The sequence below is a fragment of the Brassica napus genome, chromosome C2 (genome assembly GCF_020379485.1).
Source record: "Brassica napus cultivar Da-Ae chromosome C2, Da-Ae, whole genome shotgun sequence".
In the NCBI taxonomy this organism is placed as follows: Eukaryota; Viridiplantae; Streptophyta; class Magnoliopsida; order Brassicales; family Brassicaceae; genus Brassica; species Brassica napus.
This window is the reverse complement of record NC_063445.1, coordinates 30696345-30814822: the sequence shown is the minus strand read 5'-3', so window position 1 is coordinate 30814822 and position 118478 is coordinate 30696345. Positions and strand designations below refer to the sequence as shown.

General features: G+C 34.5%; 9 protein-coding genes, 1 long non-coding RNA gene, 1 other non-coding gene and 1 pseudogene across 13 annotated transcripts; 7 read left to right on the top strand and 5 right to left on the bottom strand.

Annotated features, from left to right (window-relative positions):
- Positions 1-40350: 40350 nt before the first annotated feature.
- On the bottom strand, positions 40351-41712 carry LOC125581923. Its single transcript, XR_007319704.1, has 2 exons — positions 40942-41712; positions 40351-40799 (listed from the first exon to the last, which is right to left on the bottom strand). It is a non-coding gene; the product is annotated as an uncharacterized LOC125581923 (long non-coding RNA).
- A 1446-nt stretch (positions 41713-43158) lies between these two features.
- Positions 43159-47331, bottom strand: LOC106422183. Its single transcript, XM_048748976.1, has 10 exons — positions 46538-47331; positions 46150-46429; positions 45664-46098; positions 45197-45572; positions 45055-45117; positions 44582-44933; positions 44385-44490; positions 43894-44301; positions 43252-43512; positions 43159-43164 (listed from the first exon to the last, which is right to left on the bottom strand). Exons 1-10 carry the CDS (start codon positions 47329-47331, stop codon positions 43159-43161), a joined length of 3081 nt encoding a protein of 1026 aa, XP_048604933.1.
- Positions 47332-51051: 3720 nt separating this feature from the next.
- On the top strand, positions 51052-54753 carry LOC106422261 (cysteine-rich receptor-like protein kinase 41). The gene is made up of 7 exons (XM_013863075.3): positions 51052-52454; positions 53028-53141; positions 53239-53372; positions 53459-53669; positions 53746-53989; positions 54067-54217; positions 54301-54753. The coding sequence occupies exons 1-7, from the start codon at positions 51605-51607 to the stop codon at positions 54607-54609; spliced, it is 2013 nt and encodes a 670-aa protein (XP_013718529.1). The 5' UTR covers positions 51052-51604; the 3' UTR covers positions 54610-54753.
- Positions 54754-54990: 237 nt separating this feature from the next.
- Positions 54991-58611, top strand: LOC106422182 (annotated as a pseudogene).
- Positions 58612-71604: 12993 nt separating this feature from the next.
- LOC106412752 (postreplication repair E3 ubiquitin-protein ligase RAD18-like) lies at positions 71605-82902 on the top strand. Of its 2 annotated transcripts, XM_048748146.1 has the most exons (6): positions 71605-71913; positions 72000-72111; positions 72182-72288; positions 72352-73052; positions 73387-73581; positions 73659-73771. In XM_048748146.1, the coding sequence occupies exons 1-4, from the start codon at positions 71605-71607 to the stop codon at positions 72514-72516; spliced, it is 693 nt and encodes a 230-aa protein (XP_048604103.1). In that variant the 3' UTR covers positions 72517-73052; positions 73387-73581; positions 73659-73771. The 2 variants fall into 2 exon arrangements, with proteins under 2 accessions (XP_048604103.1, XP_048604104.1); XM_048748147.1 differs by lacking the exons at positions 71605-71913; positions 72000-72111; positions 72182-72288; positions 72352-73052 and adding an exon at positions 73901-82902 and having other exon boundaries at positions 73094-73581; positions 73659-73796.
- Positions 74415-75188, top strand: LOC111203110 (glutathione S-transferase T3-like). The gene has a single exon (XM_022696556.2). It carries the CDS (start codon positions 74415-74417, stop codon positions 75186-75188), a length of 774 nt encoding a protein of 257 aa, XP_022552277.2.
- Positions 76287-76685, top strand: LOC125582333. Its single transcript, XM_048748974.1, has one exon. The coding sequence runs from the start codon at positions 76287-76289 to the stop codon at positions 76683-76685; it is 399 nt and encodes a 132-aa protein (XP_048604931.1).
- Positions 82903-87161: 4259 nt separating the features above from the next.
- Positions 87162-88119, top strand: LOC106422224 (MYB-like transcription factor ETC3). 2 transcript variants are annotated; one of them, XM_013863038.3, is made up of 3 exons: positions 87162-87385; positions 87716-87803; positions 87942-88119. In XM_013863038.3, the coding sequence occupies exons 1-3, from the start codon at positions 87319-87321 to the stop codon at positions 88018-88020; spliced, it is 234 nt and encodes a 77-aa protein (XP_013718492.1). In that variant the 5' UTR covers positions 87162-87318; the 3' UTR covers positions 88021-88119. The 2 variants fall into 2 exon arrangements, with proteins under 2 accessions (XP_013718492.1, XP_013718493.1); XM_013863039.3 differs by having other exon boundaries at positions 87210-87385; positions 87719-87803.
- Positions 88120-88956: 837 nt separating this feature from the next.
- LOC106422257 (UDP-glycosyltransferase 72B1) lies at positions 88957-90685 on the bottom strand. Its single transcript, XM_013863070.3, has one exon. The coding sequence runs from the start codon at positions 90510-90512 to the stop codon at positions 89061-89063; it is 1452 nt and encodes a 483-aa protein (XP_013718524.2). The 5' UTR covers positions 90513-90685; the 3' UTR covers positions 88957-89060.
- A 7159-nt stretch (positions 90686-97844) lies between these two features.
- LOC125582734 lies at positions 97845-97951 on the bottom strand. The gene has a single exon (XR_007320189.1). It is a non-coding gene; the product is annotated as a small nucleolar RNA R71 (small nucleolar RNA).
- Positions 97952-104431: 6480 nt separating this feature from the next.
- LOC106422179 (60S ribosomal protein L7-2-like) lies at positions 104432-104973 on the top strand. The gene is made up of 2 exons (XM_013863005.3): positions 104432-104663; positions 104755-104973. Exons 1-2 carry the CDS (start codon positions 104490-104492, stop codon positions 104956-104958), a joined length of 378 nt encoding a protein of 125 aa, XP_013718459.1. The 5' UTR covers positions 104432-104489; the 3' UTR covers positions 104959-104973.
- Positions 104974-109076: 4103 nt separating this feature from the next.
- Positions 109077-112570, bottom strand: LOC106422238 (UDP-glycosyltransferase 72B1-like). Its single transcript, XM_013863049.3, has one exon. It carries the CDS (start codon positions 111651-111653, stop codon positions 110229-110231), a length of 1425 nt encoding a protein of 474 aa, XP_013718503.2. The 5' UTR covers positions 111654-112570; the 3' UTR covers positions 109077-110228.
- Positions 112571-118478: the final 5908 nt, after the last annotated feature.

Genomic DNA, 118478 nt, shown 5'->3' with positions numbered 1-118478 from the left:
GGACGAGGCAGCCTCGTCTCGGCGTCCCAATATATAGAAAATGTTTCGTCGTAAACGCGACGTAACATTACGACGAAGTTACCAGGCCCGCGTTTTTTCATTTACGACGAAGTTACCAGGCCCGCGTTTTTCGATTTACGACGAAATTACGTCGAAACATCGGTTTACGACGAATTTACAAGGCTCACGTTTACGACGAAGTTACCAGGCCCGCGTTTTACGACGATTTACAAGGCCCACGATTTACGACGAAACTACGTGGAATAGATAAACATTTACGACGATTTTACAACGCTTAACCCTAAACACCGAGAATGAAATCCCTAAACCCCAAAGTCACATATCATCTAACATCATATCTCTTCTTCTCTACTACTTTGTGCTCTTTCTCCAACTTAAACTCTAAAACCCTAAAACTCCAAATAATTTTTTAAAATTAACACAAATACATATTATATAAAACAACATTTGTTACACATACATTAGGATGGTAAAAAAACAATATTTCTTTAAACATACGTTACAATAGAGAAATACAACATCAGAGACATATATTACATCACTCTAAATCGTTTTCGTTCTCATCAATATTACATCACTCTAAATCGTTTTCGTTCTCATCACTATCATTACAATCATCATCGTCGCTTCTCTCGAACTCGTCTTCACGTGCTTCATCTGTCGCATCTTCGGGAATATCTTCATATTGAAAGTTTTGCGGGTCGATCAAAAGGATTTCATCAGTTGGTTGTTCTGGTACCTCAACTTCATTGATAGCGTCTTCTTCTTGCAAGGGCGGTTCTTCTCCAGCGACAATGCGTCCACGAGGTGTAATTTTGATAGCAGCTAACCAGTTTATCCCGGAAGTTCGAAGCCGAGGATAAGGAAGGAAGCTTACTTGCTCGGCTTGTGAAGCTAAAATGAAAGGCTCAAATTTGTTGTATCTTCTCCCAAAATTGACATCCACAACACCAAATTTGTTATACCGAATCCCTCGGTTCACAACAGGATCGAACCATTCACATTTGAAGAGGACGCATTTTAGCTTCAATAACCCCGGAAATTCCACTTCAATAATCTCCTGCAAGATCCCGTAAAAGTCCGTTTCACCTTTCACACATATTCCGTAGTTACTCGTTGCCCGATGTCTCCCATACTCGTATGTGTGAAAGGTAAATCCTCGTGTGAAATACATAGGTGATGTGGTGACCTTTGCAACTGGACCTTGAACCAATTCGTGAAACCATACGGGATAATAAGGATCGTCATAATCAACCTGCAAAAAGCAGTTATTCTTAATTAATATTGAAGTATCAAAACACTTACTTAATTAATCAATGTATGAGATATATTACGTACCTGTGATTTTAACCACTTGACAAAGTGCTTATCTTTACGTGTGTCCACATCAGTTGCAGATATTCCTGGTATTGCTTCTTCAACTTGAGATACAAACATGCTGCAAATTAAACAAATAATCAAGTCATACATAATTAACTGCAATTCATATAATTAACATTCACAAAAATATTTACCTTTCAAAGTAACGGGTCACTGCATCCTCGCAGTTGAGCAGAATATAAGTGTGGGCACTATGTTTATCCTCTTCACATGACCACCATACTTCTTTCGTTTTACCACCAAACCGTGCAATTTCGCAGAAAATGTCAGGAACACCATCAATTGGATATGATGTCGGTACTCCACCATCATCATATCTTCTAGGAACTCTTTTCCTCGTACGAACAGTTGGAGCAAAGTAGTATGATGTGAAGTTAGATGTTTCGGCTGTCAAACTTCCCGCAACTATTGAACCTTCCACCTTTGCAAGATTTCTTGCTTTCCCCTTCAAATGTTTCATCTGTCGCTCATACGGATACATCCATCCGTTGTGAACAGGTCCACGAAGCAATGCTTCATACGGTAGGTGGACAACTAGATGCTCCATGACGTCAAAAAATGAAGGAGGAAATATCTTCTCCAGGTTGCACAATATGATCGGAATGTTATGATGAAGTTGTTCGATGACTTCTTCCTTGAACGTACGTGTGCTGAGATCTCTGAAAAAAGCGCCGATGGCTGTATATTGCAAAAGTAATCAAATTAATAACATTTCATAACATATGTATATATATTAACGTTTTATAATTACCTGCAAGTGCTTCATGGACATTTGCTGGAAGGAGCTCGGCAAAAGCAAATGGAAGTAGTCGTTGCATAAACACATGACAATCATGACTCTTCATTCCGGAGAACTTTTGACCTCGTTCAACACATCTTGACAGATTTGAAACATAACCATCAGGAAACTTAACTTCTGATGCAACCCAGTCAAACAAGGTTGTTTTGGCTTCTGATGACAACCGGAAGATGGGAACAAGAACGTTTCCATTGCTCTTGATATGTAACTCACTTCTTGAGAAAATATCAGGTAAGTCCATCCTTGACTTTTTGTTATCTTTTGTCTTCCCAGGGACGTTAAGTAATGTATTCATGATGTTCTCAAAAAAGTTCTTCTCAATATGCATGACATCCAGATTGTGGCGTAAGAGAAGATCCTTCCAATAGGGTAGCTCCCAAAATATACTCTTCTTATGCCAATTGTGAGACACACCATATCCATCAGGCATATTTCCAGGAACATGTCAATATCAGGCATATTTCCAGGAACATGTCAATTTCCTCCTACTTTAATTGTTTCCTGAGCTCCGTAATAATCAATGTCTGCTTCGATCTGCTGGCCGGTGAGATATGGAGGAGGACCGTCTCTGACAATTTTTTTGTGCCGAAACAATGTCTTATTTCTTCTGTACGGATGGGCAAGTAGAAGAAAGCGACGATGACAGTCAAACCAACAACTCTTCCTACCATTCTTCAGTTGAAAAGCATCCGTCGATCCAAGACAATATGGACAAGATAATCTTCCATGTGTTGTCCAGCCAGACAACATCCCATAAGCAGGGAAATCACTTATCGTCCACAGCAGAACTGCTCGCATCGTAAAATTGTTTTTCAAGGAACAATCGTACGTCCTCACCCCTTCTGACCACAATTGCTTTAGCTCTTCTATCAACGGTTGAAGAAAAACATCAAGAGACCGTTTTGGATGCTTCGGCCCAGGGATTAATATGGTCAAAAATAGAAATTCTTGTTCCATGCACATATCCGGCGGTAAATTGTACGGCGTAAGAATGACTGGCCACAAAGAATATTGTCTACCAGACATTCCAAATGGACTAAATCCATCGGTGCATAACCCAAGATAGACATTCCGAATATTTGTAGCAAAATCTGCGTGTACCTTGTTGAAATGTTTCCACGCTCTTGCGTCTGATGGATGTGCAACCTCACCATCTCTCTGGACATGTTCCGCATGCCACCTCATCGATGCAGCAGTCCTCTCAGATTGATATAATCTTTTCAATCTGTCTGTAATTGGTAGGTACCACATCCTTTGGTACGGTACCCTATTCCTCCCACGGCCTTGCGGTTTGAATCGTGGTTTTTTGCAGAATCGACACTCTTCTAACTTGTCATCTTCTTTCCAGTAGATCATGCAGTTGTCGATGCAAACATCAATCATCTCCGAAGGCAACCCAAGACTATAAACCAATTTCTGAATCTCATAATAAGATTCAGCAGACACGTTGTCTTCTGGCAAATACTCTTTAAACAACTCCGCCCATGCATCCATGCAATTCTCAGGTAAATTATGATCCGTTTTAATATTCATCATCCTAGCTGCTAGAGACAATTTAGAGAGACCTTCTCTACAACCAGTGTAGATTGGTTGATTTGCAGCATCTAGCATTTCATAAAACCTTTTTGCATCCAAATTAGGTTCTTCTACATTTCCAGTTCCATCAGCTATTGTTGTAGTTGTTTCTAAAAATGCATCACTAATCATATCTTGAACCCTATCATGATCTACCATCTGCTCATGATCTTGATGATAATTATATTCATTATGCAAATGATTCGGTTCTTCACTATGATGACCATCCTCAAAATTATTATTACTACTACTAGCTTCATTTCCCCATAACCCTCTCCATGTTGATACCAAATGTAGTACTGTGGTGTAAATCCTCTGTTTACTAAATGCTTCCATACAGTTTCACTACGTGCAAATTTTGAATTCTTGCATTTCCGACAGGGGCAGAACATCTTACCGCTTTCCTGTGTGATCGGTGTACAGCCCGCCTGGTGCATGAATGTCTCTAGCCCGCTCAGAAATGCGTTCGTCACCCTCCCGTCGGAATCTTTGTGCAAATACATCCAACTCCGTAACTCGTAAATACTACCGCCACCGGCCATTTTTTTCTTAGATTTTTTTTTGAAATCTTTTTTTTTCTGATTTTTTTTTCGGATTTTTTTTTCTCCCGTTTGTGTGTTGTGAGGAAGAGAGTTGTGGGAAATGACATATATATAGAGAAATTTTCGAGTTGGGTAGTTGAAAAATAACAACGATTTTACAAGGAATATTTTACATGGATTTTACATGGTTTTAACATATTATTTACAACGACTTTACGACGAAATTAGGTAAGTTAAAGCACATTGAATACACGTTTTCACCTAAATATAACGGTAACATGCTTCGTTGTAATGTCGATGTAATGATTACGACGTATTTCTCATTCCACGTACATTCTTCGTAAACTTACATGGAGTTTACGACGAAATCAGTTCGTCGTAAATTTACATGGTGTTTACGACGAAAGTTAGATTCCTCGTAATTTCGTTGTAAAGACCATGTAAATTTACGACGAAATATTTTCGTCGTAAATGTTCGTTGTTATGGGCACGTTTTCTTGTAGTGATTTAATTTTATGTGTAAAGCTTGAATTTAAAAAACAAATATGAAATATTTATGAGATGTTAAAAATAAAATAAAAAATACTTAAAAATTATAAATGTAATGTGCAATTAATTATAAGGACCAAAATATAAATAAATAGATAAAATTTCAAATTTGAAGTTTTGAAATTTTTTTGGAGAGCAAAAATCTCTATATTTGAAGTCATCAAGTCTCTTTTGAAAATGATCCTAGCCGGGTGTTTATTAAAACGACACAGTACGGCTTCACTTGGATGAATCCGCTTTATATTCTATTCTATTTGTTTTTTTTTTGAAAAAAAAACTTTATATTCTTGAGTCGATTCGGCCAAAAACCATAAAGAAATTGTATATTAGCAAAATGCATACAACATTATAAGTTAATAGAGTATTGTAACTGCATGAAATGAGAAATGATCTTTGTACCCTCAAATAACTTTTTTTTGGAATAAGAAAAGATAAGTTGTTCGAGGAATATATGTGACGATAGATCTTGTAGGATTTGTTTAAGATTTTACAGCAAAACACCAATTTTGTTCAAAATAAGTCCCCCTCTCTCTCTCCACTGAAGTCTTATTTCTTAGTATGTTTTTTTAAGAGAAATTAGGCTTACTAACCATACAAAAAACATAAATTCAGTAACTAACCAAAATTTCTCCCTCTCTCCTACTTTATCTTCCTTCTCTCTACAAGTCTAGTTTCTATTTTTTTTTGGTTACTTGGCAAATAAGCCAGTTTTTAACCTCTTAATGAATACACACAAACTTGAAGAAGATATGTTTCATTATCATTATCTTGACTCAACAAAACACAGTGTCTGTCCGGTCTATAAGGCATAAAAAAAAATGATGCCCCTTCATCCTAAATAATTCTTTATTTTTCTATTTAAAATTTAGTAAATAATACAAAATTATTAAAACTTATATTTTGAAAAAATAAAGTATAAAATATCATTACATTATTAAATGAAATTTTTATCAATTTTAAAAATGAAAACCTTATGACAATTTTATGTTTGTTCAAATGTCATTTTGAAAAAAGATTATAAAACCTTACAAAATAACGAAGGCTTACATGGCAAAGCAAGATATTCCAACAAAATAATCAACAATGATTTTACCAAAAAAAAAAAAAATCAACAACGACACAAGAAATAATAATTAGCTGATAATTTAAAATAATTGATATATAGTACCATCTCCAATGTATTCCCCTATTTTTACCTCTAAAATAGAGCATCTCTAAAATAGAGATGAGTTTCTCTCCAATATATTTCTCTATTTTTGCCTCTTTAAAAGAATATTCTCAAAAGATTCTATTTTAATTTTACAAAAGATACATTTTGTTTATGAAAGTTGATAACTAACCCTATTTATTTTTTACTTTTTAAATATTTTCATAAACTTATGAATTTTTTTTAAACTAAAGTTTTGTTAAAAGACTATTATGTAAATAAAAAAATGTTATTATACTCTTACAAAAACTGTATTTCTCTATAAATATAATTATTTTGGTTATAAACTATAAAAAATTGAAAGTTAAAAGACTATTTTGAAAGAAAAAAAGTATGACTCTATAATAGAAGAATGCTATTTTTTCCTCTATAAATAGAGGAAAAAATAGCAATATCTATTTTAGAGGTGTAAATAGAGATGTGATGAAGCACTTTTACCTCTATTATAGCATATAGAGGTGAAAATAGCTAGGGGTTGGAGATGCTCTAACTATTAGAGCAAATGTCCATCCAAAGATATAGAATAGACTTTGAGAAAATAAATTTTAACTAATAATAAAACAAAAAAAAAATTTTGTTTAATTAAATTATCTATCTAATAATATATGAATTAAAATACTATGTATAATAAAATAATATCTTTAATAGGTAACCAGATCGTCTTGATATTTAAGGAATCAAATCTTAATTTTTATCCCCTATATATTAATTGAGCATTTTTTAAAAAATTAGAACTTTAATTTTGTATTAATTAAAAAAAACTTCATCCTATTTGGCACTTCTATATGCTTTCTAAATCATATTTCTAAGAATTCTAGAGCACCTAATATAAACCATAGTTTAATATAATGCTGTCACATATTTCTATAATATAATGTTATATATTCTTTCTTTAAATGAAACCTACGGAATTACCTAATGTGATTAAAATATATATGACAATTAATAATTTTAAATAATAAAGATTTGATAACAATATTTATATTTTTTTTTTATTTTTTTTTTATTTCTTTATTATTAAAATAAATAACACAATTACATTAATCAAATTAAAAAAAAATCTAGATATTTTTGTATATGTTGTATTTTGAATTTTTCAAAACGAGTATAAATTACTAAAACTGTTAAAATTCTCACATAAACTTTTGTTATCAAGGTTTGAATTTTTTTTCTATATTAAGATATAATGATTACAAGACCATATGAATAAATAATTTTATTTTAATAGGTTTTTATGTTAATATATATATTTCATATAATTTAAATTAAACTATACATCATATAAAAATACATACTTATATTTTGATATTTGTATTAAACATATATTGAAAAGTTAATATTTTAATTTTGAAATCTTCATTGTTTTTTTTAAATGATTATAAATTATTGAAACTACTAAACATCCCACATTAAAAAAAATCATTGGTGTAAAATTTTGTTACACAAATATGCAAATAATCATAAAATCATATAAGTAGAAACCTCATTTAATAAATACTCATATTAAAAGTATACTATATATTTATGTTAATATCAATTAAATTTAATTATATATCATATACGATAGATAAGATTGATTGTTTTGTTTATTTACCCTAAAATAATTGCGAATAAACAAAAATGATCGTTTGATTTATATGCACACACTAATTTATTACATAATATTGACTAATTTCGTATTTATTTAGTATATATACTTATTATTTTATTATTTCATAATATGCATAAAACATAAAATAAATAATAAATACAAAATATTTATTCTGCAAAAGGTGCGGATCTTAACCTAAGTCTGTATCTCTTTAATAATTTTAAATCTTAAATATTTTCTAAATCTCAGACCAAAACAAACAAACGAAATAAGAATAAACTCCAAAATCAATATTTATATCGAGAAATAACCAAAATGAAAAAGAGACACAAAAAAAATTGAAGATACATAAGATTGACACGTGAACGTAAATTTCTCACGACCATAATTAACTTTTAAATTTCTAAATCATGATATAAAACTGATCTGACATAGTTTCATTGTAACCAAATAGTAGACCTGAAATTCTTTGGCCTAAACGTTAAAAACGTTCTTATGCGATAAATGATTTTTTGACCTAAAACATTTTTTCAAACGGGATCAGCTCATCTGTATATAAATTATTTAATTAACAAAAAGTTAAAAAAAAATTAAGGGTCAAAATATGAATTCGATCAAGAATATAAATTTATTTTTCCATACAATATTTCTAAAATAGTTTTTATATAAATTTTCCCTGCGCAAGGCGCAAGTCTTATCCTAGTTAATATGATAAAAGAAAGGAAGGAGAAGTGGTAAGAATCGAACTTGCATTACGCCGGTGAGAAGGACATGTTACGCAACCACTAGCCTAAAGTGCATTCCCGGAAAAATTGACGCCCCTAAGGCCGGCCCTAAACAAACATATTTGCTCAATCACACCTGACCATTCATAAACACGACCCTCAAAGTGATGGCCATCCATGTGTGAAGATTCAAGGTGAAACAGTTCATTCGAAGTAGATTATGGCGGCTTCAAACTTTGGATGCGTTTAGCCTTTTGACGGGGGTTTAACGAATACTCAAAGTCCGACTTACTGAAGTTTAATTTAATCGGTGTTTGAGTCAAATATCTTCAATCTTCTGGGATGTTAATAGAAAGACCTTCAAGTGATGTGATTTGGAGCAACCTAGAGGTTGATATTAAGGATAAGTATCCCACATCGGGAATTCAAAAAGACCTTAAGTAATATATAAAGGATTTGGGTCAATCCACTAATCACCAATTGGTTTTGAGTTGGAAACCCATATTAAACCCAAATTCTAACATTGTATGGCCAGATCCTAAATATCCTAAACTCCTAATAAATATAACTTTCCAACCGGGTATAAAGGTCGTGATTAACTCTTCCGACCGGGTCTAAAGGTTGTATTAAACTCGCTCGACCGAGTGAATGTCTTAAAGTTCCGAGATTTTTGGCCGATAAGAATCATCATTTCGAGGAGGGGTATCCCACATCAGAAATTCAAAAGGACTTTAAATAATATATAAAAAGTTAGGACCAATCCACTAATCACAAATTGATTTTAAGTTGGAAGTCCATATTAAACCCAAATATAACAGTTGACAACTCCTATTTTGGTAATAGAGCCTTTGCAAGCACTTTCGGTGTCGAAGTGGGGAGAAGATGAGCGATGGTGATGTTACGTCATGAGAGGTGGTGATAACATTATGCCTCCACGAATTCTCTGAAATTTGTTTTTAGAATACACATGTATTCCAGTTGATTTTGTTAACTTTGATGTGTAATTTTAGAATTGGACTTTCTCTTTATGACATTGTAAACTCTAGTGCACATTTGGGCTTAATCTCAAGTTAATGACAAGTTGAAAAATATTAGCCGGCCAATATTGATAGAAGGTGATGAACAACACGGATCTAGAGAGTCAAACAAACTTAACGAAGGTGACTATCTTGTCACAAGCCCTGAAAGTCGCAGATTATTTTGAATTTTGACGGAGCGAAATCGACCAATAATTGATATTTTGAGTCAACACTGAAGAGTAGTGTCGATGGACACCAATCGAGTGTCGGTTGAAAAGATCCGGAGACTTTACCAAAGAATAGAGTCGACCGTCACTCATCTAATGTCGATCTAAACTCATGAAGAATTTGTTGCCTATTTGTACGATTTTCCCAAGGAGAAGATTTATGATGTGCTCAAATTACTCCAAGAGCAACTCTCTCAAATAAGAGATCGATTGTAGTACTTGAGTATCGTATCCATATAGACTCGATATCTCACATAATAGACTTGAGTTTCAGATTAAGCTAGGTCAAAATATATATAAAGCAATAAATAAGAAAGCAGTAAAAAAAGGTGTTGTTTATGATGGAAGAGGGGTTTCTAGATTTAGGGTTTCAATCAGGTTATCAGAACAATGATATATAAATGCTATGGGTATGATCCTAGAACTCGAATACTAAGGTAAGATATCCAGCTCTCGCTGCGAGTCTAATCTGATGACAAAGTCATATGTTCAAGCTCTCGGCATGTGAACAAATATCAAGTGTCGATCGATACTATTGACTAGGTATCGATCGATGCTTCTTTAGACAAGCATTAACGACCTAATCGGTATATTCACTAGATGTCTAGACCAGCTCTCACATGTATCTAACAATCTAGCTCAGCATAATTATTATAAGGGTATGAGCCTACTCTCGTAGTTTTCTATAATCCTAAGTTTAGGGTTTCAGTTAGCTACTATAGAACACAAGTAGTAAGCACAATTTTGTGAAGGATCCTATTAAATCACCCTAGCAGTTCTATAATTCAAAAGTTCATTCAAAATCCTAGAGAACTGAAACCTAACAGGGGATCTACTCAGACATGATACTTGTCATAGAAATCATAGAATGAATAGATATAAAATAAATAAAACCAAAACCAATGGAGTTCCAAGAGGACTCTGAAGGAGTTCCTCTCTTCTCTCCTAACCTAAAACTATGAATAAAAGAACGCTTAGAAAGCGTAACCGTCAACAATGGCTTAGAAAACTATATAAACTAGGTATAAAGTCGGCCAAAGGAATTCTGGTAATTTGTATTGACTTTTGGCCCAAGTCGGTCTTCAAATAGACCCGGCCCGTCTTCTGGCATCAGTGTCGAGCAACACCAGAGGTGTAGTGTCGATTGACACTCTGTCTGAATATCGACTATGGCTGGTTTCTTGAACAGCTATGTGTTTCTTTAATCTTTATCTCCAGAATGCTCCATAATCTCCATATTGGTCCAAAATATACCTAGATCTGAAAAGATTCTAAAATAGACTTCAAACACATATACTAGACTCTAAAATGATCATGTACCATAGTTTAAATGTGGTAAAATCTATGGTATATTAACTCTCACAGACTACCATTTTTCTTATCCTCAAGCAAAACATAGAATAGTCTGTTAAAGAGGTTTTAAAAATAATTATCGGATCCATAAAGAAAGAAAAACATAAAATAGTCTGTGAAAGAGGTTTTAAAAATAATTACCGGATCCATGAGATCTCTGGAGACGAGGAGAAGAAGAAGAAAATCGGAGCTGATGTCATTTTTTTTTTATTAAATAGCAACTAAGCCCCCAAACGAACACGTAAATCAGTTTAAATAAATTAGCCATCAAGTATAAATGTAAGACAGTCGCAACGTGAATACTATTTAGTAATTAAAACAAAAAAAAATCGGGTCTGGAGCTAGGCCATAGAAGGGTGTAAATAAGTAGGAAAATATTAAGTCATATGTATCGTCAAATAAATCAGCCGTCAAATGAAGCCTATTGTAGTAATTAATATTTTCCTAATAAATCAGACGTAATTAGGCGGACTTTACAGTTCATACAGATCATTACGGCTGATTTACGCTGATTATACATTAATCAGCAATAACTGCCTACCATAAGTAAGCCGTCCATTTAATAACTCAGTCGGCTGTTGATCATAACTCAGCCGGAAAAACATAACTCAGCCGTGTCGATTCTACAACTTAGCCAAAATTTTGACAAATCAGCCAACCAATGTATAAGTCAGTTGTAACTTGTATTCTTAACTCAATCGGTTGCTCATAAATCAGCTAGGTTTCTGTAAATCAGTCGTATAGTATATTAACTCAGCCGTCAATACAGCCGTAACGCTTTATGAGTTCATTAATACACGGCAGCGATTCCCTATGTGGCGTCGGAATTTTTTTCTTATGTGAATTAAAAAGTAATGGCATTCTTGTAATTACGTATTTTATCACAAAAAAGTAATTAGAAGGACATGCTTGGTATTAAAAACGTGTTAGTAATATAAAAAAAGTTTTATATGCTTCTAGCCATATTACTTAATTCGTTTGTTGTTTAAGTAATGTTCCCAAAATCTAAACTCATCAATATTTGCAAGGTAGTGTTGTTACATCGGTTATCGACAGAGGTCGATGACGCGATAGGTAATTTAGGAAGCAGAGAAAACGTATGAACATATACGAATGTGCATATTTGGAGAAGATAAACAGTAACTAGTATGATGTACTATTTTTCCCTATATTCTACTAGGAAAACATAGAATAGAAATAATACTTCATAATATAAATTATGGGTTATGTTTTTTTGTTACGACATTTCTATGAATTGATTTACTCCCACAACGTTATATATTAGTCTCTTTTTTTTCATCAAATACATATTCATATTGACTATGTTAACCAAACTGGTAACTCTGCATCCATGTGAACGACAAAAGATGTTTGTTTCCTGGCACTGCGTGCTAGACTATCGGCCCTTGAATTCTCCGTTCGAGGTACATGAATGATTTCTGAGTTGCTAAAACTTGCATTCAAAAATTTTATATCTTCCATATACACTTCAAATGCTGGTCATTCTTCTGGTTCCGAAACCATTTTCACCAGTTGGGAACAATACGTAGTAAACGTGACCTGAAATTGATGCAGATTCCTCATACACTCCATCGCCCATATTAATGCATCTATCTCCGCATGGAGAGGTGATAAAGATGCCCTAACATTTCTTGCTCCCATCAGACCATCGAAACCCTCAAGGGTACTATACCAACCCTGTCCTGAATAAATATCATTATCTTTCCATGAGCCATCTGTGAAATACCATCGCCCCTGAATGGATTGTAAATTCCTCACATCGACTGATTGTGCTGCCCGTTGTGTGTTTAGTAGTTGTGCTTCAGTCCATAGTGTGAACTCTGTTTCTGCTATTCTTAGTGTTTCACTGGGATCAATGTCAATATTACTAAACACTTTGTTTTTCCTCCCTTTCCAAATATACCATAAAATACATGTAAAATGATGATCATCCATTTGTGGCAGTACTCTCCAAAAAAGATGATCCATATTTGTAAAGAGAGAACCAGTGGGGGAGCTAGCCGGGTTTGATGGTATCTTTGAGAGTTCCCAAACCTTTCTCATTGGTGGACATTCAAAAAACACATGATTTGTTGATTCTTCTGGAGTTCCACATCTATCGCAAGATATGTCCCCTTGCATCCCTCTCGCCTTCAGATTTTTCTTTACCGCTATACATCCTGAGAGCAATTGCCATAAGAAATCTTTCATTTTTGGTGGACATCGCACCTTCCAAAAAAACGCTTTCAATATATCCACATTGGATCCAAAAAGTACAAATGGTTTTTTATCTGGGTAAACTCGTTCTACTTGATATCCCGACTTTAACGTGTATTTTCCATTATTAGTAAAATGCCACCCATTCCTATCCACCACTTGAGTACTACTCAATGGTATTCTTTCGATAATGTTCGCATCTTGTGGGTCCACCAAACTTCTAATTACCTGAGAATTCCACGTTCGTGAATCTGAGCTGATGAGGGCGTCCACTGTAATGTCCGGGTAACTGTTTTGTTGAATTTTGTTTTTGCTTGTCTCGGGCGAGTGGTTTGAAGCCATGGGTCATTCCATACGGATATGGATGACCCTGTTCCCACCCTTTTAATTAGTCTTTTGCTAACCAGAGATCTAGCTGACATAATACTCCTCCACCCATATGACAGAGAGTATGAGCAGATCTGTCAGCTTTATTTATTAATCATCATGTTTATATTTGATAATCACATCTAGCTGCATTAATGTCTTTGAGTTACTATTTTTTCTATTCTATTTTATTCGGGAAACATTGAATATAAGTCTACTATTACAATCTCTCTCTCTCTCTCTCTCTCTCTCTCTCTCTCTCTCTCTCTCTCTCTCTTTCTCTCTCTCTCTCTCTCTCTCTCTCTCTCTCTCTCTCACTCTATCTCATAACTAAGCCGTCCATTTAATAACTCAGTCGGCTGTTGATCATAACTCAGCCGGAAAAACATAACTCAGCCGTGTCGATTCTACAACTTAGCCAAAATTTTGACAAATCATCCAACCGATGTATAAACAGTTGTAACTTGTATTATTAACTCAGCCGGTTGCTCATAAATCAGCTAGGTTTCTGTAAATCAGTCGTATTGTATATTAACTCAGCCGTCAATACAGCCATAACCCTTTACGGCTGAGTTCATTGCAACGATTCCCTACGTGGCGCCAGAATTTTTTCTGATGTGCATTAAAAAGTAATGACATTTTTGTAATTACGTTTTTTTCACAACCAAGGAATTAGAAGGACATGCTGGGTATTAAAAACATGTTAGTAATATAAAAATGTTTTATATGCTTCTAGCCATATTACTTAATTTGTTTGCTGTTTAAGTAATGTTCCCAAAATCTAAACTCATCAATATTTGCAAGGCAGTGTTGTTACATCGGTTATAGACAGAGGTCGATGACGCGAAAAGTAATTTAGGAAGCGGAGAAAACGTATGAACATATACGAATGTGCATATTTGGAGAAGATAAACAGTAACTAGTATGATGTACTATTTTTTGCTATATTCTACTAGGAAAACATAGAATAGAAATAATACTTCATAGTAAAAATTATGGGTTATGTTTTATTGTTACAACATTTCTATGAATTTATTTATTCCCGCAACTTTATTTATTAATCATCATGTTTATATTTGATAATCACATCTAGCTGCATTAATGTCTTTGAGTTACTATTTTTTCTATTCTATTTTATTCGGGAAACATTGAATATAAGTGTATTATTACAACTATCTCTCTCTCTCTGTCTCTCTCTCTCTCATGGCAGTTGATAATGTGTATTGTTGTAATATGTTTTGGTCTTTATTTTGTTTCATGGGTTGGGTATTTTTCTCTTACTTGGGTTCACTAATGTCGTTGATAATGGGAATTGTACTATCTTTAGTATATGTTTTTTATATATCCTGCATTTCCACTACATTTGGTGTTCTTTCTATACGTCACTTTGGTTATACTATCCTATGCAATAATCTGTAGTATAAAATATTTTTTTGGAGTATGTTCAATGTTTTCTCCAACAACCACCATGAAATTGTTTATGATAAATATTATACTATATTTTTTTATTTTAAAACATAGTATAATATGTTACAATAAGTAGTCATTTTTGTTTTTTTTTGAAAAAACCCTTGCTATTAAAGACTACAAAGATATATAAAAAGACTGGTTCCATCTTTCTTTGGGGTTAAAAGATAAATTTCGCGTGTTATGACATCTAAATATATAGTATCCTATAAAATATATCATCACGTCAATTAAGGTATATATTAGAATTATAAGTCATTTCTTCGGGTTTACTCCGGTCGGTCCGGTATATTTTATATACAATTGATGTAATAACCCGTCCTTCGGGATAAAATGGTCGAGAGAGCAAAAGTCAGAATCTGGAGCCGAGCATTTGGGAATCGAAGCATCAGAAGGAATGTTGAGTTTTGATCACATAAAAATTGACATGATTCGAAGAAAATAGAAGATTGGTCGAGCATCAACTTGGTGGTCGAATCGCAGGCGATAAAGATCGATCGGGAAATTTCGAAGAACGAGGTGGTCGAAGAATTGATCGTGTGTGAACTATGAGTCGAATAAGTTGCTTGAACATAATTAGAAGATTTCTTAGATTGATCAGACGGTCGTTTTGGAGGCATAACAATTTTTGAAGCACGGCGTTTTAGAAGCACGACGTTTCTTAGCACATCGTTTCTTCAGCACGAAGTTTTCCGTAAAACTTCGTATCAGTAATATATTATGTTGGAAACATGATACTTCGGAATCAGGACGGGAATTAAACAGGACGGGAAGTAAGCACGACGGGATCGAAGCACGACAGAAAAAAACCCGAAATTGGGCAAAAACTCTAATTTCGGTATTATGAAATTTTTTGAGGAAGCCGGAGACTCGGAAAATATTTTTCATCAAGGTCAGAAATATTTTGGATTTTATGAAGAATATTCAGACCATCATAACGGGAGAGGAAATATAGTCGGGATTGATCACGGGTCAAAAATTTACCGGAAGGACCGAAATCAGATAAATAAACCGAGAAGCTCGAGGTGGCTTGATCTATGGGATAAGAACGTGTTGGCAACCATCCAAACAGCTGAGTGTCTTCAGAATCTCGAGGTGTCGCCATGCATGGAAGCAGTACATGCAGCCTGACATGTAGAAGCACGAGGTGGATCGACCAAGCACAAGCTGTTGCTGCGCATGCAATCGAAGCATGCGGCCAGCCATGTGTGAGCTGCTGTGGCACCTTGCATGAGTTCCAGTCATGCAGTCTGACATATTGGAGGAGTGGTGGTGCCCTGCATGAGTCCTGGCCATGCTGAAAGACATGTGGAGCACGAGGTGCCGCCGTACATGCGTCCGGAACAATGCAGAGCGACACACGGGCGGCCACCAACCTGAATCTGATTGGCTGCTGTCTTCTATAAATACCCAGCCACTCTCTTCAGTTTCAGACATCCATTCCACACCAAAGCCACTTCAAAAAAGTGGCTAGAGAGAGAGAGAGAAAAAGAAAGTGGTCAATTTAAGAGTATGGTCGATTCTGAAGACCGATACTCCACCGAGAAGGACAGTTTCGTCCAATCGACGATTCTCTACGATTGTGACGCGAAAGCTCTGTCCAATTTAATCCGTCCAAGCCAGTCATATTCTCCTACAATAAAGTGGAGGTGCTGTCCAAGATTAGTTCAGTTCCACGGGTTCAGATCAGTCGAAGTTCTGCTTGATGCTCCGCCGGGAAGTCCGAAGAACTGTCCAGAAGCTAAAGGAGGTTATGTTCGAGTCCACATCAGTCTGTCGAGGCCTGTCAGTTTCTTCATGGTGAAGCCGAGGTTGTGTCCAAGACAAGATCAGTCAAGTCCACTCCAGTCAAGTCGTCAATTGGGTTTTGGCCAAGTCTTCTCCGATCAACCAAATGCTTCTCGCCTAGAACACTGTGAGTTGGCTTGTTTGAATTCCACTTAGAATTTAGGGTAGATTGAATCGCATATAGATTAGAATGATCACGTTATTGAATGGTAGAGTCCTTAGGGTTATTTTATTTATGGAACCGGACTCAGTTTGGCAAGGGCTAAGCTGAGATGAATGGAATTAAGACTGAGTTAGTAACCTGACTAGGACTAGGGCTATGATGCATCATGTTTTCAATTCTTGCGTGTTGATATGATTGAGTGCAGGTTTCCGTTATCTTTAAAGATAATTTTATAGCAGGAGGGTGAACTATCTGGGTAACGGTTTGATTGAGTTGTTTAGTATTTATATTGTTGTTTGGTTGTTTAGTAGTTAGTACTAAGGTCTTAGGCCATATACGCCGGACTACTGGTACTGTTAGTCTTGTAGAGTCAAGAGTCTAGTTAGGATCTGGAACTTTATCTTTAGGTTAGGTTCTAGATTAAGTTTGTGTTGTGTGAGTTGCCGACAGCAGGTGGGAAACCCGCCCGTGCTAGGCATGTTTAGGGGTGATTAGTGTTTCCTCGGCCTCGTACCCAGGGGGTTCAAGAAAACCCTTTATTCATTGGACCAGGAAGACTCAGACGAACGGGGTCATGTCCTATGGCTGAGTATTACACGACGGTGTAATGTGGCAGTGACCCGAAGGACTGTGGACTGTCGTGCGGTGACCCGAAGGACTGTGGACTGTCGCGCGGTGACCCGAAGGACTGTGGGCCGCGGTCAATTGAAAGTTTCTTCTTCTGGCCTTTGTGGTAGGGAGATAGGATATTGCCGATAGAGAGGAGGAACACGAAGTCACCATTTCCCGGGGTAGTATGTTGTGTTGTGTTAGAGTGTCGTAGAGGGTTACTGAACCCTAGAGTTAGTGTAACACCGAAATACGGTGTTACGAGTTTGATCAAGTCGTAATTAGTCATAATCTTATTATTGTGATTGTGTTTGGTTGTTGATTGATTTGTTTGCAGGTTCTGACATTAAGTCCTAAGTCTGGCTTAGGTACCGGATTAGGCTTGGTGTGTATTTCGTTAGTGTAGGCCTGACGTTGGCATGTGTGTGTTTGAGGAATTGCTTGTGAAGGGTGGTGGATATTATAAGCTATGCAGTATCATTGGTTGGCCGATTATGTTCTTGTTTGATTGTTGGTCAACCGGCTAATGATACTTGTATAGTCTAAGTGTCTAACACTACATGAGTACTGAACTCATGCGTATATATGGTTAACTAGGGATCTATTGTTGACTTGTTTTAATGTAGGTTCCCTTTACTTGAAGCTAGATCATGGCAGGAGGCCAAGTCTAACTTAGTAACGGTTTGCATAGCCTTAGCTTTTATGGCATGCTAGGGCTAGATTGATTGTTATTTTGGGTTGTCTAGGTTAGAGTCTAGGTTGCGGATAGAGGCCGCCAGCTCACTGAGTAACATTAGGTTACTCACCCAACTCCGTTGTCCTTTTTGCATGTCGCTTTAAGTAAGGATGATCGGATAGCTTGGTGTTGGATGTTAGGACCGCCGGAGTAGATTTCATGCGTTTTGTAAACGGTACATATTGAGGTTGTGTTTTGTTGGCTCGATTTGGCATTAGGTCGGGCCCAGTCTTGAATTATTTCAGTGTATGGATATTTTCTAAATCAATAAAAGTAATTGTTTTATATGCGCGTCATGAGTATTCTGATATTTGACTAGTCCGGTGTAACACAAAATCTCTAAATTATGAAAAAAATATATTTCAGGTCTTCCAAATCTCAGGTCCGACCACACTCACAATTGATGGAAAAAAAAAAACTCAACTGGAATATATTCTCTGAACTATTCTCAAATCAAACAGGCACATATAGTGGAACAAATTGAAAAGAGCCATTATTTTTTTACACAAATTGGAAATTCACAAATTATAATTTAACAACTTTGCTGACGAATGCGAAAATGACTTTTTTTCCATCTCTTTCGAAATCCCATATACAGTGGCTGCCTTGACCACTAGTGAAACATTGCTAAGACCATCCTTAATAGCCGAGAAGATCGTATAGCATGCCTGAAACCTTTGTCGGTGGTAACAACTAAGATGGGTATCATGAGCATTGCCTAACATAATTTCCACCAATTTTATGTCAGCAACTTCTTTTAATCTGGTGAAGTAATTAGCGAATTGTTCATGACTTGGTCGGAATTTTTGAGACAGTCATCGTATTTCAGGTTCTTCTTTGACGTTTAGATTCTGGTGTGAATATCTACTTTAGGACTGTTCGTTTCATTGACGCAGGTTCCTGCGGCTGAGGCTGAGTATGCGGCTGCGGTTGGGTATGCGGCTGCTTCTGCTTCTGCGTCTGTTTCTTTGGTTGTTGTTCGTTTTGCAGCCGCAGACTCAGCCGCAGCCGCAGACGCAGAAAGTAGATTTAGTTATATTTGTTTGGTTGCCGCAGACGCAATTTTCATTTATTTCATATTTTAATTTTATGAATTTGTAAAATTGTATTTTAAATAAATAAAATGTAGATTTATATTTGTAAAATTGTATTTTAAATAAATAAAATGTAGATTTAAATTTGTAAAATTTTATTTTAAATAAATAAAATGTAGATTTAAATTTGTAAAATTGTAATATTTACATTCATCAAAATATTATATTTAATTAGTAATAAATTTAACAACATTTTTTATCATAAACAAAAGCTAAATAATACATCAAGTCTTAAATAAATAAAACAAATATTTCAAATATTTCATAGAACTGATAATCAAAGTTATAAGCAAAAAAAGAAAGTCATTAACTAAAACTTTTAATACGGTAAACGACCTCTACCATATTCATTTGTGATGCTCTTACGCAAAGCTTCCATCGCTCTATCACCGGTCGGCTCATATACAATATGTCCACCACCACCACCACCACCACCATCATCATCATCATCATCATCATCATCACCTTCTTCTCCTTCTTCTTCATCACCATCAGCTCCTTCTGCTTCTCCTTCTCCTTCTCCATCATCATCACTTTGCCATTGTACAAAATCATGACATTCCCGATGTGAATCACGTATGAAGTTGTGTAGCGCCATCGTCGCTGTCACAAGCTTAATCCACTTGACCAGACCATACTTTGGATGCTTACGATCCAAAATCCTCCATTTTGCTTTTCATACTCCAAATGTACTCTCAATCACCGATCGAAATCCTGAATGCTTTCGGTTGAACAACTCTTGTGCACTAACTGGTGGTCCTCCTCTAGCAAACTGACCAAGATGATGTCGCATCCTCCGATGCGGACCAAGATACCCCGTCCTATTCGGATATCCCAAGTCAACTAGATAATACTTTCCAGGAGGAGGATGTGGGAAAGAAGCCTCATTCCTCGCACAATGAGTCAAGACCTTCTTATCATGTGCTCTACCAGGTACACCGAAATATGCGTATATGAACTTCATGTCGAAGTTACATATAGAAAGAACATTCATTGTAGGATCTTGCTTTCTACCTTTATATGCTTCTGCACATCACACATACATACCATACATAAAAAATCAAGACTCAACAACAGAGTACTTGCGCATACAAGCAACAAGCTACAAGCAACAACATATGCATACCTGGAGTTGTTATTCCTGAGAGGTGATGGAACCTTACGGGAGAGTGAGAGAGAGAAGAAGCTTGGGAAAGCTTGAGAAACACAGACACAGCTGGAAAAAAAAATACTCAGCAACCTTAACATAACCTCTAAAAGCAATACTCAGCAACCTTAATAATCATTTTGAGTCAGACAAAATGAATCATTTTTAAACAGTTCAAACTTAATACATAGTTTAATACAGAGAGATAGATGAAGCCAATACCTTAACGAGAAAAGGAAGAGATGGGTTTGGAGGAGAGAGCTTCGAGATGCTATGGAGAAGAGAGAGCTTCGAGATGCTATGGAGAAGAGAGAGCTTCAAGATGCTATGAAGAAGAGAGAGCTGCACTAAAAAGCTATTGTATCTGAACATATTGAACAAAAGAGACAAAAACAAATGAGATCAGGTTTGTTTACTTATCAATGATCAAGGCTGTATTAAAATACTGCATAAGGATTGAATATCTGAGCCACAAGTGCCAAGAAGGTGCAAAGCCTAGAGCTTCCTTAAGCCCAAAGAAGGAGTAACGAATGATCTGCAATATCAAGCAATCATCCAACCACTTAGACCAAACATGTTAACTAAAAAGCACATGTTAAGACACAGCGACAAGACACAGATGAGAATGGTATTTGTCACTAACAAAAGGTTTGATCACTAGTTCTTATACTAATGTTAAGAGGCAACACTCAATATTACAGTGGTAATGCAACAAGCTCTTTTCATGCAATGAGACAAACTCTCGGAAGTACAGACAGAAACCAAAGCAAACCAAGATTGATAAAACACCAGTAATACACTTACCACTCAGAACAATCCTCGCATTGCACCTCAACTCATCTCACACTTGAAGAATCTGCAACATACCACCAATGCTTTAGAACAGAGACGGCCATCACAATCAGTATCCAACAGAGAATGTGACTATTACGTCAAAGAGAGAGAACTCGAGATGGGTTTGTCGGAGAACAGAGAGATGTGTTAGGGATGGAGAGAGAGAGAGCTTGAGATGAGTTTGTGTTGGAGAGCTCGTGATGGAGAGAGCGCCTGAGATCGAGAGAGATGGAGAGAGCGCCTGAGCTCGAGAGAGAGAGCTCGTGAGAGAGAGCTCGTGAGAGAGAGCTCGTGATAGAGCAAAGAAAGAATCAAGCTTTCAGGTAAATGCACCTCAGCTTGTGCAGGAGCAGCAGAGTCACCGATTGACACTCAAACAGCTTTTCCAGGGAAACTGCAACAATTTGAAACTCTCAAGTCAAATACTAACCCAAATCTTAACGAACTGATCCAAAGTTTTCAAAAGGATGAGATAATTACCTCAAAGAGAGAGAGCTCGAGGTCGGAGATTGAGAGAGAGAGAACTCGAAGATGGGTTAGTGTCAGAGATCAAGAGAGAGCTTGAGATGGGTTTGTGTGATGGATACAGAGCTCGAATCCTTGCATTGTGCACCATCAAGTCATCTCACAGAGAGAGAGCTCGTGACAGAGATAGATGGAGAGAGAGAGCTTGAGGTGGATAGAGGGCTGGTGATGGAGAGAGGGCTCGAGATCGAGAGAGATGGACTGGAGAAAGAGATCGAGATCGAGAGAGATGGGAGAGAGTTCTGCGTCAATGGGAGAAGAAGAGCTGCGGCTGCGTCAATTAGATGTAGGTTTTTTTTAAATAAGTAATTAGGTTAAGGATATAATTGTAAATAGCTTAAACAGACGCATAACTTACGTCGCGACCGCAGAATTTTACGACGTCAAACGCAGGTCTCGGCGTCAGACGCGGCGGTTAGACGCAGGTCTCGGCGTCAATCAAACGAACAAGAATTTTGAAAAAAATTGCCGCAGTCGCATGAACCTGCATCAATGAAACGAACAGCCCTTTTTTAGTTTCAAAGTGGTGTCAGCCACGTAAATGATATCTCACTAAAGCAAAGGGGCTGTTACTGGTTTGTGCATTTTTAAAGAGTTATTTAGATTTTGATATTATTTAAGTAAGGCTTATCAAAACTATTTAAAAATCTGGTGTTACGGATTTGTGAATTTATAACAAGTCGTTTAAAATGTTTACAAGCCTTGAGTATTAAATTTATTGTTTTATACACTCGACAAAGTCTTGTGTTATATTCAAAAATAAATTAAAATAACTCATTTTATCATTTTTAAAATCTGATATTATTGATTTACTGATTATGTATATTTCTAGTTTTCCCGGCGTTACGGGTAGATTGTGTATTTTTATTTTATTTTACTTTATTTTTTATTGTAATTCTAATTTTTTTGTTTGAGTTTGTATATAACTTTTCAATATTGTGTAATTATATTTATAATAGATTTGACTAAATATTTCCAAAAAAATGCTTTATATATTTTGAGATGAATGTTTGTGACAAAAATGTGTTTTATCCATTTATTGGTGCTTAATAATTAATGGATACATGCAGTGATAGACAAATTACTCTCTGACATACACATACAGTGGAACAAATTGAGAAGACCCTATATTTTTTACACATACACAAATTAGAAATTCATAAATCATTATTTTGAACAACTTTTTGATGAATACAAAAATGAACTCATATGACTTTGTAACTCTAATTGCTTAAAATATAAAAAAAAATATTTAATTTTAACTCTAATTTGTGTCTCTCAAAACTAAGACTGATTGACTGTTGTTGACTGTCCCTGTCAATGTCGACACGTACTGGGATCTCAACAAAGTACGTTTGAATGCTGACACTAATGAGAGTAAATAACGCAAAAGTGGTTATGGAATAATTATATTAGATTCTCAAAGAAATAATATTACAATATGCATATGTTTATATAAAGAAGAAATCAACCTAATTTCCTAAACTTTGATTCGGAAATACAATTCGCATTTTATCAAAAAAAAAAAAATCAAACTAATTTCCTAAACTAATATTCGCTCTGTTTTATTTTAGTTTTCGTTTTATGTTTATGCACATAAATCAAGAAAATATTTAATTTTGCATGTTTACAAAATATAAACATCATCACATATACAACTAACCATATTCCAACCAATAGAAAAATAAACTAGAAAATACTATTCATAAATTTGCATTGAAATTCTAAAACGAAACTTATTTTAAAACGAAAATTTTACTATACAACGACAACTAAATTGAAACGGAAAGAGTCTGTAATAATATATCAAATAAATGTTAACGTTTTATTCTTTTTTTTTTTAAATATGTAAAATTTATTCTAAAGAAAATATCATTTTTTCACAACAAGTGCATCAAGATTCTGAAGCAAATGAAAACAGCTTTTCTACTCATGTTCTATCGAAACATCATCATCTTCTCGTGGCGACCAGTGTGCTTTTAAGAGGTGTCAAAAATAAACAAAAGTGTCATCAGTGTGTTTCAAACTGGGGTTTGGGGGTGTCAACAAGAGACTTTTTCAAGCAGAGCTGCTAACGTTTCAATGTTTTAATGAACAAATTATTAGTTTTAGTTATTTAAGGGGTGTCAGCTGACACCCTATTGGATCAAGTGGATCCGCCTCTGGTGGCGATCCACAGAGACAGACAGGTGGAAATTGCCTTGTTGCCTGAATGACAAGCATCGGTTTCTAACCGAAACCTGACGATCGATCTGTTTTGCAAGATTAGTTGCTGTTACTGGTACTCCTCCATGTCTCCTTTCACTTCTTTCTCTCTATATAAAATAGATGGAAGCTAGGAATGCATAGCGTTATCTTCTTGATATTTCCAGATTTCTCTCGATACGTCTTAATTTTCTAAATCTTTCTTTATCTTCTTGTTTTCTATAATCTTGATATGTTTGATCTTCTTGATCTCCCAATAAATGAGGATAGAGACACAGTACTAGCACACATCAAGAACACTCTCAGACGTTTTAATCCCACTTTCGCCTCCATTATATGCTTTTATGTGGTAAACATATTCCATTTCTCCTGGAACGTAAAGCTCACTACTATTATGCTCCAGAGAGATATTGTCTGTGTGAAGACTGTACTGATAGGGTTGGTGAAGAATTTGGTTGGATAAAAAATAATGATAAAGTCTTTTGGACGAAAAAGGACGAGAGTGCTGATCTTTTATGACGAGGATTATAAATTAAAATAGCCGGCACAATGCTCTTAAGCTTGAAGGCACTGTATCCCAATGTCATATTGCTGGTTACAGGTGATTACGATTTCAGGAACATGATGATGGATCTAAAAAGCAAGGGGGAAACTGTGTTGTTAGCTCAACCTCGAGATGCAAGTCCAAACTTCTCGAAATGATCATGGGAAGCAGTAAAGGTATACATTCATTGTTTGACTCATATCTTCCAAACCACGAGTCTTATACGCATGAAATAATTTGGAGAATGCGCTCAACTCAATTACGGAGCTCCAAGACGAAGAATCAGATCAAACCGAGTTCAGATGAAGGAGTTATGCAATTGACCAAACAGGTGATCTTCAGTTTACGCGAATTTAGACCTATGTGCATTCAATGAACAATTCCGACCAGCCCAGATTGAATTAAGCCACAAGCCCAATTGTTCTACAATCTTGGTCCATCATAGAAGCCCAGCAAAATGGATTCAGCCGAAAAATATCAAAGGAAGATGGATTTTCGTCCAGATTCAAAATAGCATTTATTTAAGTGTGTTTATCTCTCTTGCATGCAGAATAGAGTTTGAATTTCAACTCCCAAGTTGTGCTGCATGTTAAGATACTTTTATTGACGAAAATTACTTGTAATTCTCTATAAAAAGAGCCCAAAAATCATGAATAATGATAAGTTTGTTTTTCAGTGAAAATTAGAGAAGTTTCTCTCTTTCAAGATGTGATGTCTTGTAATTTTTTGAACTACATGTTAATGGTAATGTGTCATATCTATGTTCATGGCATGTCATATCTATGTTCATGGCTGGTCTAAAATTATCATAGATCTTTTCACATATCTTTGTGGCGTCTCTCAATCCATCTCTCAATCCATTCCTTGTTGGTGTGTCATATCTAGCAAGCTGTCGATTTTTTTGGTGTGTAATATCTAGAGAATCGATCCAAAGGAATTTCCGCAACCTTTGTGTGCCATTCAATCCACATCCTTTGATCTTTGAGATTTCACAGTCTCTGGGATGCAAAGCTTATCCCCTCACCACCTTAGAGTGCATCATCCTTGGGAGGTTCTCATCACTTCCGGGAAGGTTTCAATGCTGCATGTCTTGTGGCAGAGTTGATAGGGGGAGGTGGAACTATGTAACAAGTTTAAATTCATGAGATGCTTAGAAACTTTGTTGAATTCCTGAGAGGTTAAGAAACTCTGTTTATTTTTGCATATTTATCATCCTTGATAGTTGGAGAGCAGTGCATGGCTTGTTTATTTTTCCTTTTTATCGTGAAGGCTGTTGTAATTGAACTGTTCATTAGTAAATAAGTTTATATGAAATATATACAAAATAATAAACAATGAAGAAAGCCAATAGAATATCTTTCAAACAAGCGTTTTCCTAAATATATGGAAATAATATATTTTTTATTCAAGAAAATCCATCATATTTAAACAATTAAATCCAATTTTCCAAATCTAATATGTGCTAAAAATAAAACATGATATTACGTAATAAATACAAAAATATATGCAAAAAATATAATATTTATTTATTTTTAAAATCATGATTACAGTTTGATACATCAACGTTTTTTAAAAGATTTTGCGTTTAAACCCCCATAAAATTTAACCAATCTAAACATTATATATATTAACGAACTTTTAGCTCTAGCTAACATCCGGTTTGTATAACAACAGTGACCTTAACAGTATAGATGATGTATATCTTGTATGTTTAGTTATTTGAAATATATAATTACAAATTAATCATTATCTAATAGTTATCTTTAATCCAAGATTTTATTATGACTATCAACCCAGATTTTTATATTTTGAACGGTATGTTTCATGTTTTTTTATTTCACTTTCTAATTTCTTTTGTCTCAAATATTTCTAACTAAAGACCAATAGCAAAAATAGTATTGGAAGGAATTTTCAAGACTGATCAATGTCTAAGACGGATTAGTTATGGAAAATTTGAAATTTATCATAGATATTTTATATGTTCAAGCTTACTGTTACTTTTAAATTTCTAAGCTTACTGTTACTTTTAACCCTGTTTACATTTCATATTCTCAAACAATCTGCCTAATTTGAAATTTCTAAGCTTACTGTTACTTTTAACCCTGTTTACATTTCATTTTCTCAAACAATCTATATGTTCAATAATTAATTTCTTAATAAATTTCGAGAATATGATCTGAGCTATGATAGAAGTTTTGAAAAATTCAATCAATCAAAACATACAGAATTAAATTAACAAGATGCTCATTTTATAAAATTACTTATAAGTTCTTTCTAAATGTTTTCAAATTATTTGCTAAATATTTGCAAGTTATTTTCTAGATATTGGTAACTTATTTGCTAATTATTTACATGTTTTCTGCTAAATATTATCATCCTTCCCTTATCTAAATTAATAAAAGTTGAAATAATTAAATTTTGATTTTATTTTTATATAATTAAATATAAAATACATGTTGTTCAACTTCTTGCTTTAGTAATAGTCAGGGTGAGTTGCTTCTACCACAAGGTCTTGGAATGGTTATAAGTTATTTTTGGTCGATGCAACACTGTGACCAAGGACAACACTTTAGCCACCAACTTTCAGATACAAATATCCTACATTTTATATTTTTGGAAAATATGTTATATACAAGAAAAATAATAACAGAGATATTTAACTTTCCATATATTCTAATAGTTAGATGAACTTGGGTGCTTTCATAGACAGATGTTTTTGCCTTCCCATGCAGTAACTTCTACCATTTTTTTTTTAGGAAACAACATATTGACACTTATTAACATAAATTAAACTCAATAACACAACTAAAGTTTAGAACCTAAGTTTCCTATGTTCAAAATTATAGAAACAATATATTGATACCTATTAACATCAATTAGATCCAAAACACACAACTAAAGTTCACTTATTGTTTTGGCCGAAAAATGTTCACTTATTTTTTTCGAGCATGCTCATCCAATAAAACTAAGACTATGACCTAAACATGCATTTGTTATAAGAAATCTCAAAATAAAATTTAACTTTATATACAAATTTAAAATCAAAGAAATCCCAAAATAAAATTTAAACTTTATATACAAATTTAAAATCAGCATTATCACATTTTGCATTTTAATGTTTAATTTATCAAAATAACAGAATAAAAGTTCACGCATGGCGCAAATCAAACCCTAGTATATTCTATTAAAATAGAATTACTAATATATTCAACGTACAAAAGTTATTGTTAAACCAATTCATTAACATCTTAATAAATTAAACTAAATATATATTTCAATGTATATTATAAGACCAACTCATTCATATATAAATAACTAAGATGTACAAAATTAAATGGAAGAGATTTACCAGCCCACTAAATCGAACGATTAAACAAATGTTTCATACGACGCATATCTTACATCATATCTAATGGTTATTGGAAGAATGAGATTTGAACAAATTGTATAGATTAAGATTAGCCCCTTGCGCGGAATGAATGTTGTATATAAAACATTAATGAGAGGTCAGTGATTTATTTATTTACTAGATACTATTTATGTATTATTATTTATTTGCGATTTTATACGTATATTAAATTAGTGAGAGGTCAGTGACTATTATATATAAAACTAAATTGGTGCGAACATATAAATAAAAATAATCATTGTCGTTTAAAATTATTTTATGCTAAATAAATCAAAATAATAATTTTTATCTTTCATATTTTTTATAATTAAATTTAAATTGATATCAACATCGATGTATAGTATATTTGATTAGTATGACTATTTATTAAATAAAAAAAATTCTATTCACATGGTCATATGATCATTTGTATTTTTATAACAAAAAATTGAAACAATGATAACAAAATTTTCAGTATGAAACTTTTAATATTTTTTACTAATTTATAATCATTTTTACAAATTCAATGAAAATTTTGAAACTAAAATATTAAATTATTAGTATTTGTTCAATAAAAATTTTGAAATTTAAATATTTATACATTTTATATAATACGTAATTTAATTTAAACAATATTAAAATAAATAAACATATATATATTGTTATAATTTTATGAATATTTCTACCTTGTTATAACTAAAAATTAAACTATTGATCACAAATTTTCAAAGTGAGATTTTTGTAAAGTTTATTAATTTATATTCGTTTTTAAAAATTCAAAATATAATATATATCGAAAAATCGATTTTTTTATTATTTGGCTAATTTATTGTCTAATTTATTTAAATAATAATAATAATATAACAAAACGATAGAGGATGTATAAATTATTATCAAATCTTTATTATTTAAAATCATTAATTATCATATATATTTTGATTAGATTAGCTAATTCTGTATGTTCGATTTAAGGAAATAATGAAGAATATTTTTATATTAATAATTAATTATATGTTTAGGTTAATGAAAAGTATACTGTATGTTTAGATAGACCAACTTATTTTTCTAAAGATTTTGAAACTGATTCTCGTGATGACGTGTGTCATGGTTCATTGATCACAATTTTCAAAATAAGATTTTTTAAAAGTTTATTAATTTATATTCGTTTTAAGAAATTCAAAATATAACATATATAGAAAAATTAATTTTTTTATTATTTGGTTAATTTGATTGTCTAATTTATTTTAATAATATTAATATAAAACAAAAATGATAGAGGATTTATAAATTATTATAAAATCTTTATTATTTGAAATCATTAATTATCATATATATTTTGATCAGATTAGGTAATTCTGTTTATTATATTTAAGGAAATAATAAAGAATTTTTTTATATTAATAATTAATTATATGATTAGTTTAATGAAAAACATACTATATATTTAGATAGACCAACTTTTTTTCTGAGGGATTTTGAAATTGATTCTCATGATGATACATGTCATGGTTCAAAGGTTGTAATTTTTTTCTTTTAATATATAGGGAATTTCCATCATATTCCTTATATATTTAAATAGAAACATTTTTAAGTTGTAACTTTAATTACTACTATATGATAGCCCGCGCGCATGCGCAGGGTGAATTTTTATAATAATGTTTGATTATTAAATGATTTTAACATTTTGTAACACTACAATCTTTATCGATTATAAAATGACCAATACAAATGTTGGTCTCTTAAATACATCATTGTTGTTGAAGAGTAAACGTATTGCATCTCATTTTAATTATTTTTAAGACTTCATACGCACAAAAGAAAATTATGTTTTGTGGCTGACACAAATCACCGAAACCAAATAGGCAACATCGATTATATAATTACGAAATAGGATTAGGTTTTCTTCTCCCAATTTGTTTACTATTGACTCTTGATAAGTGATCTCATTTTCTACCTCTATAAAATTGTGTTTTCGTTCTGGTCTTTGTTTCATTAATATGAGTTAAGTTTCTTTTTTTAACTTATTCTATGAATTCGATGAATTACATAAGTGTCAATTTAAAAAGTGAACATATGTAAAAATTAGTTTCATTCCAGATACATATCTAAGAATTAAAATTTTGAAGAAAAAAAACCGGCAAACAGTATTCAGATCTAATATATTAAGCTGTTATAGAATATACGTGCAGACTCGAAATATAAACGTATGTCTAGTTTATATTCACCAGCTTGGTCTAAAAATCATCTAATTCTAGAACAACAAAACAAATTACTTATTTCACCAGTTCGGGTAATATATGAATCCGAACGGGTAATATCCAAACCCGAATGGATATCCGAAGATAACCAAACATAAGTATACTTAACCCTATATTTCTAGTTTATTTCTCTTATTTTACTCAAGATATTTATATTAATTATGCTTATTGCTCAAAATTAGATAATATACATATAATTATGGACAAAATCATTTGCTACTCACTTAAAATACATATCAAGCTCTGTTTCTTGCATTAACAAAAGTTGCATCTAAAATTTCAAAACAACAGCTAAATTAGTGTCTTTCTATTTTTAAAGTTTTATCTTCAAACCTTTTAATAGTTTAATTTTTTAAAAATTAGAAAACCGGTTAAGTTAAATATATTTTAAATACAAAAACTTAAAAAATGAATAATTTATATATTTTTTCTTCAAAATTTAAATATCCAAACCCGAACCAAAATATTCGAACCCGACTCGAAGTGTAGAAATACCCGAACATGTTCTATACTTTTATACCGAAATATCCGATACAAACCCGAACGTGTATCCAAACTCCCACCCCTACGATATATGATCATTTGTATCTTGCTTGAACAAAAAAAAAAGTTAAACTATTGATCATAAAATTTCCAATGTGAGACTTTTACCATTTTTAGTAATTAAATAAAAAAAGAGAGGTTAGAAAAATTGTTATCAAATACTCTCTCCTGTTTCATAATAGATGAAGTTTTGGTTCTTTGCACATATATTAAGAAATTATCTTTTCTAAACAAAAAATCATTAAAATATAATTTAAAAGTAATTTATTTAATAATAAATAAAAATAATAAAAACACAATTGGCTACACAATTTTTAATAAAGTTAAAGTTACCTAAATATGTGAAAACATCATCTATTGTGAAACAAAAACAATTAGCTAAAACATCATCTATATTGAAACGGAGGGAGCATGTATTATTCATAATCATTAATTGTCATATATATGTTAACCATATTTGGTAATTCCGTAACTTTTATTTAAGGAAAGAAAAAAATATTCCTTTGCACACTACTAATTAATTTGATAGTTAGTTTAATAAAAAGCATAGTATATGTTTCTATGGACCAATTTATTTTTCTACCAATTCTAAGAATCTGTTGATTTGCTTCTTTAGATTGTTTGCTTAACGTTGTTGAATAGATTCTTATGATTGATTGGTTTGTTTGATTGCAGAAACGAGAAAGCGTAAATCAAGATCACACACACAAGATTTGGTAACCCGGACTTCGTTTCCTACTGTCCGGGGAGGGAGCTTCGCCCTCAACGATTCACTAGATTCGATATAGAGTTCCGGTAACAGATTACACCGTTGATATCTAAACACACCGGAACAGATACAACGCAGTTACCTCCGAAATACACCTCAAGTAATCGGATCCTTCTATGCGACGTCACCGGAGCAGCTTCTACTCCAGTCTCCGATCGATCGCACAAGATAGATCTCTCTTTCTCTCGAATCTCTATCTGCTGTGATATCGCTATCTATCTCTCTCTCTCTTCTCTGTTTCTTTTCAGATGATCGAGTGATAGAGATGAAGTGGCCGTTAGGCCGTTATATCGACCTCTGCTGACTCAGCAGCACGCTCGAGTCTTTAGTCATCACGTGACTCGCCACGGGCTTCTACATGTTGCACATTCAAGCCCAACTCATCGGCCCAGAGGAAGAAGTCAGAAGCCTTGATGGCAAAGCCCACAAATCTCCACCTCTTTTGAGTTTGGACATACCGACGAAACCCTAAGGCCATCGATCTCTCTCTCTTGTCGCCATTCAGCTTCAACCTCATCTCCTTTGACCTCGATCTTCAATCAGCTTCTCGATGACCTTCAGTAGTCATCACCTCCTATCACCGCTTACATCTGATCTCAAACCTGATCATCTCTGCATGTGAACTGATCTCAGCTGGAACATCCCAGCTCCGAAAAACACACTGTTTGCTCCAACACGCTTTCCCCGCAGAACCTCCTCAGGTAAAAAACCTCTCTGATCTGCAACTCTATGCACATGAAAGACTCTTCTTTATTTCTTTTTTTGATACTCTTCGTTTCGTGATTCGTGTTTCTGAGATTGGTGATCTGATCAACCAACACCAAACTTTTGCCAACGCTTCTCTCTCAGTCACTCCACCGGAAACAAGTATCCCCAGAGACTAAATCGTTCCTCCAACGACTCAACCAGATATATCAACCTTCAGAGATCACTTACGATCTCCTTTACTCTACAGGTAACTCCTCTCTCTATTTACTTCTCCCTTTGTTTTCAGACTTTACAGAAAACTAACTCAGTTCTTCTTTGTTTCTGTATGTATGAGACGCTGTATGGAGCTACCCGGAATCGCTTATCTCAATCAGCAGACGTTAAGAATCTCACAGCAGAACTCAAACTTTGTGCCAGGTAAACACTTAGTTAGAAAATCTACTGGATTCTTAGAAGTATGTATCTTTGCTAGGTTGACAACTCGCTTAGACACAATGTCTCTGATGAAATTGAACTGAGTATCCATGTGTTTAGTTCTCTCGTGATGTACTGCGTTCTTAGATAAGGCAATCGCACTCTGTGAGTCACAGTGTATCCTTACAGTGTCTTGTTTGTAGCCTAGTTCACTGACAAAATTTCTTAGCCAGATAGCTTCTTTGACTGCTAGAGTTAGGGCCATGTATTCTGCTTCGGTAGTGGATAACGCCACTACTGACTGTAGTCCTGACTTCCAGGGCACAGTGTTTCCTCCAACTTGAACTACAATTCCAGAAATTGATCTCCTCTTGTCTAATCTGCAGAATAGTCTGAGTCTGAAAACCCTTCAACTCTGAACTCTATAGACTTCTTAAACAACAAACACTTCTCATAAGCGTCTGCCACGTATCTTAAAACCCACTTCACAGCTTCCAAGTGTGCTCTACTAGGATGAGACATGAATCAACTGATCAATCCAACTGCGAAACCCAAATCATGACGTGATCCGACCATGGCGTACATCAAACTTCCCACAGCACTTGCGTAGGGCAAGTCTTTCATATATTGATATTCCTCATCTCGTTCTTTTGGATGCAAACTCGTTAGCTTGGAATGAGAGGCTGTAGGCGTAACAACTGATCTAGCCTCGAACATTCCAAACGTTTTTAACACCTTTTCCAAGTACTTCGCTTGTGACAACTTAAGAATTCTTTCCTTCTTGTCTCGTGTAATAACCATGCCGATAATTCTAGATGATCTTCCTAGATCCTTCATCTCGAACTCTGAGCTCAAACTATTCTTCAATTCTTTAATCGCTGTTTTGCTCCCTGAAGCAATAAGCATTTCGTCAACATACAACAACAAGTAGATAGCTTTATCTGAACTCACATCCTTCATGTATACACACGAATCATATTCACTTCTTATAAAGTTCTGCTTCATCATGAACCCATCGAACTTTAAATTCCACTATCTGGACGATTGCTTGAGACCATACAACGATTTTCTTAGCAAACAAACTTTATTCTCATCACCTTTCTTAACAAAACCCTCTGGTTGCTCCATAAGAATTCTCTCATCTAAATCCCCATGTAAGAATGTTGTTTTAACATCCATCTGCTCTAACTCATAGTCGAAATTCACCACCAAAGACAGAATAAGGCGTATAGACACATGCTTTACCACTGGAGAAAAAAATTCATTGTTAGTCTATGCCTTCTTCCTGGAAATAGCCCTTAGCTACAAATCGTCCTTTAAATCTTGGAGCTTCAACTCCTGGAATACCAAGTTTCAACTTGAAAATCCAACGACATCCCACAAGTTTCTGATCTTTAGGTCTCTCAATAAGGTCCCAAGTCCTGTTCTTCTCAAGAGACACCATTTCTTCTTTTGCAGCAACATCCCAAAATTTTCTTTCCTTTGTCCTCATAGCTTCAGCATAAGTCTTTGGTTCTTCAACTTCTATCTCTTCAGCTGCATTTAAAGCATACGCTACCAGATTCGCATTATCAATTCTCGAAGGTGGCCTGATATTTTGACGTATGTTTCTGTCACGAGCTAAGACACAAGTATCCAGTGATGGATCTCCTGAACTAACCACAATGCCTCCACCCTGATCAGAATCTTATTCTTCATCTGAAGCAGCTGACTCCTGTGAACTTTCCTCATCAGATACTTCTGTGAAAGCTCCACCTGAAGCTGATGTTTCTCATGTCTCAGTAGCTGATGTTGAAGGTCCCTGAATCAAATCATCACTGAAACTCATGCGTTTTTCTTTTCCTTTAATGTCTGATTTCACCACATCTTTGTCTTTGGTGCCAGACGATGAATCAGTCAAGGTATCCTTGAAAATTTCTTGCTCATGAAACACAACATTTCGACTCATGGTACATTTTCCATCATCCTCAATCCACACCCTGTAGCCTTTTACTCTGAATGGATAACCCACAAATACATCTTTCACTGCTCTAGGACTGGTCTTTTCTTGAACTCGATGCACGTAGGCAGAACAACCAAATTTCCTGAGATGTGAAAGGTTAACTTTACCACCTGACCATCTCTCTTCTGGCAGCTCAAACTCAATGCTTGATCCAGGTGTCCTGTTGATCAAGTATACAGCTGTTGAAGTAGCCTCTGCCCAGAACTCTGGTCCTAGTCCGGTTTCTGCCAGCATGCTCCTCACCTTATCCATAATAGTCCTATTCATTCTTTCAGAAACACCATTCTGTTGCGGAGTATAAGTGCAAGTACAATTCCTCTTAACACCTGATTCCTTACACAACTTATCAAACTTGTAGTTGCAGAACTCTAGGCCATTATCAGTTCGTAAGCATTTAAGCTTCTTCCCAGTTTGATTCTCAACTTCAAGTTTCCACTCTCTGAACTTATCAAACGCTTCATCCTTAGTCTTGAGAAAATAAACCCACACCTTAGAGAAGTCGTCTATAAAGCTCACAAAATATTTGCATCCTCCAAGACTTTCAGGAGTTGAAGGAGATCCCCAAAGATCTGAGTTCACGTAGTCCAAATTGCCTTTTGTGACATGTTTAGCTTTCGGAAAACTCTGCTTGTAAGCCTTTCCAAGCGCACAACTTTCACAAAACTCCAAACCTCAACTTCTTTAATCTGCAAATATCCCTTCTTGACCAACACATTCATGTTAGCTAGGCTCATGTGTCCAAGTCTTGAGTGCCACAAGTCTGTCATGTTTGTCTCAACTTTTCCAATGTTAGCTTCAGCTCTCGAAACGGTCCCTTGTAGATAATACAAACCATCTTCGTAATTTCCTGAGAAAACCTTTACACCATTCTTAAAGAAATCAATTCTGAAACCCTCGCCCTTGTAGGTGCAGCCAGCCTTTTCTAACATACCGTATGAGATAAGATTTCTACTCATCTTGGGCATGTACCGAACATCAGTGAGAATGATTTCTTTTCCATCTGAGTTAACAATCCTGATCTTTCCAATTCCCTCGACATCACACTGAGTGTTATTAGCCATTAAGACCTTTCCTCCATTCACCTTCTTGAAATCAAATAACACACTCCTCTGTGGTGTTATGTGAAAAGAACATCCTGAGTCAAGCACCCAATCATCCTTTGTATCCTGAGTGCTGACTGTAAGAACCAACGGTTGTTTTGATGTTGAGACTGTGTTTGCTGAATCACTCGGACTCTGTTGTCTGTTGTTTCTCTGTGGACACTCTCGCTTCCAATGACCATCCTTACCACAGATGAAACACGCAGTCTTTTCATCCTTGTTAGCTCTAGGTTTCAACTTTGATTTGTGATCTATTGACTTTGATCTTCCTCTGTAGGACTGACTATTTCCTTTGTCAAACTTCTTGTTAGACCGTCCTCTAGACTCAACATACAGTCCTTCAGAACTTGACTTTCCTTTGCTTACTACGCCTTTCTGCTTCAGCTCAATCTCTTTAGCATAGGCAGACGTAGTTACTTCCCTCACGGTCAGAGTATCTTTGCCAGTTCCATACTTCAATGTATGAACCAAACCCTCATATTGAGATGGAAGACTTGTCAGTAGCTGTATCGCTTGGTCTTCATCACTAACATTGATGTTGAGACTAGCGAGATCTCCAATCATCTTGAGAAACACATCCATATTTTCTTCAATGCTTTTACTCTCCTCTATCTTAAAACTTGCAAACTGTTGCTTTAGATAGATCCGGTTAGGCAACGTCTTAGTCTGATAGTCACGCTCAAGCGCTTTCCACATACCAAGAGTTGTAGAATCATGCATAACCTTCTTCAAGATCATATGACTTAGACACGTTCCCATCAGATTCTTCACCCGTGTGTCCTCAGCAACCTTAACTGGATCCAGAACTAGATCAGCTCCTTCTTCAAGCTTCTCAGACTCCTTGTAGAGAGTAGTATTCTCATCAAGTGCAAATGCTAGTCCCTGGATCTCTCGTTGACCAAGTAGTTTATACTTCCACATCCCAAAGTCCCCTTTTCCATCAAACTTGTCCATCTCGAAACGACCTCGAGTTGGATCCATCCTTAATCTTCTTTAGAACCTCCTTAATCACAACACTTAAGTATAACCCACAGCTCTGATACCAGTTGTTGATTTGCTTCTTTAGATCGTTTGCTTAACGTTTTTGAATAGATTCTTATGAACGATTGGTTTGTTTGATTTCAGAAACGAGAAAGCGTAAATCAAGATCACACACACAAGATTTGGTAACCCGGACTTCGTTTCCTACTGTCCGGGGAGGGAGCTTCGCCCTCAACGATTCACTAGATTCGATATAGAGTTCTGGTAACAGATTACACCGTTGATATCTAAACACACCGGAACAGATATAACGCAGTTACCTCTGAAATACACCTCAGGTAATTGGATCCTTCTATGCGACGTCACCGGAGCAGCTTCTACTCTAGTCTCCAATCGATCGCACAAGGTAGATCTGTCTTTCTCTCGAATCTCTATCTTCTGTGATATCGCTCTCTCTCTCTCTCTCTCTCTCTTTTAAGATGATCGAGTGATAGAGATGAAGTGGCCGTTAGGCCGTTATATCGACCTCTGCTGACTCAGCAGTACGCTCGAGTCTTTAGTCATCACGTGACTCGCCACGGGCTTCTACATGTTGCATATTCAAGCCCAACTCGTCGGCCCAGAGGAAGAAGTCAGAAGCCTTGATGGCAAAGCCCACATAATCATTCTCATAATGATACGTGGCTACGAAAATATGTTATAATGCTCCAGGATTAATATATAGTGGATGTTGAGGTGTCAACACCACAACTCTTCTCACATCCTTTATTACAAGAGTGCCATTATATGTACCATCTATTAATATTACAAGAGTGTCATTATATGTACCACCTATTAATATAATGTTTCTCAGTTAATAAATGCCATTGTAGACTAAATATTAAACCGATTTTTTTTGTCTAAATGTATAGTATTAAACCGATTTTGTTATATATGGGTTAACTAAATGAGTGATTTTTTTTAGCAAAAAAAAAAAAAAAACTAATGAGTGATTTTGTAACTTCCTTATTAGTTCTCTTTATTAAAGTTTCACGATTCTCATTCTTCACGTCTAATCCAGGTATGAGTCTTGACTGAGGTCATATGACGTCCCTCAAGAATCTTATTATTCTCGCCGCAAAAATAAAAAAATAAACGATCAATGAGCTTTGGCAAAAACATCAACAACAATCAACGTTGACTTAGTTTATGTCACGCTGGTCAACACCTAGTTAAAAAAAAAAAAAAAAAATAGTATATTGTCTTTTTAAACATAATACTTGACGTGCGGATGATTATTTTCATTTTTACACACATAATTATTTGTTTTACAGGATTAATTGTAATATTATTATATTATTAATTGTTTAATATAACATTTTAAAACACAACAATTTTATAGTTCACATGCAATAATTTAATTTATTTGTTTTAAATGTTCAGTGATAGCATATTTTAAATTATGTGAAAAAAAATTCTAAACTGAAAAATCTTATTAGTTAAAGATTAAAAACTTAATTCAAAGTTATTATATTAAATTAATATCGCAAATTCAATATAAAATTTTACTTGAGTTTAGTATAATTAAAAATTTAATTAGATATTAAAAAAAATTAGTTAAAATGAAATATATATTTAATTTTTTCAAGAAACATGAAATTAATTAAATATTAAAAGTTTTGTTTAAGTAAAAAATGAAATATAAATTTATTTTAAATAACTACGAATTTAATTAAATATTTAAAATGTTTATTTTAATAAATATATATATATATATATATTTATATTGTAAAAAAAAGATATGAAAAGATTTTATTAAAATATAATATCAGAGAAAATATAGGAATATCTTTTTGATTTGTTTATTTTAGAATAATTGAAATATTTATACAAAAAAATAATTTAAACAACTTTCTAAGAGATTGTTCAAATTAAAAAATTACACATGAACTAAGTCATGATTTCTGTTTTAATAGTATAATTTAGGTTCAAGAATTTTTTTTAAACACTTTATATATTGTACTCAATACAAAATCGTGGTGTATTGTATAGCAATCATATGTTTTTAATAATATTATATTGTCTTTGTTCTTACACAATCATGGATAATATGGTTCAATATAGACCTTGCCGGTAATATATATATGTTGTGGTCAATTATATATCTTCCGGTTGTCATAGGAAGCCTATGTAGTTTAAGACTTCAATGTACTAAGTGGAGGTTATTTGTTCCAGTACTTTAGTGGATTTAAACTTTATGGTCTAGGAAATAAAAGATGTGATTTATTAATATATACTTGAAGCATTAAATATTAATCCTTGGTAAATAGGACGTGCGAACTTTACATACCTTAAGTGTAACTTTCTTAAATTTCAAGAATATAAATATATTCCAAATTTTAATACGTGTTAAGAAGTCTGAAAGGTTTATGTTCGGACTTCTCTCTCCTCCCTTCGTTCTCACTCTAAAAACCTTTCACGAAGGTGACGATGATAGAGGTTCAAGGTTTAGCCGATTTCTTCTCCGGCTCTGACTCCCGGTGATCGGGCATCGACTTTGGCAAGCGGCGGCTTTTTCAGCGACGACTTGGCTGGCTTCTCTTCCGGCAAGCGATGGCTCCTTCAGCGTCGCTTGGCTGGCTCTGTCTCCGGCATGTTATGGCTTTCACAGCACCGTTCATGGCCGGCTCCTCTTTTAACTTTCATCGCTCATCTCCGATGTTGGTTTATGTTCAGATCCGGTTTTAATTTTCTCATTTTTAGTTTTGTTCTCTTGAGCGTTTAAAGATCTATTGCTGTTGACGTTTGTTCTAATCTCGAGCTTCCTGTTCCGGTGTGTTCTGGTGGAGTGCTCGATTAGACATCCGACGGTAATCTCCCAGCCGGTGAAGTCGATGGCGTCTCTACTTCTGAGCCACCTGGTTCTCTTTTGCTTACGGCAAAACGCGTGGCTATGTGCTGTCATGTGGAGATGCATCCTTCATCATTTGGACTTTTATGGTTGGGTTTTATGATGTGCCCCTCTTTTATGTTTTTTGTCTGGGCACTACAAGAAATATCGGTATTAATAGCACCCACAAAACGCTATCATATCGTTTTCATAGCGTTTCGAAGAACGCCGTGACAGCCGCAGCTATAATAGACCCCTCCCCTAGCGTAGCGTTTTACGCGTGCTGTAACAATATACAGATATTATAGCGTTGGTCATGTGTTATATTATACCTATTTATAGCGATTTCTTTTCGCTATTTAAATATTTTATGTGGCACTTTTCGTGTGCCATAAAATATTTTTTTATGACATTTGTTTTTTGTCATGGAATACCTTTTTGTAACTCAGCTTTTTTTGGATTTTTGAACATTTAATAGCAATTTTTTTGTGCCATTGAATATTATAATACAGCATTTTACTTGTGCTATGACGTTTATATTCTAGGTAATACTAAATAGCTAATATTTTCTATATTGACACATTTTTCGGTTTGATTTACTAATTTTGTTTTTTATGGGATATAGAATTGGAAAATATTGTAAAAAAAGAAAATTAAAAAATAGACTAGAAATATGCAAAAGCACTATAATGTGCTAACAATTGATTCATCATATAGCAAAAAACACATACATAAACAACAGACATAAACACCATACATAAACAACAATTAGTAATGACGGCCAGACTTGGTTCGCGAGGACTGTCCTTGTGCTTGTGGTGGGCGTCTGAAAAGAGATGAGTTTCTGAACATTGGGTCGATGTCTTCTTCAGGTTCCTCAATGCGTGTCAAGTAGCCAAGAGAGGTTCTGAACTCTGTTCTGGTTATCTCCTCCACATCATTTCCTCCCGAGGACTGTCCTCGTTCTTGTTCTCTGTTGAGTGCTTCTTGTTGTGGTTTTTGTTTTTGGAGTAGTTGTGGTCTCACTCCAGATGCCGGCAGTGCACATACGATGCTCTTCCTTCCTTCCATTAGAGTTTCTAGACTGTAAAGTTAACACAAGTTAGAACTTTAATGGATATTTGAATATGAATATCTAAACTGAAAATGAAAACTTATTTGAAGAAGAAATAATAAATCGAAGATGATATTTGAAGAAGAATAAATGGAAATCGAGTATCTCTGACCTTTGAAGAAGTTCCCAACCCAGATCTGTGAGGGTTCAAATCTATAAGGATCTGTAAGAGTTGTTACCTTTTTAATTAGAGAAATATATAATAATCATACAGATGAAATAAATCTAGGGTTTAGACTTTGGAGGGCGCAGACCTTTTGATATGGATGAGTTCGATGGAAACCCAGAGAGAGAAATCGAGGTCGCTTAAGAGAGAATCATGGTTGTTTGAGATGGAATCGTGATGGGTAGACAGTGAGATGGAATCGTGCTGGGTCGAGGTGGGCTCGTGGTGTCACAAAGAGATTTGTGGTGGTTTGAGATAACTCTCTAACCTAGTTTGCGGTGGGCGTAAGTTCTGAGAGAGAAGGAAGGAGATAAAAGAAAAAACAATTCTGAACCATTAGATTAACATTTACGAACGGACAAGATTATGATCCTTGCCTTAAAATAATCAACCAATAGGAAGAGAGAACGAGGATAGCTGATGGATGGTGGATTATGGGCCTTTGATCTGAGATATCAATCGATGGCTATTAAAAAAAGAAGAGAAATTATGTTTCTGGTTATTTATAAATATTTTTAAAATTATCTAAAATTTGTAAAAATTTATAATCATGATTCTAAAATATAAATCTAAGTTTAGACATCAATTTCTAAATATATAAACAACTAAACACTTTAACTACACCAATAAACCCTAACCCTCAAACTAAACACTAGATATGCTAACCCTTTCAAAAGAAAGATAATGTGGAAAGGGAACTACATCATGTGTTTTGTGATTAACATATAACTAGGTTAAGACCCGCGCCTTGCACGGGATTAACATTATATATATAAATTATTTTATGTATTAAATATTTTTACATATTATCAAATAATAAATACATATTAAATAATTAAAAGTCAGTAACTATTAAAAATATAATTAAATTGGTGTGAACATATAAATCAATTGTATTAATCCAAAAAAAAAAATTATTTGATAGGATATGTTATTAAATTTAAATGATACTAACATAGATAATATATTTTAGTATATTTTTAATATTAATGTCTATTAAATGATGATTTCTACTCATATAGTTTTTTGATCATTTGTATATTTTATAGAAAAAAATTTAAATTACTGATAACAAAATTTTCATTGTGGGATTAATAGTTTTAGTAATTTATAATTTAAAAAAAAATAAGTTGTCAATGATCGTTCAAAACTTTTATCAAAAAAATTGTTCAAAGTAAATTTTGAAACTAAAATATTATATTTTATATGGTTTATAGTTTAATTTAAAACGATATATATATTAATCTTATTAATTAATTAAATTAGACTTTTTACTTATATAATTTTTGTAATCATTTTTATTTTTTCATAACAAAAATTTTAAACCATAGATCATAAAATTTGAATGTGAGACTTTTAACAGTTTTAGTAATTTATAGCCGTTTGTAAAAATTCAAAATATAACATATACATAAAAATCTAAATTTTTATTATATGGTTATTGTGGTTGTTTAATTTATTTAATAGCTTAAAATTAAACAAATAAGATAGAAGATACACTATTTTTATCAAATCTTTATTATTCAAAATCATTAATTGTCATATATACTTTAGCCACATTAAGCAATTCCGTAAATTTTATTTAAGGAAATAATAAAGTACATTAATGATGAATTTATTGTTAGTTTAATAAAAAACTTATTATATAATTAGATGGACAAACATATTTCTCTAATGATTCTAAGAATCATTCTAGTGATGACATGTGGCTACAAAAAGAAGTTGTAATGCTTCTCAAATAATATATAGGGGATTTTGTCTTAATGTGTGTTATAGTTTCTTTAAAAAGACCTCAAAACTATAATTAGAATAAACCTTAAAAGAAATCTCTAAACCTAATCACTAACAAAAACATGAGAATCCTAATCCCTATGCTTGCCCTAAACCGAGAATAGTGATTTGTTCTTTGTAAACTAGATATGGACATATATCTTATTGGGCCTTTGTAAAACTAAAATGATAAAATGGATCAAACACAATAACATAAAGTCTTAACTTAAGTAAATCATTCAAACCATACAAACATTTCAATCCATCCGACACATGAAAAAAAGAGAAACACCGAGTAATTGAAAAACAAAAGTCATGTTCTGAAACAGCAAACACCAAGTCATTTATGTCAACAAGAACTTAAATAGTTGCTTGGTTCCTTCTACTCTTTTGTCAAACCTGAAAAGAAAGACATAACCTTCGGTTCACATTTATGCAAGAGTGCTTCCAAGTGAGAAAGAACAAAAAAATAAACAAAACTCTCACCGTTATAATTTTATCCTCTGGCCAAGCAAGAGCGCTTCCAAGTGCATCTTCCATATACTCAATCTCAGATGAAGTCCTCCACACAGATGCATCTTTCACCTTCACAACATCCACAAAGACTCTACAAGCACCAAGCCCCAAACGCTGAAAGTGGACAAGATGCTCAGGATTACTCGAAGACCAACGTCCTTCAGCGACGATCACCTTGTTTTCAGACAGATCCAGCAGCTGGATTTTTTTATTTGGCTTGAATTTGTTACGCTGCAATCACAGAAAGCAAAAACGAAGCCAAAATTCAAGCATCACAGAAAGAAAAAACGAATCAAACAATTCAACAATATAGTTGTACCTCAGATCTGCGAAGAGGAGATGCAGGAGTAAATGGTTTCTTAGGAGCTGGTGGAGTTAATGGAGACTTCTACTTCTTAGAAGATGAACTCACTGCTTTAGAATCGGATTGTTGACGACGTGGAGAATCGGTTATATCTGGCTCAAACACAACGCAATTTGCAGGCCATGCTACATACCAACTAGATGACTCATCTATTCTGGAGTAAAAGACTTGCTTTGCTTGTGAGGCGAGGATGTATGGATCAGCTGCAAAAGCCAACTAGATGACTCATCTATTCTGGAGTAAAAGACTTGCTTTGCTTGTGAGGCGAGGATGTATGGATCAGCTGCAAAAGCCATTTGACTTTGGTTGAGGTTGACTAGTGTGAAGCCATCTTCAACCTTCACTCCGTTACCTATATTTGCCCACTGACAGCGAAATACAGGAATGTAAAAGGTATTGTAATCGATCAGCAGAATCTCCAACACTCTGCCATAGTATGTTACCAAATCAACCATCTGCGAAGTGGCTTTTGCACTAGATCTACACATAGCTGTTGCCTCATATAGAACACCACTGTTCTGACTTTGCCTGTCAACTGAAATCGTGTGAAACCGCAGACCATTAATTATGTAACCAGTGAAAGACCTAGAGCTAAGACGAGGACCGTAGGCCAGCCATTTGAGTGTCTCCTCGTGATTCTCTAAGCTAATAGGTATCTATAACAAAATATGTTAAGTGTCAATACATATCTATAGCCAAAACCAGAAAACTAAATTGTTGCTCATACTATGAAAATTACCTGGTCTTTTACCCAAGAAGCAAATTTTTGTGAATGAAGTCTCCATAATGTTGTTGCATCACGTCTACATTTTTCATTAGTGTCCTGTAGATGCTGTAAGTGCATGCTTCAAAAGGATTCAAACAATGTATTAGCTACGCTATAAAGTCACAAGCGACAGTAACTAAAAAAACAACAAGTAGCTTTGAAAGACTTACTCCACATAAGGTTCGACGATTGCCATATTCTGAATCACAGCAAGATGTATAATCTTCATATCCTTCTCAGAAAGAACACGACAAGTGGCTGCAGATATTGGACGACCTTCAAGAATAGAGCTGCTCTCGAACTCAGTATTTCTATCAGGTTTCTCCTCATAACTTGTTGTTTTTTTCAAGAACTGACTGCAGAACCTAACACATTCCTCTGCAAGATACGCTTCAGCAATACAACCCTCTGGTCTTGCAAGGTTTCTTACAAAGTCTTTCAGCACTTTCATGTATCTCTCAAATGGGTACATCCATCGGAAATGAACTGGTCCACATAACCGAGCTTCCCTGGCTAGATGAACTACCAAATGCATCATTATATCAAAGAAACTTGGAGGAAAAAAACCTCTCAAACATGCAGAGTGTTTCCACAATTTCAGTTTCCAATACTGTAATTTTCTCTACATCGATTACCCGCTGACAGAGATGATGGAAGAAAGCACAGAGGCGGCCAATAGCTATCCTAACACCTTTAGGTAATAATCCTGTCAAAAATATAATTTGAGAATAGAGTCAGGACATTTTAATCTTGACTATTACAAAGTTTAAAGACTCAGTTAATACCTCTAATAGCAACTGAGAGAAGTTGTTGCATCAAGACATGGTAATCATGTGATTTCAATCCTGATATCTTAGATTCTTCTAACTTCACACACCTTGATATATTTGAGCAATAACCATCCGGACCTCTGAAGTCCGATAGCCGCTTGCAGAATACTTTCTTCTCTTTGCTGGACAGAGACCAAGGAGCGGGAGGAATGTATGTTCTTTTCCCACGGGGTTGAGGATGTAAATCCTTCCTAATACCAAGCAGTTCCAGATCTTTTCTCGCGTTAAGACTGTCTTTTGATTTTCCACAATGCAACAATGTAGCTATAAGACTTGCAGCAACATTTCTTTCCACATGCATAACGTCTAAGTTGTGTCTAACTGGTAGATCCTAGACAAAACAAACACAGATAATAGTGTCAAAGGAAGGTGGTGACTGCACAATTAAGAAAAACTGATATATCTTCAGATTAGAAACATACTTCCCAATAAGGCAACTTGAAAAAGATTGACCGCTTCTTCCATCTAGATAGCTCTTCCTCATCAACTGCTTCTTCCTCTTCCTTTGAATCACTGGATTCATCATCCGTATTGGAGTCTGATCCAACCGTCTCATTAATCTTCCTCTTCCTACCAGTTACTTTCACATTTTCAAAATCATTCTTGTAATTTCTAAGTATATGGCTTATGTTATGACCACTCAGAATTCTACCCTTTTTCCCATGCTCTGCTTTCCCATCAAACCATGCTTTCTTTCCTCTATAAGGATGTGTGGGAGGAAGACCTTTCCGATGAGACATATAAATGTGCTTCCTGCAGTTACTCAACCACATACTGTCTGTGTTTTTTCCACACACAGGACAACCCATTTTGCCCTTTACTTTGCAGCCTGCAAGATTCCCATATGCTGGAAAATCCTAAATAGTCCAGAGAAGCATAGCTCTTAATGTGAAAGTGGTGTGGCTGACTGCATCATACGTTGACTCTCCTTTCTCCCACAGGTGGTTTAGATCCTCTATAAGCGGTTCTAAGTACACATCAATATTGTTACCAGGTTGGCTTGGACCAGGAATCAGCAACGACAACATGATGTTCTCCTCCTTCATACACTTTTCAGGTGACATGTTGTAAATGACAAGCAAAACAGGCCAACAGCTGTAGTTCACATTCTTCATATTGAAAGGATTGAACCCATCTGTGGACAGCCCAAGCCGAAGATTTCTTTCTTCAGCGGCAAATGAAGGGTATCTGTCATTCATTTGATTCTAAGTAACAGAATCAACAGGATGTCTGCTTTTTCCATCAGTGCTCTTATTAGTAAAATGCCACCTCAAGTCCTTTGACATGTCCTCTGACCTGAACATCCTCTTCAGCCGTGGGATTATGGGAAAATACCTTAGAACTTTCTGTGGAATACCTTTCTTCACATCACCTGTGCGCAAGTTAATATTCCATCTTGAAGCATTGCATTTCGGACATTTGTCTAGCTTCTCAAACTCCTTTCTGAATAGACAGCAGTCATTCACACAGGCGTGTATCTTCTCATAACCCATATCAAAAGATCTCAAAAACCTCTTCACTTCGTACAAGGGCGTGTGCAAGACATTATCCTCGGGTAGCATCTGTGGCAAAGTCTCAAGCAGCAAATCGAAGCTTCTATCAGACCAACCACTCTGTGTCTTTATCCTAAAGAGTGAAACAATTGCAGAGAGCTTGCTGTGGTTAGCACAACTTGGATACAGAGGTGTTTCTGCATCGGCTAGCTTAGCAAGAAACTCATCTTCTGCCTTATCTTCACCTTCAGCAACCTCACTTAAGTCACCATGCCTAAGAAACTCTTCATCAACAAAGGCAGCTGCTTGGTATAACCCTAAAATCTCATTCCTCTTCTCACTTCCATTGCTTCTACTGTCAGTCCCTGACATTACTTCTCCATGGTGATACCAATCCTCCCTCATCTTGTAACTCAAATCCATTCCTCTTGTTACTAGATGATCCACAATAACACTGGCTGAGTGACGAGCTACGTTGCGACAATCAATACATGGGCAAATGATCAACTCAGACTCTCGCAAATCTGCACCAACACACCTCACAAATTCCCACGCACCACTCTCATAACCAGGATCAGCTCTTCGGTTTAGACACATGAAAGCATAATTTCAACACTCTTAATCACACACAAAAATTCAGTTCCTATAATATATATTGTTTTTCCTTACCTGTTTAGATGAACCCATGACTTTTCGACCATTTTATGTCCTAAGTTTCTAACCGATAGACCAACAAAATCAAACAAAGCCATAAGATTATGTCAAACATACACCAAACAGACACAATGACATTCACAGAGGAACACATAAACAATCAACGATTCAATCAGATACTATAACTCAGTCATTCAAAAAGATCAACAAGAAACGACTTCTATTTGGCTGAAAAAGAATCACCTGATCAATAAGATCCTTCGGATTTCAACTCCACTAGCTTCACTCGAGAAAGGAACAATCAAAACCTAAAACCTGCAAAGCAAAAGAGAAGAGAAAGGAACACTCAAAGCTTCAGTCGAGAAAGGAACAACAATCGTGTTCGCCCATGACGATATCAAATGCAAAACGGAATTGATTACCACCTCACTTCTCGTGATTCTGTAACCTGACTTCTCTCCTCCTAATCTTCGGTGAAATCGAAATTGTAAAAGCTGAAACAAATCAAATGAATTCATCTGAGAAATCAGATAAATCAAAGGAATTACAGACAAAATCGAATATGGGTTCACCGGGAATCTGACCGCCGGCGAAAACAACACCGTTCAGACACGAAGATCGATCAAAAATCGGAGAGATTGGGCTTCCCAATCATTTTTTTTTCTTCGATGGTTTCTATGTGAAGATGAAGGAGAGGCGGAAAAGGTTAAAACTTTACTCTGTTTTACTGTATTTTTTATTAATTTTTTTCCCTTCCCGGATTAAATTTATCGCTAGCGAGGAACTAACGCTATGAAAAAGATGGGTATCGGATTACACCATTTTTGGTAGCAGTTTGAGAATTCGTGCTACCGTGAACTGCTACCAATAGCCATATTTCTTGTAGTGGGGCCTTGTCTTGTTAGGCCTCTATGTACTTTGTTGACCATCGGATAATAAAACAAGATGACAAAAAAAAAGTCTGAAAAGTTTATTATCTAAATCTAAAAGTGTGTGATTCAAAAAAATTGTTACTATATAGTTTCAACATTAAATATATACTTCTCGCGAAATGATTATATGTGCAAATATTACAATTAAACATGAACAACAAAAATATTGTAAAAACTCACTCTGGCGTAGGGCACGGATCATCAACTAGTTATATGATATATGCCAAATCATACAATATTTCTTTTTAAAGTATAAATATTTTGTTTGACCTAACTTTAGTTATATGTTATATTATATAAAATGTCATTAAAAATTAACAGAAAACATTAGAAAGTAATTATGGAAACAATATTATACTACTACCTATGTTTCCAAAGAACACAATAATTAATCTTATGTCGAAACAATATAAAACATTAACACCCAATGTTTAATAACTTTTCTTTCAAAATACTTGATATATAAAATAATTGACTAAGACACTCAATTAGAAAATTCATAAATGGGTATAAATTTTTTGCAAGTTTAGATATTTCAAAATAATTTCATTTAATATGAAATCAATTATCAAAGATAATTTTTTTTGATATGCATCATTTACCATCTCAACTAGACAACTAAACGCCATAATCTACATATGTGCTAGGTTCATCTAATATATCGACAGTATGAGGTTCGCTAACATTACCATAACCCGGAATAATCCCATATACAATACTTCCAAATTTCACTATTGTTAATATTCCTATTATTCCAACAAGTTAAGCATGGATATTTTAACTTACGGGTTTTTATAATTTTCGGTTGTCATTGAGCCACCGCCATGAATTTTGTAATATCATCTGCGTATTTCTATGCAAGTAAGTTTGTCTCTGAATATATAGAAGAAAAAACATGTTTTATGCTTTTTGTAAATGAGGGGAGGTAATATTTACAGATAAATGTAGAATAATTTCTTACGGATTCCGAGGAAAAGAAAAATCTGTGAAGAAATTATATATTTTCAAATTTCAACGGTTACATAACGCTATCAATTCCATTGGAAATCCGTCAAAAACTGCAACAACTAATTAATATATCTATTATTATAAAAGAGAGTTATCTCTCTTGGTGAAGCCACCTCAGCATCGAGGTCACAAAGTCGAGCTCCTACAGATTGACACGTGTCTCAGTCGAATGCAGCACATCGTTTCATTTAATCTTGAGCCTGATGGGCCTTTTTTCTTTAACTGTATATTTGATGTTATTGGGCTACTGATTTCATACTGTGTGTGCAGCCTGATGGCACGTTAACACTAACCCTAATTCTAAGAACACGAAGAAATGTAGATTTTCTCTCCGTTTCGCGGTAAGCAGTGACGCCTGAGCTTCTTCACCGTTTCTGAACGGTGTGCATTATGATTTCTCATTATTCAATCACCCACGATGAGGTCTTCAATGTGTGGTTTTCATCGGCAAGGCGGTGTTGTTTTGGGTATATATATGTCAATGTTTCTCCTCTTGAAATAATTTCTCTTCATCTCTCTTTATGTGTACTAATTCACGGTGTTATGGCTAATTTGAGAGTGTTTTCTCTGATTTGTTTTCTATTTTTTTTCTGTGATTGAGTATATATAGACATGTCGTCACAGCAGTCAAGCGAACGCTTACGAAATCTCTCATTTGTCCTTTGAGAAATTATCTATGATGTTTAAGGATTTTTAGAGATATGTGGTATTTTGTTCTTTAGTAAAATCTGTGGACCACTGATTGTTTCCTCTTTTTTCGTTTTAGATACTTCCTTTATAGGAAATCTTTTGTTTGTTCTATAAATTTCCCCAAAACCGTTAAGTTGCATCCTTTTTGTTCTAGACAACTAAACGCCATAATCTACATATGTGCTAGGTTCATCTAATATATCCACAGTATGAGGTTCGCTAACATTACCATAACCCGGCATAATCCCATATATAATACTTCCAAATTTCACTATTGTTAATATTCCTATTATTCCAACAAGTTAAGCATGGATATTTTAACTTACGGGTTTTTATAATTTTCGGTTGTCATTGAGTCACCGCCATGAGTTTTGTAATATCATCTGCGCATTTCTATGCAAGTAAGTTTGTCTCCGAATATATAGAAGAAAAAACATGTTTTATGCTTTTTGTAAATGAGAAGAGGTAATATTTACAGATAAGTGTAGAATATTTTTTTCCGGATTCCGAGGAAAAGAAAAATCTATGAAGAAATTTGATATTTTCAAATTTCAACGGTTACATTCCGCTATCAATTCCATTAGAAATCCGAAAACTGCAACAGCTAATTAATATATATATATATATATATATATATATGTGTGTGTGTTTTCAGAAATCTATTGGCAAAACTCTAGACAAAAATCATTCCATCAGAAATTACAACGAATTCACCCAAAAATATTCTGGATTCCATTCCGTCATTTTTAGTCAGAAATTACTATGTTCTCTTGAAGTCTAAATTTCAATTTATCGAAGTTTTTATTCTTTTTTGCTAACACAATTTATCAAAGTTTGTTTTATATTTTGTATTTTTATATACATTCAAGACAAGAAAGAGTAATGAAAGGAGTAAATAGGGTATTGAGTATTGACAAAGAAAAAATACTAAGTGGGGCTAGTTTTTCTATGTATTAATTCCAACGTGTCGAAAACGTTCAACTTATCAAAATTGTTTTATATTTTACATACAAAAATAACCTCAGTTTTCTCTACTTGTAATAATGTAGTATTGAAAACGTTCAAAAGCCACATTTAAAAAGGAAGTGAAGACGGAGTGGTCGGTTTTGCCTTGCTGAAGTTGACGTCGATGGCCGAAGACTTACGGTGATAATGAATGACCGGTTACGGTCTTTTCTTTTGAGCTTAAATTTTTTCCCTCCCACCATTTTTTTCTTACTTTTCCATGAACTTGTAGTGATAAATCTAATCTATTATTAGTGATTACTGTTTCTCCGCCGGTTAACCGGAGGCCTGTTCGGCTGTTCCAGTGCCCGCTGTTGCTGGTTATTTCTATTTAAATTAATATATATATATTAAGAAAAAAAAACAATGCAGCAGCTACCACATACTTTGACGCAATCAACGCCACGTTACGTTTACTTTAAAAGGATAGACTATCGAAGACTTGGCTTTTCAACATTTTTTTGTAAGGGATTTGCCTTTTCATTTGGTTTCGTTTAGAATAATACTATAAATTAAGAAAACCCTGAAGAAACTATATAACATTCAAAATCACAACATTTCCAACAAAATCCACTTTGGTCATGACAGGTTCTTCTTTTTCTTCTTCTCGACCACACCACTTGCTCTTCTTTATAGTATTAATTTTTCCATTTCTCAGCTTAGCACAAGAATTACCCGTCAATATAGACGGTATTATCTGGGAAATCCCTTCAAATTCATCATGTCCATCATCCCAACAAAGCAACTTGTCCAATTCCCAATTCTCCAACAATCTTAAAAGTCTTGTCTCTTCAATCCCTTCTCTCCATTCCAACACCTACAACTTCTACAACCTCTCGGTCGGAATTAAAGAACGAGTCGAAGCCATTGGAATCTGCAATAGAGTACTCACTCGAGCAGATTGTTTAAACTGTATCTACCAAGCCGCAGTGAATCTGACCACAAATGACTGTCCACAACATAGAGAAGCTTACATACGTGCCACGAAATGTATGTTTCGTTACTCGGACAAACCCATTTTCGGAAAACTCGAAACAAGTCCTATATTAGAGTTAGAAAACCTGAACAACGCAGCAACGGGAGAGTCTGTTCGGTTGCAGAGCGAGTTACTGAACGGACTCAGACAACGTGCTGCGGCAGGTGGCTCAATGAGGAAGTATTCTCAAGGAAATATTACTGATTTTCTACCTAACAGAACATTCTTCGCTGTCGTGCAGTGCACGCCGGATTTGTCTGAGAAAGACTGCAACGATTGTCTCAACTATGGTTTCAGGAACGCAACCAAAGGGAGATCAGGGATCAGGTGGTTTTGTCCCAGCTGTAATTTTCAGTTAGAGAGTAACTTGAGATTCTTCGGTCTCGAGAGCCAGTATGAGCGTGATCTTCCATCAGCACCACCCGAACCAAGACCAGAGATTGAACCGGAACCAGGTATAACTCTATTTTACCACAAAAAAAAACAAAGTACTCTACTTGTATTATATATAGTGAGTATCAACCTTTGTATTAAAGAAAACCTTTTAAACCAAAAAATTAAGACCTAAAACAAGATTTACTTTTAATATCTAAATAATTTACAATGGAACCTGGTAAAAACAGATTACAATTATGTGTTACCAAAATTTAAAATAATAAAAATAACAGAACCCCTACTTGTTGTATCTACAGAAACTGAGATCACTTTTTAATCTACAATTTATTTCTTTTTTCAGTTTAGTTCATTTTTATAACAATTTTTTTTTGAGAATCCTCTATGATAACTCTTTTTAGTTTATTTTTCACAAAATAGTTTTCAAATAGAATAACTATCCAAAGAGATTTTATTAAAACATAAATTTACACGTATATCCTAGGTTTAACTAATCTATATTTATGGTTAATAGTTAATAAAAATAAATATTAAAACAATTCAAAAAAAAAAAATTTGGATCATTTTCTTTTTTTGAAAATTATTTTAGTGACAAAAACTTAAAAATAGATATTTAAAATAATTATTTTTTTCAGGAGAAAAGAAATTAAATATTATACTCATCGCTGTTGGCTCTGTTGCTGGTTTAGCCATAATTGTTGCCTACCTTTACTTCATGTTGACAAGGAAAAGAAGACAGGGAAAACAAGGTGCAGTTTTTCAGTCAAAAAGACTAATCTCTAGCTAGGGAGAAAACTTTACTGAAATTCTCTTTTAACATTTATTTGTTTATTGCTTTTGGATCAGGCAAAGATGTCCAAGACAATAAGATTAAAGATGCACAACTATTGCAACTCGACTTTGAAACCATAAGAGTAGCAACTAATGACTTCTCTTCTGGGAACCAGCTTGGAGAAGGTGGCTTTGGTGCAGTTTATAAGGTGACTAGATTAATTTGTTTCTTATGCTATGATCTTTAACGCACTTTCTTGATCATTCATCAGTCTCTTAAATGATCATTAATTAGGGTGTTCTTGATTCTGGAGAAGAGATAGCTGTGAAAAGATTGTCACTGGAATCCGGACAAGGAGACCATGAGTTCATAAACGAAGTATCGTTAGTTGCGAAACTTCAACATCGGAATCTTGTTAGGCTTTTAGGTTTCTGCTTGGATGGACAAGAGAGACTACTCATCTATGAGTTCTTCAAGAACACAAGCCTTGACAATTACATATTTGGTATCTTTAGATCTACTACATATATAGCATCTCCCTATCTCTAGGTGGTTGATCCAAATCGTTTTTCTTTTCTAAGATTCAAATAGGAGAACGATCTTGGAGTGGGAAAAACGTTATCAGATAATCGTAGGTGTTGCGCGAGGTCTTCTTTATCTCCATGAAGATTCTCGTTTCAAAATTATTCATAGAGACGTTAAAGCAAGCAATGTTCTATTGGATGATGCAATGTATCCAAAGATTGCAGATTTTGGAATGGCTAAATTGTTTGATACAGACCAACCAAGTCAGACTAGGTTTACAAACAGAGTTGCAGGAACCTAGTAAGCTGCCCCAAAAATAATCATTTAACCTCTGTCAGTTATGTGAAAGAAACCGAAATTTTATTTGGTCGTTGCAGCGGTTACATGGCTCCAGAGTATGCGATGAAGGGGCAGTTCTCAGTAAAAACTGATGTATATAGCTTCGGCGTACTAGTCCTTGAGATCATTTCAGGCAAGAAAAACAATTGGTCTCCAGGAGAAGGAAGCTCATTGTTCCTCCCTAGCTATGTAAGTAAATGAAAAAAAAAAAGAACTTTGGGATTCTAGTTCTGGAATCTTGATTTAATTTCAACTTTTATTTTGGTTGATAGGTATGGAAGAGCTGGAGAGAAGGGAAAGTGTTAAACATCGTGGATTCAAGTCTGGTTGAGAGAGGAGGTCTAAGTGATGAACTCATGAAATGCATTCACATTGGTTTGTTATGCGTTCAGGAGAAAGCAGAGAGTAGACCAACGATGGCTTCTGTTGTTGTAATGTTCAATGCAACTTCTTTCACTTTACCGAGACCCTTGCAACCTGCTTTTTACTTAGGAGATAGAGAATCAAGAGAAGACCACATACTTGTTGCATCAACAATGACTTGGAATGAAGTTACAATCACTGAGTTAGATCCTCGTTAATTCGTATGGAAAGACAAAAAAAATTTAAAAGTCAACTTGAATGATCACTCGGGTGTTCTTGATTCTGAAGAAGAGATAGCTGGGAAAACATTTGTAACATTCCAATTTCTGGTATATGGAAAAGCTTAAGAAAATTGATTTGACTACGTATATCACCAAAATGCGCTTAACTTTTTTCAGCACACCTCCGTTTATAACTCCAGAGTTAAGCGTGTTTGGGCTGGATTAGTGAAATGATGGGTTTATTGGGAAGTGATTCGCGATACCGTACGAGTGAGGCCAAAGTACAGAGAAAGATCAGGTGGTGATTGCAGGGTTGGAAAAATTAATGTACCGTTCGTCAGATGGGATGGAACACACGGGCCGAGAGAGCGGGTTTGGGTGGCCCATTAGCCGTGGGCAGTCGGAACGTTATAAGTGGTATCAGAATTGTAACATCCCGAGTTGTGATATATGGAAAAAGCTTAAGAGAATTGATTTGACTATCTATGTCACCAAAGTTGACTTATCTTTTCCGTCACACATCCGTTTAGAACTCCAAGGTTAAGTGTAGTTGGGCTGGAATAGTGAAAGAATATGTGACATATCGAGAAGTGATTGGGGTGGGTTGGGTGGTGATTGCAGGGTCAGTAAACAACGATTTCGAACCTTCTGAAAAAATTTACGCACCGTCGGAATGGACCAAAAACGACGGCTCTTTTATGAGTTCTTCAAGAACACAAGCCTTGACTATTACATATGATCCATACACATCATTTCTATGTCTACTTATTTGATTACTGAAGAAACATCCTTATTCGAGCCAGCTGGTTAAAGAAAGTGTATATTAAGGTTTGGACTTACATTGATCTGTTATTTGTATACGAGACTTTTCGTAGTCAATGGTGGTGAGGAGGTTGCCAGTGATGTAAGTAGGAGAAACGACAAAGCAAGTGAAAGACAAGGAGAAAAGGATTCGTAAGAAGTGGCTGCTACAAGGGTTGTAACCCAACGTATGTATTACGTTCATTGTTTACAATATCATATCTATTCAACGTAAGGAGAACGTTCAATTTTTACAATATCAATTCAATGTATGGATAACGTTCAGTTTCTAGTCCGTTTTATCAAATCTTTGCTTTAAACTTAAAGACATGTCACATCACATCAAATGTAATTTTCATATAGACCCCTAGATTGGTCTTGCATGAAACTGACAGTTGGAGATTTTTTTTTTTTTTTTACTTTTTCCTTTTTAGGAAGAACCGGGAAGAAACTAAACATTTGGAATCAGAACGTCTAGTTTTGCAATGACAGGTTATTGTTCTTCGTCTCGACCACAACACTTCTTCTTCTTCTTCTTCTTCTTCTTGTTCGTCCCTTTTCTAAGCTTAGCACAACAATCTGTGGATATAAACAGTTCTAACTGGGATATTCCTCCGAAGTCACTATGTCTATCCCAACAAGGCAACTTCTTACACTCCCAATTCTTCCACAACCTTAAACGTCTTGTCTCTTCAATCCAATCTCTCCGTTCCAACACCTACAACTTCTACAACCTCTCCATCGGAACAAACTCAGATAAAGATAAAGTCGAAGCCATGGGGCTATGCAACAGAGTACTCAGTCGATTAGATTGTCTCAACTGTATCTCCCATGCTGCACAGATTCTAACCGCAACCCACTGTCCACGTAGCAGAGAAGCTCACATACGTACCTCAAAATGTATGTTTCGTTACTCGGACAAGCCCATTTTTGGGAAACTCAAAACGTTCCCTGCCATGGAGGCTGTGAACCCAAACAACGCTACTGCAAACCGAACCGATTTTATTCGAATGCAGAGCAAGTTACTTAACCATCTCATACTCCAAGCTGCAAGAGGTGACTCTAAGAGGAAGTATGCTCAAGGAGATGGTCCTGCTCCTCCACCTTACACCAGATTCTACGCCACCACGCAGTGCACGCCTGATTTGTCTCATAAAGATTGCAACCGATGTCTCCTTTTTGGTCTTCAGAACGCGACGGAAGGGAGAATTGGGATCAGATGGTTTTGTCCTGAGATTTTCAGATTGAGAGTGACCTGAGATTCTTCCTTTTAGATTTTGAGTATGAGCCTGATGGCCCTGATCGATCAACAATAACAGGTAAAACATATTTAACAGATTATTATTTTAATTATATAAAAAAGCAAAGAACAGAGTACTCTGCATCAGTTACTCTGTTACACATCAAAAACAGAATAGTCTGTCTGCATTTGCTACCAAGAGTTTCTTGGTTCTAACAGTTTTTTTTTTCTCTGGGCAGGAATAAGCAAAACCAAAAGTATTATTGCCACAGTTGGCTCTGTTATTGGTTTAGTCATTATCATAATATGTATTTACTTCTTACTGACAAGGGATAGAAGAAAAGAAAAACAAAGTCTTGAAGGTGGGGTTCTGGTCAAAAATGAAATATTTAGGTGCAATTATTTTCTATGAGAGTTTTAACTTCAACACCCTTCTGGTTTTATTGTTTGTTGATCAGGAAAAGATGTCAAAGACAGGAAGATTAAAGATGCACAATTATTTCAAATGGACATTGATACCATAAGACTAGCAACTAATGACTTCTCCCCTAACAATCACCTTGGAGAATGTGGCTTTGGTGCAGTTTATAAGGTAATTCATTGATTGCTTTTATAACTTAATGTTATGATCATAATTGCACAGTTTTGATGATTAAATCTCTCTTACATGTTCTTCAAAAACCAACCAGGGTGTTCTTGTTTCTGGGGAAGAGGTGGCTGTGAAAAGATTGTCAATGAAATCAGGACAAGGAGACAATGAGTTCATAAACGAAGTCTCATTGGTCGCAAAACTTCAACATAGGAACCTTGTTACGCTTTTAGGTTTCTGCTTAGATGGAGAAGAACGACTTCTCATCTATGAGTTCTTCAAGAACACAAGCCTTGAGCATTACATATTTGGTAGGTACCTTAAAATAAACACAAGCATCTCTATCTTTAACTGAAGGAATCAAATTGTTTTATTTCTCAGATTCTAATAGGAGAATGATCCTGGAGTGGGAAACACGTAAGAGGATAATCTTAGGTGTTGCTCGAGGTCTTCTTTACCTCCACGAAGATTCTCGTATCAATATTATTCATAGAGATCTTAAAGCAAGCAATGTTCTATTGGACGATGAAATGTATCCAAAAATCGCGGATTTTGGAATGGCTAAGTTGTTTGATACAGATCAAACAAATCAGATCAAGTTTACAAGCAAAGTTTCAGGAACCTAGTAAGCTGCCGAAAACAAAAGTGCCCTTCTAGTTCTATCAATTCCGTGAAAGAACATAAACCTAAGGTTATTTGGTTGTTGCAGCGGTTACATGGCTCCAGAGTATGCGATGAACGGGCAGTTCTCAGTGAAAACTGATGTATTTAGCTTCGGTGTACTAGTTCTTGAGATCATTACAGGAAAGAAACACAACTGGTCTCCAGAAGAAGAAACCTCACTGTTCCTCCTTAGCTATGTAAGTAAAACCCTAAACTTATTTTTTATTTTTGGATTCAACTTCAACCCTTAATTTATGTTATATGTGTAGGTATGGAAATGCTGGAGAGAAGGGAAAGTGTTAAACATTGTGGATCCAACTCTGATTGAAACAAAAGGTCTAAGTGCTGAGATCATGAAATGCATTCACATTGGTCTGTTGTGTGTTCAGGAGAATGCAGAGAGTAGACCAACAATGGCTTATGTTGTTGTAATGCTGAGTGCGAGCTCTTTCGCGTTACCGAGACCCTCACAACCTGGTTTTTGCCCACTTGATGGAGAATCATCATCATCAAGAGGCAATCACACAAGTAGTACTCCGTCTTTCAATAGTGTTTCAATCACTCAGTTAGTTCCTCGTTAATCCGTGTGTAATTATATTGCTTTAAAATATACTTCAGCATGATTGCTGAATCCAGTTGATGAACAAAACTTGTTGATAGTGTTGTAAACAATTTGTTAAGGATATGAACAGTGAATAATGGTCAAGAGCTGCATCTGAAATGAAAATAAGTTTTGATAAAATGTTATTCTTTTATGTTTTATATAATGATATAGGGACACTTAGAGCATCTTTAACGGTGAGTGTCTAAGAATAAGTATCTAAACCAAAAAGTAATAATATTATAAGTAACTGAAATTGTACAATTAAAATTTAATGCTTTTAGAAAATGTAAACCAGTTATATATGTCCACATGTCATTTGACAGTTAAAACCGTATGTTAAAATGCTTCTGCAAGAACCTTTTGCCTTTCTCTTTCTTATTTTCTTTTCTTTTTTATTTTCTTTAATTGTTAAGATACTGTCAAAAAACTACCGATGCACATGCTCTTATCTGTAAGGGTCCTCTAAATAGGATTTTAGAAGTAACTTTGATAAAAGTAGCTATTCTCATTAATTGTTTCTTATGTTATGATCTTAAGACATTTATTTGTTGATTTAGTCTCTTAAGTGTGTCTTTATGATTGGGTATTTATGATTCTGGAGAAGATACAGCTGTCAAAAAATTGCCAATGAAATCATGACAAGAAGACAGTGAGTTCACAAACCAAGTGAATCTTCTTAGGCTTTTAGGCTTCTGCCTTGATGGACAAGAACGACTACTCATCAATGAGTTCTTCAACAATACAAGCCTCGACCATTACACATTTGGTATCTTTTGATCCACTATATATATATATAGCATCCCTATGTTTAGTTTACTCCCCAAGGGCGTCATCAATGGACACAGACTACACTAGTTCTCTCAAACATAAACTGCCATAATTTTAACGTTTTGATCTTTAAATGAGTGACAAGTGTCACATGAGTTTTTTTTTAAAGTATGTTGGAGTTACAATCAATTATCAACCAGAAACGGTTTTTACCACTCTCTTCATTTTCTTACCTGTTTATAATATTATTGTATTATGAGAAATTTAGCTGCATTTGAAATTAACTTACACATGTGAGTTGTGTCAAAAGGATGGTTGAAGCTTTTGAGATGCATTTAATTTTTATTTTTCGTGTGGTTTGATCATTTTTGGATTGGATTGCATTTCGGGTTCAGGTTTTGATCTACAAAAACTCAAACCGAAGCCAAACAAAAATATAAAAAATACCCGAATGGATGTTGAGTTAGAAGAGATTAGATATCCGAATCTTGGAAAATACCGATATTCGAAATATATCCGAACATAACTGAACATATACTTTAACCTTAAATTTCTAATCTACTTCTCTCATTCCCTCTGCTTAAGATTTTCTCACATTTTTTCCTCTTTCCATTTTTTCATGTCTCTTTTTTCATTGTTCTTCTCATCGTCTCATGCAGTGGGTTTAAGTTACTTATGCTTCACTGCAGTGGTAACCACGAACGTGATGTGCCAGACACATGATCTTTCTATGGCGGTAAACACTTTTGAGGAGAGTTTGGTGCTCCTACAAAGATCATACTTTCCGGCTAAGAAGCGAGTTAGGTTCTGGTAAAGTTGTTAACCATTGTTCATTGACACTTTCTTGCGAGTTACTGAAGATATTTTACAGATTAGGAAATGTTCAGCTTATTGATAGCTCAAAGTTTAGACCCTTTAATCATACTTCAAGTGCACAACAAATCATAATAGTAAAGAAGAGATCAAATCCACATAGACCAAGATTATACAACAAGTATGCGAGAATAGAGTCAAGCTAAACAATGAATAGAAATATTAGGCATCAGGAAAATCGTAGGAAATAAAATTATGAATGTATACAATTTATAAGAGAATCAATTAAGCACTATTCTGGAATTCAAAATAGGAATGTGTACGTAATCTTTCCACTCACGTGGCTCCAATCTCTATGTCTAACAAACTAGATAACTAACTCCCGTTGAACCTAAGTGATTAGACATGCATTAAGTTCGAGTTTCGATAGGTTCACAAAATGCAAAACATCAACTCTTGTTGGGTAAGAACACTTTGCTCATAGAGATTATTTACAAGCAAACAAATCAACTCCCACTTCATTCAATTAACCTAAGATCATGAACTAGGTGATCAATAAAGTCCAAGCATTAAGAACAATCCAAGTGAAGAACTCTAATGAAGATTTTTTTAATTAAACAATCCTAAACATTCATTCTCATCAATTCCTTTGAAACCATAAAAATTAAATATGAAGCTACTCAGATATAACCAAAGAACACAAGATCAATGATAAAGTCTGCATATTTAGATTAAAGAGATAAAAAAGGGGTTCAAAACGATTATCTCGTCTACCAAAGTTCCAAAGCCTCAAAGTCTGATAAAATTAAAATGTAACTTAAACAAGAGCTCAAAATAGTAGACATCTATACTATTAAAGTAGGATCCTATTGTCTTTTTTACCTTAGCCTGCCCTTTCTTTATTAACATTGCATGTTTCATTAAGGGCAATCAAGTAATATTAATAACACATCTATATTGGGCCATTATTTTCGGATCCAGCCCACTATCCACATCAGATCTCTCTTGGGCCATTTGGGCCGATTAAGAAATTAGATCCAATTCTCACATTTTTTTTTCCTTTGGGCCATTGAGTCCAAGTTCAAATAATTTTTTTTTTCAACCATTCTTAATTAATTTTTTTCTTTTCTTAATATAATTTAAGCATTCATAAAAAAAAATTGATTTTTTCATTGAAAAGTATAAATCTTTATTAAAAGTATATAATTATTTTTATTAAATATATTAACCACATAATAAAATTAATTCATCAGAGTTATACCAACTTAATTCATTAAAAAAATAAAGTTTAATTTTTTAAACATAAATAGTCATTTAAAATGAAACACGATAAAGAAATATAAAAAATTTAAGTCTTTTATAAAATAAAACACAAATATATGAAATATGACGCTAAATATTTGTCCATTGAAAAAAAAAGGAAAATAAACCCGCGCTTTGAAAGCGCGGGTCAAAATCTAGTAGATCATTAAAACACATCCTAGTTAAGTTTTAGACAAAACAAAACCGAAAATAGAAAAACCGAAGTTTTTCTTTTTTTTTTTCTCGTATTGAACCGGTAAACAAACCAGTCTTCGGTACGACAAGCAGAACTTTTGATATGTCTGATGGATCGACCTAAAACTGGCGCTGTTGGAAAACTAATTCAATTATTTATCTTGTGTCGAAATTTGAGATTCACCCATCAGTTGAAAGTCCTTCACCCATACTAAATTCTGACGTATATTTACAGTTATGCATCTTCCATTTTCTTTTTTTGCATTCCGTTCGACCTCTTTTATTCTAAGTAGACATAAACCATGTAAAACACTATATAACACCAAAAGGCTCCAAAACACATACGTAAACTCGATAAAAGACTCAAAACATATGTTATAAACTACTAAAAACATCAATATTAGGGGTGCCAAAATGAGCTAACTCGCTCAACTCAGCTCAGCTCACAGTAAGCTCGGACATTTCATGAGCTAGCTTAGCTCAGCTCATTTATTATATGAGCTTCAATATGTAAACTCGAACTCAGATCATCTAGATCATGAGTTAAATGAGCTAACCCGCGATCAAATATAAAAAATAAAAAATTTAAACATAATTATAAAATATATTAGAAAATCAAAATTTTCATAATATAATTTAAAATTAATCCAAAACATTAATATTAAATATTGAATAAATATAACACCTAATAATAAATTAAATCAAATCTAAATCAGTGATCCAAAAATCTATTCTACATAAGAGTCTTGAGATGATTCATGTTTAAAATCTTCATCAATTCAAATCATAAAGACATATATTATGCATGAGAGTCTTAGGAATATTTTGTTTTAGATTTCAATTCTAAATATATATGATATGAGGAGTGATATCAATATTCTTTTACATTTTTGTATATATTTATGACTTTTTGGTTTTACATTTTAATTTTTAAAAATAAATACGATTAATATAGAAACTATATTTTCTTACATAAGAAAAATAGAAGTATAAAAGCGACCAAGCTCATGAGTTAGCTCATGATCACCAAAGATCGCTCATATAACTCGTGATCTAATTTAATCTCGATAATTAAGCTCATTTATTAAATGAGCCTTAAAAACATAGAGCATGCTCATGAAAAATCGAACTGAGTTGAGCCAGTTCATGAGCTATAACTCATTTTAACACCCCAATATATCACTTATATGTAAACAGTTTGGAGAAAAGAAAGAGAAAAAGAAAGAAAATAATCTAGCTCGATTTGATACATTGGTATGTACATTTGTTTTCTCAAATTTACCATCCACGCATTTAATCCTCCATCGCCAATGACAAATCGAACAAGACTTTATGAAGATAGTCCTAACTCCAATTATATCGGCTAATTTGGGTATACCTGAAATACTCGTATTTTTAATTTAAATATTCAAACCCAACCAATTTGAAAAATTGTCCAAATGGGTATTAAAATTCTAAACCAAAATACCATAAAATCTAAAATATTTGATATGAACCCGGTTGGATAACATCTATGCCTAAGTTAGATATTTGTATAACCTTTATAATGATAAATGTATGTGTATAAAGTAAAAATGGTGAAGAGAGTTAAAGTCTGAATCACCTATCATTTTAGGCATAGTGATATCGAATATAAATGTTAACGTATAAATTGTTGGAACTATTTTTTACGACCCAATTGGGCTGAGCGAAAAATATAATATAAAAAAAATGATTGTTGATTACATGAAGTTGGCCATCACATGGCTAACCATGCAAACTAAACAAATGTATACTTAGCTACATGAAGTATATATTATGCATGATAACATATCTCAACTTTATGATGTTATGTAGTTAACATCACGAGTTTAATTTCATTCATCCAAAAAATGGTGTGTATGTCGGAGACCGTTTAAGTCTATCGTTTCATCAATTGAAATGTTACGTACCTGAAATTAGATTTTGACCAGTGTTTTAATAGCGTAAAAATGTTGTTTAACAAAATCTAATTTACAAAATCAATATGTTCTATAAATTTTGATAAGTAGTGTTTTAACATTTTTATTTAGTGTATTTGAAAACAATATAATTAGATTATTTTTATTAAATATAAAAATTATATAAGATATGATTTAATTTAGTTTTTTTAATTCTTTTAATCTGTTTTGGTATGAACTTTTAATAAAATTTATGTAATTCTTTTGATTAACTGTGTGATATATACTTATTTGATAAAAACAATTATTATAAAACTTCTTTGATGTCAATTTCTTGACTCTAATATTTTATTTGTTTAATATGAAATTATTAAGTTAATGAATTATTTTATATATTTTTCGTAAACAAAAATTTCATTCATTTAAACTTAGTATAACTTTCACATTAAATTCCTATTCTTTTATTATTTTTATTCTTAAAAGTATATAACTTATAATTATATACGCCAGATTATGTTTGGTTTAAGTTGACATCACATAAGTTTTAAGCAAATAAAATGTTAAAGTTAATAAATTGACAGAAAATAAGTTTCATAATTAAAAATTTATCAAAGAACTATATATCACACAATTAATCAAACGAATTACAATTTGTTTTATTAAAAGTTCATAACAAAAAGATTAATATAATTAAAAAAAACAAAACAGATTAATAAATATAAAAATAATACAATTATATAGTTTAAAATACACTAAAATAAAAATGTTAAAACAAAAAAATAAAATGTTAAAACATTACTTATTAAAAGTTCATAACAAAACAGATTAATATAAATAAAATAATACAATTATATAGTTTTTAAATACACTAAAATAAAAATGTTAAAACACTACTTATAAAAATATTAAAAATATTGATTTTGTAAATTAGATTTTGTTAAAAATATTCTTACGCTTTTAAAATGTAGGTCAAAATCTAACTGTCATTAAATTATAGTCGGTCGATCATATTTTAATTGTCGAAACAAGATATTTAAACGATCTTTAACATTTGCATCGGGTTTTGGATGAATGAAATTAAACTTCGGATGTTAACTACATAACATCATAAAGTTAAAGGATGTTGTCATGCATAACATATACTTCGTTTGGCTATGTATATATTAGTTTAGTTTGCATGGTTAGCCATGTGATGGTCAATTCTTCATGTAGCAAGAAATCATTTTTCCTATAATATAATGTGAAGTAAATGTTGTATTTTATATGGAGAAAGTCCATCACATTTGCTAGCCCATGGACTGAGTAAAATGTTGGAAAAACCTTTTACTAAGTTGATGACTAAACTAAATCTATTTGGTGACAAATGGCTTAAGCTCAATAAGCTTGGTGACTAATCTAACTTAGTGACCAATCTATGCAACTTAGTGACAAATGGTTAATACTAAAGTTCACTTGGTGTCTAACCATGGTGACTTAGTCACAAATGTCAAAAGCTTAAGCAAACTAAATGACACATGTCAAAGTTGCTTTATGACTAAACTTTGTGAATCTCTCCTATAAATATACATATTATCTCTCCATTAGGAATACACTTTCATACACTTGAAAAATCACAAGTGAAACATTCACAACAAAAAAAAATGTATGAAGATAAGCTTCCATAAGCTTTAATACATCATATACTCTCACTCTTCCAACAAATTTATTTAGATATTTTTTATAGTCTCCAGAGTATAACGTGGATGTTAAGTTTGTAGATTCTGTTTTGGGTGATGCAAAACAGTCTCACGTGGTTTTGTCCTGAGACTCAAAAGTCGTACATAAACGTCTCACCTACGGGAAACTTATTGAGTTAAGGAAAGTGATTAAATCACGACTCCAAGTATTCGTCTTTTCATATCGGTTTTTCAAACGTTTTTACCGCTTTATATCATCGTTATCATCACATTTTGTTTCATAATTTCAATTTGGTTTCTCGCGTCCTAACATAAATCAGATGGCAATGACGGAATTCTATTAACAAGTAAAACTTGTTAATAGACTTCACATTTTCAAAAGGATTTAATACATTGCAGAAAACAATATGTAAATTTGTAATTAATTTTAAAATTTTATTTACATTTCTATCATTCTGCATTTCACAAAATTACTAAAATATAATGGCAAGAATATATTTAAGTTGTGTTAATTACTTTAAACAATATGTTATTTGTATCTAAATTCATCCCGCGGAAAAATTAACTTGTCCTGTGACTCATGAGATAATGACAATGGGCTGAACAAATAATTGGGATCAATACCATTAAAAGATGTTCATTCCCAAATTTTGTCTTTAATGAAAATTGTTGTTTTCTCAAAAATACTCTTATTTTTACAAGTCATTAATAAAATTCATTAATTGCATTTAAGTTTTTTGATTTTGAGCCTACAAATACAATTAAATGGATCTATAAATAATGGGCTTATATATATATTTAAAAGATATATTAACTTTAAATTTATTATAAGTATAAATATATTATGAACTATAAATAAATTAAGAAACATGAAAATATTATTTTCTTAAATATATGTATCAATATTCAAAATAGATCATTTGAATATTATACATTTTTTTCAATACAAACCAAAATCCTATATCCTACACCGTATATCATATACATATTTGAATATCATTTTTACATGTATAATGTCATTTTATACATAATATTGATATGGTAATTACGAGTGTTCAAGAATATTTTAAAAACTATCTTAAAATCAATTTTTAAATATAAAATAAAAACTCAAACTTATAATAGTTTATTAATAACGAAAATAAACTAATATTGTCATGTCAATAAGTTTTTTTATATTATCATTTTTTATTTGGATAACATAATAAATTTTTATCAAATTCTAAGGAATCACTAATTTATGTAATATTAATAAATATATGAGTAATTTAATAAATTTATAAAAAAGTACTATTAGACATTTTGTAATCGGATCAATGGTATCAGATCGTAGGTTAATAGTGAGTTTTTTGGTTTTTACCGGGTTATATCGGATTTTTAATTAACGAATTTTTCATTAAATCCGAACCGGATTAGATACAATGTATCTGGTCTATAGGTTCAACCATGAATCTAGGCCAGATATGAAAACAAATCTTAAAACTCAAACATTATCATGGAACAACTACCATATTTCGAACAAATACCATATTTTGAAGAGAAAAAAAACAAATGATAAAAACCTAAAAACTCAATTGTTATAGTTCGAAACAAAAATAATGGTAATTTGCAAATCAGTTTTCGATTAATAATTGAAAAACAAACAAACTCGCGCTTTCTAAACGCGGATCAAAATCTAGTTAGTCTAATTAGATCGAAGAGCAAGTCCATTGGTTAGAGACATTTATGGGCTCTAATGAATAAATTAGTAATTAAATTTGTGATTTGAAAAGTTTAGAACCATTGTTAGTTTAATTAAATTTTTCATGGTCCAATGGGAGAACTTCTTTGAGGTTCTTAAATATATTTTTTTTAGAAGTTGAATTATTAGATTTAAATTTAACAAAACTTATAAATTATTGGATTTCATAAAATTTAAACAAATATGACATAGAAACATATTAAAAATAGATATACAAATTTATAATTAAAATTTTTAAACAAACATGAAAGAAACAAAATAAAACTTCCTATAGAATTTGACACAAAAGCTAGACAAACACTAGAACACTAGAATCAAAATCCAGGTCAGGGTGAGAAGTGTTTTTGAGCATATATACCTTAATGACAAACTCAAAGCGTACAAGATCTTAATGACAAGCTCAAAGTGTTTTTGAGCATATATACCTTAATGACAAGCTCAAAGCATACAAGCGTACACAGGTAATTTGTTTCACCATGGTTCTACATCACATGAAATATAATAATAAACGCGTTTAGTGTGTCTAAATTAATAATTTTCTTTGTCTACGTTCCAAATTAGCAACGTAACCCACCTAACATTAGTGCATGTTCTCTACATATAAATACATATACATATACAAATTACAACCTGATCAAACTTAGAGTATAGACCAACCAAAAAAATTTACACGGTTCGGTTGATAACCTTGATTATTCTCTTGTTCTTTGCATCTTTGAACACAATCGTCTTCGCTGGATTAACATACGATAACGAGTCTCACAATACCAGTAAGTTTACCGTTGCTATGGGAAACTTCTTCTCTCACACTACAAGAAAACATCAAGGATTCTGAGGGAAAAAATCGTCGGAATTTCGTCCGAATATCGTTATTCCGACGAAACACGTCGTCGGAAATAATTCCTCGGAATTTCTTTTTTTCCTCTGAAATCCCTCGGAATTTTCCGACGGAATTCCGAGGAAATAAATTTCCGAGGAAATTCCGAGGATCCCTTGTTTGTCGGAAAAGTCCTCGGAATATACCGAGGTAGAACTTCGTCTGGATAATTCCTCGGAAGTTCATCGATCGATGCGTGTTTGGACATATATACATCGATCGATAGGAGTATACCGACGGACTTTTTCCTCGGTTTATTCTGAGGAACTGTTCCCTCGGTATATTCCGAGGGATCCGTTCCTCGGAATTTTCCGAGGGAGTTGTCCCTCGGAAAATTCCGAGGGAAATGTCCCTCGCTATATTTTAAAAAAAAAACAGATCGATCGATGCGTTTTTGTTCAAAAACGCATCGATCGATCTAGTGAAAAATATAATTAATTTCCTCGGAATGTAAAAAATATTAATTTTTTTGAAAAAATAAAATTTCTGAAATTTAAATTCGAAAATATGAAATTAAAAGTAAAATTGAAATCATATTAATTAATATTCAAAGTTTCACAAATAAAAATAAAACATTCCGAGATTGGGGAAAAAAAAAACTACGGGTCTGGCACGTCCGGGAACACCTCGTTCGGGTACATCCTCTGCATCATCTCCATCATTTGCTGGTTCAGCCTCCTCTGTGCCTCATAGCCCGCCATCTGGGTCTCCAACAAAGATATTCGATCATTTTTGTCCTTCAACTGAGCCGTAAGTACTTCTGGATCAACAAAGGGCGGTGTTGCAGAAGAAGGAGGAACCGACCGGGTGCGACGACCCAAACCGAACAAACGTCCCTTCTTCTTTGGAACCGACTGAATAGAAAAAAGCCAAATTTAGAAATTTAAACCAAGAAATAAATGAATTGAACTTAAAAAAAAAAGAACTTACGGATTCAACGATTTCGTTGATTCGAAACCGGGACAAGTTGGTCGAAGCCGTCGAAGCGTCATCCTCGGTTTGAAGCTGAGACACTTCGTCTACCACCTGAGTTTGGACCAGGTCGACCACGTCCCTCACAAGACCGTCATCAATCTGGCCGGTCTTCTTGTTGGTATACGCCCTCCTCATTAGGGCGAGATCATCGACCGGCTCACCATCATTTTCTTCCGCCTTGAAAAAAAACATAAAATTAAAGAAACATTAGAAATTAGAAGAAATGCACAATAAATTTAAATTCTGAAACTCAAATAATTGAAGAAAAAGCGGTTGAACTTACCATGCGATCTCCGAGAGTGGCAATAGATTGAGCACCCAAGTTATGCTTGTAGATGCCCTTCCCTTTACGGTCGCTCCTGCGGTTGGTGGAGTTGGTGGAAGAAGTTTCTTTCGTCTCCTCCTTATCCCAATGCACACACAACTCCTTCCAGACCGTGTCGTTCATCGACTTTGGGACCTTTTAATTAAAAAAAAAAGAAAAAGTTTAATAAATTAAAAAATAGTTTAATAAATTAAAAAATTGTTTAATAAATTAAATCGAACCTTATTGATTTCCCACTTCTTCTTCCACTCGTGGATCTGCTTCCCATAGTTGTCCATTACTTTATGGACGAAGTGGTGATAGATAAAGAGCGTCTCATCGGAATTCCAGTTGAACTCTTGCTGAAAAAAAAACACAATTAGTAGAAAATTTATATTAAAGATTAAAAATATAAGTAAAAAATTAGAATACTTACCGCAAACTGACGAAACCACAGAACCTGCTTGTCGGTTGGGAAGTGAGTGAAAGTCGGATGTCCACCTTTCTATTTTTACAATTAGAGCAAGGACATCTTAACATACCTGTTTTTGCTTCCGGTTGTCGGTGAACTAACCCCATGAATTCAGTTATACCTCGTTGGTATTCTTCCGTAAGCAATCTCGTGTTCGGATCCAAATGAGGTCGATCAATCCAAGAACGAAAATAATTTAAAGAAGACATATTTTTTATGAATCAAATTCGTATGTAAATAGAGTAAGAGGGAGGATGAAGATATGAAGTGAATGAAGAGGAAGAGGAGTGCTTGTATTTATAGTTTAAATCCTGCCAACATACCGAGGAAATTCCGACGGAATTCCGACGGACAAAACTAGTTCGTCGGAATTTCCTCGGAATTTTGTAAAATCCCCCAACGGCTCTCCAACGGCTATAATATTTCCTCGGAATTCATCGGTTTTTTCCGAGGAAACCCAATTTTGTGTTTCCTCGGAATTTCCTCGGAAATTCCTCGGTATATTCCGAGGATTTCATTTTCCGTCGGAATGTCCGTCAGAATATCGATGTTTTCTTGTAGTGTCATCTCTTGATGGTTTGGGATCAGAAGGTCGTCAACAGTGTCAGGGTGGCAGTAGGACCAGTCTCTCACGGCCTGTGCGTCAGTACTGATTAAGTCCATGGATTGCAATTTAAAAGGGATTTTGGGATATGCTTAGTTTGTTCTAAAACCGAAGATAAGGAACCAAACCCCGAGTAGCTTCAGAGAACTGTACATGCCCTTTAATTTGTGCAACACAGACAAAAGTTTATTCAACGGTATTTTGTCAAAATAAGCTAGACCGTCTACAAGTAGAAGCATGGTGAAACAATGAAAATTGCATTGATCTGGAAACATTAAACAACCATACTAAAAGAGAAAATTGCATTGAGTCATACCATTTGAACACTCTTTTATATCTATCCCATAAGAACAAGACATGATCAATCACGCAATGACACTCTCTTTCTACCCGAAACATACCATACATCTCCCTTCCTAACTCTGACCATTAATTGGGGAACATACTTCGACTATTCTTGGTACGAGATCCCCGATGTGGGTAAGCTTCACATGGGTTTCATAGAAGCGATGGGTTTAGGCACAAGAGACTACACTCCCACTTTCGATTACCATCTCGTCGAGCCAAACAACTCCTCTGAGAAAAAGGATCCTGTTAAGAATTTTCCAGAGATGGTGGAGAGAAGCGCTTATTACAAAATACTGAAATTAAGAAACAAACGAAGCTCAAAGATAGGAGCTTGACGAACATCGATCATGTCAATGAAGCGGATGATGTTGGGGTGATTGATCTTCCTCGAGATGAAAATCCCCGACATCGCGATCTCCATGGCGATCTCCTTGATAGCAACCACGTTCCATACCACCGAAAACGATCCCCACCCAATTTGTTGTCCCCATCGATTTCTCAGACCAAAAAGAAGAACAAAGAACGAAGACGAAGAGACGACGAAGAGGAAGAGAAAGAAGGCAAAAAAAAAAAGCCATAATAAAGCGACACGCATGGGGTTTTTAACAACTCTACTTCCTCTTAATTAGGCAGCAGTTTTCTCTAATTTTAGCTTTTTTTTTTTTTTTTTTTTTTTTTCAGTTTAGAACTTCTCCTTAGAACTACCGATGGAGGTGGTCTAAGCAGAGTAACTAACTTTTTTTTTTTTTTTGATCAAACTAACTAACCTGTCACAACTCTTCTTCTTCTTTTCTCTGCCTGGCTCTCTAAATCGGAAGACTCTCGCCACCGTCGGCTTTTCTTATTTCACAACTCTTCTTCTTCTTTTCTTTTCTTAATGCCAATTTCTCTCTGTTCTTTCTTCTTTGTACTACTTTCGAAGTATGGGATTTTCATAGCTCATTATAAACGAATTCTGCATTATGTTGTTGGTCTCTTTTATTGGAATCTCTGTTCGTATAAACTTAGGGATTTCTTGGTGTTTCTTTTTTTTTTTCAAAACTAACCCAATCATGATTCATGATGCGTAGGTGGATTCGTTTAATCTCATCGGGTGCAAGAATGACAGATTCTGGTGAAGCTAAAGAGTCTCACCCTGCTGTTGAGCAAGACTTTAAGTCTCAGGAAGGCCAAACGACTCAAAACTCAAACAAAAGAACGCTTGATGAAGCCTCCAAAAACGAAACCTCCGGTTTAGAAACCCTCAAGAAGATGGCCAAACCAACAGCCAGGAAGATTGAGTTCAAGACAATAGAGGAGGAGGAGGAGGAGGATGCATTGCCTCTAGAATGTTCCATTTGCAGAAAACCATTCTTGAATCCAGTTGTAACAAACTGCAACCATTACTTCTGCAATCTCTGTGCCCTAATGGTATGTAACTTGTGAAAATAGAGCTACTCATTTGTTAACTTGTGAAAACAGAGCTTCTCATGGCTGTTTTGGGTTTCATGATGCAGCACCACGAGAAGAACACCAATTGTTTTGTGTGTAACCAGCCAACCCTTGGAGTTTTCAACACAGCCGTGGATATCAAGAAAAAGATAGCCAACGTACGTCAGAAAGCCAGAGGTTTGTACAAATCTAAATCTCTCTGTTTTCTCAAATCTAAACCCAAGCTCTTACAAAGAGGTCTCTGTAGCAATGGTGAAGGAGGTGTCAACAATGTTGGCAAAGGCATTGGTTATAAGGAAGGACGCGGATGCCATGGCGGCACAGTCGGCGGGAATGGTGGAAGATGTTGAAACAGTGATGGGTATAGTGGATGCCCACGGGGAAACGTCGGCGGAAGATCCAACTTCGTGGGATGAGATTGTGGATCTGGTGGAAAGCATGGAGGTGGTAGCGGCGAAGGCCAAGGAGATGGCGGAGAAAGCGGCAGAGATGGTGAAAGAAGCGAATGATACAACGGAGACGGCAAAGAGAGAGATGGCCAAGGCGTTGGGGGTGATGAGGAAAGTCAAGTGGAACGTGTAAACCGGTAGACGCGCTTCGGTTCAGTTCCACTACTAATCAGAGTTTTTTTTGCTAGGCAGATCGTTTGATTCATTGGTTGGCTGGTTTATAAGCGGTTTAATTGATTTGACTCGTGTGATCCGAAAAGAAATTCGGTTTGATTTCCAGTTTAAATGTCTTTAGCCTGTTATCTCATGCTGACATCACTTAAAATATGAAACATAAGACCATGAGCAGCAGGGGTTTTATATGGGTTCATGGGCTCGAGTTCTAAGGGGCCGATGAATAAAAGAAAATAAAAAATGGGTTCGTTTTGATGAATCGGGCCTTACGAGTGATATCGTATGAAGCGGGTTCAAGCCACGCGTTGTGTGGTGATTTGTTGAAGAAAGCGCGTAGAGGAGGAGGAAAGTTGGGCTTCCCCGTGTATCGACTCATTTGCTCTTCTCGACCAAAAAGCTAGGGTTTCGTTGTGAGAGGCGATTTCTCGTGCGACGCCGTCTCCCGGAGGTTTTCTCATTCTAATCGACGACGGAGTGTCTTCTCCACTTGCTCAGGTGAGTATCGAGTAGATTGAGGGTTGAATTGGGTCGATTTTGTGGTCGAAACTCGAAACCGTTTTCTCGGATTTCAAATCAATTTGGGGCTTTCGAGTTTGTGATGTAAATCGATATCTGGGTTTCGAATAATTGCTGTAAATCGTCATGGTCGTTTCATTTAGGGTTCGTTTCTCTGAGATTTCAAATCGATAGAGGGATTTCGAGTAGGGTTATAAATTGATTCAGGGGTTTCGTTTAATAATTGTAAATCCTCAAGAGGGTTTGATATAGGGGTCGTTTATTATATTGTTTGGATTTTAATGTTCTAAAATAGATTCGATTTGTTTTACAGATGGATCTCTCAGAAGAGAGAAAGCATTCAAAGAGGCGAAAGGACTACATCAACATGCTTTCATACACTTGCGATTCAGAATACGGGATTCCGAGAAGGTGTTCCTGTGGTGGGAGAATCATCGACGAGGTTCGAGTGAAGCAGGAGTACGACACTCTTCCTGGGAAGCGTTTCTTCACCTGCGCCAACTACGAGGTAAGACTCTGAAGAACATTTTCATTCATTATGTTTATAAACATACGTATGCTGAAATTTTTTTGGTTCTAAACAAGGCTGATGGGTTTCACTATCGTCAGCCTTGGGTGATTGGTGTCCAGGAGCAGATCGAAAGCTTGACTAAGCGTCTGGAGGAGGCTGAGGAGGTGATGAAGTTCGTACCGAGTCTGAAAAACCAGATTAAGACACTAGAGGTTTGTAAAGAAATTTTTTTTTTTGTGTCACATTTTTCTCTACATATTTTTTTTAATAACTTATTATGTGAATAAGACATTTTCATTGTTGTTTCCATGTGCAGGCACAGGCTAAAGGGCTCACTCGGCAGGTTGATCGCCTCACTGCGGAGGTTTATAACCTCACGGTGCAAGTAGCTGACCTGGAGAAGCTTTGCTTCGAATAACCACCAGAGGTTAGAGTCCATCTTAACTGAACTAGAACTACGCGTTTTGGTTGCTTCGTAGCTAGACGTTAACTAGAACTGAAGTAGGTTGAGTAGAGCTTTAAATGATCTGAACTAGCTAGAGTATAACTCGTACTTGAATTTGCTTTATCATTCATTGTTGTGTTTGTTGGTTAAAGTTTAAAAATTGTTCTAGTTAAATAAAAATGATTTGATGTGTAATGAATGCTAACTGTGAATAAGTTGTTGTGTATTAAAATTTAGTTGTTGTGTAATTAACTATGGTTGTTGTTGTGTAATTAACCTAAGCGAAACTAGTTTAAAACATAGGGAATCCACTTATAAAAACACAAACAATCCACCCTTAAAAATGACTAAAACCTCTAAACATCAAAGAAAACCAAAACAGAAAATGGACCCTTTTTCCCTACACTCTCCCGGGTTTGTTAACCTGTTAGCCTCACAGAGCAGTCCACCACTAGACGTAGACTCTGCTGAGGCACCTGTTACCTCTCCCGGGTTAGTTAAACCAGTGGAAAAGAGAAAGTGGTCAATCAAAGAAGACATTGTGTTGATCAGTGCTTGGTTGAACACCAGCAAGGATCCCATTGTCAGTAATAAACAGAAGTTAGGATCCTTTTGGAAGAGGAGATGGGAGTATTTCAATTCGAGTCATCACCTCGTTGGCTCCCTTCCAAGACACTGGAGTCAATGTAAGCAGAGGTGGGGAAGGGTGAATGCGGAGGTCTGCAGGTTTGCGGGATGCCGTGAAAGTGCGTTGAAGGAGCAATCGAGTGGCCAAACAGAGAATGATGTCATGAAGGCTGCGCATGACATCTACTTCAATGACTATAATGTCAAGTTCACTCTTGAACATTGCTGGAGGGAACTTCGGTTCGATCAGAAATGGAGATCACACTCTCAGCCGAAGGAGAAAAGTAAGGAAGGTGGTCCGCAAGTGGTGGCTGACGAGGAAGAGGTTAGGCCTCCGGGTGTTAAAGCTAGGAAAGCTGCCAAACGCAAGAAGCCAAACGAAGCAGCTTTTGATCGGATACAAACCATCCTAGCTCAAAAAAACACCCTATCCAAACAAAAGATCCTAGATCGCCTCTTAGCCAAAAACATAGACACACTTTCTGATCATGAAGTGGCTCTTAAGAATAAGCTAATCTCTGAAATGCTTTGATTTGGTTAGTGTATTAGCTTGTTTTTGTTTATTCAATCTGTTTTCCTTTCTTTGAGTAGTAGCAGTGTATTTGGTTAGTGTATTAGCTTGTTTATTGATTATGTTCTCTTCTGTGTTGCAGGTCACGGGTTGGAAGGTTGCGGGGTGTTGCAGGTCACGGGTTGGAAGGTTGCGGGGTGTTGCAGGTGAAGGATTTTGTTTGTTTCTATATGTTTATTGCGGATGTACTATGTGTAGGACTTGATGTCTTTTGGCTGTTGATTCACGGATGTAGCTATGTCTTTATATAAACTATGTCTTTCACTTTGTCTTTCACTTTGTAAAACAATCTCACGGATGTAAAACAATGTCACCTCTCTTCTCTTGTCTCTTCTCTTCTCTTGTGTCTGTCCTCTCTTCTCTTGTCAACAATCACATATCCAAAACCTAATCTCTCCCTTCAAGCAAGCTGATCGTGGTGCTCAAACATCAAACTTGAAGCTTCAAACTTCTCTCTTGTAGTAGTGAATTTAACAACAAACTTCAAGCTCCAAATCAAGGTAAGTGATAATGAAAAAAGATGATAGAATAAAGGAAAAAAATATAGATTTTGATACAAAATAATACACTAATGAGAAAAAAAATATAGCTTATGAACAAAATATGAAAGAATAATGCAAAAAAAGTTAGATTATGATAAAAGATGATATAATGTGAAAAAATATAGATTATGAAAAAGATGATATAATGTGAAAAAAAAATTAAGATTATGATAAAAGATGATATAATGTGAAAAACAAATTAAGATTATGAAAAAAGAGGATAGAATAATGAAAAAAAATATAGCTTATGAAAAAATATGATAGAAGAATGAAAAAAAAATATAGCTTATGAAAAAATATGATAGAAGAATGAAAAAAAAAATTACAATTTGATAAAAGATGATATAATGTGAAAAAATATAGATTATGAAAAAGATGATAGAATAATGGAAAAAAAATATAGATTTTGATAAAAAATGATACACTAATGAAAAAAAAATTATAGAAATATGTACAATTAATTAAATTTTAGTTACAAATCTCCTTTTGTCATTTTAGGAAAAAAAAAAACCACCCAATGTCTTCCTCATCAAGTGATGAAGTTGATGAAGCTTTAGAAGAAATGGTCGACCAAGTAGTTGATAATTTCATCGACTCAGTGATTCATCCTCACCCCAACAAGCCGAGGAGACGAGCTTATATCGAAAGAGATCGGGAACAAGGACACAATCAACTATGGAACGATTATTTCAAGGAAAATCCTACATACCCACCGGAAATGTTTAGGAGGCGTTTTCGAATGAACAAGCCATTGTTCCTTCGCATTGTCGAACATATAAGTAATGAAGTTCCATACTTTCAGCAAATACGAAATGCTTGCGGAAGGAACGGGCTATCTGCACTTCAAAAATGTACGGCAGCTATACGTATGCTCGCATATGGTCAATCGAGAGATACATATGACGAATATCTCTGACTTGGTGACAGTACAGCACGTTTATGTTTGCAAAATTTCACTAATGCAATAATACAATTGTTTGGAGATGAGTATCTACGAAGACCTACACCTGAGGATCTTCAACGATTACTCGATATTGGAGAGGTACGCGGGTTTCCAGGGATGATAGGCAGCATCGATTGTATGCATTAGGAGTGGAAAAACTGCCCAACGGCTTGGAAAGGTCAGTACACACGTGGTTCAGGAAAGCCGACAATTGTCTTAGAAGCCGTGGCATCACAGGATCTTTGGATATGGCACGCATTTTTCGGATTACCAGGTACCCTCAACGATATCAATGTTCTTGATCGGTCACCAGTTTTTGATGACATCTTACAAGGTCGAGCACCTAAAGTTAAGTTCAAGGTCAACAACCACACTTATCGTATGGCCTACTACCTTACGGACGAAATTTATCCGAATTGGGCAACATTTATCCAATTCATCCTACTTCCTCAAGGTCCTAAAGCAAAGCTATTTGCTGAACGTCAAGAATCCACCAGAAAAGATGTCGAACGGGCTTTTGGAGTATTGCAATCGAGGTTTGCAATTGTTAAAAACCCAGCTCTACTATGGGACAAGGAAAAGATAGGAAAGATAATGAGAACTTGTGTCATATTGCACAATATGATAGTAGAGAACGAACGACACGGATACGCTCAAATTGATACATCTGAGTTCGAGTCAGGAGAGTCAAGCAGAAGTTCGAAGGTGAAAAGGAGAGAAAGTATCCATGTCAGTGATATGTTAGGCATTCGCAGAGAAGTTCGAGATACAAAGAAGCATGATCGTTTGAAAGCTGATTTAATGGAAAATATATGGAAAAAGTTTGGTAATGAAGATGAATAATGTTTGTATGTTTGTATGTTCTCGATTTATGTAATCTACTCTTAATGTATTGAATAAAAAGTTTTAAAATATTTATAATATTTTTTAATATTTTATTCCTGTATTCTCAATAATTTGATTTTTTTTTTTGAAAATATAAATATTATTATTTTATTCCTATGAACTCCTTCTTCAGGTTCACTAATGCAGAAAACAATAGATACAGGTTCATAACTATTCATGGACCCACCAAAAAATATTAAAAAACTCTTATGAACCCCAAGGGGGGTTCACTAATGCTCTTGCTCTAAGCATCTTCGTATATCTAGTCCACACACGTTTGATTTGACTATGCGCTTACTCTTACACCAAAGACATTCAAGAGACATCTCATCCGAAAATGCCACGCGTCAATGAAGCTGTGGCTGAGATTGACTACACAGTTCACGTCAGCTTACTAGAAACCGCTTCATGCTTGTCTTCACACTTTTGCCACTTCTTCTTTAATCTTTCCTGAACGTTTGATGATACGGAGAAGACACTGCTTGGTGTAGTGTAGAGAGAAAGAGAGAGCTATGGAAGCTTTGAAAGTCGCTAGCTTTTCTCCTATGTCAGTTTTATCCGAAAAGAGATCAGAACCACGGAGACCCTTCTCACTCCCTAGCATCTTTCCACCAAAGAAGACCCCAACCCAATCTCCATGGAAAGCTTCTTCAAGAGCTTCAATGGCGGGTTGGCTCTACTAACTTCTGTTCTAAGCAATGCAATAGCTCCTGCAAATTCTCTGACGTACGAGGAAGACTTGCAACGATGGAAGCCTTGCAACGATCTATTGACCACTTCTTCATCTTTTGACTTAGACGGTTTGATCTATAGGTTGAGGATCGATGATAATGATACGGTCGATGACTTTGCGGTAAATATATCGGGCCTACCCTCCAAAGCAGCCTCGTTAGGAGATAACATAGAAGAGTCCAAGATGGTGAAGAAATTCTTGAAGGGACTTCCGAGACAAAATTACATCAAGATCATAGTCCCTTTAGCAAGTCCTAGACCTAAATTCTACGGTTTTTAAGGATATAGTTGGAAGGCTAAAGGCCTGTGAGAAGCGTGTAGGGGAAGAAACTCAGAAAGAATACCAAGGGAAACATATGTTTCCAAATAACGGCTAGCATAGTCAGAGGAACTACGAGAGTTTCCGTGGTAGATGTAGAGGACGGAATGAAATAGGCAGAGGACGAGGTTGGTTAAACAACCAAAACCATGTCACACACCATAGATAAAAACTCTAAGAAGGATCGTCCGAAGGTGATATGTTGGAGATGTGAAAATCCATGTCACTATCAACTGTCTGTTCCGGGAAACCAATAAAGAATCAAGAAACCAACATAAACGAGACACTAGAGACCGGCACCCTTTACGTACACGAGGTTGTGTTCTTGAATAAAGACAAACTGATTCCGAAGAATCTTGATATCGACAAAGGCAATGCAAGTGTTTGGTATTTGGATAATGGAGCGAGTAATCACATGACAGGAAACAAGAAGTTCTTTTCGAGTTTCGATCAAAACATCAAAGGTAAGGTGAAGTTTGGTGATGGATCGTGTGTTGACATTTTAGGAAAATTTGTGGTTACCTTTGTGTGCAAGGCTGGTGCAAAGAAGGCACTCAAAGACATATATTATATATCTGATGTGAACCATAACATATTGAGTCTTGGATAAGCAACAGAAAACAGATGTGAGGCTAAAATGAAAGCCGTCTATTTAACACTCACAAATTCATGTGGAAGATTGCTTGTATGTGTTACAAGATCCCCAAACCGTCTCTACAAAACTCCGATGGAGATTAGCTATCCGGAGTGTTTACATGTCAGAGATGAAGATGCTACATGGAGGAGACATGCTTAACTAGGACATGTAAGCTATAGAGTGATGAAAACATGGTAAAGAATGAGATGGTCGTAGGAATGCTGAGTGTAACACACGAAGAAAGCGTGTGTGACGTGTTAGGGTATTTTTGTGTAGGATCTTTGTGAGTACTACAGAACAATAGAAGAGCTGGAAAACGAGCAAGAATAGAGAGCAAAGAGATGTTTTATTGATTGAATGAGCAGGAAACTACAACGTTTGGTGTATAAACCCTAGTTCTAGCCGTCTATCTCTAATCTCTTAGTCTATGAATGTCGATCCTTTTGCTCTTGGGTATGGGCTCCCCTTATATAGTTGTGGAGATGTCGGTTAGGTAGGTTAAACTCTTCCATATTTGGAAATATGGAAGGATCCCTTAAGTAGAAAATTTCAATTTTACCCGGAGATGGAAGCAACGGTAGGAACCAGGTCTTTCTCTTAGTAGGAACCTGGAGGCCAGTATCCTGCCCGAGGCCTGGGGGATTCTTATACCGGATTATTTTTTCCCAACAGCATGCCCCTCATTTCTTGATTTCGTCATCGAATTCGGGAGATAACCTATGCACTTGAGTCAATCGGAGCTGCTCTCTCTCGGCAGGCCTCCCTTAGGCGTGATATTGATTCAGTTATTCCGTTTCACAGGTTCTTCTTAGGCCTGAATCGTGTTTGAACCTGGAGGAAAGCCGGCATTCCCATGAATAAATCGGAGTCCATAGTTGATATCCGTAGGTGCTAGACCTGTTTGGAGATGATCTTGCAGGGCTCGAAGCCCTGGCTCCTCATTTTTGTTGATGATAGGACTAGTATGCAGGGTTCATGACCTGGAATGGCCCTCGTAGGTTGACGCAGGACTAGTCGAAGGGATGTTCTTCGCTTCAGTGAGCATAAGATAGTCGCTATGTTCAGCGGCCAGGCCCTTGGTCTTGATGCTGGAGGGATGTGCTCCATCGGAGCTTTACCTCTATGGATTCGGGGGTTTGGTCGATCAACTCAGCTTTAATGTCTCTGATTTTCCTTCCATATTTTCGAACTGGCTAAATCTATTTCCTCGTTCGATTTTCGTAAAAAAAGGGGGTTTTGATTTGAATTTTGAAATCTCCCCTTTCTTCTTTTATTTTTTTAAGGGGATCGAGGTTAGCAGCTTTCTCGAGAATATCAACGACTCTTAATTTAAATGCCACCCTTTCTTTTTTCACTCCATAATCGCACAGCTCGGTCTTGGCTTCTTCACCTTTAGGTACCATTTCTCACTCTTTCTCTCTAGGATTAGGTAGATCGTGATTTTCCAGTCGTTTAGGTGCGTAGGTCAATTCTATCCTCTCTCATCCTCTAGTTTATTGGTCAGGAGACGATTCACATATGTCAAAGCGCACTGGTTCTTCCATTCCTCTAACAGTCGAGAAGGTCAAATCGAAGAGGAGAATGGATTCTCCCATCTCCAAATCCGATAGTTCATCAGATCCGCACGACGAAACTGAGCATAACCTCTTGGCTCCAGCTACATTGTCTTACGCCCCTCTGATTCCACCTCTGGTGGGTCCCGCGTCGTTGGTGGGGGATGACGATTTTGCAGAATGGCGGAAGAAATATCTACTCCCTCCTTCTGCTGTTCTCCGTGCATCTAGCTCGTCTGAGCGGGCTTATAACTGCATGCCGTAAGAGATCACCGTTTACGAAGCCTTCTTTGATTCGGGATTCAGAGAAGAAGTGCCATCGATTATCGCAGAGTTATGTGATTACTTCCGGATCTCACCTTCTCAACTCAACCCTCTCGCTTGGAGGATTCTCATTGCTATTCAGAACTTGGAGGACGTAAAGTGCCTCCCCTTGGGTGTTAACAAGGTGCTCTACGCTTATCATTTAGCCCCCATCAGCGGTGGCGAGGTTCATTTTCATCTCCGCCCTTGCAGCGGTTTGCCGATCGTAGAGGAACTTTCGAAGAATGACCGTAAAGCTAATGTCTTCAGGAAGAAATGGCAGGAGAGATATGCTTTTATGATCCTTCCAGGATCCTTTGATCGATGGAATTTCGTAGATAGGTATATGATACGATAGGTGGCTTATCTCGACCTGCTGATTGACATATCTGAACTTTTGTGTGCAGCTGGAACTCATCATGCTCTTTCGGAGGGAGAAAGTAACGTTCTTCGCACGTGAACGCTTCCCCTCGAACGCCGTCAGGTGGTGTACTTTCTAACCTCAAAGGTGTTGCAACGCACTAGGCTGTGGGGTAAGTTTCCTTCTTTCTTTTTCAATATGCAAATCTCGAATCGAATATTTAACGACTCCCGCCTTGATGTTAATTTTCAGATAACATGTCAGGAGACGCTGCGCAATATCTGATGGTCGCTTTCCAGGAGGCGACAAAGGCGGTGTCGGTGAAAAAGGATCCGTCAGCAAGGATACCTCGGATGATGATATGACGATCACCGAGAGCAGGCGCAAGACAGTGGTGAAAGTAGAACCAACTTCTTCGTCTCAGGGGAAGAATTCAAAGGATGGTGTACTTACGAGGTCAGCTCGTCAATCAAGCCGATATTGGGCACTCTTCTGGTGGGCTATCCACTGTTCTCTCCAACTTGAACTCCAAAGTATTTCTTCAGGATCAGACTCATCTTTCGGAGGGAGAACCTTCGGAGGTGATTCAAGTTTTCCATGGCGGACTCCTTCGGGTAAGCAGGATGTTTAATTGGTCTTTATTTTTAGTCTTTTGATATACTCTCGTCTGATGATAATTTTGCATTGCAATAGAATTTTTCTCAACTTCACCATTTAGGAGAGGGATTGTTGGAAGAGGGCTTGTCCTCTAATCGGGAAGAACTGGAAAAGCTAATTTGCCAGCTGTCTAAAGAGAAAGGCAAATGCGCGGCCAGGGAAATGGAGATTTGCGATCTTCAGGCGAAGGTCAAGGCCCAAGAGTCCATGGTGGAGGCGTCCTCGGCTGAGGCGCTTACCCTAGGCAAGGAAAAACAGGAACTAGAGAAAATCATGAGCGACCTTAGAAAGTCAGCGGAGACTTTTATGTACGAGATGGTGATGGCCGTGAATGGGGCGAGGATTACCGCTCGCTGGGAGCTAATGAGAGAGTGGCTCAGGCGTTAAACCGGCAAGTGGAATTTGGCCAAGGAGATGGATCAGTACAAGACCGTAGTTTTGGCAGAGGCTAACATCAAGGGCGTCGTTCCTCCTACATTTGAGGATGAGCCGGCTATCCCTTCTGCTTCGGATATGGAGGTGGATTTTTCTGTTAAGCCGGACAGATTCTCTACATGAAGGCTTAGACCATTTCCAATATATTCCCCTATTTTTACCTCTAAAATAAAGAAATTCTATAATAGAGATGAGTTTTGCTCCAATGTATTTTTCTAAAATAGAGACCTCCAAATACAGAAGAATGCTATTTATTCCTCTATAAAAAAAGAGAAAAAAATAGCAATCTCTATTTTAGAGGCAAAAAATAGAGATGGTTGTAGTGATTTTATCTCTAAATACTAAATAGAATACTAAATAGAAGTGGATTAGAGATGCTCTTAGTGAAAAGTTATGATATATACTTAGCATAAACCCATCTGGAATCAATGTTTTCTTTATAAATATGCGTAGACCTTAGTTATTCGGCCTCTAATAGGTGTTGAGCTTCACTGATTAACAAATTGATGTCAAGGTAGTTGAGTTTGACGTAGAGCATATTATCTAGATTTTTATATAACTGAAAGTCAGCCTCAAATACATTATTTGAGTGATTACTTCAATAGTTCGCTTAGATAATCAATCAACCCAATTAACTTATCTTAAGTTTAATTAGACTAGTTATTTGTCAACATTGTTACTTGATGTGATTTTTTCATCATTTGCTTAGGATAAGAAGAAAGCTATTTCTCTACAAAAAAAAAATCAGAGTACATAGCCTTCCAGTAAAACATTTTTAGAAGAGAAATACAATTGGATAGTATTAAAAAACTATCATAAAAATAACAAAAATAATGTTTATTAAAAATTAAAAACATATATTTTTAGGGTTAATTGGTCAAGAATAGTTATTTTTTGTGGGTTTAAGGTTTGAGATTTAGGATTTAGGATCTAGAATTTTAAATTTAAGATATAAAATTTAAAATAAATAATTTTAAAATAATTATTATATTAAATTTCTTATTCACTAAGGTTACCTTAGTTTTTTTATTCTTTAATGAATGCTATTTAATTTTTGGTACTTCATTCGTTCCTAAAAGTAAAATTTTCTTGAGTATTTACGCTTATTAAAAATATAATATGTATTTTCTATACACTTTCCAATAATTATCCACCAATGAAATTTATTCAATTCAAATATTCTTAATTAATTTTTTTCAAAAGTATACAAAAGTACTTTAAATATATAAAAAAAATTATCTTTGTGAAATAAGAAAAAAAAAATAGAAAACTTGACCGGAGATAATACTATTTTGTGATAAAAAAAAATTGTGCTTTTAAAAGAATTTACTTTCTGATAAGTATAATTTATTATTTGAAATTATTTGATTATTCTCCCTTCCCGGTCATGTATCTTCTAGAATGAGATAGGGACATCATCGTTGATTTCGACTTGACAAGCTCTTCGGAGCTCCGGCTGCAGAAATACAAGTAAAGACCATCTTTGGTTTTCTTTACTTTGAACATGCTTCTCCTGTTATCATATCACATTTTTCTTTTAGTGATGCGCATCGCTCCGGTTGTAAGCACACCTTTTTAATAATGTAATCAGTGCACAAAAAGGAGATAGGGAGTGTCATCGGTACAAAACATGAAAGTGTTTTGGAATTTGGATAGTTGGTCCTCAATCATCCAAAAATGGTCCCAAATAGGCTTGAAGCCGAAAAAAAGCGGGCCTTACAACAACAAACCACGTTTTATTACAACTGCTTTATTGGTTCAGAATTTTAAAAACTATTTACCTCAATAAAATAAATAAAACCTAACCACTTTTTCTTGTAAGAATGACTTGTAGAGGCTATATATATAACTCTATCATACATAATTCTTTACGAGTACACAAAGGGAATAAAATGGAATATCCCCATATTTAACTTCTCCCTACCAAACTTTCAACATAGCTTTTTCCAGTGCTAACAAAATATATTTCACAAGTTTAGTATTTAAATGTAGGAGGATGAAAATAAAAGAAGCTTTTGTGTTAATTATACAGTAGATCTGCAACTGGATTACAAGTTTTATTAAATAGAATGATACAAAATAGTTTATTCTATCAATTTTACAAAAATATTTATTTATTTTATATGGTCCTGATATTTGGATGCCTCCGAAAAAGATTCGACTATCGCGTAATGACTGTCCACTGAAAATATGGGCATAGTCCACCGGGGAACCCGCCGAAAGCATCTAGAAGGGTTGGTGATCACCCCATGTTAATCTACTAGTGGTTATACGTAGTTTGGACATGGGCGTCTCTGTATTAGGCCCAAAGGTCTCTCAAGATAATCACCACAAATCCATTAGCTGCCGTCCTTCGAACCATGCACCTGTTGGGTAAGACCCTAAAGTATGACCCTTCCGCTTGCCACTAGACCCTAAAACATTTATAATTTATCTTGAATAAATAGAAATCATTTTGTCGATTATATATAAAGAAAAACTAAACGAAAAATGCAATTCTGATAAAATAAGTAAGATGAATTTATTTCATTTTCTAGTATATTTTATTTTATTTATTTCATTTATATTTACTCCATCAACTTAATCTAGCAGATGAATAGATGTGTTTGTATTCTTTTGTTATGAATGAAACTAACTTGTATCGTTTTATTTTGGTTTTAAGAAAAACAATAGGGATGCGTTGTTTTTTTTTGTTATATATTTTCAGTTATGTAGATACTGTCACATGAAATAATGTTAACTATATTTTTATGAGGAATTTTTAATAATAGTGAGTAATATTGTATTTTTATCATTGACAAGGTAATATATGTAATCGTATATAAGCCTTTTTTCAAAAAAAAAAATATATGTAATCGTATAGTCGCGTTGTGCTTCAAATTAAGTATAAATTAAAAGATTTTTCTGTTGTTGGTTTGGAGTGAGGTCGATCAATATATTTTTAGGTCTTCTGGATTTTTCACTTTAAAAGTTTTCACCATTTGTTCATATTTTTCAGTTGAAAAATAACATTAAATATTATTTAAAATTCTTAATATATATAGTCATTTTATGAATATCGTTTTGCAAAATTTTCACGTGAATTATTAATTAAAACACACAAAATTGTGCTCTGGTCTCTTTATCTGATAAGCATAACGGATATGGACTACTGGTTTTTGGTCCATTTGAATACCCGATAGATGGTTTATTCGTGGGATGCATCTCCCACCCGGGGGGTTAGGTCTATGTCTTTATAGACCCGGAAAATTTTTTTTTTTCAAAAAAATCTGATAAGCATAACTGATCAAAATAAAAGTTTAATTCTCGTATAATGTTTTAAAATACAAAACGATTTGCAGTTAGTTTTAAAAGCATTTACTACAAAATGGAGGAAGTTGGGCGAGGCCGGCATGGGGATGCTTTTGCTATTTGGTTTGACTCAAAATGAGTATATTTGAGTTTTTATAATCGGTGTTCTGCACTTTCTATTTAAAAACAACAATCCCACAGCTATTGTACAAATGTTTTTTTATCTGAAGATAATTTCACATTCATTCAAAAAAAAAAAAAATAGAGGAGTTTAAAATAGTTGATAGTGATCTTAACTAACTAACTAATGGTAGGAATCAGTTTATTTATTCAGCTGATGTTCCGAAGTATCACAACGGAGTTAATAGAGTCACGGGTACATGTGATTTTACTGGTTGCAAGATACTACCAAGTACTAACAATGATGATTTAATCAATGAAAGAAAGGCAAACTAAGATTCCTTAACATGGAAACCGACCAACCTCCCCCCCCCCCCCCCCCCCCCTACCCCCCCTAACTCGGTTGCTATACCCGATAGCATATCGTTTTGCAAAATTTTCACGTGAATTATTAATTAAAACACACAAAATTGTGCTCTGGTCTCTTTATCTGATAAACATAACGGATATGGACTACTGGTTTTTGGTCCATTTGAATACCCGATAGATGGTTTATCCGTGGGATGCATCTCCCACCCGGGGGTTAGGTCTATATCTTTATAGACCCGGAAATTTTTTTTTTTTCAAAAAAATCTGATAAGCATAACTGATCAAAATAAAAGTTTAATTCTCGTATAATGTTTTAAAATACAAAACGATTTGCAGTTAGTTTTAAAAGCATTTACTACAAAATGGAGGAAGTTGGGCGAGGCCGGCATGGGGATGCTTTTGCTATTTGGTTTGACTCAAAATGAGTATATTTGAGTTTTTATAATCGGTGTTCTGCACTTTCTATTTAAAAACAACAATCCCACAGCTATTGTACAAATGTTTTTTTATCTGAATATAATTTCACATTCATTCAAAAAAAAAAATAGAGGAGTTTAAAATAGTTGATAGTGATCTTAACTAACTAACTAACGGTAGGAATCAGTTTATTTATTCAGCTGATGTTCCGAAGTATCACAACGGAGTTAATAGAGTCACGGGTACATGTGATTTTACTGGTTGCAAGATACTACCAAGTACTAACAATGATGATTTAATCAATGAAAGAAAGGCAAACTAAGATTCCTTAACATGGAAACCGACCAACCTCCCCCCCCCCCCCCCCCCCCCTACCCCCCCTAACTCGGTTGCTATAAATAGAAAGGAGTGGTTGGTGTTCTTCCTCATGAACAACAAAAACAAACCATTCTCTCTCCAAACCCCATCTCTCTCATATTTATTATACTTCTCACATCCCTAACGTTTATAGTAAGCTGCCATTTCAAATGGATAAGCATCTCAGGACGAAGCAGACCAAGACCAGTCCCATTGTTGCTTCTTCTTCATCTCAAGGTAATAAGCTCGAAACATCGTTTAAACTTTTCCACGTTAAAAAGAATTTTTTTATATTAATTTTCAAAAAAAAAAAGAATTTTTTTATATTGTGAGAAACTGGTTATAAAGCTTTGTAGAAGATCAACGACGAAGATGATAGAAAGAGATCAAATTTGTTATGGACATAGACTTTCTCATTAATTAAATCTGTACACAATGATTTGGTATATATACAACCAAACTAACGCTAAACTAAGCCTCACTCTATATCAAGTTAGTTTGTATAAGTACTGCTAACTTGCACCGTAGAACTGATATTCATTTAATACTGGTGATGACGTGGAACAGAAGTGAGTAGTATTGAGTGGGAAGCTCTGAATATGAATCAAGAAGAAGAAGATTTGGTCTGTCGAATGCATAAGCTTGTCGGTGACAGGTTTGATCCTTTAAAAATGTTAATTACATATTACCTGCTGCGATATCGACATTATTTCGTAGAAGAAGAAACAGTTTTAGTTTATTTAACACTAATTAAATCTTTATTTGTGTTTATTTTTCCTATATTTGGTGAAAGGTGGGAGTTGATAGCTGGGAGGATCCCAGGAAGAACTGCACAAGAAATTGAGAGGTTTTGGGTCATGAAGAATAACTGAATTATCTATGAAGTTCCACTGATTAATTTTTATAATACCAACTTTGTAATAAGAAAAGGTTCTTAATCTAAATTATGAATCTCAAACGGAATTTTATCATGGACTAAGAATATTTGGGCCTCTATAAGAGATGAAAGAAACAAAATTGGACTTCTTCTAACAAATAAGGCCGAGTGTTGTGCGTAGGACATGATGGAACATTTGCTATTTTTTATTAATTTTTCCGAAGATAAAGTTTGATGATACAAAATTTACAAATACGGATAGGTGAAAAGAGGTGTGCTGGTAATAGGAAGTAATTGCATTACCATTTTAGAAGGAAAGTTGTAGAAATATGTATCTCCAACACTGCTTAAAGCTTGACACGGTGGATTTGGAAAGTGGCAAACAACCTACTCCCAAACAAAAGTGGACGTCGTTTTACAAGTCATAAACGACATGCTGTCTTCAGGACCCACTTGTTTTATTTAACGCTATTTCACCTACTCCACAGTCCATAGACACGCACTTATTCCTCTTCCTACATTACATAGTTTTCCTGTAATATCCTGCGGCAACTCTAGAAGAGTTCTAACAAGAGTTTCAAGATTATAAAAGTAAAAATAATAGAAAAAGAAGAGAGAGGAGCCAAGAGAATTCTCAAATGAAAATTTTAAAAACCTTAGAGAGATATCAATTTTTTAGAGAAAAACAAAAAAAAAGTTATATTAAAATACTAATATTTTTTTGTTTAAAAACCTTAGAGAGATTTTTATTGATTTTTTTTTTGATCAAAAGAGAGATTTTTATTGATAAGTGAAGAAATTAAAACAAGTGTTTGTAACTGAAACAAACAATTTCTTCTAAGCGGATCTTGATTGCACCATGCATCTACAACTTTAGTCGCCAATAAATCAAAAACCAAAATCATGTACAAATAAAAGTTGATAACATGAAAGCAGCAAAAAAAAAGTAACATTCATACACAAAACACATTTTGCACATATCACACCGTTTGATTATACAAATCATCATCATATATTAGACGCATACATATATATTCAGTGGTTGCCATTTTGCTTTAGCTCTCTTTGGTGGGCTTTCCACTTTAATGTCACAAGATTAAGTGCCTTTGTAGAAGTCCCATTATCATTCAGCACCCTACTAGCTCCTTCCTTCATTTCCTTCATCTTGTTCCTCACACCTTTGCCTTCTTCACCTTCCATTAATCCCTTAACCACTCTAGCCACCTCTTCTCGTCTCACCATCCCATCCTCCCCTGCATGCGCCCTAAGCGCAACATGGATATCTTCTGCCAACAAAACCGCATTCATCCTCTGTTCGGCGTATAATGGCCATGCTATGAGTGGAACACCACTTACTATACTTTCTAGAGTTGAGTTCCATCCACAATGGGTTAAAAACCCTCCGGTAGATGGATGTGCTAGAATTTGGGCTTGTGGAGCCCATGAAGGGATAACAAAACCTCTACCTTTAGTCCGTTCTAAAAATCCTGGTGGTAAAAATGTTAACGGATCGTTTTGGCTATGCGGATTGAAAAACGAAGCATCAGCGATTTGACTTGGACTCCGTATGACCCAAAGAAACCGTTGCTCGCTGTCTGCAAGACCATGAGCAAGCTCATCGAACTGCTCGCATGTGAGTGCACCACCACTACCAAACGACACATACAAAACCGAACCGAGCGGTTGGTTATCTAACCACGTTAAACATTCGGACTCTTCTTCGATCCCGTCCTTACTACTCTCTTGCTTACCAACGTTAACCAACGGTCCAATTGGATAAACCGGTGGTTTATCAAGACCCGGTTCTTGCAAGGCCTTTATAGCATTTGGCTCCAGCTCGAGAAAAGTATTCACAAGAATTCCTTCGGCTTCTTTGTACCTCTTGGTGTTATGGAGAAGCCATTTGTACGCGTCATCTTTCCGGTCTTGAGCCGGATCAAGAACATCTTTCCCGGAGACCGGTACACATCCGGGGAGATTAACCAGTTCCGTTAATTCACTGAATTGACACGACATCGTTTCATTAAGTTTAGGGAAATGAAGAAAAAACGACAAGACGTTTGCCGTTGTCGGGAAGAAAATATACGGCAACACGTTGAACTCGGCGGCGACGTCGAAAGCGTCCGTGCCGAAAAGGTCGACAAATAGCGCTGTCGGCAAACGACCTTCCGCCGCGAACGAGTCAAAGACTCGCCGGAGCTCCGGGTTCGAACGAGTCACGGTGAGGGAGATCCGAGTTTCGATGCGAGTTGTCGGAGGGAGTTCGGTGAGGTCGGCGGGAGGGAGGAAGACGGAGGATATAGAAGGAGGAAGAGAGTCAAGGACAGTTCTCTGAGCTTTTGTCGGTGGACCATCGCCGACGACGACAAAGGTTATGGTTACGCCGTGGCGGTGAACGAGTCGTTTAGCAAACTGGACGAGTGGGATGAGGTGACCCATTCCAGGACTAGGAATGATCGCAACGTGAGGCGCTTTTGATTCCTCCATTGATGCAAAGTTTCAAGAATATATTCTTATTTTCTTTGCTTCTTTACTTTTGCAGTAGTTTGTAATTGTTTTAAACTTTTCTCTCTTTCTGTAATTGATTAGGTATTGAGTAATGGCTTTATATAGAGAGTTCGTGTGTGTATCATCAACCGGAGAAAAACAGATTATCTTCTTTTTTTTTCTTTTTTAGCGTTTGTAGAATGTTCGTAGTTGCGGCCATGATATACTATAAATTATTTGGCCGATAATTAGAAGGAAAAAAAAAGTGAATTCAAAAATTGTGAATTTTCATGTTTATAGGGTTTTTGAAAATATATATATAGTAGATTTATAAGTTAGTTTATAAATGATATGTCTTGAAAAAAGCTACTAGTGTCTATTTTATCTTTATACTTTTTTGTTTCTTTAGATTTTAATTTATAACTTTATTTGTACTGATTTACTCTAGATTAAATTTCTGTTTTGTTGTAAAAAAATCCGATATTAATATATTAGTTTCCAGGAAAATATAGAGAATACATTTTTTAGTTATGGAAATTCTCATAATCTAGGTAAACCATTGCAAGTATCAAACAGTTCAAAAAAAAAAGTATCAAACAGTTCAAAGATAAGTGATATTATATCAAAAACGTTATATGTTCTTTGACCAAAAAAAAAACATTATATGTTCAATTATGGGAGGAGGCTTCGAAATTTGTTGAAAATCAGTGAGGACAAGCCTTTTTGTGATTGTGGGTCAAAATAACTGTGCGTGTGAAATGTCTTGGGAGCTCGTGTGAGATGTGATGACATGCACACGTAATGCTTCTGCAATGATTTTTTTCCTTTTCTATCTTTTTTTTCCCACGAGTATGATTTATTTTATTTTTCTTTCGCTCCTATTTTTCGCTATTGTTTTGCTTTTAATATCTTCTGCGATTGTGTTCTCCTCTTTGCCAAACATTTATTCTATACTTCTTCAAATATTTTGGGACATCGTGGTTTAAAAGGCATATCGTCATTCATCGATAGATTAGACTTTAGCGTGATTTTGAGTGAAAAAGGTGAAAGTAGGAATTATCTAAAAGTCCATAATTGTTGTAATGATTTACTAATTTGAATATGTTCCGAAAAAGTCATAATCAATAAAGAAACTACGAAATCATTGACGATAATGATTTATATATTTATATACTCTCTAAATTTTATAATAGATGATGTTTTACGAAAAAAATGTTTCAAATTACATGATTTCACTTCTTATTGTAGAACCTATTAATTTGGTGTTCTATAACTTTTTAAATTATGCAGTTTTTATTAGTTAAATTGTAATTAGTTAGATAACTAATGATACATTATATTAAAATTATAAATTAAATCTATATTATTAAAAGAGAAGTACAATTATAAAATATCTCTTAGTTTTTTTAATTTATTTACAATGGTATGCCACTGAAGTTATTAATTAACATATCTTTTAAGATTCTTTGTTTTTTCTCTTTAATTAATGCATTTCTAAAATCAAATTCTAATAAAACATTATGACAACAATAATTAATAAACCTAGCTTTTAGTATTCATTGTCTTTTCCTATTTTATTATATATATATGTGTGTTTGGAAATAATGAATTCCATATATACATTTCGTAATTAAATACATACATTATATGGTAATTATTTTACTAATTCCATATATACATAATAAATAGTATATAAATTTTTTTTATAAACTATCATAAAATTTTGATCCATTAAAAATATTATATAAAACAATTTTATTATATATTATCATAAAATTTTGATTCATAAAAAAATAAAATACGTTTTTGCGGATATACATGTCATATTCTAAAAATATAAATGATATAATTGATGGTTAACTAGATAAAATAAAATTACTAAATATAAACTATAAGATTATTGTGTTTAGAAATGTCATTTTAAATAATTATTTAAACGGGCAAATTTTAAAATATATATTATCCCTTATACAAATAAATATTTATTTATAAAAAATAAAAATAAAATATGCGCGGCTACGCGGACCAAGCTCTAGTATTTTTTTAATATGTGTGCATCAGCGAGTTACAATGAGTAAGTACCATTGCTATTTGCCAGGCTAAAGTTATAAGCACATTCAAAAAAGAGCGAAAAATGGTTGAAAACTTTGAATTAAATGAATTAAACAATTTATTCCTCTAAATTTCTTAAAATAAATGTTGATTATCTCTTCAGGTTGTTACCTACAGTGTTTGGAAAGAGCAAAATTTTGGAAAACATATGCACATTCTTCTTTATTGTTTGCTCAAATAATCAAAGTTAATATTCGAAATTTCATATTTTGATAACCACAAAACAATTTGTTCTCTCCCTTGTCATCTTTATCTCGTTTGTCAAAAATTAAAACTGATATAAATTACCAAAAAAAAACAAGTTTTTTTAAAAAAACAATGTTTTACACCAAATTTTCATTTATATTTATTAATTATGTTTACAATTAAATGATTAATGATTTTATTGTAAAATTCAAATTTGGTGTAAAACATTGTTGTTTTTACATAATGGTATTAGATTATTTACATGACTCTTGAACCATAGCTGATACATAAGACCTTTTTTTATTTTTATTTTTGGTATTATAGCTTGTTTAATATATGAATTTGTATTCACATTAATTTAGGTAGACTGCACCCACGGAAAATCTGAACCATTTGCTAAAATTGTTAAGATTATTAGAAAGTTGACAAAACTTCGGTATACTTATACCAAAATAATTTAGGCAGGTTATCGCAACCCGTTATGGAGGACTTTGGAACAAATATTTATTTACACAGTTTAGTTTAATCGTTAAGATTCTTAGAAATATTTGTATACACTTTGCATTAATTTAGGTAGGTTGTACGATATATAAAAAATCTGCATAGATCCTAACTATTTTATAAAAAATATATCAATATACTGACTTGACTTTGAGCATATTCTTTTGTAAGTGGACCAAATATTTCCAAATTTCAAATTTCTAAAGATATTAGTTACCCAATATAACCTATAAACATTTTTTGAATTTTTGGAAATATTTTTAGATTAAAATCTCAATATGTGAATTTCTGAAATTATAATATAAAATGTATATATATTTATTAAAAATATATCAGTTTTACCACATAAAACACTTTATAAAAGTAATTACGAAACATAATACTATACATTTCAGAACATAACACTATATGAAAACTGTATATATATATACATAAACTTCACCAAATGAAATACCATATAAAAACAAACGCTATAAAAAACTATATTATTTCCTATACACTTATTATAAGAATGTATAGTGTTTGAAGTAAAACTATTCCATATGAAAATATTTAAATTTTATATATTAAGGATTTATGCATATAACTTAGATATATTGTGAATGGTAAACTTCAGTTAGGTTAATTGTTAACTAATCAATATATTTGGGTGACCGAATTTTAGTAACTAAATTATAATAAATGTATTTTTTACATCTATAAATGTCTTCTATTGCTCCAAATATCATTATATTGTTTTGTTGGACTATTCAAAATTTAAATGATGACCAATTAGCAATAGATAATAATCTGACTTTAAATTAATAGAATAGATCATTCAAAAATTATACTTTTACTGGGAATGTAAGAAAATACTATAAATCACAATTTCTGATAAAACAAATTAAAAGCGTTTTGCCAAACTAAAATTTTATGTTTTCAAACATTATTTTATTTATAAAAGATGTTTCAAAGCTTCTAAATATTTTTGCTTCTGAATATCCGTTGACTGTTTAATGTAGCTTAGGTTTGAAGGAGTATAGGTAGCAATAACTTGGAAAAACAAGTCTCTAAAGCTGTCGCATCGATACAGCTTTGAAGCTGATATGTTTAATATCAGACCTAAATATAATATCATAATTTATATGTCTATTTAAGCGAGTCATATGATAATTTGGAATCATACAGATGTTTTGTAGCTTCCGTGAGAGCCAAATAAATCTTTAATCAATACTACTTGAAACCGATTAAAACGATAATAGTTATAAAATTATGCATTATTTGTTCAGATATCTGCCAAAAGATTCTAAAGAACCGAGTGTTTGTCGTATGCCATATGTCATTCGTGACGGACGACTGACGACGAAGGATTCCAACTATCTACCTGCAAACAGGAAGACAGCGTCGGCTGATGTAGTAGAACGGCACGGTGTTTTTGCACGCCATTAGCTTTATAATACAAAATGAGGCTTTAAAACCTTTTGTTTTATTTTTCAATACTCTATAATATTATTATTTCTTATGTGTATTCTTAATCAATTAAAAATTAGTTTCAGTTTTAGTAGTAAAATCTTCAGTAATTTACCTTTCAATTTACGCAAATTATGCAATTATTGGTGTATATAGACCGCAAATTTCCAGAAATGTTATGGTTGAATTCATATAAGTATATACAATCTAGTATACCCAAGTAACAACTAAACTGACTAGATATTATATATACAAAATCATATGTCTAATTCAAAAAAATAATGTTATTAATATAAATTATACATTAAATTATTAAATTATTTAAATTGAAAATAATATATTAATAGATAATAATATATTTATTTTAGAAATATTTTTTTCTATGCATGAACACGGAAAATTCACCTAGTAATATATATATATATATCAACCCTGTGAAAATGAGAATCTTAAACCGCCAAATTCGGATACACTGGAAAACAACTTTTCTAAGTTAAGCAAAACATAACTAGATCTAAAGCAAAGAAGGAAATGAGGCGTGGGAAGAAGATATATATAGGAAGTCGAAACCTCCCAACCCCGACTGAACACTTGCAGCTACTTAATCCGATTATCTGAAACTTCACCGAGAATGGGGTGTCTAAGTCCAGCTGGAGGTTCCGTCGACGATGTATCTTCAATGTTCACCGCCTTCGGAAACGTCCCGCAGCCACATACGCCGAAACCCCAAAGAGACCAAAAACCCTAACCGCCGTAACCTAATTAGTACCTATCTGTCGCACACATCCCCACAATGGATGGCCAAAATAAGAGCTCGCGTCGGACGGGATACAGATCCAGTAATAACCGCCATCTCCGATGGTAGATTAACCATAGACGAACTCCCTCTCAAATTCCTGTAAAAACCCTCATGTGTGATGGATAACTAGTGAAGTCTCCGGCCACCTCTACACCGTCCTCAAGTAGCGAGCGAAAGCCATTAACTCTGACGAACCATCAGGACCTCGGAATCTCCTACAGATCCACCACACCATGGATCTAGCCGAAACAACGACGAAGGAGACATGCTCCTCCGTTGAACCACACAGAACCGTAAGAGCCATCAGATGAGCTTAGATGCCGAAAGGAAAGAAAGCAAAAAGGGGGAGAGGAGATTCCAAGGCTCGGCGAGACGCCGGTGATATTTGGTGTTTTTGACATCTTGTATATATGTTTTCTAATTGGATTTCAAGTCTTTATTGATTCTTCCTAGTCTTTTTCGAGTCATTACAGGTCTGGGGTTGCATATGAGGGAACTAAGATCATCCGGAGCAAAAGAGTTAGAAAAACCCGAGTAGAAGATTTTCACGAGTGGAGAAACCTTGCAGGTTGTTCTCGAGCGTGCAGAGCAACCCGAGTGTTTGTTCCCGAGGCAGAGGTTTTCATGGAAACTTATAATATTTTGGGATTTTCCGTAATCATCCCATATTTTTCTCCTAGCCGCTTGTGGCTTCTATAGATCTTTTTTTTTTCTCTCTTGTTTTTCTACGCTATTTTTACACAAGAAACCAGATCCTAGAGTTTTGTACTTGGCGATTTGCTACTTGTTAGGGAGAAGGTTCCATCTCTCTCACCAAGAGAAGATTATCCTGAACCCTCTTGTTTGTATTTTATTTTATATGATGTATTATTCAGAAATCATGTCTTTGGTCTCTTGTGATATGGATGAGTAGTAAGCTAGCTTGTCTAGGGTTCTAGGGTGTTGATTTTGTGAGCTAAACATAGAGAAGTGAATCACTCGATTTTCTTCATTCATATCCATTCTTACTGCTTGCATTAATAAGATTATTTAATGTATGAATCTAGTAGTCATCTGTTCATTAACTGTGTAATATATAATTTGACATGATATGAACGAACTTGCATCCCTAATCAGCGAAAGTAGATATTAGGGTGTTTGGTGAACCTATCGGACTTGATCTCTATTGTTTGCTGTCGCATCTTGATCCAAGCGAGAGTTTAGGCATCAAGATCAACTTGCAAAGGGGAGAGTTCCACGACAGCGGGCTGTTCTACCTTGAGTGATCCGAGTTCTAGACTTGCGCTTAACTATGCTTGAATAATTGTTTGGCTCACAAGTGTTAACACCCAATGAAGTAACCCTAAGCTTGCTTTTTTAAAATCTGAATTCAAAATCTAAATTGTTTTACTTGTTTCTCACGTTACCTTAAACTCAAAACCCCATCATTGTTTTAGCTAAGTATTGATCCAATAAGATAAAGTGTAAACTGGTCCTCTGGAATTGAATCTCAAAATACTACATCTATGTTGTTAGCTTGCAGTAGAAAAGACACAATTTTAGTGTGTCAAGTTTGGCGCCGTTGCGACAGAGACCAGATTTTTACCTTTATTTTTCGATTAAGTGTTCAGTCTAATACCTCTAACTTGCTTTACCTTTTTTCCTGCAGCTAATGATCCAGGTTCATGACCAGTAGACATACTCGGAGAAACGCACAAACAGAGTTAGTTACACTTAGTAACCAGAAGCTAGAAATGTTAGAAAGAATAAACCGTCAACAACCAAGGCCGATTAATGCCATAATGGGCGACTACAGAAATCTAGAGAAACTCGCTTCTGAGTTGCAACATATGCAACAACAGATGCTTCAGATGCAACAGACCATCCAAGCTCAGCAGAAAGCTTCTCACCAAGCTGCTCTACTCGCTGCACATCAGCAGCAGGAACAACAGGAGCAAGCTGCTCCAATCGGGCAGAGAAACATTCCGTATGCGCTCTGCCATTACTCCTCCACCTGCCTCAGACAGGACTTTGAGATCAAGCTTGATTTGATCACTCTGGTGCAGAGAAAGGTGTTCAATGGTCTCCCGGCAGAGATTCTAATGGAGCACATTGAAAGCTTTGAAGAATTTGTAGCTTTAGTCGCGCGAATGTTGTATCACTAGACTACATCAAGTGCATGCTATTTCTGTTCTCTCTTGATGGAAAGATTGCACGGTGGTTGAACTCTCTCCCTACCGAATCTCTTACTTAGTGGGAACAGGTCCGATCAGCGTTCATAAGCAGTTTCGAAGGTGAGAATATCTGCATTGAGGAACAAGATCACCTCTTTCAGACAGCTTACTGATGAGCCTTTTTGCGACGCATGAGAGCGTTTCAATGGCTACTGCAGAGAATGCCCTCACCATGGATTTGGTGATGATTATTTCCTGGGAATTTTCTATGATGGAGTAGACTGGGAATACCGAAGTTCTCTAAACTCTTCGAGTAATGGAGACTTTATGACTTCGACCACTGATTGAGCATTTGAGCTGATTGAGAACATGACAGCTAGCTCAGCCAATAAGAACCATGAGATCGATTGTTCCAAGAAAGTCAACAGTATTGAGACCCAGAAAATAGATGAGCTAACGGCCAAGATTGATCAGATGCTTAAAATAAACAAGGGCAAGTCTTCATCATGGAGGAAGCTATGGCTGAGCATATTCAGAATACTCAAGAGGTTGCTCACGAGGCTGAAAAGAAAGGGAACGATCAACAAGAGGTCAACTACATCAACAGACATGGGTATGTGAAAAATAACCAGACACAAGGTGCGGGGTATCAGCAAGGCTTCCTGCAGCATTTTCAGGGTAAAACCTTCGTTTTTAGCTAGGCACATAACCGGTTTGTGGGTCAGAATCAGAACCAGAACCAGCAAAACCCGCAGAGCAATCAGCAAGCTGCTCTAGCTGCCGCGAACAGTCCACCAGATGAGCTGAAGGGTCTGGGTATGATGATGCCAACAGCTGTTGCAGGGTCAGTAGGTTCAGGCCAATGCGTTCAATCAGGTTACCACAGACATCAACACCAGGATGGACAACATGTTCACCGAGCTGAGTAACGAATATGATACTATGAGCAACCACATAAGGAGGATTGATGTTCAGCTTGCTAAAACAGTTGAGAGTGTCAAGAGACAGCAAGGAACGCTCTTTGGAAAATTTCATAAAAATCCTAGCGCTGAGCACTATAATGCAATAGAGCTGGGATGTGACACTACAAGAAAAAATCGTTTTGATAGCACTAGAGTATAGCGTTTTTTGTCTTTCTTCTATGGTTGATATACCCCTTAATTTTAAATAGCGTTTGTATATTTGGAAACGCTATGATAGAGTGGAATATTCGGAAACGCTATGATAGCGTATGTTTAATAGCAGAATATAATGAAATGTTTAGCTTTTTGAATCCCCAAACCCTAAACAAGTTTTTAATCCCTAAACTGTAAAGCACAACTTAAAACTCTAATATCTCATACTATAACTTCAAATCTTAAATATAAACTCGAAATTTACTCTTTTTAATCTTAATATATAACTTTCAAAACACAAGCCTTAAATCTCCAATCAAATTCTAACAATATAAACCCTAAACCACATACTTTAACATATATCATAAGAACATTAAACCTCAAACTTTAAATAAAATATAATTTCTATAATATATATCTCAAACTATGTATAAAATTTCAAATTTGCATAAATAAAAAACAACAGAAAAAGATGATTATAGATAAATGAACAGATAATTCTTATTAGTTTTATTTTGGGCATTTGATTAGTTTTGATCCAAAGGCTCAAAATCACTCTTTTGTGATCTTCCTCCTCATTCTTATTGGTCCATTCTTCAAAATTTGGATTAATATTTCTGACCATTGATTATTTGTAATCCAATGGCCAAGAATTCATCTTTTCATTTTCCTTTTCTATCGATCTCTTCCTCTGTACCATTCTCTCCATCTCCCTCACTGTCTCAAACACACCTTCCTCACTGTCTCAAACACACACACACGATTCATGTAACACACATCTCCTTTCTCTGTAACACTCTCCTCACACACACACGAATCTGAAGGTGGAGTCGAACCCAGCGACCGCAGATCTGAAGATGCTTAACCACCGCCATCTCTCCCTTTCGCCACCGTCTCTCTCACCACCACCGGCCACCTCTCTTTCTATTTCTCTTTTAAATCTGGTTTTTTGTTCTCGTTAAAAGTGAGAAAGAAATGGTGATTGTTCGCAGATGTAGTGGTCATTGGGTTTGCGGCTAGGAGGCGATGGAGAAGCTGGTGGTCGTGAGCAGAGGTGGTGGTCATGGGGCTTGCGGTGAGGAGGCGACGGAGAAGCTGGTGGTCGGAGCAGAGTGGTGGTCATGGGGCTTGCAGCGAGGAGGCGACGGAGAAGTTGGTGACTGTGAGAAGAGGTTGTGGTCATGGGGCTTGCGGCGAGGAACGGAGAAGTTCGTGTCTTTGATTAGGTTTAATAAAAATTAGGTTAGATTAGATTTAATTTTTAAAACATTTGGTTTAGTGTTTAGTGTAAACCGATTCTTAGCTTCTATCAAATGTAATTTATAATTTTTAATAAAAAATAATTTATTATGTTTTAATTATTAAACTTACAAATAAATAATTTTAAAATAAATAATTCTAAAATAAATAAATTTAATGTAAATAATAACGATAAAGACACGATATTAAAAAATATTTAATTGCATACAGAAAAACGCTATAATATATAACAATAAGATAGCAATGCAAAAAACCGCATTCTAATGTGTTTGACCTACTATGGCGGGCGATGATACAACGCTTCATAAACCGCTATCGTATCGTTAGATAGCGTTTTCCGTCAGCTAAGAAAAGCCTTTTTTCTTGTAGTGTGAGAAGGCTGAGGAAAACGAGATGGAGAAACTGTTTGTTGAGACTGTTTTAGGTGCAGAAGAGAGAACAGAGCACCATGCTAGCTATGAAATGACTGGTCCCGATGAACCTACTGAGACCCTGCTAGTCCGAGTCTATTTTTCTAAGGTTCCCTACCCAATTCCACCTAAACATTTAATGGATCCCATTAGTGCAGAGCAGCTTGTCGGGTTTAGGAAGATGGTGAGAAGGCGTCCTAAAAAGATCTCATTTGAACATGCTTGGGAGATTCGGCCATTGCATATGTTCTTCTAAAATTGTAGAGAGACTCAAGAGGAAATTAAGGCTCTCTTTATTGAAGCATTGACACCAGCACTGCAGGTATTGCCTAAGGTTGATGACCCTGGAAAGTTTTCTTTTCCACGTTCCATTGCTGGAGTGGAATTCAAGGAAGCTGTTTGTGACTCTGTGTCTGTGTGAATCTTGTCTCAAAGGCAATTGTGGATGAGCTGAGTATTGTTGACGTTAAACTTTCTCCGGTGACTATGGCTTTTGGAGACTCTTCCACGGCAGTCCCTTATGGCACCATTCGCAATCTTCCTATCCAAGTAGGGGACTGTATGCTCCATAAAGAATTTCAGGTTGTTGAGATGAGTAAGGATCATGAGATGCCTTTGATCTTTGGAAGGTCATTTATGGCTACAGTGGAAGCAATCATCGACCTACCTAAGAAGAGATTCTCCTTCTCAAACATCAACAAGAAGGTTTTCTACCAAAATTTCCCAACCAGATCACAAATCCGATACGCCTCTTGCATCTCAGTGGTTAGTGGAGAACAACTGATTTTTTTTCCTAAAAAGCAGCTTGGTGATAAGAGTGATATCAAAGAAGTCATGGATGGAGATCCTCACGCTTATACCAAGAAACTCTGTGGGAATGCAAGGGTGAATGAGAAAGTCCAGAAGAAAAGGGTCAAGGGCGACCCTACAATGACTTTGATACCGCGGAAGTGTGATGAAAAATTCATTGAGGATGAGGTAAAGTGTAAGGGTACCTCTAAATATTTCTTTAAAGTCAGAGCTATTCTCACACATGAGCTGAAAGAGAAAGGAGAAGCTGCTGTAAAAGGGTTGTTGAGCAGAGTCTTGAAGCTGAACATGTCTGATTGTGGAGCTTGTTTTGGTATAAGGCCTCATGCTCAAACCCACTGATCCTTGTCACCCAGTCAAGCTAGTGACTTAAACCAAGCGCTTGGTGGGAGGCAACCCACCGGTAAGTGTAAATATAACTTGGTTTTGTTTTTGTTTTGCTTATGTTTTGTTTTAGTTATAGAGTCTTAGGTCAAAAAGCAGAAAAATCCAAGATACTTCAAAATTTTGGGTTGCAGAAACGGAGCACCCTGCCCTCTGAAAAGAGCGGCCGCTCCACGCTATGGAGCACCCATGATTTTTCGGAGTAACCTCTCTAGTCAGTAAGTATCTCCAAAAAAATTAATATATCTTTTCTATTCTTGTTTTTACCTTCTCTCTGATTTAATTTCACACCAGAGACGGTTTGAAATAAGTCTGGGGGAGGGTTTTCATCGTTTACTAACTCGTTTCCTTCTTTTGTTTTTCTTTTGAGTCGGTTTGAGTCAGTTTTAAGGATCGAGTCAGTCAAAACTTTGTGGGAATTAGGACCTTATTCTGTTTTGATCACTAACCACCTCGTGTTTTAGTTATCTTATTCAGTGACCTTAGAGCAGTGGCGAAAGATACACATGTGGACCTGGAACACCCTGACATATCTCATTTGATTCTCCAGAAGTTCTCGGCCGATCAGGTTACACTGGGTGGACTTAACTCCACCTAACTTGAACCTAATCTTGACTGAAATTCTTTTTGTTATGGGAACTAGATCAGGGAAATGAGACCTACACTCAGGACTTCTTATTCTTTCTATCCATCTTGCTGATCCTTAGTGGCTAGCTCATTTTTATCTAGTTCCCACCTTGCAACTTAACCATTATTCCAACCTCTTGCATTTGTTTTCAGTTTCATATGTGCAGATATGTGCAAAAAGGTTGGAGAGGAAATGATCGACGCAGCCTCCTACTAGTTAATGCCACTGAAAATCAAAGAAATGGGAGCAGTCAGATTTTGGGAACAGCCGAGCAATCAATTGTAGGGAGCAGCTGCTCCTTCGGATGATACATGTGCTAGAGAAAGGTGGAGAAACAGAATAGTGCTAAACATAACCACCAGTGGCAATTGTCACACATGTTACCTCTTTCTTCGTCACATCACCAAGTTTAAAAAAAAAACGAGTCTTTCATTTATTTAAAATAAGGTGATGGAGAAAGAGAAGATTTCGAAAACATAAGCCACTGGGAAGGTCTACCAAAGAAAATGCACCAATCTTGTATGAAAAGAGGAAAGGATGGGCAGAGCAGTCTGATGACTGATCCTGATGTAAGAGCAGTCAGTCGAGAAAAGTAAAAACGAGTATGGGGCTGTGGACATCAATGGATCCATTCTCTCTTTCAATTTTGAGCGATATCATGCATCCTCTAAATATTGGTACTCCCTAAACACTCTTTAACTCCACCTGTAACATAGCCTGTTCCACACCTAATCCGTCTTATCCTGAATAGTACATGTGATGAGAAGCACACACTGTTCTTAACTGAATATAGAGAGTTTTGTCTCGAAAGTGTTGCTTTTTCAGGTTTGAGATATAGAGCATGGAGCTGATCTTGCACAACAGTCAGTGGGGTTTCGGTAAGGGTGTGTTGTCCTAATTTTACTTCTTATATGGTTCAAAGATTCGTGGTTAAAGTATGGTTGCTGAGAATAGGAGAGTTCCCACACTTTCAAACATTTTTTCATGTTCTTGATACTTGACATTGTTTGAGGACAAACAAGGATCTAAGTCTGGGGAAATTGATATGTGGTGTTGTTGACATTTTGTATATATGTTTTATAATTAGTTTTCAAGTCTTTATCGAGTCTTCCTAGTCTTTTTCGAGTCATTACAGGTCTGGAGTTGCATATGAGAGAACTTAGATCATCTGGAGCAAAAGAGTAAGAAAGAACTCGAATTGAAGATTTTCAAGAGCGGGGCAACCTTGTTCTCGAGCGTGCAGAGCAACCCGAGTGCATGTTCCCCCGGCAGAGATTTTTATGAAAACTTATAATATTTCGGGATTTTCCCTAATCATACCATCTTTTTCTCCTAGCCGTATGTGGCTTCCATAGATCTTCTTTTTCTTTTTCTATTTGTTTTTCTACGCTATTTTTACACAAGAAACAAGACCTTAGAGTTTTGTACTTGGCGATTTGCTATTTGTTAGGGAGAATGCTCCATCTCTCTCACCTAGAGAAGATTATCCTGAACCCTCTTGTTTCTATTTTATTTTATATGCAGTATTATTCAGAAATCATGTCTTTGGTCTCTTGTGATATGGATGAGTAGTAGGCTAGCTTGTCTAGGGTGTTGATTTCGTGAGCTGAACATAGAGAAGTGAATCACTCGATTGTCTTCATTCATATCCATTCTTACTGCTTGCATTAATCTGATTATTTAATGTATGAATCTAGTAGTCATCTGTTCATTAACCATGTAATAGATAACTTGACATGATATGAACGAGTCTTGCATTCCTAATCAGTGAAAGTAGATATTAGGGTGTTTGGTGAATCTATCGAACTTGATCTCTATTGCTTGCTGTCGCATCTTGATCCAAGCGAGAGTTTAGGCATCAAGATCGACTTGCAAAGGGGAGAGTTCCACGACAGATCGACTTGCAAAGGGGAGAGTTCCACGACAGTGGGCTGTTCTACCTTGAGTGATCCGAGTTCTAGACTTGCGCTTAACTATGCTTGAATAATTATTTGGCTCACAAGTATTAAAACCTAATGAAGTAACCCTAGGCTGACTTTTTGTAATTTGAATTCAACATATAAATTGTTTTACTTGTTTCTCACGTTACCTTAAACTCAAAACCCCATCATTATTTTAGCTCAGTTTTAATTGTCGTCGTCACTTTGATTGATCTTTGCAGGAATCGGAAATGGCAGAATCGAAGGTTGTAGTTCCGGAGTCAGTCCTGAAGAAGAGGAAGAGAGAGGAGGAGTGGGCTCTCGCGAAGAAGCAGAGCGCCGAAGCTGCCAAGAAGACGAACGCCGCCAACAGGAAGCTTATCTACAAAAGGGCCGAGCAGTACGCCAAGGAGTATGCGGAGAAGGTAACTTGTTTTTGATCCAAATCCAAGCATGAGTATGATATGCTCGTTTAGATGCATTGTATGTAAATGAGTGATCTTTCTTTATTTACAGGAGAAGGAGCTGATCTCGTTGAAACGCGAGGCTAAGTTGAAGGGAGGTTTCTATGTTGACCCTGAAGCTAAGCTCTTGTTCATCATCCGTATTCGTGGTATCAATGCCATTGACCCAAAGACTAAGAAGATTCTTCAGCTCTTGCGTTTGAGACAGGTCTGTCTACATTTTTTTTGTGTAATTAGACCTCGTTTTTGTCATTAGGTTTGGTAAGCTTTATTGTCTTGTTTGATATTGTGACATTAGATTAGACAGTTGTATTCTTCTGGTATCGTGTGGAGTTGTATAGATCACATAACGACATTCCTATGTGCTTTTCTGATTTGTGTTGCCGTTATTATGAGATGAAGCTTATAGTTTGTAATATGTAAATCCTTTTTTTTACGTAGCATGGAAGCTATCACACACTGTATTTTCTTTAAGACCATTACGATCTGGAACTAATTACAAACAACATAAAGTGGTATATCTAACGAGTCCAGTTACCCGTTTTCAACATGTTATCACTTTATCTATGTCGTTCCTGGTTACACATGGTCTCCACATGATCGGTTTTAGAACAGCCGAATAAAATATTCTCTTTGACCTTGTAATTTTGAAGAATTATTACACATAGATCGCATGCTCCTTCCAATTGATAAAAAGATTTTTTTATTAAGATTATTGTAAAAATATTTATAACATCCTAATTTTCATACCCAGCCCTAGAATCTCCAGCAAAACATCATTCCACAAATCAATTGGTCCGGGTAAGCACCAATGCAAACAATCACTCATCAATGCTCCTAGCTTTCACTCCAGCGAAACGATTCGGATGCTGGTACAGCCACGGATCGTCTTTGGTTTTATCTCCACTGCCCTTCCTTACAATAATCTCAGCCTTCTCATGTAAACTTGGAACTTAATAAGCAAGCAACTCATTTTTCTCCCCTGTTTTTCTCATGCTTGCACTCTACGTTAGTTGTCGTTTTTGTTCTTTCTCTATCTTCGTATGAGTATTAACATATGAAAAAAGAAAAGAGCGGACCACCAGGCCTTTCAAATATTTATATTTTGGTTGATATCGATATTGGGCCCTTGGTTTACAATCTGTTTTCATGTAGCACCTATTTTATAATTGTGCAAACTAGTCTTTTTTTTAAATAAAAAACATCTATTAAGTCAATTTTGGCCAATCCTACTTAATCCGGTGGATCCTGGCGGGTCATAATTTACGTCGGAAAAGAGATACACACGTGCTCGGGCCCCTTCTGAAACGCGGTCCGCGCGGAAATTTTAGATTCTCGGGATAAAACATAATGAAAATACATCAAACTGATCTCTAAGAATACTAAAAACAAGTAACTCTGATTTGAAAACTAGCCATATCTTAAAGCTCTTCGGTCATCTTAATCAGATCCGCATGATCTGTTTCAAACTTAGCCGATAGAATCTGCTGGTCGCTTATGCAAGACATTTCCAACATGAGCCCATCTACTTCCGCATGGTGAGTCGATAGGCATCTGATATGTTGTGTTTTCGACACATTGTACATATGTTTTCTAAATCTTTTTAGAGTTTTTGTCGAGTCTTTCTAGTCTTTTTGAGTCAATTCAGATCTGGAGTAGGTATGGAGGCTCTCGGAGAGACGTGCGAGGAAAAGAGTCAAAATTGGTGTTTTCTTGCTCAAAAACCGATCGGAGCAATCTGATGGGTGATCCCTTGAGGAGCAACCATTCAACTGCTCGCGATATTTAAGGAAACCATGATATTATTTCGGGATTTGCCCTAGTTTCCTGATTCTCTCTCTGAAGTTGACGACATCTCCAAATATTCCCCATCTCTCTTGCTTTAATTTTTACGCTTGTTTTGTGCAAGAGAAAATGAGACTCAGATTTTGAGACTTGCGATTTGCTACCTTATAAGGGAGACGGCTCCATCTCTCTCGTCTTAGAGAAGATTATCCTGAACCCTATTTTTATTCCTTTTAGTCGCATGATGTATTATTCAGAATCGATCTCTGTGTTTTCTTGTTTCATAGCTGAGTAGTCGGCTTAGTTAACCTATGGTGTTAGGGTTTGATCGTGACCTAAACATAAATAAGTATCTATCGATTGTCTTCATTCGTAATCTCTCTTAATGCTTACATTGAACTTATCAGTTAATGTATGAACTTATGTTTAATCTATTTATTAACCGTGAGATAAGTTGCTAGATCTGTTATGAATGAGCATTGCATCCATAATCAGCGAAAGTAGATATTAGGGTGTTTTGTGAACCGATTGGATTTGATCTTTAATGTTCATCATCACGCCTTGAACCAAGCAATAGCTTAGGGTTGGGGTTGATCGATGAAAGGAGAGACACCACGAAAGTGGGTCGATCTTGTTACATGTTCCAAGTTCTAGACCAGGACCATAACTGAACTTGGTTAATTTTTTGGCTCATGACTGCTAACACCCGATTAAATCACTTTAGGTTCGCTTATTATCATCTGAAAACCTAAATTGATTGTTTTTTACGCTATTCTTAGTTTTAAAAATCACCACATTGTTTTAACTTGATATTGATCCCAAAAAGATAAAATGTAAACTGGACCACTGGAATTGAATCTAAACATATTACAACAACATTGTTAACTTGACAGTAGCAAATATCCAATTTTAGTGTATCAGCTTCTTTGGCAGCCCTTTTCTCCATGTATCTTATGTCACATATCGTCAGCCTAAACCACCAGTGACTCGGAGGGGGGGGGGGGGGTTCTTATGTCACATATCGTCAGCCTAAACCACCAGTGACTCGGAGGGGGGGGGGGTAATATGGCTTCCGCCTCCGAGGAATGTGCTTCATCCACTTTGTCCACTTCTTCCTCATATTCTTTTTGTTTTGCAATCCTCCAACTTTCCACTTCTAGAGATGATAATCGAAGGGTATCAAATGGGAATATTTCTTTTCTAATTGAAATTTTTTTCATTCATCACTTTTCAAATACATCATAAAATCCAAGGGTAGTTATTATTCTATTATGGCACTGGGATGCCCAACCATTTTGTCTTCTAATATAAAAAGTTCATGTTTTGATATAAAAAAGTACTAGGAAAAAATCCTAAAGGGATGAGAAGTCCAAAAAAGCCCAAACTTGAAGGACAAATAAGCACTTAAAATGAGATGACTAATCATTTGTTTCTGCGCATCGCATCTGGGGCAACTCTTATCGGTGTCCAAATGACGATAGGTTAAGGCTTGGCAAGTGGCCACACACTCTTATCTGCAAATATAGTCTACAAGCTTAAGAAACAGTGTATATAGATTTACAAGTAAATCATTTACCAAACGCCTTAAAGATTACTGAAATAAATGTTATAGAATATGACAAGTCATAGTTGTGACAAAATAATATATTTTTTTCGTAATCATACTATTTCATTACATACCTCTTTTTTCCAATCAATTATATTTTGGTTACATAGTAGAATAATCTTTATATATAAAGTTGGCTTTTTCCCTTCTTATGACATGTGGAAGGGGGGTTTGTTGACATGTGTCCTCATGTTTTTTTTTTGTATTTAAATTCTTTTTCTTTTAAATTATTGTAATTTTCTCCATCAATTTCTAATTGTGTATTATCTAATCCTTCTCACACTTATTGGTCCTAAAATTCAAGAAATAAATAAAATAATATAAATATATTTTAAATATTTAATTTATTCACACCTAAAAATAGCAAGACTTTTCATCATTTTATTATTTTTACTAATTTTTATTATTTCATTTACAAATTATATTTATTTCAATATTAGTATCATAAGATAATCAAATTAAGAATAAGAAACTAGACAACCAACACATAAACTAAAAAAGCGGGCCAAAGGAAGAATAATAATCGAAAGGCCAAAGCCACCAAAAAGCAGGAAAATATATGCCTAAAACACCGGAATCACAACCAGTAGCTAAAAAGAAAGAAACACCTTACAGACTAAAAAAGAACATACAATACGGCATGCAACTGAAAAACCACAAAGCTCTGGATAGAAGGGACCAAAGCTCCAAGAGACTAACTCCGCACACCTATACCAAGGAAAACATGGAAAGAAAAGAAGCAACTTGAGAGAGGGAGAATGGAAGACAACCACCAAAAAATCAGAGACTAAACTTGAGACCAGAAATAACCTTCCAAGCCCACATAGCATACACGAACGAAAACATTATCCAAATCTCGACTGGCAAACATGGTGAAAGGGAGAGCCACCAGAGATGCGATGAAAGCTGCAAAGAGATGCAAGAATAGAGAGGGAAAGGGAGACGGAGCGAAATCAGAAAACTATGGAGCCGTCCTCGAGCTATATATGAAAGAGAGCATAGAAGTCAGAACACCAAAAACTGGATCTTGAAAACCAAAACGAGCAGAGACTATTGACGGTAAGCCAACGACGAGGAATACAAAATCAAAGACGAATAAACTCTGACCCAACCAAGGAGATGCAGTTCCTAACATCAGCTGAAATCTAAGGAAGAAGAGGAGCAATCAATATTGACTGGAACAGCCTACAATGCCGTGGGAAGCAACCGAACAACTGAAAACTCATAAACCCGTTCTGCAACAAATACCATATAATCTCATAGGTGAAGAAGACAAGAAGAACAAGAGAAAAATGTGAGTCTTTTTCCGGTGATGGTGAGAAGCACCGCACACCAGATTTGTAACGAAATACATAGACGGTGAGAGATCAAGTTTAAAATATGGGGAGAGGGCAAAAAACATCTTAAAAATTATAATTTTCAAAAGTATGAAAAAAATATAATACAATTTTGACGATGAAACCGTTAATCTTAGAATCAACAAATGCGTAGATGCAAAGTTATTGAAATTCAATATTAGTTTACGTTAGAGGCTCATTTGACTACTAACAAGTACTATATACACAACAACACATTATTCAAAAAAAAACAAACGCAAAATATATTAACTTATCACCTACTACATAACAAACTAAAAACATCAAATAATGATCTTAACAAATAAAAACGATAACATAATTACATTATCCAAAAAAAAAATCATGCTCTTAGCAATAATAAAACAATATTCCGCGCGAACACCCCCCTAGTATCGACATAAAATCGAATCAACTATTAAAGATATTGTAATACTGACAAAGTTACAAACCAGTTTGGTCTGCTTTGAAACGTAAAAGAATATATATATTGTGCTAAGAGAACATACAAGAATATTTACAAACTATACACTTATCATATACCCAGCCGGTAATGGTACCGCCGAGCAACTCATCCTGGGTTCTGATATTACAAGTGGTTTAAAGATAGGGTTCTATGTCAACTAACAAGACCACCGCAAAAACACACACACACACACACATACATTCATTAAAAATAACCAAGATTGAAACTAGAGGCAAATCACTTGCATATTTTAATAAAAGTATAAATATAAGATTATTTGAATGCTTACCGTTTTGCTCTAGCTCTCTTTTCATTTACAAGACTAACTGACTAAGAGCCTTTGTAAATGACCCATCATCCTTCATCACCCTACAAGCTCCTTCCTTCAATTTTGTCATCTTATTCCTCACTCTTTTACCTTCATCACCTTCCATCATTCCTTTACCTTCTTCACCTTCCATTAATCCCTTCACCACTCTAGCCACCTCTTCTCTCATCACCAGCCCATCAACCCCTGCACGGGCTCTAAGCGCCACATGGATATCTTCCGTCAACAAAATCGCATTCATTTTTTGCTCAGCGTATAATGGCCATGCAATAAGTGGAACACCATTTACTATACTTTCCATAGTTGAATTCCATCCACAATGAGTAAGAAATCCTCCTGTGGATGAATGGGCTAAAATTTGGGCTTGTGGAGCCCAAGAGGCGATCACGAAACCTCTGTCTTTGGTGCGAGCAAAATATCCGGATGGTAAAAATGTTAATGGATCAGTATGGCTATGTGAATCAAAATACGAAGAATTAGCAACCCCATTCGGACTTCGTATGACCCAAAGAAACCGTTGCTTACTATCCGCAAGACCAAGAGCAAGCTCATTAAGCTGCTCGCATGAGAGTGTACCGCCACTACCGAAGGACACATACAAAACCGAACCGAATGGTTGGTTGTCCAACCACTTTAAGCATTCAGACTCTTCACTCTGGTCACCCTCACGCTTACCAATGTTAACCAACGGTCCAACCGGATAAACAGGTGGTTTATCAAGACCAGGTTCTTGCAAGGCCTTTATAGCATCTGGCTCTAGCTCGTCGAAGGTATTCACAAGAATCCCTTTGGCTTCTTTATACCTCTTGGTGTTGTGTAATAGCCATTTGCATCCGTCGTTTTTCCGGTCTTGAGCTGTCTCGAGGAAATCTTTACCAAAGACCGGTACACATCCAGGAAGCTTAACCGGTTCGGTTAATTCCCTAAACTCACACGACACCGTTTCGTCAAGTTTAGGCAAATTGAGGAAAAACGACAAGACGTTGGCCATTGATGGGTAGAAAAGATACGGTGACACTTGAAACTCAGAGGCGACGTCGAAAGCATCCGTTCCAAACAAATCGACGATGAGCGCCGTCGGAAAACGACCATCCGCCGTGAAAGAGCTGAAGACTTTACGGAGCTCCGGGTTCGAACGGGTCACGGTGAGAGAAATGCGAGTTGCAATGCGAGCCGTTGACGTGATATCGGTAAGATCGGTGGGAGGGAGAAAGACGGAGGAGATTGAAGAAGGGAAAGAGTCGAGGACGGTTCTCTGAGCTTTTGACGGTGGACCTTCGCCAACTACGACGAAGGTTACGGTGAAGCCATGGTTGTGGACGAGTCGTTTAGCTAACTCAACGAATGGGATGAGGTGGCCCATTCCAGGACTCGGTATCATCGCAACGTGAGGCGCTTTTGATTCCTCCATTGATTCAAAGTTTCAAGAACTGTTTTTATTTTCTTAAATTTTTTTTATTCTTTGTGGTTGTAACTTGTGATTAACGTTTATATCTTGTACTGATAAGGTGCTAAGTAAAGGCTTTATATTGAAGGTTCTTGTGTGTATTATTACGATCTCGCAACCCCTATATATTACTAGAGGCTTTAATTTGTGTTTAAAACTAAAAATACTATGGTTAAAATGGGGTTAGCTAATTTTACAGTGGACTTTGTATCATTTGAACGATATCAATTAACTTTCGAAGATTTTAAAGTATCTATTATCCAAAATGTGGCTTCTTCTGTTTATGGTGTTTGAGACTTAAGATATTGTAATTTAAACTATTGATTATGGATCTGGCAAAAAAAATTAACAAAAACTCACAGTAAGTCAAAAATCTAAATTTGCTATATTTTGCTAGAAGTATGCGTTTCTATCGACCATAGCCGAAAAATCTCTGAATTCTGAGAGTGTTATGGGAATGTCATAAAATCGTTTGTAATTGCTCCTGTTAAAGTTATAGTGTCTAAGTTTGATAATCCTACAATATTAAGTGGTTATAATTTGTTTGCTAGAAACTAGTTACAATCATGAATTCATTGGTGATATTATATGATCCTAAAGCAATGTTCTAAAAATCACTAGGCGGTAGCTTTATAGAAGACTAGCGACTAGGCGGATTATTCGGGGCCTAGGCGTTGCCTAGGCGTTAGCAAATTATTGATTTATTTTATATATTTATATGACATATTTTAGTTTTAAAGTTTAATTATAAAATTGTTGTGATGAATTATCAAAATTAGATATACAAAACAGAAGAAAATAGACAAATTTGTAGATTTGTAATAATATTATTGCTTAATTTAACATATATAGACAATTTTAGATCGATTTTTACCAATTTTAACCGATTTAGAACCGTTTAAACCAATTTAAATCATATAAATCGGTATAAATCGGATTTTAAGAAAATCGTTTCGAATAGGACCGAGTTGCTGCCTAGGCCCTAAGCCCCCGCCTAGACCGATTTTTAGAACCTTGTCCTAAAGTATTACACACTTAAACTGGCTAGATTAATAATATATTAGGTTTTATAAGAGCTCTAATATATATATATATATATATATATATATATATATATATATGTAATATAAATATATCTATACTATTAAAGCATGATCCTATTGTCTTTTTTACCTTAGCCTGCCATTTCTTTATTAACATTGCATGTTTCATTAAGGCAATCAAGTAATATTAATAACACATCTATATTGGGCCATTATTTTCGGATCCAGCCCACTATCCACATCAGATCTCTCTTGGGTCATTTGGGCCGATTAAGAAATCAGATCTAATTCTCACATTTTTTTTCCTTTGGGCCATTGAGTCCAAGTTCAAATAATTTGTTTTTTCAACCATTCTTAATTAATTTTTTTCTTTTCTTAATATAATTTAAGCATTCATAAAAAAAATTGATTTTTTCATTGAAAAGTATAAATCTTTATTAAAAGTATATAATTATTTTTATTAAAAATATTAACCACATAATAAAATTAATTCATCAGAGTTATACCAACTTAATTCATTAAAAAAATAAAGTTTAATTTTTTTAATATAAATAGTCATTTAAAATGAAACACGATAAAGAAAGATAAAAAGTTTAAGTCTTTTATAAAATAAAACACAAATATATGAAATATGACGCTAAATATTTGTCAATTGAAAAAAAAAAAAAATAAATCTGCGCTTTGAAAGCGCGGGTCAAAATGTAGTTAATACTATTAAAACAGAAACACAAAGTTTGAGTAACTTGCTTCTAGGTGAAATATGTTTAAAAAACTATACTCTATAATTAATTTGACTAAATCAAACTATATTTTATATTTAAGCCTAACATTTTATTAATAACAAAACCCCCTGATCTAGCCTATTTATATGATTATAATCCTAGATTAAAAAAAGGAATACTCATGATTGTAATCCTAGATTTTCTTAACATCAATGAATTATAAAAATTAAAGTTCAACAAGAATCTACCGACTCATTGTAACGGCGGATGCCAATATCATCAATACCAAGTTCGATGACATTACCGTTCGTTGATGCATATTAAACCCTAACCTCCTTTTTTTTTTTAGAAAACCCCTAACCACTTTTTATATTTAAATTTAAAACTGAAATATTTTATGTATATATATATATATATATATATATGGCAAAATTTATGTATATATATATATATTAATGTTTCCTACGTTTTGGTTTTTCGATGTATCTGATTTGTGTGTCATTGATTCATATTGAAATATAAATATATGTCAAATCGCTTTCTAACTAATTTATCAATAATATTCTTTAATATTTTTCTTTACTTTAATATAAATATATGTTTTTATTATAACAAAACTATAGAAATATTATAGTAAAATAAGTATTGTTAAAAATAGAATACCAAAAAATATATATTTTAGATTGATCAAATATTTAAAATTAGTCAATATTTATATTATTTGTTTATATTGTGAAACAGAATGGGCTTGAATATTAATGTATAATATATAATTATTTATGTTAAAATATTAAAATTATATTTTTATATCATTTCATTGATAAAAATACTAAATGTTAGTGAATAATTATATTACTCTCTTATATGGTGGAGCGGGTTAAGATTGATTTTTTATGATTACAATTTTCTGTAGGTTATTTTATCAAATATGCAAAATATTTAGACCACTACAATATGGATTAAAAAAAGACGATTTTCCAATTTTAATATTTAATAAACTTAAATTATTAAGAAAATATGAGTTCAAAAAATAAAATATTTGTAAAGAAAGCACTTTCAAAAAACTTAGTTTGAATAGCTCAAGAATGTTAAATATTAACAAATATTAATTTTTGAAAAATTAAAAACTTGCGATTTATTTACATTTAATAAGTTAACTAGATCTTGACCCGCACATTTGTGCGAGTTTTATTCTTTCTATGCTAAAATATTCTAACTTATATAACATTATTCCGTAACAATACTATTTTACATAAAAATTTTATTTTGTAAAAAATAATTATTTTGTAAACATTATTATGTAATAATACTATTTTACATAATTTTATGCTTCATTTCTAAAATTTGGAATTTATATGGAAATTAAATTAAACTGAACTTATATAATAGAGAAGAATTTTCTTGGGATACTATTAAAATCAACATAATTTATTTTGAAAAAAATATAATATTTTGTACTTGCAAAATAATTTCGATTTTATTTGAGAAATTGCTTGAAATACACTAACTTGGATAGCATTTTAAAAAATACTCAATAAAAGATATCATAACATTTGAGCTTAGGGTTTAACGATTATTGTTTAGGATTTATAATTTAGTTGGTGAACTTGAGTTTATAAACTTATATAAACAATACTTATATATTTATAAACGATTCGGGAGGGTTAATTTTTTATTTTAATAATAATTTAAGATATTTATGAAAAATGATATTAATTTAAAGGTAAATTTTAAAATAGTATCAAATATGAGGTAAAATGAAAATTTGTTGGAATTATATTATATATTGTAACATTAAACCACTTTGATAATTGTGTGTGCTCTTCATATAGAATAAATAGTGTTATAAAATATCAATTTTTTTGATATATAATAGGTCATTCATGCTATGACATTAATATGCATATAGATGATAAAAGCGTGTTCATGTTTAATGTACTCGTTCAATTATATATTCATTTTGTATATATATTGTTCGTCCATTTATGGTTGGAGTAGGAGATGTACAAATTTATATATAGTGTTTAATAAATCATTTTGGTATAGTTTTTAAATATTAAAATGAAATAGTTTTTAACTCTATGGAATATATAAACGTTAATACTGGTTGACTAAAGCTTTATATATAATGATATGTAAATAGGTTAAATGTTTCATCTACGAAGGGGTATAAAATTAAAATTTAACCATTAATAAAAATATTAGATTTGTGTTAAAAATTATTGATTTATATTTTAATTTTACATGGTAGAAGCATTTAAAGTTGTGACTTCTAAGAGATAGTTTAAATTACAAAATCACACATGTAATACATCATGGTTTATGTGTTTAATAAATAAGATATTTTTATTTTAAAATTTAAATAGAAATGGATATTGCTTTCCAACAAAATCTTTTTTAAAATCTTTGTAAATTTTATTTTTGAATACTAATAAATTTAAGTTCTTATTATCATTAAAATATTTTATACAATTTTAATTTTTGTTTATAAATTAAAACTAAATTAAATTTAAATATCTGATTATATTTTATGATAACAAAAATTTAAATTAATCAATTTTCTGAAATAAAATTTAAAATGATTCTAAAAATAGTTTTACAATATATTTTTAAAATTTTCTGAAATAAATATTTATTTTATCAAATCTATTAAAAATGAATTACATTTAGAAAATAACACTAAGTTTTACAATTTATTTACAATGGAATGTAACTGAAGTAATTAATAATCTTATTTTTAATTTCTTTGTCTTTTCCTAAGTTAATTTTAAAACTAACCATAATCTAACGCAAACTTTTTTTTTGTCAACCAATCTAACGCAAACTAAAAAATGATAACCATCAGTTGTGCCTAAAAGCCTGCTATTTTCCATACTTTATTAGGGTCGAAAATATTTCCTATAGATTAGCTAACTAATAAATTCTTTTCTATAAATAAAATCATCTATCATTCATTTATGAAATAAAATTATTTCCTTATCGATAGACTCTTACATACCTCTGATATTCATATTCCAAAATATATAAGTATAACCATAAGTTTATATGAAGAATGTTTTTTGAATTCAATAATCGTGATAAAAAAATATAGTTAAAAAACACACATTTTTATATAATATAGTAAATAAAATATAAAGTAGCTTATTAATATATTATTGGTAAAATATCTATATTATTAAAATAAAATCCTTGTTTTTTTCCTTTAATAAAATGTAAAATTTTCTAAAAACACCCTTCAATTTAAAAAGAAAGTTAAATTTCCATTAGTGACAATTGCATCTTTTGCTTTTGGGATTAAAACTCTACCTACCCATTAATTTAATTTATTGCATTTTTATCAATTAAAAATCCTATTCCAACAATAGTATTGATCCTATTCCAACAATACAATCAAATGTCACTGAAGTAATTAATAATCTTATTTTTAGTTATTTTTTATCTTTTCCTAAGTTAATTTAAAACTAACCATAATCTAACGCAAACTAAAAAATGATAACCATCAGTTATGCCTAAAAACCTGCTATTTTCCATACTTGATTAGGGCTCGAAAATATTTCCTATATATTAGTTAACTAATAAATTCTTTTCTATACATAAAATCATCTATCATTCATTTATGAAATAAAATTATTTCCTTATCAATTGACTCTTACACACCTTTGGTATTCATATTCCAAAATATATAAGTATAACCATAAGTTTATATGAAGTATATTTTTTTAGTTCAATAATCGAGATAAAAAAATATAGTTAAAACACACACATTTTTATGTAATATAGTAAATAAAATACAAAGTAGCTTATTAATATATTATTGGTAAAATATCTATATTATTAAAATAAAATTCTTGTTTTTTACTTTAATAAAATGTAAAATTTTCTAATTAGTGACAATTTTATCTTTTGGTTTTTGGGCTTAAAACTCTACCTACCCTTTAATTTAATTTATTAAATTTTTATCAATTAAAAATCCTATTCCAACAATAGTATTGATTGTATTTAAGAAAATAGAAACATATTATTTATAGAAATAAATATATATACACATTAAAATTGTCATAGTATTGATTGTATTTAAAAATAAAAGAAAATATTAATATGAAATCGTATTTAAATATATAAGTTGAATACAAACCTTTTCTTCCATTGACAAAAAAAATTATTAATTTATGTAAAAGTTATGTTTAAGACTTATCGTTAGTACGTTCAATTATATTTTAATACCAAAACTCACAAATGTAACCTTAAAATAATCATTACAAAACTTATAAATCAAAATGCATAACATAAATACAATGAATTTATCAAATATAACAAATCATATCCTACCAAACTTATTTTGAAAAAATACGTTAGTAATATAATATGAATACAATTTTAAAAATAATATAGCTTTCTGAAAATTTCTGATTTTTTCAAAAATAAGTTTGGTAGGATATGACTCGCTTTAATTCGCATGTAAAATTAAAGCTATATCTATTCCACATAAATACAATGTATTTTGACATGCGAATTAAAGAGAGTCATATCCTACCAAACTTATTTTTGACAAAATAAGAAATTTTCAGAAAGTTATATTATTTTTAAAATTGTATAACTATTATAGTGCTAACGTATATTAATTGAAAATATCAATTGAAAATATGAAGTTGCTTACATTAAAACATAATGCATTATAAAAACTATAAATTTGTAATAAAATACGCTGTATTATATACACTCCCAAATGTAGACATCGAACCTCAAATGTAAATTCAAATTCTGAATCAAAACTTCGCTCTAAAATTTTAATACGACATTATAAAAGTTATCTACTAAAATAAGCATTACAAGAAGACATAAGATTAACGACGGTGGTATTTCTCGTGAATTTGTCTGTAAAAGAGGCTTTACGAGGAATTAGCGAGAAAACACGTTTCGTCGTTACTCGTTTGTCGTAACGCATATTTCCTCGCCAATTTGTCGTAACTTAGCGAGGAAAACATTTCGTCGTAAAGACGAAGTACATCATTTCGTCGTAAAGA

What these genes read in the sequence shown, in the direction of transcription:
- LOC125582333 (XM_048748974.1), top strand. Translation starts at nt 76,287, where the DNA reads ATGTCTTCCTCATCAAGTGATGAAGTTGATGAAGCTTTAGAAGAAATG.
- LOC106422224 (XM_013863038.3), top strand. Translation starts at nt 87,319, where the DNA reads ATGGATAAGCATCTCAGGACGAAGCAGACCAAGACCAGTCCCATTGTT. An exon ending in TGCTTCTTCTTCATCTCAAG is followed by an intron (nt 87,386 to 87,715) that starts GTAATAAGCTCG and finishes GACGTGGAACAG; the next exon opens with AAGTGAGTAGTATTGAGTGG. An exon ending in CATAAGCTTGTCGGTGACAG is followed by an intron (nt 87,804 to 87,941) that starts GTTTGATCCTTT and finishes ATTTGGTGAAAG; the next exon opens with GTGGGAGTTGATAGCTGGGA.
- LOC106412752 (XM_048748146.1), top strand. Translation starts at nt 71,605, where the DNA reads ATGACAGATTCTGGTGAAGCTAAAGAGTCTCACCCTGCTGTTGAGCAA. An exon ending in GCAATCTCTGTGCCCTAATG is followed by an intron (nt 71,914 to 71,999) that starts GTATGTAACTTG and finishes TTCATGATGCAG; the next exon opens with CACCACGAGAAGAACACCAA. An exon ending in CGTACGTCAGAAAGCCAGAG is followed by an intron (nt 72,112 to 72,181) that starts GTTTGTACAAAT and finishes AGGTCTCTGTAG; the next exon opens with CAATGGTGAAGGAGGTGTCA.
- LOC106422183 (XM_048748976.1), bottom strand. Translation starts at nt 47,331, where the DNA reads ATGTGTCTAAACCGAAGAGCTGATCCTGGTTATGAGAGTGGTGCGTGG. An exon ending in TCTCTCAGTTGCTATTAGAG is followed by an intron (nt 45,118 to 45,196) that starts GTATTAACTGAG and finishes TATTTTTGACAG; the next exon opens with GATTATTACCTAAAGGTGTT. An exon ending in CTTCTTGGGTAAAAGACCAG is followed by an intron (nt 44,302 to 44,384) that starts GTAATTTTCATA and finishes ATTTTGTTATAG; the next exon opens with ATACCTATTAGCTTAGAGAA.
- LOC106422238 (XM_013863049.3), bottom strand. Translation starts at nt 111,653, where the DNA reads ATGGAGGAATCAAAAGCGCCTCACGTTGCGATGATACCGAGTCCTGGA.
- LOC111203110 (XM_022696556.2), top strand. Translation starts at nt 74,415, where the DNA reads ATGGACCCTTTTTCCCTACACTCTCCCGGGTTTGTTAACCTGTTAGCC.
- LOC106422261 (XM_013863075.3), top strand. Translation starts at nt 51,605, where the DNA reads ATGACAGGTTCTTCTTTTTCTTCTTCTCGACCACACCACTTGCTCTTC. An exon ending in AGAGATTGAACCGGAACCAG is followed by an intron (nt 52,455 to 53,027) that starts GTATAACTCTAT and finishes TATTTTTTTCAG; the next exon opens with GAGAAAAGAAATTAAATATT. An exon ending in CATTGTTCCTCCCTAGCTAT is followed by an intron (nt 54,218 to 54,300) that starts GTAAGTAAATGA and finishes TTTGGTTGATAG; the next exon opens with GTATGGAAGAGCTGGAGAGA.
- LOC106422257 (XM_013863070.3), bottom strand. Translation starts at nt 90,512, where the DNA reads ATGGAGGAATCAAAAGCGCCTCACGTTGCGATCATTCCTAGTCCTGGA.
- LOC106422179 (XM_013863005.3), top strand. Translation starts at nt 104,490, where the DNA reads ATGGCAGAATCGAAGGTTGTAGTTCCGGAGTCAGTCCTGAAGAAGAGG. An exon ending in CCAAGGAGTATGCGGAGAAG is followed by an intron (nt 104,664 to 104,754) that starts GTAACTTGTTTT and finishes CTTTATTTACAG; the next exon opens with GAGAAGGAGCTGATCTCGTT.